Source organism: Indicator indicator, chromosome 23 (assembly GCF_027791375.1).
Source record: "Indicator indicator isolate 239-I01 chromosome 23, UM_Iind_1.1, whole genome shotgun sequence".
NCBI lineage: Eukaryota > Metazoa > Chordata > Aves > Piciformes > Indicatoridae > Indicator > Indicator indicator.
The window spans coordinates 14,575,182-14,688,494 of NC_072032.1; the positions used below are offsets into that span (position 1 = coordinate 14,575,182).

The 113,313-nt window shown below is 44.9% G+C and overlaps 3 protein-coding genes across 4 annotated transcripts; 1 reads left to right on the plus strand and 2 right to left on the minus strand.

Annotated features, from left to right (window-relative positions):
- Nucleotides 1–4,741: 4,741 nt before the first annotated feature.
- On the minus strand, nucleotides 4,742–8,567 carry SMIM20 (small integral membrane protein 20). Of its 2 annotated transcripts, XM_054391654.1 has the most exons (3): nucleotides 8,450–8,567; nucleotides 6,364–6,420; nucleotides 4,742–5,086 (listed from the first exon to the last, which is right to left on the minus strand). In XM_054391654.1, exons 1-3 carry the CDS (start codon nucleotides 8,556–8,558, stop codon nucleotides 5,049–5,051), a joined length of 204 nt encoding a protein of 67 aa, XP_054247629.1. In that variant the 5' UTR covers nucleotides 8,559–8,567; the 3' UTR covers nucleotides 4,742–5,048. The 2 variants fall into 2 exon arrangements, with proteins under 2 accessions (XP_054247629.1, XP_054247630.1); XM_054391655.1 differs by lacking the exon at nucleotides 6,364–6,420.
- A 4,361-nt stretch (nucleotides 8,568–12,928) lies between these two features.
- On the plus strand, nucleotides 12,929–39,602 carry SEL1L3 (SEL1L family member 3). Its single transcript, XM_054391559.1, has 23 exons — nucleotides 12,929–13,214; nucleotides 14,759–14,885; nucleotides 17,834–17,955; nucleotides 18,778–18,893; nucleotides 19,187–19,242; nucleotides 20,685–20,817; nucleotides 21,320–21,452; nucleotides 22,647–22,793; nucleotides 23,201–23,412; nucleotides 25,543–25,722; nucleotides 26,939–27,058; nucleotides 28,548–28,688; nucleotides 29,793–29,855; nucleotides 30,438–30,614; nucleotides 31,539–31,666; nucleotides 32,973–33,056; nucleotides 33,373–33,463; nucleotides 33,577–33,661; nucleotides 34,394–34,503; nucleotides 36,319–36,446; nucleotides 38,214–38,316; nucleotides 38,414–38,486; nucleotides 39,436–39,602. The coding sequence occupies exons 1-23, from the start codon at nucleotides 12,944–12,946 to the stop codon at nucleotides 39,600–39,602; spliced, it is 2,967 nt and encodes a 988-aa protein (XP_054247534.1). The 5' UTR covers nucleotides 12,929–12,943.
- Nucleotides 39,603–54,447: 14,845 nt separating this feature from the next.
- Nucleotides 54,448–89,358, minus strand: SLC34A2 (solute carrier family 34 member 2). Its single transcript, XM_054391577.1, has 13 exons — nucleotides 89,311–89,358; nucleotides 83,379–83,493; nucleotides 83,137–83,274; nucleotides 82,436–82,564; nucleotides 81,324–81,467; nucleotides 80,506–80,617; nucleotides 62,671–62,866; nucleotides 61,880–61,975; nucleotides 59,203–59,323; nucleotides 58,335–58,502; nucleotides 56,835–56,951; nucleotides 56,623–56,747; nucleotides 54,448–55,017 (listed from the first exon to the last, which is right to left on the minus strand). Exons 2-13 carry the CDS (start codon nucleotides 83,482–83,484, stop codon nucleotides 54,448–54,450), a joined length of 2,022 nt encoding a protein of 673 aa, XP_054247552.1. The 5' UTR covers nucleotides 83,485–83,493; nucleotides 89,311–89,358.
- Nucleotides 89,359–113,313: the final 23,955 nt, after the last annotated feature.

The window sequence follows — 113,313 nt, forward strand, 5'->3', positions numbered from 1 at the left end:
GGATCGCACAGAAACGCTGAGGCTGGCCCAGCTGAGGGCAGTGGGCACAGTCCCCTGCAGCTGTGGCAATGTCCCAGGTACCTGGTGCCCCACGGCACCCCCAGCCCCTGGGCTTCCAGGCAGTGTTACTGACCCTGGTCCTCCCCTGCGTCAGCTGGGGCCTGGTGCAAGTGGCAGCTTGCAGGAACTGGAGATCTGCTCATCTCTATTTAGGTCACTGGCTGAAGTGCTCTGCAGGAATATTAGTCACTCTTCCAGCCACAGGGCCCAGGAGAAGGCTCTCATTGCCTGGCCAGAGCAGGGATCTCCTGTCACCTACCTTCCTGCAGCATCAGTACCTCCAGGGCACCCTGTGGGCACCTCCCAGGGCTGCCTAAGGTGCCTAGCCACCCTCACCTCATGGCCCACGGCCAGTGCCCCATGGAATGGGTCCTGTGAGTGAGGGAATGAGAAACAACAGCCTCCTCCTGGCACACGGAGGTCATCAACTTCATGCACATCACTTCTCTCTTTCAACTGCAGATATGCCGGTGCTGTCAGATGGAGACTCTCCATGGTCAGGAGACACAGTGAAGTACAAAGCCTTTGCACAAAGCTTTTGGAAGCCTGCAGAAGCTAAATTATTCCTCTGTCTCCCATGGATGCTAATACGGCTGTCACAGCAGTAGTGTCTCTGTTCTCCCTGTACCAGCTTGCTCTCCTGCCCCTCTCTGCCAGGCAGAGGAGCAGCAGTGCCACTGGTTAAGAAGGCCGTGAAAAGGTAAGGTGACCTACCCAGAGGAACACAGGCAGACTGAGGCAGACAGCCTGCCCTGGAATGGGGTGAGGTCAGGAGGAGGTTGTTTCATGTCCCAAGGCTTCCCTCAGCTGTTCCATGGCAGTGTCCATGGCGGTCTGCAGCTGGGCACCACGGCTCAGCACCATTCCCAGGGGCTACAGAAGAGACCACCATGGGGGGAAGAGAAACACCCTGATGGATGTTTCCCTCTCAGTGAATGCAGTGTGGGCCATATCCTATTCCTGTGAGTGCCAGATATATGGCTGTATAGACACAGGAAATACTTGATGCAGAGATATGGCCTGGGTCTGTCAGCACCTCTGGCATCGGTTGTTCCTGCAGCAACTACAGGACAAGGGAAGGAGGACTGTCTCAAAGGCTTTTGGCCACAGGAGACATGGCTCATCATGAGAGCTCCCACAGCTCTGTGCTCTCCTGCGAGGAACATCCCACCTCTTGGAGCTTAGTGCTCAGGCACCCACCAGGAGTGAGCAGAGCAGTCGGCCAGGCTGGGGAGCCCTAGCAGACAGGGACTCTGTGTGCTCCTTCGCATGCCAGAAATCACAGTAAAAAGCCACAAGCTGTCTTCAAATCTCATTTCTGAAGAAAGCTAGGGAGGCTTTACCACCCAGCAGTCCACAGAGGTGGCTGCACTGCCCTGGTCACCCTGCATGTGTCAGTCCAGGCTCCCAGGCTCAGCCCCAGGCGCAGCTCCCCTGACAACCCCATACCCTGCCATGGGGCAGCCCCCATCCCACCAGCACCAGCTGCAGTCCTGGCACCAGCACCAGAGGCTGCTGCGGCTGCAGCCTCACAGCATGGAGAGGGAGAATGTGGTTTCAGAATACCAATTCCTGCCTTTAAGTGGATTTCCGAAGCCTCGTAGCAGTCACAGCCCCCCCCCCCCCCCCCCCCCCCTCCCCGCCCTTTATCTTCATGCGCTTTAGACAACACTGGCTGCCAGGGGAACTGAGGAATTAGCAACTGTCTTTCTTTGCCGTGTGCTTGGTTTCTGCACCCACCAAAGAGCTAGGACCATGAGGACCGAGGACCATCTTTGAGAGCAGCAAGACAGCCCCTGTCCAAACGCACTGGTTGGGGCTGAGGCAGTGTTGTTACTAGGGACGGGAGCAGACCCGCTCATCATTTGTGGCCTCTGGATGCTGCTGTGCTGTAAAACAATTCTAACTCACAAAGAAGGAAACCTCAGCCTAGAGGAGCTGCTGCGGTTACAGCTGCTCCTTCAAACACCCTGGAAGGGCTGAACCCTTCCCGCAGAGGGGGAGAGCTGGGAAGCGATGATGGGTGCCAGCCTCAGCCGGGCTCTGCCCGGGAGCCACTTCCCGCGGCTCTGCAGCCGCAATCCTTGGGCAGCACCAGCAGGGAGAGAGCGCAGCCGGAGGTCCCCAGTACCCCCTGTCACTGCAACTGTCCCAAGGGGCTCACTACTGTCATCTCTGGAAGGTGCTGGGTGTGGAGGCCGCCAGGAGCTGCAAGCTAGCGTGGAATGATCTGTTCCCCCCGACAGAGCTCTGTGCCTCTGAGAGCAGGCTGGCAGCTCAGTCAACACCTGCCATCCCCAAGTGGGCACATGCTGGCAAAGCCCAGGTCCCGGTGACTACTCGTACGTGTCCACCTCGTGGTCTGAACACAGAAAGAGAGCCTTGGAGACCTATTCCCCAGGCTCCCCCCAACATCCCTGTGCAGAGCTAGCTGCAGCTGTAACTGGGGTTTTGGTGTATTCCCGAGCAGCTTGGACCCGAGCAGCCCGGAGAGGGGCACCTTCCTATTTTCCAGGGAGCAACTGGGGCTGTGCCCGGCTCTGCTTCTGCCTCAGCAGCTGCCAGAGCCCCACCGGCAGACACAAAGGCCTTGAACGCAGAGCACGGCGCTGGGAGCAACATGGGCTGAATTCCTCCAGCGCCGGCAGCCGTTCCCTTGGCCGGCGTCACCACGGCGTGCGGTACAGAAAGTGACATCCCTGGGATCACGCCTGTGCATGTGTCAACCCCACACAGCCCCGCTGATGGACGTGTCTCCTGCCGAGGGGGAGCAGAGCTCTGCCTGACAGCCAGGCTGGCGGCTCCTGGACCGCTGATCCCCCGCATCTTCCACCCGGAGCTGCTCGGCAAGCAGAGGTGCCATGGGCCAGGGTGGCACAGCAGGCAGTGGGGTTGTGGCACAGGGCTCGGTCCTTGGGGGTATTTGGCTCCTCTAACGCAGCAGCTCTCAGCACATATGTATCTGCTTCAGCCACACACACCACCGCCCCTAGCACGGCTGTGTGTCCCGGGGACCCTGCCAGCGGCTTGCTAGCTGCACGGTGCCAGTGGTCACCTCAGAGCAGGGTGCCAAGCATAGGGTGCCCAGCATTAGGTTGCTTGATGTGGGGTGCCACTGGCCAGCCACCTCTGTGTCGAGTGCTCATTGCAGGGAGCCTGGTGTGGGGTGCTTGTTGTAGGGTGATCACTGTGAGGTGCCACCAGCCACCTCGGTGTGGGGTGCACAGCGTAGGGTACTGGGTACCCAGCGTCGGGTGCCTGGCATAGAGTGAGGTGTGCCACCGGCCCCGTGCCTCTCGCTCTTCCCCGGGAAGCTCCTGCCTGCTGTGAGGCATCGGGGAGCGCCGTGACCCGCGGCACCACAGGGCACTGGGGCTGCCGATGTCACCCGACCCCGGGCATCACGCACCGGCGGCGGGAGACAAGAGGTACCGTGGACTTCCCCCACCGTCCCCAGCACTGTTCCTTGCCCCAACCCCGCCGCTCTCCGCGCATCCCGTCGCGGGTGTTCGAACCACCCCGGCGCCCCCGGGGTCCCCGCCCGCCGCGATACCTTCGTTTCGGGGCTCCCGTAAGCTCTACGGTTCCCGGCCGCGAGTTCTGCCCCTCGCCCTGGTCACACCGTCCCGGTTCCCGGTCCCGGCCCGGGTACCACCGCGGCTCTCCCGGTGCGGCGAGCGGTGGCCGCAGGGCCGCTGCCCGCAGAGCCCGACCCTGCCACCGCCCAGCCCCGCCCCTCTCCGTTCCCCGGCCGGTAGCTACTCCGCTTTCCAGCCCGCTCAGTACCTGGTGCTCGGCGGTGGCGCGGGTCCGGTGGCGGCGGGCGCAGAGCGGAGCGGCGGGCTCGGAGAACGGCGAGGCGGAGCCGCGCGGGCTCGCCGGTACCGGGGCGGAGTCAGCGGGGGAGGGGCGGAGCCGCAGCGGAGGTGGGCGGGGTCGGGGGTGACCGGGCGGAGCCCCGCGCCGGTGTGCAGAGCCGAGCCTGCATCCCCGGTACCGGCAGCGCTCGCCCGGGTCCTGCCCGCACAGGTTCCCCGGGAGGTGCGATGGCTGCATGCCCGGAGCAGCAGGTCTCCGGTCCCGCGGGCACCCAGCACGGCTCCACGAGCCCGCGCAGAGGTTCCCCGACTCGGAGAAGGGCTCGAGGCCGGACACGCCGCGGCTCCGGGCAGCGCCCGTCCCGGAGAGGGTACAGACGCCGTGGCCGGCCTGGTTCTTAGGGCCGGGCACACGGTGGGGCACAGCTCCTGTCTCCCCATTACCCCACAGCCAGGAACAGCTCCGACGGGCTGGGGAGGACTGGTGCAGGCAGCCGCAGCCGGTGACCTGGGGTCTCTGTGGGATCGCTGTAGTGTGCAGGTACTGCTAGTTCTGCTGCCTGCCAGGTCTGTGGCTTCCCTTTGATGTGTAAAGGACTAGGATCTCTTGAGCCCCATGTTCCAAGGCGGGACACTAAGGTGTGGGAGTGTGTCCAAAGAAGGGCAGTGATGCTGGTGAAGGATCTAGAGCACAAGTCTTGTGAGAACAGTTCAGGGAACTGGGGTTGTTAAGCTTGGAGAGAAGGAGGTTGAAGGGAGACCTTCTGGCTCTCTACAACTTCCTGAAAGGAGGTTGTAGCACAGTGTGGGTTGGTCTCTTCTCCTAGGGAACAAGTGACAGGACAAGAAGAAATGGCCTCATTTATTGATTTATTCTGCTCCTGATTTATTCTACAAATGTTTACAGATTAACAAAGAAAACCCCAAACCAAACGCTAAAGTAGAATAAGTTATCTTCCCTTTTCTCAAGGAAATTAGGATTTCACTTCTAAACTCAGGAATCATTCAGCTCTTGGGATTCCAACCTGTAACCTTTGCTGCTCCTCATGTGCCCACAGAGCATGTTCAGAATTCTTTTCCAGCCACACCCAAAGACATACTTCAGTGAAAGAAGATACAGCTGAAGATTCCATCTTTAGAATTGCCTTCCAACACAACCAGTCAGCAACATCACTTTCTTCCAAATGGATCAGACCACACTTTTAACCCTACAAATCAGATATGAGAATACCAGCAGTTCATAACCAGACTGTTGGGAGAAAAATAAGCCAAACACACACACACAAATGGCCTGCTGCTCCAACCTCGTGTACAGAACAATTCCAGAACCTAACAATTTCTGCACCAAACTCACAACTCTGTATAAGCTTGCAAAATAACTTTAGAAAGACAACCTCACCTTCATCTTAAGCTTCAGATAAGGGGAAAAAAAAAATCTCACACCCATAGCCTTACAACCACCTAAAACTGAATCTTGCATTTGAATTTGTCTACATTTCACTTGCAGCAACTGGATCTGTAACTTCTTGTCAGCAGCTGAATTTAGATGAAAAGGTTATGCTGAGAAGAACTGGTCATCAAGTACCTGCATGTTGGATAAATGAGCCAGTCCAGCCCTCTGTAATGTTTAATGAAAAAAAGACAGATAGATTTACCAGACTTGTGTTTCATAATACCCTTCCTAGTGCTCTTCAGCATTTCACCACTTTCCTGGAAAGTAGGTCCTGCACTGATGATTTAATTGGTATGTGTAGTAAGGACGTGGCATTAATCCCATCTGGTTTCCTCCTGCTGCTGATGTTAGGCTTTTCTACAGATAGGAATACACAACCTTCTAGCATGCTCAGATCTGAACTGTTTAATCTAGACAAGCACTCCCATGTCTTCAAACAAGAAGTGCCAGCCTTGCATAATGAACAGCCAGATCCATTACCTATGAGACAATGCACTGCCAAGGACAAGCCTGCCATACTTTTAATTTCATTCCCCTCCTCTGCTCTTCTATGCCTTCTACTGGCAACAGCAGGGATCAAAAAGCTCTTAGCACTGAAATCCAAAATTTGTGTAGTGAATTTCTGTCTCTGCCCATGTGGCTAGAAGGTACTGACAAAGTGCTGATGAACTGTGAAGCAGCGTTCCACAAAACCAGGCTGCAACTGGGCACTCTTAACAGCTAGAGCTCAGCACACCCATGGTTCCTGTTTGCTGTGGGCTAGTTCAGAAGTTGATTTCAGGTGTGGAAACTGGCATCTATTTACAAAAGTATGAAGGTAACAGAGTATCTGCATTTTATTTGGCCAGTTAAGTCACTTCAAACCAAGTTTCATTAAATCCATGTATTTCAAGTGAAGAATTAGCCTGAAAAAACCCCACCAAAATTTCATGCTAAGTTTATTATGTGTATATTCTTGGAATATATTCTTCACAGGTCATACTTTAAGAAGGGCTTTCAACCAGTCAATGTAAACACATGAATCAAATATACCTGCAGGCTGAATATCCTCTTGAACAATACCAGCTCGGTTTATTCTCTGTTCTTTCTCTGGAAAACAGAACCAAAAGGACACTACTCAAAAAAACCCAAAGCAAAACACAACAAACCCAAAGAAAACACCAGACATCTTGGCTGAACCAAATAACACTCAAATTTTTATTCATTCTGGGTGCTACACAGTAAAACTGGTGACTCTCCACCTACATGAATGTAGTACTCACACTTCACTGAGAATCAAACACCCAGTCTGGTTTGAGGGGTTACAAATAATTAAGATAATCATCTTAAAGTAATGATTTATTTTCTTTAGCAAAAGATGTCAAAATACCATGATCCCATCACTTAAGCTGTGACTGGTACTTTTAAGAGCTATCACTTATGTACTCAGCATAAAACTCTCCTCAAGGTTTGGAAGCTGGATTTAGATCAGACACCACCCCATGAGGATGGTGAGGCATTGAAACAGGTTGCCCAGAGAAGCTGTGAAAGTTCCAAGCCTGGAAGTGTTCAAAAGCAGGTTGGATGGAGTCTTGAATAATTTGGTTTAGCAGGAGATGTCCCTGCCCATGGCAGGGGGGTTGGAACTAGATGATCTTTAAGGCCCCTTCCAACCCAAATAATTTGATGATTCTATGATTTATTCTTTCCAGAATCAGTGATCTCCATTTTCAGGCCCTAAAAGATCTTGCATCTTATCACAAGTAGATTTCATGACAGCATCTACAAATTCCAAATGTCCAGCTTCAGACCCAGTGTCCCAAAATGCAGGAACACTTGAGTATTCACCCACAGCTCAATGTCCTGTTTTTGGAAACTGTACCATAAGCAAAAATGAGTTAAGAATAGGATTTAAAAATAGGAGCATGGGGCAGAAAAACCTGTGGGAAATTTCCAGCTTCAAAACCATAATTCCCTTAAATAAATTTAAGTTAAATTTTACTTCAGCTTTGATGCAAAACTAAAGTCTCCCTGAGATCAGTAACTGTGTCACCCTTTTCCTTTTCTCCTCTAAATCTCTGCAGTTGTCTGAGCAGATTAACCACACGCATCTTCAGGCTCTCGCTAACAGCTTACTTAACATTCTAAAAGTTATAATGGGGGATAAAAGCAAGAGGATGAGGCTAGTTACAGCTGAATTTCTCCCGGCTTCCTTCGGCACTAGTTAGCAGTGCCGAGTGCTCCCTCTAGCCCTACCGCAGCACGGAGCGTCCGCCCGGAGCCTGCGAGGCGTTGCACCCAATGCTTCAGGTACCTCCGGTGCTCCAGAGCGTCCTGGTTACAGAGTAACCCTCGGGTTTTAGCAATTCTCCTTTGTTTCTGGCCCGAAAGTGGACTTTTCCTCAGCAGCCAATTTCAGACAAAACCCTGCAGCCTGAGTCCAGCTCTAGCAAATCATTACAACTGATAAAAAATTTGTTATCACATTTTAAGTTCAAGTTTTCAACTGCAGATGGAAAATGTAACTCAAGCTAGTTCAAAGAATCAGAGAACAGTTTGGGTCGAAAGGGATCTTTCAAGGTCAAAAAGTTCAACCTCCCTGCAGTCAGCAGGGACATCTGCAACTAGAGCAGCCTGCTCAGAGCCCCAAAAGAGCTTGACCAGGAATGATTCTAGGGATGGGGCATCTACCACCTCTCTGGGCAACCTGGGTCAGGATCTCGCCACCCTCATCACAAGAAGGTCTCCTTGCAGCCTTCTCTTCCCCAGGTTGAACGACCCCAACTCTCAACCCGTCCTCACAGCAGAGGGGATCCAGCCCTCGCATCATAACTTCTTTAGCTGCATCTCAATCCTCTTTATCACTTCAGAGAACAGCAGAAGGGTGTTCTTAACCACATGCTGGCAAATAACTTAAAACGAGAGTACTACGAGTTGATTAGAAAAAAACATATTATCTCTTAGGCGAGCAGAAAGCCTCTTGAGAATTATTCAATCCGCGGCAGCCCTCAGTACACTCCCAGCCTGGGCACAGCTGCCCTCCCCGCCGCACTGCAGCCCTGCGAGGACACAATCCCAAGACACAATCCCGCTCACAGCCGGTCCCCGGCCTGCTCCCTCCTCCCGCCCAGGGACTCACTGTACTCCTCCGGCAGCAGCAGCGGCCGGAAGTAAATCGGGTAGAAGACCGCGGCCACCACAACCACGAAGCCACCGAAGACACCAATAGTGCGGGTCAGCGCCGCCATCCCCGCCGGGCGCCGCCACCCGGAACCTCCATGGGCTCCACCTCCGGGGCACACAGGAAGCGAAGGGGCACCTGCGGCCTCCAACCCCTCCATCCTGGCCCGGCGGTGGGCAGCGCCCCCTCGCGGGCTGGCGGGGTACAACCCAGTGCCAGCACACTCATCTTCGGTGAGGCGGAGGTAGTACCGTAAACATAACCGCCGCGCTTCGTTGTGTCGTGCCTGAGGCGGCGAACGGTGACGCTTCCCGGGCAGCCCCAGCTGCGCCACACACGGCAGCTGTGAGGAGGCCCTGCCACGCCTGAGCGCTCTAAAGCCGCCCCGCGGCAGCACGTCGCCCGCCGGCAGGACCGGGGGGCTGCCCTGGACGGGGGCCGCGCTGGCAGCGCAGAGCCGTGGCGTGAGGGTGAGGTCGAGAACGGGAGGAGCCGCTGCGGAGCCCCCGAGCCACGCTGCCGTCGAGAGGGAGGACGCGGCCCTGCGCCGGTGTCCCTCCCGGGTTGCGCCGCTCCCGGGCCGCCGCCCGGCGCCTGTTGTATTGGGGTTGCGCGGGGGACTTTGGGCTGCCTTACAGCGCGGCCGGGAGGCTCAACAGCCCCCTCGGTGTCGCCGGGCCCGGCCCCTCCGTTCCCCTCCGCACCTGCGGCGGGGACGCGGGACCGGGCGCGGCTCAGCTCTGCCCTGCCCTACGAGCGGCCCCTCCTCCAGGAAGCCGGATCTGCCGCATCCTTGTCGGCGGGGCCGGCCGCGCAGTCCCGGTCGCTCTGGGCAGCGCCGCCGCAACCTCCGCGCCAGGATGGGGCTCCCGGCTGAGGCCCACGCCGTGCCCCGCCGCTGCCCTCTGCTCCTTCTACTTCTCACGGTGAGTGGTGGCCGGCCCCGCAGCGGTCCTTGGCTTTTTCGTCCGCCGCCGTGGCGGTGGAAGATGGTGGCCGCGGTGAGGGCCCGGGTTGGGCGACCGTCCTCGAGTGAGCACCGAGCCCTGCAGGCGGGGACTGTCCCGCACCTTCACGGCGCTGTTCCGCGCTCGGCCGGGCCAGTGCGGCGCTGCAGGTTGCCAGCGGCTTTTCGGGAGGGACACAGTATTCGGTCAGGTGCTGGAGCTGGTGTCTGGGTGGTGCGCAGGGGGCCGCGGCCCCTGGGCCGCGCTCGGTGCCGGGGCCGCCTGTTGGAGCCAGCCCTGCGGTTGTCTGCCTTGGCCCGGAACCGCTTTCTCTAGCCCCCGACGTTAACGCTGCTGGGAAACGGCCGGTCGGTAAAGTGTTAAGAAGCTTTCCGTCCTAGGCGGGGTTAAATATCTGGGTTTGTAAGAAGGGGCAGCCTTTGACATTTGCTATAGATGCACTCACGACTAGGGTGCTGCACTGGCACATGGAAGCAACGGCGTTCTAAGGGGCATCTGCTGAACTGCTTTTCCCTCTTTCATGCTGCTAAGCACAAACTCCAACACACAAAACTGTGTGCCTGTGCCATATCGGTGCAGTCTGGGAGCAGATCACCTTTCCTGGCATGTCCCCTTTTCACACATCTTAAAATCTAGCATGACGTGGCAGGCAGGCAGAGGCTGTGGTTATCTTCAAGCTGTGCAAACAGGTGCAGTTTATGGAATTTCTGCAGGGGTGAAATTGGAGAGGCTCATGCTGAGATCTTACTCCAGCAACAACTTTTTCTGGTCATTTCTGTGTTAGACTAGTGAAAATGTTCACTGTCTTGCCAGTTGTGATTGCTTCCCACAGTGGTTTTTATCCTGGCACCTGATGGGATGTCTTGGGCCAACTCCTTCAGATTCAGCAGGTTTTAAGAAAAAGGTCAGGGACAAAACTTTTCCAGCATTTGTGGCTAGGTTGCTCAACACAACAAAGCCTCTATGTCATTTTGTTGTTGAATTCTGCCTACAGAGCACTGTGTAGAAGCAGCCAAGTGATGACAGAGGCTCAGCCATGGTCTGCAAGGGTTTATGATCTCTGCCATGACTGCATCAGCGTGGGGTTACTCAGGGGTCTTTGCACCTTGCTTATTACTGGATAAGATGCTATGTGCTTGTGTCTATCTTGGTGCATGCACATGTGCTTGAGTGTTTGGCATCACTGCATATCTGCCTTCCAGTCCTTTGTCAGACATGAGAAGATAGGAAGCACTAGGTTGTTCCTGTGAAAAATGGTTTTGAGTGACAAGTTCAGAAAGACTGAGGGACACTGAAGAAATCCAGCTGGGTAGTTACGCAGCTGCTAGCAGTGATACCCAGCTTTCTCATCCAAAAGTTCCCTTGTTCAGCTATGTCTTCCAATTGCTGGTAAATAATGTCCTCTATGCACAGTTGGGTTCCACTTGCATGACACTAGAACTCTTTTGTGCCTTCAAGGGCATTGATTTGATTACATACTTAAATCTAAAATCCTCTATAGAAGCAAGGAAGCAGTATGGATAAAGTTAGTTCTGACTTCTCCTAATGTTTACACCTTCACAGGTGTTGCTGGCTTGATGTTTTGATGTGTGGGTTTTTTTTCAGTGAAGCTCTGAAGGAGTATCAACATATTCTTTAGAAATAAAAAGTGAAGTAGTTTGTCATTAAGGGTTTATATTTATCCCCATATCAGTTTGTGGACAAGGTCTTGTCCTCCAGGCACGTAGTTGTGATGGTTAGAAATGTCCTAATGACTGGGCCAAGACTTTTAAGTATTTTGAGAATCATAGTGAAAAGGCCATTGATCCAAGGTAGATGTATAAGATACATTTCAGATCAAAGCTTAGCAAAGATAAAAGTCACCCAAGACATTTCGCATTTCAAGCAGTATTCACAACCAGCTTCTGTGGTCATCCTAAGCGACAGTTCTGGATATTTCAGAGGAGCCAGGGGACCTGGGAAAAGTGCCACACTGGTGGCTTGCTCTCTGAGCTGAGTAATCCTCAGTATCCTTGGCAGTGCATCAAGCTGGGTGCCGACTGCAGAGCAGAAAGAAAAGAAGCTGTTTGAAGCCTTGGAGACAAGAACTTGAGCGTGTAGGATAATCCTGGTACATGTCCAAGCACTCACTCTCAAAGTGTATTATAATGTGCAGAGCTGTGGAGAGCAGAAGCTGAGCAAATGCTGCCTGCTGCTCTTGCTGGCCAGGTTTGTAAGTCCCTCTTCAGGATAGGACCATTCCAGTAATAAGCTCCTAAACATTTCACAAACAAGAATTAGTTCTCAAGAAACCATTGTGAGCTGCCTTAGGTGTTGATCATAGAATCAGTCAGGGTTGGAAGGAGACCACAAGGATCATCTAGTTCCAACCCCCCTGCTGTGGGCAGGGACACTCCACACTAGATCAGGCTGGCCAGAGCCTCATCCAGCCTGGCCTTAAACACCTTCAGGGTGTTATGCTGCCCTTCAGGTGCCTGCAGGAGAGGTCGGAAAAGGACATAACCTTTTCAAGAAGATCTGGAAACACCAGACTGTGGCAGTACTAGCAAACAACAGCACAATGAGTAAATGCTGGTGCATTCTACTGTGTACTCTTTAGACCTGATCCTTGGAGCCTGTGTCAGTAGCATCACCTCTAAGTCAGTATCTTAAACTGGATTCTACCTGCAGGAAAGGCCAAAGGATACACCCTGTAAATACACTTTGTTTGAAGAAGCATGTGTAGCTTTGAGAACTTTGTGTAGGAAGGCTCTTAGCATGAAAACCTTGATGGTAGCTCTCCAGGAATCCATGTCTAATTGTTGCCTGAGAGGATTCTGGTATTTTGGAGTGGCTTATGGTGGCTTAAAGGATAAGAGGGAATGGATTTAAGCTTGAGGAGGGTAGATTCAGACTGGAGATTAGGTAGACATTCTTTACAGTGAGGGTGGTGAGACACTGGAACAGGTTGCCCACTGAAGTGGTGGATGCCTCCTGCCTGGAGGCGTTCAAGGCCAGGCTGATGGGAGGTGTCCCTGCCCATGGCAGGGGGTTGGAACTGGATGAGCTTTAAGGTCTCTACCAAGTCGAACCATTCTATGAATCTAAGTCTTCTGCTTGTGCAGTGGCAATAATACTACAAGTGCATTACTAATCCCCTTACTTTAGATTCTCTGGTTAATGTTTGGGGTTTGGGTTTTTCTTCCAGAGTTTTGTGCCGTCCTTTGGGAAGGAGACGTTCCGGACCACGGCTGTTCCTCCCCAGCTTGAACAAAACATGGATTATGTGGACTTTATTCATTTAAACGTTTTAGAAAGGAAAGTTCTTAACAATTCTGAGGTTTCAGTTCAGTATTTATGTTCTAAGCCTTGTATCATCACCTTGGAAGCAGTGGCTTCCTCAGAGTTCAGGACTGGTATACCAGTGTACAGAAGGAGATGGGAGGACGAGAGGAACCTTTACGTTAGCAGGACTCGGCAAGTACATTTGAAATTTCCAAGCATCATGGTTTACAGAGATGATTACATCATCAGAAACTCCATAATAGTGCACAGTGTGATACTATATGCATGGATTAGTCACAAATCAGTTGGCAGCATTGATGTTGAGCAGAATGAAGATTACCAGGATGCGGTGGCCAGGAACTACACTTTCTTAGAGGCAGTTCCACCTTTTGAACGCCCATATAAGGACCACAAAGTTTGTCTTCAGTGGGGTGCTGACTATTTCTGGATGCTCCAGGCCAACAGGATACCTCAGTGCCCTCATGAAAGTGGTAGGTGTAATGTCACTATGTTTTTTTTCCTTCTCCAAAGAAACTAATGGGACAGAAATGACATCTTTGGTAAGCTGTTAAAAAGTGCATGCCTGGAGTAAGTGTTACATGGAATGGTTCACTTGGCAAACCTTGTAAGCTCCATAACTGGGGGGTTAGAGTTGCAAATGGCTGAAGCCAGCAGGTCCCTTGGAGCTGGCTGGTTTCATCACAGCCAGCCTGGAGATTTGTTAGCAGCGTGGTGTTCTAAGTGTATTCAAACAGCTGTATTTAAAATCCACTGATGTCAGTGGACATCAGTCCTTCATCTGCAGAGAGAGATTTCTATTCAGCCTCTTCCTATATTATTTCCAAGTCAGTCCCACAGTTCTCACATACAGAATTCTCACATGGGTAGTCTACTTCTGCTTAAGATGGCCACACACTCAGAAACCTATTTTTAAGTCTTTATAGTGCAAGAAAATGTATAGTACTTTTTTTCCCCCCCCTCAAACCCATTAGGAACAAGCACTTTTGTTTAAAAATTAGTATTTTTAAATGAAAACTTGTCTTACCAACTGTATAAATCACTGAAATTCACAACTCTGCTTTCTGGATTTTCTCCCAAGTCTGTCTCTATCTTTATAGCTGCTGACAATTCTTTTTTATCCTCACTATACACTCAATGCACAACCTAAAATGAAAAGAGGTTCTTTGCTTCCAGAGAGTTCTCTGCTGGAGAAATCCCATAATGGTGTTAGTGTTGTTTTTTTTTTTTTTTCACTCTGTTGCCATGCAGGTGCTCTGAAGATGAACAGGGAAGCATGGTGGAGAAAGCATGTAATCTCTGACAACAGTGTGAAACATCTTATGTATTACCTAATTGGTTTATAAATGAAAACAGTGTAACAAGGAATAGGAAGAAATAACATTCCAGTTTTTTTTTTTTTTTTTTTGTTTAGAACAAGTTTGTAACAAATTGCCTGGGTTTTTGTTTTGTTTTGTTTCATTTTGTTTGGTTTGGTTGTTTTTTTGTTGGTTTGGGGGTTTTTCTAGGAAAGCTGATGGTATATCATGACCTTGAAGAGTTTTTTTGTGTTTCTTAGTAAGGGGAGCTTTATCAGATTTCTTACAGGATTATGCATCTCAGTTAAGAACAGAACTGGTATCTATACACACTGGTGTCTACACACAGTATCAGCTGCAGAGCTGAGAAGTCCAAGAGCTGTGAAGTAATGTCCTGTAGACATAAGCAAAGAGAGGATGAAATTTAAGTGACTAACATCAATGATTTCTTCCTTACTAAGTGGCTCTTTAAGTATCTTAGATTTAAATGAGTCTGTTCTTTCCCTGCTTCTAACACCAGCTGCAAATGGACTCCACTTAGCTTTCTGTGGGTTACTGAGTCCCAGACTGTGATGAGCTTATGCTTAAGGACATACTGAAGGTTTCTGTTCATTTTCAATCTGTTATGGGATTCAAGTGTTTGACTGTATGAGTGAGAACTAATGAATTAGTTACCAATATTTGTTGCCTGGCAGATTAAGAAAGATTGTGTCTTGCAGATGATGTCCAGTTTCTCAACTTCATATATGCTTCCAGTGGGGACAAAACTGGAATAGTGAAGAAGTTTGAACAGTTTGCAAACAGAGAACTTGAGACAGTCAGACAACATCAGATTGATTATCCCATGTAAGTATAGGCAAATAATTGAAACAAGTTGTGATTGATTATCAGAGGCTATAGGATGTACTTCAACTCTTGGGCTGCACTACACATTAAAGCAGTACTGCCTTTAATTTGAGGCAAAAGAAAACTAGTTAGCAATTCCTTCTGTTCTCTGATTTCAGTTTTGAAGAGGATTAAGCTGCACCTCAGAAAGATACAGTATGTGTTAGTGCAGTGCTGTGTAAGAGATACTGACAGTAGGTGCAACTGAGCTGGTTAGGTGCAGTTAGAATCATAGAATTGTCAGGGTTGGAAGGGACCTCAAGGATCATCCAGTTCCAACCTCCCTGCCGTGGGCAGGGACACTTCACACTAGATCAGGTTGCTCACAGCCACATCCAGCCTGGCCCTAAAAATCTGCAGGGTTGGAATCTTTAGGAGGGTAAGTTAGCTGTTATGTGCTGTCATGACCAAAGTTTTGGGTTTTTTGTTTGTTTGGGGTTTTTTGCATTACCAAGAGATCTGCATTTTGAACATTGTAGACAAGTGCAGAGTAGGGTTTCTTGCAAGGGCAAGCAGGGTGGAGTAGCTTTTTTGCTATAAATTCACCCTCTAGTTTATTTTGCAGCTGTCAAGCCCTCAGTGATAGATTACTCTGCCTAGATAAGTTTTCCAGCTCGAGCTTACAGTGTTTTCCTTTCACCATCTCTGTGCAAACTCTCCTGATTAGACAGGAGTGAAAGTGCTTAGCTCCTGCACACTCTTCATTCCCAGAGGAAGATCATCTTTCTTTAGTCCCCTTTCCCAAAACTGTCACAACTGTTCTGTTGTGTTTTGCCATTTTAGAGGAAAAAAATATAGAAAGATAAATATATCTCAGTTCCACCAGATGCTGTCATCCTGACAACATTATTGCAGAAATAGGAAATGATCACAGGAGCTGGAGCTGGCCTGCTGGTTTGTGTTTGGCCTGTGACCACAGTGAGAGTGCCAAAGAAGACTTGCCAGATAGCACAGGTTGCATGCAAATTGCCAGCCCTCAAACTGCAGCTCTAAAGTCATATGGACAGAGCAATTTTTAGTTCCTGGGCCTCTTCAGGATGGGTAACAGCCTGGTTTGCACAGCCCATTGCTCACTGGCATGCTTGCATTGGGCTACCAGTACTGGGATGCTCAAGCTCTGGTTGAGAATTTATCACATGAATTTTGCAGCTCTTAACCTGCCCCCCCCAGTTTCACCCTCCCTTGCTTTTGGGTGGTGTCTCCAGTGTTTAACACAAAGCATTGCCTGTGTGTTGTGGTTGTGTGACAGCCTGAGGTAGCTCTGTTGTGAAGAGGAAGAGAGTTTTGCTCCAGCTCTCTGTGTGTGAGCAGTGGCTCCCTGCTGGACCAAAAGGTCCACAGGAGCAGGTGGATCTAACTGAAGTAATTCATTTCACTTCATTCAGGGATCTGTAAAGAAGGAGAAGGTAGCTACCAGTGGACAGCCTGCAGCAAGGATAGGCTGGGACTGTGAGGGACTGCTCACACGGTAGGACATTCTGCAGCAATGGGGGACTTGAAATGAGTCAGCACTGTCCCAAACTCTGGCCCAAGAAATTTGTCCAGAAGAAGGCTATGTGCTCAGACTGGCAATCAAGGATTAAATGGAGACTGGGGCATTTAAGTTTGCTATATGGCCAGAGATGAATTTGCTATATTGTCAGAGATGATAAGAGTGATATGTAAGCACAAGCTCTATTTCTGGAAGCCCACTGTTTGCCTGTAGGACGTAACAATCAGTGATACTGATTTATAAACCCTTCTGCTTCACCCATGCACCATCTCTGGAGGATATGGAGTTATTAGCTGTTTAGGTGTAGGCTTGGTTGTGGTAAGCTTCTCCACCCTTGTGGCCTGCCTTTGTTTTTTTAAGCAGGAGAGCAGATGTTAGGCTCTCAGACATATATTGGTTTCGTTTGGGAGAAGATTCAAGGTACTCTATGCTCAGCAGCTTCTTGAGAGAGAAGCAAGGCAAGCTGACTGGCTAAGTTTTTTTTTTCCCTCTTGATTATAGGAATACAAACTCCAAATAATACCTCCTTCCAAAAGTCCCTAGGAGAACTTCATTATCAGAGGTTATGATAAACGTAATGCTTTGCTGGCTTGTACATCACAGGTGTGGTTTTCAAAGGTATTCAGTATTGGCCTAACTGATATGGAAAGGTTAAGGAAATTACTGGGCAAGTTTCTCTTAAGGGCATTGAAGAAGATTTAGTCTGGCACAGAGCAACTCCATAAAATCAGATACTGTAGTATTTTACTTTGAATGCCACAGCCAGCTTTGTCTAGAAGTTTCCAAGCACACAGTGTTGTTCAGTCTCAGGGGTTTTCGTTTGCACTGCTCCACAGTTTGCACCAGCTCCACCTTTATTTAAGCTGTGATAGCACTGTGACAGCTATTCATAGCTATCAGTACTACCCAGAGCCTGGATTTGTGTTCAACCACTTCTCCCCAGCACATTTTCACAGCTGCTGTTTAGCCCAGAAGACACAGCTTGGTTTTTACTGCTTCCACAATCGAGATGACAAGAGCGTGCATTTGGGGATTTTGTGCTGAAGCCTGCATGCAAGATGTTGGCTCCAAGTTGTCTCAGTCGTGTTTTCAGTTCCCTCTTGATGTGGGATCTGGCAGGAGTTCTGACCCAACATTCTGGAAGTGATTCAGATAATACTCTCCTACTCTCTTCTCATATCCTTGCCACAAAAGTGCACAATAAGAAAGGAGATCACAGATCCAAGAGTTTCAAGTACTGCTGCTCTGAAGGTTTTCAATGCAGAGGATGTTCTGTGCTGTACTCTGAAGATTACATATGTGAAACAGGTCTCCTAAATGAAAGTCTTCTAAATCAAAGTCAAAATAGATGATGTTCAGATTGTGTAAGGAGATTTCTCACCAGGAGTGGACTTTTTGTTTATTTTTGCTCATGCAGGTTCACTGTTTCGATCTGGCTGTATTTACTCCATCACTGTGAGAAGGATCTGTGTGGTATACTCTATTTTATTGATCTGAAGGAAATGTATAGTACTCCTGCTGTGTTTCTAAATGAGGAAGGTAAGGGATATTATTGATGGCCTTCAGAAGGGGTCTGATACAGTCTTTATAGATCCATGCTCAGGAATAACAGCTGATCTCACGTAACAAAAAGCAGACATGACTTGCAGCAAACAGCAGGGAGGAACAGCAGACAATGGTATCTACTCAACACTCCCCTGCTAGCACATGAGAGTGCAGTGACCAAGTACAAGATGATTGTCTTCCACTACCTGAACCTGCAGAAGCCACATTCATGGTCTGAGCTCTTAAGACCAGAACAGTCTGTTGTGATACTATGTTAAGGTTGGACTAGATGATCCTTGAATCACAGAACCACACAGAAACATTCAGTTTGGAAAAGGCTCTCAGGATCACCAAGTCCAACCCAGACCCCTACTCTACAAGGTTCACCCCTGGACCATAGCCCCAAGCACCACATCCAAATGACCTTTAAACAGATCCAGGGTTGATGACTCAACCACCTCCCTGGGCAGCTCATTCCAATGCCGGACCATTTTTTCTGTGAAATTTTTTTTTGTACTATCTAGTCTAAACCTCCCCAGTTGCAGCTTCTGTTTGGTGTGTTTATCCCTCAGAGAGTTGGGTTGGAGTCTGTGGTTTCATGTGGAAGCCAGGCATTAGCATCCAAGATGTGTAAGTGAAACATGAAGCACGTTTCCCTGGGATGCTGTGAGCTGATGTATGGCTTGGGGAGCGCCCAAGATCTCTGTTGGTGATAGAAAGGATGGAGGAGGCAGAATCATGCATTAGGAAGCCCATTCTTACTGTTGATATTTCTGTGGTGTTTATTTCCTTGTCCTTCCTTTGTCGCTCTGACAGGCTGTGTGCATATTCAGACGCACCTCATGAGAGGAGATGACCTTGCGGTGAAAACTAGCTTCAGCCTTCCTCTGAGGCAGTGGTTTCGGCTGGATCTCTCTTTCAAGGGTGGGCAGGTATGTGTGCTACTGAATCAGAGCAGATCTCTCTCATTTGCCTATGCCTCCTACAAACCCTACAGTAACTGAGGCTGAGAGGAATAGCTATGAGTTGTACATGCTCACATAAGCAAACGAATGAAAAATCCAAACCTTGAAATTGTCCAGAGGCCTTCGGATCATCCAGCTTTGGAAAATTAACTTAGTCAGCAAGCTGTGTCTGTAATCTTCTGAACTATGAGTTGAAATAGCTTAATAAGTGTACCTTGCAACGTTAAATTTCTTATAAATAGTATTTTGTGTTCTTCTAGATAGAAGCAAGCACCGTTGGGAAGAATTTGAAAGTCCTTCATCATCAGTCTTTTATGTAAGCAGCATTTTCCCCTCTGTTGGGTAATGTAAGTGTTCAGATAGGGAAAGTGGGAGCAGGAGAGCACAAGTTTGTAACAGATTCCAAATGATTTTCAGAATGCCTGTGGTCTTTTTCCACTCTGTGCTTTCAAAATGCCAGTTCTGGGCTCCCTAGTTCAAGAGGGTCAGGGATCTACTAGACAGAGTCCAAGGGAGGGCTACAAGGATGATGAAGGGACTGGAGCACTGCCTTGTGAGGAAAGGCTGAGAGCTCTGGGGCTGTTCAATCTGGAGAGGAGAAGACTGAGAGGGGATTTAATAAATGTTTATCAATATGTGAGGGCTGGGGGTCAGGAAGGAAGGGACAGGAACAGCCTCTGCTCAGTTGCACTCTGTGATAGGACAAGGGGCAATGGATATAAACTACAGCACAGGAGGTTCCACCTCAACATGAAGAGGAACTTCTTTACTGTAAGGGTCACAGAGCTCCCCAGAAAGGTTGTGTAGTCTCCTTCTCTGGAAACTTTCAAGACCCATTTGGATGTGTTCCTGTGTGACCTGTGCTGTATTCTATGGTCCTGCTCTGGCAGAGGGGTTGGACTCTGATATCTGAAGGTCCCTTCCAACCCCTAACACCCTGTGATCCTGTGAATAATTATGTTAATGCTAGCTAAGTTAACCTGATCTAGTCCTAGAGTTTGATAACTCTCCCTAAAATCCACTGGAAGCTCAGTGGCATTAGGATCAGTCTTCAAATGATACCTTGGCCTGCCTGAAATCAAAGGAAGTTTTGCTGTTGCTGTGAGAGGGGCAGGATTTCACTGGGGACATTGTTACTTGCTTTGCTTAGGCAGAGAGCAGAATTTGTGACAGAAATGTTTTTGCTCTATCCTTTGTTCTAAGCAATGAATAACACTGTTTTTTATCGGACCCTTATTTGGTCTCTTTCACTGTAATTTAAGATTGACTCTTGTGCAAATGATGTTTTTAAACCCCCTTACTTTGTTTATGGAAATTGTATACCAGTAACTTGCATGGCAGACTTCAGTGTTTTTCCTTATCTGCTATGGGTAGCAAACCAGAAATTGGGAATTTTTAGATAGTAACTCTAGGAGACAGGTAGCTTAAAATTTTCATATGCCAATTGTAGGAAAAGTGCATGGGAGGGTTGGAACTGAAATCTTTGAGGTTGTGTAATGATGCGTGAAACACCAGAAAAATAAATTAAAAACCCCAAACCCTGCTCATTTAATATGCTTGTAGGAAAGGGATTTGTTAAATTTACTCCAGAATTTATCACACTAAATAACAGAGCAGATTTTGAGAGCAAACAGATGAGAAAAGAAGATGATGCTGGCAGTAAGTTGTAAGGCTGTCAGTCACAGAAATATTGAGATAGAAATATCTTTTCTTCTTCAATAGTACCTCTCAAGCTTAATTCTTTCTCTTGTTCTCCAGTTTCAGGGAGGATTTGTACTATGATGACACTGCTGGATACTTTGTGCTTGGAGGCAGTGGGTATGTGAATGGCATCGAAGCATTCTTTGGACCTGTGAAATACTCTCGCCTCAATGTGCTGGAAACAGAACAGGTAAATAAAAGCAGTGTCTGGAAGTGTTCAAATAGGAGCAGTCAGCTGTGGCTGTGTTTTAGGCTTTTTTAACTCAAGCTCTTACCATGTGATAAACTTGTGATGAAGCAGGTTAGTACCTGGCAATCTAGGAGTGTTCATTATCCCTTGACATGCTAAAAGAGACTACTTCTACTGATTTTTAGTTTCCTAGAGTGTTTGATGGTACAGTGGAACACATCTGGTACATTTTTGGGTCTGTGGAAATCAGTGGTAAAAGTCACATAGGCTAGGTCAGATTTGGAAGTGCATCCATAGTTTCCTGGATGATGATGACTGTCTAAAGTCATAGCCTGTAGTGGCCAGCATCAGGTTGCCTGGCACATGACATGATGTGCCAGCTAAGCTGATTGTGGTAAAACATCTGTTTCCTTTTGTTACTTGCCTACAACAGTTCTTTCTAGCAAAGCAAATCAAGGACAGATACTAAGGTGCCATTAATCCATCATTTGGCTTTTGATAGATCTTTAACCCTCTTCATGACAAAGAAACTGTGGAACAAATTGAGCTCTACTACAAGAGATGTGTGGACATTCAAGAACTGGTGTATGAGTACAGACACATTGTAAGGCAAGGGGAAAAAGTGCAAAGAAATTGTAAGTGTTGATCTTTGAGGTGTGATTTTTAAACTGTCCTCTTTGGAGAGCTGTTTTCTTTCCTTTTACCAGAAGCTGGATCATGATCATTAAAAGTAAACTTGAATTCAGCCACAACAAGAGAAAAGTAATTCAAAGAGTTTAGCCTGGTTACTGATAGCTAAAAGTGTGGGTTTGTTCCTGCAAGGAACTTTTGTGCCATGGAATAGAAACTTAAATCATGTTCTTGGTATTGTCTAGTGAGACAGGTGCATAAAAGGACAAAGAAACACTTTTCAAGCTTACATGGAAGCTGTTCAGTTGCTTTTACAGAATGGTGGGGGTTGGAAGGGACCTCCAGAGGTTATCTAGTCCAACCCCCCCTGCTAAAGCAGGTTTGCCTAGATCAGATTGCACAGGATCATGTCCAGGCAGGTTTGGAATCTCTCCACAGAAGGAGACTCTACAACCTCTCTGGGCAGCCTGCTCCTGGGCTCCAGCACCCTCACAGCAAGGAATTTTTTTCTCATGTTCAGATGGCACCTCTAGGGTTCCATTTTGTGCCTGTTGCCCCTTGTCCTATCACTGGGCACCACTGAAAAGAGTCTTGCTCCATCCTCTTGCTTCCAGTCCTCTAATCACTTTTGCAGTCCTCTGCTGAACTCTCTTCAGTAGTTCCTTATCTCTCTTCAACTGGGGAGCCTAGAAGTGGACCTAGTACTCCAGCTGTGGCCTCACTGGGGCAGAGGAAGGGCAGAGAACCTCCCTCAAATTCCTCCTTAATGCACTCCAGGAGCCCATTTGCCTTCTTGATCACAAGGGCTCAATTCCATTTCATTCCCAAACGACCCCAAAGGCACACCTGCATGTTAAATCCTTTCTTTTGCCAGAGTCACTCTGCCACAGTTGCCTAATGTGCAGTAATTGCAAAGTTGATACCAAAGCAACCACTTCAGTGAAAGAAGAGTAACACAGCTTAAACATACACTGGAAACTAGCTCATGTTCCAGTAAGAATTCAATCTCCTGTGTTGTCTTCAGAGTATGTCAGAGAGTAGAAGAGATCTTAGGTATTTGTAAGTTGCCTGTGCTTAGCTGTATGAGTTCTTATCTTGTCCATGAATTTTTAGTTTACCCTAAAAACATCTCTTTAAGCAAAAGACGTTTTTAGAGACCAGCCAAGTCAGTTTTTATATCTTGAGTATGTTTTCTCTAGGTTACTATGAAAACTATTATTTGGAGCTGATCCACAAATATGGAGAAAAATCCAAATGTGATGCCTTCCTGTGGGGAAAAGAGGTCAGGGAAAACTACCACAGCTTGTTCAAACTGTTACAAGAGATGGATTTCAGTGCTCCAGAGGGTAATCATCTTTTATTTTATTGTTCTTTAACAACTCCACAATATATGTCATGTAAGCTTTGACTTCAGTTCATGTTTCAGACATACTTCTTCATGTCTTAACAAAGGTGCACCAGGTGGCTTAAATGTTGTGCTGCAAGTGAAGGATGGTTTGTTCTGTAGAAGGAAATAGAGAGATCCTTGAATTTGAAGTGGTTAATTACTTTTAAGGCAGTTTTTGGGGTTTTTATTCACCCTTCCTGTTCAGCAGTACCTTGTATTTCTAGGAATTGTGGTTGTCTGCACTGGGAATACCATTCAGCATGAGAAATAACAGAAGCTGTCTCAGTCCCCTTGAATTAGAGAGGGGAAATCAGTAGCTGATTTTTAGCTCTTGCAATAACTGTACATCCTATGCTTTGTTTTTAGTGTTGGAAGGTGGAGGTGATACAGTTATAGAAGTTGGCCAGAGGATATTTGAGAAGGCTGCAAAGGGTCTGTCCAGCACTGATGGCCTCAGCAGTATGGACTCCTACATCCCTCTCTTGGTGGATTCCAGTTGTTGTGGATACCACAAAGCTTCCTATTTCCTTGCAGTCATTTTTGAAACAGGGCTTGGTGTGGCTGTGGATCATACAAGAGTAGGTATCTTTAATACATTGGAGTATGGCTGTGAAATTAATCACCTTTAAAGGCAGTTTGGAGATGAGATGAATTTATGAGCAATTGAATTAAAAAACCAAAACAAAACACTGAAATGGCCTCCAGGTCCAGGCTGTACTTGAAGGAATTTACCACTACAGCTACTCCTAATAGCTTGATGGCAGTGAAGGTCTTTATGAATGGTGGGAATCTGCTCATCCAGAACAAGGGTATTTTAGTGAGACTTAAAATTCTGTTAAACAATGTGGAACATACTGCTTTTCCCAGGCACTGAGGAGGTAGGATGATGTGACAACCCACAGCCATTTGTAGATGGGTATGAAAAAAGTCTCACACCAGGTAAATCTCCTAAATTGGAAAGGTTGCATAGTACAGAGAGGAAAGGAGTCCCATTTGACAGTCTGCATAAATGTGGCACTGAGTGTATTTGGATCAGATGATCAAAGGTAACCCAAGCAGAGCAATTTTCTTCTGGAGGAAAGCTGACCCATGCTTCAGCTGAACTCCTGACACTTCAGGCAGGTTGCAGATAACTGAAATGTCTCCATTGCAAACTCAGACAAGGGGCAGGTGTTTCTGTGTCACTGGAAGAGGGGTTTTTACTGAAATTGCCTACAGCTATTTAACTGTGATATAACAGTGTAATATCAAATGCTCAGAGAGCACAGCAGCTCTGCCTGGTGGGGTTACAGGATCCTAAATCAGAAGAACCCCTGAGCGGCCAACCTGGGACCAAGCTCACTCCAGGTTCTCAAGCAGGGGAAACCTTAGACAAGAGACTTCTTTATACCCTAATTATGATGTGTATCTAGTGCTAATTATGGAGAGTGAGTAGTTTCTTTATTGGATCTCCTTCAAATAGTGTAGGAAATAATTTAATCTCCAGCACACATGGGACACCACTGTTTTACTACTCTGCAGGTGAAAAATAATAGTAGTGCTGCAAATGCTTTTGGCAAATGTGTGGTACCTTGACTGTTTCTAGCACCAGTGAGTAACTCACTCAGGGGAGCTTTGTGCTGAAACCTTGTCAGCCACAAGTCCCATCCTTCTAGCCCTGTCAGATCCTCAGGGTAAGATTTTTCTAGAGCAGCTCGTTAACTTCTATATGTTTCCAGCTGAACTCAGTGTGAAAGCTCCAGCTGACATCAGTGAGACTAAGCTGAGTGTGGCAGTTTAGGCTGGGTGCCCCCTGCCACTGCCGCATGAGATACACCTCTGGTGTCCCGGGTGCCCACCCACAGGGGTGGACACAGGAAACGACGTATTTCTACCCATAAATCCTGCGCCCTATAAGGCCATCTGCAAAGTCATTCTCTTGCTCTTTCTTCCCTCTCTGCTCCCACGGGAGATGTCCTCTCTTATCGGGTAATGCCGGGGGAGTATCCTCAGGGCCTCTTAGGCCTGTCTAGGCCTAATGCCAGGAGGAGAATGGAGGGGGGGGCAGTCTCAGACCTGGCCAGCCTGAGACTTGCCTAGCAGCGGGAGGGGGAAGAAAGAGCCCTGGGGGGTTTGGGTTTACCCTCAGGTGGGAAGAAGGGAAGGATTGGGAAGCTTTGGGAATACTGTGAGGGGTTCTGTACGCTTTGGGATACTCTTTGTCACTATGCTTTGTGGTTTGTAGTTCTCTGTAGCTTCACCAATTGCTTTTTTTTTTTTTTTTTCCATTTAAACTTTCCATCACTCTCCAATCCGTTTGTGTGAGTCTCATTCTTTTGTCCCTTTCGGGGCAAGAGAGGATCTGTGTCTGGCCCCAAACTAGCACACTGAGTCACTGCTGAGTATATAAAAGGTGTCAGAGTACAACTAACACTGCAGAAAAATGGCATTTAACAAAGGGCTGCACACTTAGTGGTGGCAGAATAAGTGCAAGACTTGAAAAGTGTTTTGAGAGTCAGGTTTTTCTTTCAAGTCTTTCTGTACACATGGAAGACATTTTGACTCCTTTAGGGCTGTACATGATTCTGTAGCTGTGGTCACAAGGTACAGCTGATTTATCAGCTACCAGTGACCACTGTGATCCCTGTACATCATCACTACACTTGTGAGATGTGCAGTGAATTCGTTCTTGTTTATGTCTGTTGATTTTTGTTTTTTTCTTTTGCCAGGGGCTGCTGTACAGTTTAGTTGGTGCTCAGGGAAATGAGAGACTTGCTGTGATGAACCTTGGCTATAAGCATTACCAAGGCATTAACAACTATCCTCTTGATTTGGAGCTGTCCTATGCTTATTACAGTAATATTGCACTGAAGACCTCCTTGGATCAACACACCATAAAAGGGGAGCAGGTACAAGAATTAGCAGTGTATCTGTTTTCTCTGCAAGTGACTTTTCCTGTATTAATATTAATTGTGTGGCCAGAATGTTTTTGTCTTTATTTACAAATATTAGATCACCTGATTGATTACCCCTGCAGGGGTGTTGGACTAACTTATCTCTAAAGGTCTTTTCCCACCTGAACCTTTCTGTGGTCCCATGATTGTTTCCAAATCCCCCATATTATGTCTAGGTGTCATTACTCCACTTCTTAGCAAGAGGGAACCCAAATCAAAGTTAGGCTCAGATGCTCAGAATTGTCCTCTTGCAGTAAAGTCATAGAATCATAGAATGGTCTGGGTTGGAAGGGACCTCCAAAGCTCATCCAGTCCAACCCCCTCTGCAGTCAGCAGGGACATCCTCAACTAGGTCAGGCTGCCCAGAGCTCTGTTGAGCCTCACTTTGAATATCTCTGTTCAAAATCTAAGTCTTTTTCTTGGGCTTCAGTTCCTCACTCAGATTTTTAATTATCGGTCCAGTTGGATGTGTTTGAGCAGCTGATCTACTCTTTCAGTAGCCAAACATCATGAAGTTCATGCAAAAGTTTAGTTGTCCATACTTACACATTTTCTATAATCCAGTATTAAAGATTTGGCTGTTAAATATCTATGATGAGATAGATCCAATAAAATTTTGGAGTGAGCTGCTAAGCAGGAGGTAACACAACTTTATCTATAAAGAACACTCAAGCTAGGCCAGTGCTAGGATCCTGGCTTATCAGAAAGAATGATGGTAGTAAAATAGATAGAGAGATTTTGATTAAAATGAGGAGGCAGCCACCTAGGTAAGTGTTGTAGGGCAGCTCTTCCCCAAGCTTTCCACCAACCCATTTTTTTTTTTCATCTTTTAAGAGAGATTTTTATAGATACCAAGAAGCCTTTAAAGCACTTCTTTGCCATTATTAAATGTATTGAAAACTAAAAAGGTTGGCAGGGCTTTGCCAGTTCACATCTTGGGGTGTCTTTCCAGAAATTTTGCACTGTAATGAAGCACTGAATGTTTTTTTACACTGGATGTAAGGATGGTTCTTAATGCACTGCCCAGCAAAGGAGTGGTGACAGTTTTAAAACCCCAGAACTGATGACACATTTTTAGAGATAAACAGAAAATGATGGCAGAAAATTGGTGGCAGATAAATTAATTAATTGTGTAATAATTTTGTTGTTGTTCTGTTCACCTGCTCTTCAGGCATTTGTTGAAACCATAAGGCTGATGGATGATGAACTGCTAAAAGCTCAGACAAAAGAAAACGGCGACGTCTTTATGTGGTTAAAACAGGAAGCAACAAGAGGAAATGCAGCTGCACAGGTAGAGATGAATACATTTCCCCTTCTCTTGGCTTTATGCACAGGCAGAAATGAATACATTTCCCTTTCTTGGTTTTATACACAGGTAGAAATGAATACATTTCCCCTTGCTTGGTTTTATACACACATCAGGTATCTATATCTACAGACTGTGAAGGAAAGTGGTGAAAGAGAGTGAAATGGACAGATGTTTTCTGCCCAGAATTGCTTCTTTTTTATGACGTTGACCTAGGTCTCCTGTTTCTGGCTGGTAATATCCAGTGCCCATGCAAAAAGCTCTAACAGTGATGCTAGGCAAAGGGGAAGAGCTGTCAAGACTTAGCAACCTCCTTCTCTGATCATTTTCCCTGGGTTTATATTTGACCATGGTGCAGTTTACTGCTGCTGATCTGAGCCCAGCAGCAATATGTTGTGACACTTAGCCATTTGCATGCATCAGATCTGCGTTTATCACTTTCCCCTGCACTTAAAGCAAGCCAGACATGTGTGGTCAGCTGTTAAAAATAACCCTGCTTAGGTTTAATGGCAGCAGATTCACCACTGGGAAGCCTTCCGAATATTCCTGATAACCACAGAATCATAGAATTGTTAGGGTTGGAAGGGACCTCAAGGATCATCCAGTTCCAACCCCCCCTGCCATGGACAGGGACAACTCATACTAGATCAGGTTGCTCAGAGCCACATCCAGCCTGGTCTTAAAAAATTCCAGGGATGAGGCTTCCAGCACCTCCCTGGGCAACCTGTTCCAGTGTCTCACCACCCTCATGGGGAAGAATTTCTTCCTAATATCGAATCTGAATCTCCCCATTTCTAGTTTTGTTCTATCCCCCCCCAGTCCTGTCACTCCCTGACATCCTAAAAAGTCCCTCCCCAGCTTTCTTGTAGCCCCCTTCAGATACTGGAAGGCCACAAGAAGGTCTCCTCAGAGCCTTCTCCTCTCCAGACTGAACAACCCCAACTCTCTCAGTCTGTCTCCAGAGCAGAGCAGCTCCAGCCCTCTGCTCATCCTTGTGGCCCTTCTCTGGACACCTTCCAGCACCTCCAGCTCTTTCCTGTAACAGAGGCTCCAGAACCGGACACAGTGCTCCAGGTGGGATCTCACCAGAGTGGAGCAGAGGGGGAGAATCACCTCCCTTGCCCTGCTGGCTATGCTTCTCTTGCTGCTGCCAGACTCAGCTTGGCTCTCTGGGCTGCAGGTGCTCACTGCTGGCTCATGTTGAGCTTCTCCTCCTCCAGCACCCCCAAGTCTTCTCTTCAGGGCTGCTCTCAGGCCAGTCCCTGCCCAGCCTATATCGGTGCTTGGGATTGCCCCAACCCAGATGCAGGACCTTGCCCTTGGTCTTGTTGAACTTCATGAGGTTGGCTTGGGCCCAGCTCTCCAATTGTTTTCAAACTCTTGCGGATGTTTAATTAGTTTCTTGACATTTCCAAAATCCCTTTAAATCCTGCAAAAGTTTCAGTACTAGCATGCTGGTATTGTTTTCTTTCAGCAACGATTGGCTCAGATGCTCTTTTGGGGCCAGCAAGGAGTGGCAAAAAATCCTGAGGCTGCAATAGAATGGTATGCAAAGGGAGCAATAGAAACAGAAGATCCAGTGTTGATATATGATTATGCCATTGTGTTATTTAAGGTAAGTCATGTTTCACATTTTCACTTGAAAGAAATTATTCCTATGGCAAGGATGTTTTGTAAGTTACCTGCAGTGACACACTGCAAGAGTTGCTTTTAGTTTTACTTTGAAAATCAAGAGCTGTGTTGTTAACGGTGATCTTTTTTTTTTTTTTTTTTTTTTAACCAGATGTGCACAAAACTTTTAAAAAGAGCAAGTTAAAATTAAAAGCACTTCAGGCACTTTGTTCCTATCCAGATTCAGGATCAAAATACCACCTAAACTGTGTAACCTAATTTTTCCTAATAGTTTTTTCACGTCAAAAATCTGTCACCTCAAAACCACAGCTAGTAGGTATAGGCCTTGGTGTAGACACAGAGGTGAAAGTCTGATCCTTCCTCCTTAGAATGCCCTTCTTTAGATTTCTGGGATGGTTTTTGGTTTTAATTATTTATTTTGAGTAGGAATTAAATAGTGTCTGCATGCAGTTACTTTTTCCCCTGCTAGAAGGAGTATGCAGCAGAGTAATAAACTCAGGCATAACCCCAGTTGAGTCACATAAGTATCAGCTAAGTGCTGCAACCCCTAAAGCATTCATTGGTACTAAAGCTTGGAGATCTCGGAGAGATTAGTTAGAGATATTAGGTCTTCTTCTCATCCCATGTGAGCAGTGGAGGGCTGTTCCCTACAAGATGTTTGCTGAAGTTAATTTTGTGCAGCTATAGTCTGGAATGATGTGGACATCCTCAGCATGACATCTGTGGGTTTCCTCTGACATCTGAGAGACTCTTTTTTTTCAGCAAAGCTGAACAATCCATGCACTCATTCTTCCTTAGTTGCCAAAAATCAAAGATCTGTGATATTATTTACCCATACAAATCAGTTGGCCTGACTGTTGAAATAGTTTTATTTAAGACTGACTCATGGAGATTTTACAAAGCTGTGAATGAAGGATGAACACAAAGCTGCTGCTTCTTGTTGTTGTCGTTGTTGTAGCTGTTTAAAGCTCACTACCACAATAATATTATCAATGCTAAAATGCATTTTGAATGTATCTCTGTGGATTTTCATCAGGCTGTGTTCTGTACTTATAAACAATGATGGTTTCACTTATCCATTTCCTAGGGCCAAGGTGTGAAAAAGAATACAAAACTTGCTTTGGAATTGATGAAGAAAGCAGCAGCCAAGGTAAAATGTAATGAATATTTGGCTGTAAAAGTCACTGAGGGGTTTTTAGGTGGTTTTTACCTTATGTCACTGTTCTGGCATGGTTGCTATTAAGCAGACAATGTAAAATAGGAGTAAAAAGCATGTTGGTGTTTATTGGTACAGAGTCATTTGAACTGCTGGCATACTTATAGCCACCATATGATCCACCAGTTCATACAAGGAGATGGTGACTCATTGCCACCAGAATAAAAACTGTTCAAGTGAAAACCAGTCACAGTTTGTTCTGGGCAACAAGTATAAATCTGAATACAGACACAGCTGAGACTCTGTAGAACAAGATGACCCTGGAGTCTTATTCCTCACTCTCAATATGAGGCCACATAGTATAGTGTGGAGAAAAAAACTTAAAAATCAAGAGAGCAAAGCTTCATATCCCTGAGTCTCAGATCAGTATAGTTTTGTCTGGAGCCTTGTACCAAGCATTCAGAATCCAGACAAAGTCATGACAGTACCCAGAGCTGAGCAGCAAGCTGGAATTGTGAAGTGACCCAAAGCAGAATCAAATGTGTGACCTGAAACTGCTCTTCTCCTTCCCCTAAGGGCTTGCCCCAGGCAGTGAATGGATTGGGGTGGTACTACCACAATTTCAAAAGAGACTACAGAAAAGCAGCTGAGCACTGGTTAATTGCTGAGGAATTGGGAAATCCAGATGCTTCATACAACCTTGGTGTCCTTTATTTGGATGGGATCTACCCCGGAGTGCCTGGTAGAAATCAAGTGAGTAAATACTTAGTAGTACTCTTTCTTACACTAGGGCCCAGTTTAGAAGTGTTTGCTTCATTTCTGAGACTGCTGTGTTCACCCTGAGTCAGATTTTGATACCTTCTGAAACCTGGATGTGCTCCAGGCAGTGAGCATTCCTGCTGCCAAGAGCAGCAGTGCTTGCCAACATGTGCATTTGGCAAACACATTATCCTTCCCTGGGGACAAAAATGCGCATTTCAGAGTGAACTGATTGTAAGAGGACACCTAAAAGTGCCCAGGTTCTTAATTCACCAAAGCCACAGACAAGGAGAATTACTTTGTTCTGGCTGTGATGGGTATTCTGATGGTTAAAAATGTCTTGAAAACAAGATTTCAGGCTGTGTGCTGCTTTAGCTTACAGATTGCTGTTCCTGAGGGTAAAACATGGAGAGTAACACAGCCCTTGTGCCTCTGGCCCTGCCCACTCAGTCTGTGTAAAACAGTTTCAGAGGCTTGAGCTCTGTGGTTGTGCACTGCTGGACACCCTGAGCATTGGTGCTGCTCCCCAGCCTAGGCATTGCCAGTGCAGAGGTCCAGTTCTGTGTCGCTTCTCCGGGACCCTGTATTAATCTCCCTGCTAGTGAATAACTAATTTAACTGTTGTCAATGCACACAAGGCTTGTATGCTACTAGAGGTTACACATTAAGACACTTTTCTCTTTCACAGTCCGTGTATTACCAGAATTCATACTTTTAAAAGCCTTTTTCCAGCCTGAAGCATTAAAAAGTCCTAAGAAAGGAATTCGTTTCACCTAGGCACATTAAAAGTAGTTAAGCTGGCTTGCCCTCATTAGCCAATTGCCTCTTCTAATTCATTTAATGAAACCAATCCCAGGAGACAAAACTCAATAAACATTAATAATGCAGAGCTGTTAATTGTGCTTTGTGTCTTCACAGACAGTTGCTGCACGCTATTTCTACAAAGCTGCCCAGGGAGGGCACATAGAAGGGACTTTACGGTGCTCTCAGTACTACATCACAGGGAACATGGAAGACTTCCCCAGGGATCCAGAAAAAGCTGTAATGTAAGCAATGAAACCATTTCTTGAAGGAAAATGTATATCTGGTGGGATTAGTTTTATTATTGGTGTGCACTTGCAGCCCAGAGAGCCAAGCAGAGCCTGGGCTGCAGCAAGAGAAGCATAGCCAGCAGGGCAAGGGAGGTGATTCTCCCCCTCTGCTCCACTCTGGTGAGATCCCACCTGGAGCACTGTGTCCGGTTCTGGAGCCTCTGTTACAGGAAAGAGCTGGAGGTGCTGGAAGGTGTCCAGAGAAGGGCCACAAGGATGAGCAGAGGGCTGGAGCTGCTGTGCTGTGGAAACAGACTGAGAGAGGTGGGGTTGTTCAGTCTGGAGAAGAGAAGGCTCTGAGGAGACCTTCTTGTGGCCTTCCAGGATCTGAAGGGGGCTCCAAGAAAGCTGGGGAGAGACTTTTTTAGGGTGTCAGGGAGTGATAGCAAATGGAGTAAAACTAGAAATGGAGCAAAAACTAGAAATGGGGAGATTTAGATTGGATGTTAGGAAGAAGTTCTTTCCCATGAGGGTGGTGAGGCACTGGAACAGGTTGCTCAGGGAGGTGGTGGAAGCCTCATCCCCGGAGGTTTTTAAGGCCAGGTTGGATGTGGCTGGGGGCAACCTGATCTAGTGTGAGGTGTTCCTGCCCATGGCAGGGGGGTTGGAACTAGGTCATCCATGAGGTCCCTTCCAACCGTGACAATTCTGTCATTCTATGATTTTTAAGTCCATAGTCTCAGTATCTTGCACTTCATGGTGCTTACCTGCTCAGCAGAAGGTTCTTCTACAGTTTTAATCCACATGAATATGTCTGCTGTTTAAATGTCCAGTAGAGTTTGAGAGATGCTGAATACTTTTAGTACTTTTTTCTTTCCAAAAGAACTCAGAGAGATTATATTGAAAACTTCAAGTGGCTGTATCTGACGAACTCAATGCCTGTTTGATTTTTTTCAAGCTATATCAGGCTCCTGATGGGGGTAGAACTGGTATTTTGCATCAAGAAATGGGCACATAATTAGTTACAGCACTTACTAACATGTTTGTTTTTTTCAAAAAAAAAAGTAAGTAATATGCCAAGAATAAAAAGAACAAACATGGAGTGTCTCTGATGTGTTCATGGAGATGAATGGACAAAATGTTCTCATTCAGTCAACAGTTACAAGACTGATGCACCAATTACTGTGAAATGCTATAGTTGGTCTTATGGAAGGAATTGGAAGGTGTTCCCGTATTCTTTTGTGTCCTGAGAAGTCAGGGTGAGTCGGGATAACATTACTGGAGCACAGCTGTTCAATATTTGTTTGTTCTTTTCCTACAGCTGGGCGAAACACATTGCAGAGAGAAATGGCTACTTAGGTCATGTCATCAGAAAAGCTCTCAATGCTTATCTGGAACTTTCCTGGTATGTCTTTAGGGTCCTTTTCTATTCTTCTCTTCTTCACCTACCCTATAGCATGATAAAATAATTCATATCGGGCCATGACCACAAAAAAAACCCTGAACAACAACCGAGCAGCATGGCATGTCATACCGAGCGTTGCCACGAGGTGGCGCCATTGCGCGGCTTGGCCAGCCCCTCGTAAGCCTTCCACCAAAACTCTTGGGGGATTTTGATCAATTTATTTAGTGGTGTTTTGGGTTTTTTTTTTTTTAGCTCTTAACTAAAATGCATGTTATTTTCCGTAGGTTTTTCACCTTTTTCTTTTCTCTAACGTTAGGCATGAAGCTCTGCTGCATTACGTTTTAGCAGCTGAGGCCGGGATTGAAGTGTCGCAGTCAAATTTAGCACACATCTGTGAAGAAAGACCAGTAAGTAAATCATTCACAGCTCATTAGCCTAAGAGGAACATTTGTTAATAATAATGTGTTCCTAGTCTCTTATCTGTGGTATAAATGGGTCCATTATGGTTTTTTCCCCCCAGGACCTAGCAAGGAAATACCTAGCAACTGATTGTGTCTGGAGATACTACAATTTCTCTGTTTCTCAAGTCAATGCACCATCATTTGGTATGTGTAAGCAGCTCTTCCTGAATTTTACTTTTATCTTTTTTATTAAAACTTCCAAAACTACCTTTGCTACACCTTCTATGTGAGTATCTGGAGAAGAGAAGACTGAGAGGGGATTTAATAAATCCTTATAAATATCTGAGGGCTGAGAGGTCAAGAGGGAGGGGACAGGCTCTGCTCAGTTGCACCCTAGGATAGGACAAGGGGCAATGGTTATAAACTACAGCACAGGATGTTCCACCTCAACATGAGGAGGAACTTCTCCACTGTGAGGGTCACAGAAAGGTTGTGGAGTCTCCTTCGCTGGAGACTGTCAAGACCCATCTGGATGTGTTCCTGTGCAACCTGCCCTAGATTCTATGATCCTGCTCTGGCTTTTCTGAGCTTTTCAGAAAATTTCCTGTGTATGGTATAAAATGAATGAAGTAAAATTAAAAAAAGCTAAGCCCTTAGAAGGGGATTAGATATGTAGAGGCCTGAGGCATTGACTCAAGGTTTTAAGAAGAAAAAAAAATAGCAGTAGACTTTAGGAGCTCATGCTGTTTAGTTTATCAAAGAGAAAATCCAAAAGCAAACACACTTTCCTGTCATCATTTGAGTCATGAGAAACTACTAAAGGATTCCTTATCTAATTTATTACCAGCTTTTTTGTTAGGGTACAGAGTTTATCAGCATTGGCACAGCTTACTTTGGGTTGACTAAAGGATTGTCTGTCACTGGTTTCTTCCACAGCTTATTTGAAGATGGGTGACTTCTATTACTATGGTTACCAGAACCAGTCCAAAGACCTGGAGCTCTCCATGCGGATGTACGCACAAGCTGCGCTGGAGGGAGACTCTCAGGTGGGGCTGCAGTTGTTGTGTGTTTACTAAAACATCAGAGCTCAGAGCAATCTGAGGATTTCTCTGAGGCTGATTGTTCTGCTTGTCTACCTCTGCACTGCTAGAATAAGTTACAATCCTTTCAGAATCTCTCCTAAGTGACTGGTTACTGTTTGATGGTACCAGAAGGTACAGCTGGCACTGAGGGACTGTCCAGGCTGTTTGGAAAGCTGAAGGGGAACAGAATAACTCAGTGCTGCCTTACCTTGGCACAGCTGATTCTGTTGTGACCTTGCTATTTTTGCTGCTGCAAGGGGAAGAGTCTGATAGACTGCTGGGTGGTATTCCAGTCCTATTCTCTGCTATTTTAGGAGTACCAGAAGGAGAGCTACAAGAAGGAGGCAGAGGGATTGTTAGTGATAGGACAAGGGGCCATGGCTTCAAACTAGACAAGAGCAGATGTAGTTCGGATATTAGGAACAAATTCTTTATTATGAGGGTGGTGGAACACTGGAACAGGTTGTCCAGGGTAGTGGTTGGGGTCCCGTACCTGGAGATATTCAAAGTGGAGTTGGACAGGGCTCTGGAGAGCCTGATCTGGTTGAGGATGTCCCTGCTGAGTGCAGAAGGGGTAGGACTGGAAGAGCTTTGGAAGTCCCTTCCAACCCAGACCATTCTGTGATATAAACAAGAAGACTGGCCTATTTCCCTTGGTGTAGTGGGAGACTCCTAGGGTGAATTTTATTCACTCTACCAACAAAAGCTTCCATATCACTTTACCCAAGAGGTGCAGTGTTTCAACAGTGAGTTTCACAGAATGTTAGGGGTTGGAAGAGATCTCCAGAGATCACTGAGTCCAATCCCCCTGCCAAGGCAGGGTCACCTAGGACAGGCAGCACAGGAACACGTCCAGGTGGGTTTTGAAAGTCTTCAGAGAAGGAGACTCCACAACCTCTCTGGGCAGCCTGTTCCAGTGCTCTGTCACCCTCACTGCAAGGAAGTGTCTCCTTGTATTGAGGTGGAACTTCCTGTGTTCTAGCTTGTACCCCGTCCTCAGACCCTCTTGAAGTGTTCCAGGTGCAGTACTCTGTTCTCCCTGTCCCTATGGCAACATCCCCAGACACTATATTGTAGGTAAATTTATTAGAGGTAGCACAGCTGGGTTCTACTTTGAGGCTATTGGGACAAAACATTAGTTTGAAAGTAGCAAAGCAAAGAGGAGATGCACACAGACAGTTCCTTTAAAGTGTGAAAGCCAAACTGATGTGGAATCTTGTAATATGCTTCATGGCTCTGGAGAGATATAGGAATGCTTAAGACTCATCCAAGTAGGCATAGCTAAAATTAAGGAGTTAAATTGTCTGGGGGAAATTTCTGCTCTGTTTCACTATTCAGAGCACTTTTGATCTGTAGAGTTAGGTGGAAGGGAATTAAACAGAGAACAGGAGTCCATTACTGCTTTCAGCCTGCATTTCCCTGTTAGGGAAAAGATGCCAGTTTGATGTGGTGGTGGTGGTTGTGTTTTAAGAGCAACTGAAAAGGAGAAAGCTCAGATCTTTTTGCAGCTGGTTTCTACAAGCACAGTGTCACAACCAAGCAATGCTGATTTGTTTGCATCATTGTACTGGTTTTAGGGAATTGCCTTAAATTTTTCACAGATCTTGAGGAGAAAGTAGTCAGTACTCACCTGGGCACATATGGTTAGGAGAGAAAGCTCTCAATTATTCAGTGAAGATCACATCATCAGTTTCTAGAAGACAGCTAACAATTGTTTAGCTACCTGCTGCTTACAGTAGACCTTAACTATATCTCTGAAAATGCTTTTTCTCTTGCTAGGGTTTCTTTAATTTGGCACTTGTCATAGAAGAGGGCAACTCTATACCTTCCTACATTCTGGACCACTTGGATATTGATCAGGCATTGCATTCTAGTAATACATCCCTTCTTCAGGAGCTTTATTACAGGTGAGTCTTTTCCTCCTGATCAGCATCTTCTGTTGGTTTTTTTTTTTGCCTCACATGAGTACCATCTGAGAACAGCAACTCTAATTATTAACTTTGTTCACTTGCAAAATTTAAGGCAGGGTAAGGTCAACATGCTTGAAAAGCTTAAATCACCTAAACATATTTCAGTTTATGCCTGCCAAAGAGACCTGATTGTATGTGGTCACCTGATGTAGCAGGGAGTGGTTTTAATGGCCCAGGAGGTCTGTTCCAATTTGATGTATGCAAGTCCCTAAATTAGGCGTTGACAATTTGTACTCAGTGCAAACCAATCTTCTAATGGTAAAATACAGCCTAATTTAATACAGAACTTAAGTTTGTCACTGGGATAATAGCAGTCCTTCCTATTTGTTCTGCCAAGACAGTCCAGCCTGGCATAGATTTTTGCGGCACAGAATTGAGATATTTGAAAAGATGAGAGGTCTGCTGTCTGAGCTGCCTCTGCCAGCACTGTTCATGCACAAACCACCTAGAGGCCTCTGGTTGCAATACAAAACTTAGGTTTCCTTTACCTGAGTCCATATGTTGGAAAGCACAATGGGTGTGGGAAACTCACACAATATTCAGTGGCTTTGTGGAATTGCCTTTCAAATACCTAAAGGAAGATCTAATGGTTAATGCATGAGACTGACCCAAGAATGACTGGGTTAATCTTTTGATATGCCACAGAACATTGTGTGACCCCCCCAAAAAAAGTGGAAACGATACCAACATTAAAACTTTGTTTGTTGATTGACCAACTGTCCACTTAAATTGTTCTTCACTGCAGATAGTCTGAACTTGTACCTTAAATTACCTTCACTCCACAGGAAATCACCAGGCAGATTAAAAAAAAAAGGGGCTTCTGGACCAGCTGGTTTAGCTGGGATTGTAAATTTGAGCCTGAATTCTGCTTTCACATCTGCTTCACAGTGAGAGGAACTCCAGAGCTGCAGGGGTTTCCCATCATCATACACTTCTGTACAGAAGGACACACCTGTAAAAAAAAATATGGATAGATAGATTTAAAATTCAACTATAAAGTGATACTTTTCTATCTATATGTAATTATTTTCTATTAAAATGATACATTTTTATATACACACCACCTCTACTCACCCCTTCCTCCTCAGCTTGGCAGAAGAGAATCAGTTGCAGATTAAAATAGATGCCAGAAAAGAATCAATGGCAGATTAAAATAGATGTCTGTGGGTTTAGCTCTCTCTAAACTCCCCTAGCAGGTCGAGTCCTAACTGATGGGACCAAGGAAGCCACTCAGCTCACCTCACAAGTGAAGCCTTGTAGCCAGTCAGGTAAATCACTCTTCAGGCTCTGACTGCATCATGTAGTCTCCACTGTCTCCAAAAGGGATTCATGCACCAGCATCCTGCACAGGCAGCTAAATTTGGTACATCTAATTTTAAGTCCTACTGCTGTTGACTCTTGTAGTTAGAACAGTCTTGGGTATGACCTTGTACTGTGACTGCTTGGCAAGGGTAACCTGGATGCTGAGACCTGTTAGAAGGAAATAAACCCTACACTTTTAAGGTAAAATGTTCTGTGCTTAACAAGGTTAATCTGTTATTGCTGTGGAGTTTTACTTCACTATCTGGGAGATAATGATGATGGTATCTGCTTGTTTTCCTGGGGCACTCAGGTTTGCTGCAAACCCACTTGAGATTCTGAGATGACAGATGCCACAAAATTGTAGAGGAGAACTAATTGGTTGTTTTAATCTTCTTCTTGTAGGTGCTGGAATAACAGCAACCAGGAATCAATCAGTCCCTGCTCATTAGCATTGCTTTATTTTTATGTGAGAGTTTTCTGGAGCAACGTTTTACAATCCACTCTGGTAGGTGTTGCTCCTTTGGTGCATGCACAGTTCCTTTGGAGCGCTACCTTGGCTTTGCACTGCTCTGATTGTGGTTTTTTTTAATTTACTGTCACAGATCTACTTCCTGGGAACCTTTCTCTTATCCATTCTGGTTGCATTTACAATGCAGTATTTTCAGTCTTTGCCTGGTAAGTGTCTGTCACAGGAAAAAAACAAAGGAAGAATTCTAGATTGGGCAGAGGTACCTCTGAACAGCAACTTCTTTGACACAAATCAGTTTTTGATTGTGGATAAAGTGAGACAGGTTTAAAACTGCTGATTTCTGGAGAATTTCCCTTGCTAAAGGACACTTTAAAAAAAAAAAAAAACAAACCAAACCCAAACATTACCTGCAGGAAATGGATGGAAATAAGAGATGATTTCCCACCAGATCAGGTTGCTCTGAGCCTTGTCCAGCCTGACCTGGATTGTTTCCAGGAATGGGGCATCTACCACCTCTCTGAGCAACCTGGGTCAGGGTCTCACCACCCTCAGTGTAAAAAGAGAAAAGGAAAAAAAAAAAAAAACCTAAGTCTGAATCTCCCTCTTTTAGTTTCAGACTATCACTTCTTGTCCTGTCATAACAGTCTGTTCCCATCTTACCTTTAAGTGCTGAAAGGCTGCAATAAGGTCTCCCCCAGAGCTTTCTCGGTTCCAGGCTGAATACTGGAAGAAAAAAAAAAAAATCCTGCTTTCTGCCATATTTTCATCATAAAATAAGGGAAAAAATTACTTTCATTCTTGCTAACCTACAGAAAAATCCCAAAACCATTACTTATGAGAAAGGTGATTTGAATTTATAATTCCTAGACAGTTTAAGACATTCAGTTGTGCATATTGTGATTTCAGAATGGAAATCATTCTGAACCCTGGGGGTTTTTGTTTACTACCTATGACCTGTGTAATTTGGGACTCTCACTACATGTGTACCAAATACATAGTTCCAAAAAATCAAAAGAAGATTATTTCTTAACCTTGGAGTGTTATTTTAGATCTGATTTTTATATCCACATAGAATTTCAGTATTGATAAATAGACTTCCCAGACACAGTGGCTGCTCTTTTCTAATTTTTTTTCTTTTGGTGTTTTTCTCCCCAGCCCAGAATTCTCCTGGAACAAGATCAGAACCATTGTCACATGAACCTTCTTCCTCAGGGAATAGCAATGATGATGCTACCAGACTATCACAGCAAGATGAATCTACTTTCTCAAATGATCCAGCACAGCAGGAGTCAAACCCTCAGAATCCTCTTGTTATGAGCTGAAGTGTAGTTTCCTAAACGCTGATGTCCCATTGGGAAGGTGGGAGAGGAACAACTAACCAAGAACTGGCAACCAACCCTAGGGTGGTACTAATAATGAAGTCCAACAGCCAAAATTGTAGGGAAATTCACTGATCTGATTTCTCCACTATGAAGGAAAACCACCCCTATAACTTATTTAATACTCCAAACAGATTGTGGTGAGATACTCTGCATTCCCACCATACAATCAGAATGTATTGCATTGCAGGACTGGAAGAAAACATGCAAAGCCTTTGCCAAATTGAAGAATGAGCAAACCTCTCCCCAGTTGTGATGGAGAATTTTTTTCCTCACATACCTAATATCTTATTAGTTTGTCCTTACTTCATTTGAGCTTATTTTCCTGATGAAGTACACAGAGTCTTCCAAGTTGGAAGCATGGAAATTGCATCAAAGTGAAACCCAGCCACCAACACTTCCCAGGTTCCATGGCACACCAGCCAGGACTTTGGTACCTGCACTGGTAACAAATAAGTTTTTTGCCATTTTATAGCCCATCCTTGTTCTTTGATGCAGGAAGTGCTTTGTTTTGGAAGGAAAACACCAGGAAGATTTGCAGTATGATCACAGCACAGTAGTTCTGCTGGGCAGCCTTGGACAAAGCTTCACAAGTGTCAACAGTTGCCCTGCTGGACACAAAATATTTTCTGCCTTTCCAGGAGCTGCTGACTAGAGAAAGTAGCTTCCCTGATAGATTAAAAAAAATCATATTTAAATGTGAACAGATGACACCAAGTGAATGAATGATTTGGGTTTGGATTCTTCCATCAATAACAGGGGCAAGGATTTATCTCATGTTCTCTTTCAGACAGCTATTTAAGCGACAGTTCAGTTGGTGAATGTTAGATGGGATGTGTGGAAAACAGGTATGGAGTGCAAATGCCTTCTCTGTCTGATTTAAAGCTGTCTGGTAGGTGGCTGTAGGAAAAGTCTGACCTTTAGGGCAGGTGTGCATGCACCTCTGCAAAATGATGTAGATCACAGACTCTAAATTGCATCAATCTATGCATTAATGAGGGTGAAATCTACTCTCCTTGCACTACATTATTTACTCTTGTAAATAAAAATATTTTTCTAATTCAGCCTGTGTATGGAGGCTTTTTTCATTTGAAGTACAGAATCATTAGGGTTGCAAGGGACCTCAAGGATCATCCAGTTCCAACCCCCCTGCCATGGGCAGGGACAGCTCACACTAGATCAGGTTGCTCAGAGCCACATCCAGCCTGGCTGCAAAAACCTCCAGGGATGAGGCTTCCAGCACCTCCCTGGGCAACCTGTTCCAGTGTCTCACTACTCTCGTAGGGAAGAATTTCTTCCTAACATCCAATCTGAATCTCCCCATTTCTAGTTTTGCTCCACCCCCCCCAATCCTATCACTCCCTGACACCCTAAAATGTCCCTCCCCAGCTTTCCTGGAGCCCCCTTCAGATACTGGAAGGCCACAATGAGGTCTCCTTGGAGCCTTCTCTTCTCCAAACTGAGTAACCCCAACTCTCAGTCTTCACCTGACAGATGAAATAGTATCTTGCTGTTGCAAATCCTTAAGAACATTATGAACCATTAAGAACATTATGAACAAACATTAAGAACATTAACACCTGTTTCTTACCTTCAGGTGGGACAACAACCCTTGCTTTCTTTGGGGAATACCCCATGCTCACACAGCTGACCTGAAAGAGTTTGTTTTTCAGTCATGCCATAGGAGTTTTGAGTAAAAAAGGAGTGAATTAAAAAGGAAGAAACCCCTCCAACTTTCAAGAGAAATTTCTATAAATACAGATATACACAGAGATCATCAGGGCCTGCTTCACATGGAGAAAGCCACCAATTCCAAAGTGGAGAGCTGATGCTTTGAAGCAGCACTTCCCTTGCATAAGCGAGGGGGTAAAAAACCCCCACCCAGATCTTGGAGCTTCCCCCTCCACTTTGCTGACTTGCAGAGGTTGTGTGCTGTGCTTTTAAGATCATCCATTGCAAATGGATCACAATCATTTTTGTGATCCAGGGTTTTAGTTGCAAAAGCTTTGTACAGCTAAACCTGACTTCATCCCGTTCCTCAGTACAAATGTGTGGCTGTTTCAAGACCTCTCTTCACTCTGATCACCTAATGAAAGCAAACCAAGTGCCATTCTATTAAAACTGAACCACAGAAACATTCAAGTTGGAAAAGACCCTCAGGATCACCAAGTCCAACCACTGACCCTACTCTCTACAAGGTTCATCCCTAAACCCCCAAGCACCACATCCAAACCACTTTTAAACACATCCAGGCTTGGGGACTGCACCACCTCCCTGGGCAGCACATTCCAATCCCTGACCACTCTTGCTGGGAAAAATTCTTCCTACTGTCCAGTCTAGACCTACCCAGACACAGCTTGAGGCCATTCCCTCTTGTTCTATCACTAATCACCTGTGAGAAGAGCCCAGCAGCAACCTCTCTACAACATCCTTTCAGGTAGTTGTAGAGAGCAATGAGGTCTCCCCTCAGCCTCTTTTCCAAACTACCCATCCCCAGCTCCTTCAAGTCACTCTTCATCAAATTTATTCTCCAGGCCCTTCACCGCTTCCTTGCCCTCCTCTGTCCTGGCTCCAGCACCTCCACATCTCTCTTGTATTGAGGTGCCCAAAACTGGACACAGTACACAAAGTGTGGCCTCACCAGAGCTGAGTACAGAGCTGGGACAGGTTTAGATGGCAAACCCCAAAATACTGCAGAAAGGCAACTGCAGCCTTTGAAGGCAAGCAGACAATTGTCACAACAGCAGCATGATAGGTACCGAATGGCACAGTTAGGTGGTCACCAAACACTGGACATACAGACAGCAAATCTTGCTTGGAGCAAGCTACACTTGCAAGATATATTTTATCACCCGCCCTGCACAGCAAAACTGAAGCCCCTAGTGAAATATTAATCCCATGGGAGTTTGTCAGTGGTGGCACAATTGCAACCCCAGTGTTGAAATCACAGAGCTCTTAGAGCAGCAGAGGTTCAGTCTGTGTACATAGAGGCGAAGTGCTGGCTGGCAGGCAGGCTGACTGCAGTTCCCTCTCCACTGTAGCCCCATATTCTCAGCTTCAGTAATTAACTAATTGGAGGAAGCTTGCCAGAAAGCTGATTTCACATCTGCATTTCAGAAGACAACTGCTGAAGCTGCAATATATTTCTTGACCCCAGCACTTAATGGTTTGGGCTTTGGTTTTTTGTTATCTTCATCAGAAGTTCTACCAAAGCATACCTGATAAAGTCAGTTAAGATAAGCAACTCTTCAAAATAAACTGGCAATGATTAAGGCAGAAATGATAAAGGTTGCATTATTATCCTTCACTTCTTAGAAAGCTAATGGGAGCTATTATTTGATGATGTAGAGGATCAAACAGTCCCTGGGGAGAAGGAGAGGATGGTTGCTTAAGGAGAGCAGCTACAGAGGTCTGCTACATCCACAAGGAGAAAAAAGGGGGGGAGAAAAAAAAAAGAAAAAAGTTGTTTTATCAAGAATTGAAACAAGACCACTGAAGTCTTCAGTTTCTGCAGCCCATGCCTAGTGGTCAGGATGGGAGTGGGGAGATATTGAATCACAAGCTTAGAGCTAAAATGCTGCTTGTTTGGACACATTTCACAGAAGCGCAGCCAGCTGAACATCACAGGTGGTGGTGCTTGAGGCGCTACAAGAATTGTCTTTAGCAAGTGAATTGGAGACAAGAAAGAATTTCAGAGCACTTAATTTACAAACTAGGTGCCTAATTACCTCACATCAATGCAGCTAAGTATACAAATGTGTGTAAGAGCAAGTGACAAGGGAGAGAAGTTATTACCCAGAACATGTCAGAGTGCTGAGGAAAGGGAGAATCAGATCCCAGCTACAGACTGGGACAGAGAAGAAGGTGAAGATACATTTCATATATTAAAAAAAAAAAATTGATGCTGAGGATTTCTGAGTGGTTAATGACTTTGAGGCATTCAAACTGCTTATGCAAAATTTGCAGCTGTGCTTCGCATCACAGGGCAAGATAGAAAAGCAGGGCAGACCTGAACATGGACACCCTTATGGAGATGGATTCTTGAGCACTGCATGGTGCTGCTGCCAGTTCAGATAGTGATGAACACTGCATCCCAATACACAGGCAGAGCACATGCTTGAAGTTCTGTTTTAACAGATGTTGTAAAGTCACAGCTTGCAATAGAAACGATGTTCAGTCCTAAAGGGAACACATGGGAATTAGTCCCTGGCATAGGGACATAAAATGTGCCTCAGGTGGGACTTCTTTGATAGGACTGGGGGGAACAGAGCAAAACTAGAAGTGGGGAGATTCAGATTGGATGTTAGGAAGAAGTTCTTCCCCATGAGGGTGGTGAGACACTGAAACAGGTGGTGGAAGCCTCATCCCTGGAGGTTTTTCAGGTCAGGCTGGATGTGGCTCTGAGCAACTTGATCTTGTGTGAGGTGTCCCTGCCCATGGCAGGGGGTTGGAACTGGATGATCCTTGAGGTCCCTTCCAACCCTGACAACTCTATATTCCCTCTTGAGCTAGTGGTAAAGCATAAATGGTCTTTAAAAGCATGTGGGACAGATGGATTATCTGTGAAGAGATTTGTTTTATAGCAGATTCTTGTCTGTGTAAGTTGTCCCCATTGAGTAATAGACTATAACATTTAACACTGGCTGACTGTTGACCCTTCTCCTGGATGAAATGCAGCACAAAGGTACGAAAGAGGATGAAGAAGCTTTGGCTGGGGAATTCCACTCACACTCCCCTAAATGTATGAACTGCATTAAAAGACTGGGATGCAGAAAGAGAACAGAAGTAAAAGAGTGAGCTGGAATTTTTGAAGAACAAGCCCTGTTGTGAGGAAGCTAAAGAACAACAAGGGAAGTCTGGTCGTGGAGTAGTTTCCTGTGCTGTCTTCTAAGACCTAGGAGCAATTCCTGAATAATCCACAGAACACAGTAAAGGAAGAAAGAGCAGCTGCTGGGATATAGATGTGCTGGAAATGCATCACAACTGGAATGTTTATGAAAAGATTTAATTCCTATGCCAGAAGGCCAAGTTATTATTTTCAGTTAAAAGAAGAGAAGAGTAACAGTAAAATTGATGCCTGAATGCAAGGACTCTGTGTTAAAAGCAGCTACATACAGTTAAGTGAGCATCACACCCAAAGAAAAATTGTGACTAAAGAAGAAGGAAAATGGAAAGGAAGAGATCACTTTACATAGCTGCAGTATGTGCTTATGTCACAGTAAGCATTCTAAGTCCTCACAAAAAACCCCCCACAAACAACAATCCCTTCTGCTGGAGGTTAGATATCCTGAGGCACTGAGGTCCCAAACTGAGCTGCCCTAGTGCTGTGTGCCCATTGACTGCAGGGACTTGGCTTGTTTGGTAAGTGCTATCAGATCCCCAAGCACCTTTGTGCATCTCAATAACCCCTTGGAGGAAAACTGGCTGCAACAGGTTGGTTTATAACTGTGCTAACGTATTCCTTGACCTTGCTCACCTCCCCACCTCACGCTTTCCAAGTCCTGTTGCTCCCCTCATTTGTCCACATTGACCTCTCCTTAATCACTCATCAGCCTTCTAGATAGCTCCTAATACCCAGCAGTGCTATTTGCTCTTATCATTTCTGCCAGGTGGGCAGGGGAAATCACAAGTCCATTATCAGAGCCTAGCACTATTTTATGACAGTCCACCAAAGGAGAAACCCAGATAGCTGCAGAGCATTCCCTGTCTCTTCAGTGTGGCGTGATCTGAGTTGTGGACTTATACAGCAAGGGTCTTTAATTGTGCAAGTCAGGAGCCAATCTCCTTAGCTGGTTTTGTATTAGCAAAACAGTGAAATCAAGGCCCTGCTGTGAGCAGTTAAACTCTTCCTGGGAATCTGTTTGCTTCCTGTACTATTTTATTTTGGGGACCAGTCCTGGTCCCTAAAACCCCTAATGGGTGCCTGGCTGCTGTCTAGGAGAACACTACTCAAGTGTGCTCAGGTTAGGGCAGGAAGCACACCAGCAGACAGCTGAGATGAGCAGGAGCCAGAGCCCAGGCATCTCTTTCAGGCTTTGTTTGGATGTGCTGTGCAGAGGAGCTGGCACAGGCTGTGACACTCTGTGCCATCCCCAAGTAACTGCTGTAAGGTTAGACCCTCTGATTTCACCAGGCTGATTGTCAGTCTCTGCCTTCCAGCAGCCCAAACGTGTTCAGAGCTCTTCTGAAGCCTGCAGTCTAGAGAGCAGTGTCACAGGTGTTGGTAGACCACAGGACAGCCTTGCCAAAACACACCAGTATTGACTAGAATAATAAATCAGGGTCTCCATTCATGCTTTGCCTTATTCCAGGAAGGACAAAGTGTAGTTTTCCCCTTCTGCTCTGCAGAGCTGGTTAGTGGCAATAGCACTGTCCCTACCCCCTTTACCCCTCCCAACTCATCTGCTGTCCCACTCCAGCTGACAAGGTTTAGAGACTCACCTCTGCTCATCAGCACTTCATTGCCCTTCCAGGCCAGGGCCAGCTGCATGTGGACAGCTCTTCTGCTTTCATTTTCAAGTCAACAAGTGCTTGCCAGCCCTGGAAAAGAAGTTAACATTAAGACCTTTGCTACAGTAATATCTTGGTGTGCAATTACTTTAGAACAGCAGTGTCAGTAAGTGCCCTTCCTGGCACAGCATGCAAACTTCCTGAGGGTGCACTCAGTCACCTTTCTGGAGGCATTCAGAGGAAGTGCAAACATGAGGCTCAAGGACATGGTTTAGTAATGGACTTGGCAGTGTAAGGCTTGTGGCTAGACTTGGTCTTAAAGGTTCTTTTCAACCTAAAGGATTGTGTGATTCTCTGTCCCTCTCCCACTAAAGCTCTCAGCCCCTCCAAAGCTCTTGTGCTTATTCTGTGGTGATGGCTTAGCCACATTTTATGCTTCCCCCCACCCACACTCCCCAAAGTGAAGCTTTCTTCAGAAAGTTTAGCCTTCTGCTCTGTATTTAGTGCACCCAAAGCACAGAAACCCCATCCCTTCCTCCTAAAGCATGACAACAATAATGAGCAATAAGTAAATGCAGAGATCTGTTGGTCTACTTTTTTGTGTGTGTGTGTCTTTTCTCTCCCACAGACAGAATAAAAACTTTTGACTAATACTGATCCATCACATCCACCCCAGAACTAGCAGAGCAAGTTCAGATTGGACCCTCACAGAAAATGCCCCATGGTTAGGGAACAGAGGGGGGGGGGGGGAATAACACTTCTGTAATAAAAATCTACAAAATGGTCCTCAGTGAGTACACTGTTGATGTGCCCAAGAAAAAAATACCCTTCCCTTCCCAGAGGTTTCCTCTGATTCAAGGAAATGCTTACTCTGAACAGAAATCTCATTCCTTTCTGTTACAGTACAAGAGATTCAGAGCAACTAACTGGTGCAAAATGATTAAATTAATACCTCCTCATTAAACAACCACAGTTGTAGCCTGTGTGTGTCCAAGGCCATCCTTACCTAATCTTCCATGAGCTTTTATCCATAAGTTGCTCTTCAAACAGTTCAAAAGGTATGAACTTCCAGCTCCTACCCTTCAACAAGGAGCTGCCTACCCATTGCAAGGTTTTATTGCTGCAGTCACTTTTCAGCTGCTTTCAATCACTCCCTTTTGCTTTAAAGCATCACCAGCTGTGCTCCAGGTGCCCTCATTCAGCTATTTGAGCTACTTTAACTCTCTAGGGCAATTTTTCTGATCCTTTGGAAGCTGAAAAGCTGCTTGAAGCTTTTAGGAGAAAAAAACCCCATAATTCCCCAGTCCATCTTGAATGATGTTCATTTGTCACCCCAGAGAAACCAGGTAACACTTTGAATATTGGTTTGGGTGTTGATTTTGTTGTTGTTGTTTAATTTCTCCTTCATTTGCTTGTTTGCATGAGTGGAAAAACATGTGGTAGTTAAAAACAAACCCTCAAACCAGCAACAATTGTGGCTGCTTGTGCTATCCTACACAGCTCCAGCTATCCTGTCAATCATTTGCAGACCCTTTAAGAGTCAGCAAAATGGAGAGGGACTGGGTTTAAGCTTTAGGAGGGTAGATGTAGACTGCTTCAGGAGAATATGAATGCTGCATCCTACCCTATCTCCTGAGTCTTCACTTCCCTCCAAATGTCTCAGCACACAAGAGGGGTCCAGTTTTGCCCTTGTGGATGCTGTGGTGGAGTCTTCCTTCCAGCTCTTACCAGCTCAGGTTTTTGACCCAGAACAGCCTCTGCAGTGTTGTCTGTAGCACCTCTGTAGGAAGATTTTTTTCATTGACTGAACCTCTCATTAATTACTGTTATTAAAAATTTACCCAGTGATCTGTCCTGAAAGAGATTATTAAGAGTGACAATGGCTGAGTAAATGTAGCTTCCAATGTTCCTCCTAGGTCTTCCCCTGTGAGGCACTACTGCACAGCACCCTGCCACGATGTGAGAAAGCCTCCAAGCTTTACCCTGAACTGCAGTGTGCTGCAACTCAGCCCTGTCACCTCTTACACAGGGCTGAGGCATCTTAACAGCTTTAAAAGTTGCCTCTCAGGGCTTATTCTTCTCTGACTCACATCCGAGAGGGACAGCTAAGTAGGGATTGTGGAATGAGACAGTGGTACCAACAGGAAGAGTGTTGGTGTTGCTCTTGGGTAACATCCATACCCATCACAGGACAAAGACTTGCAACGGCAGACCACTTAGCAAGCAGAATCTCCAAGTTCACCTCTCGTTCTCTGAGGGAGCCAGTGAGGATCTTCAGTGGCTCACACAAGTCACTGTTCTGACTGGTTTGCAGCTCCTGGTTTCAGCTGATGTTTTCCTGGCTGTGCACAGCTCAGCTTCAGAGTCCCTGGCACGTGGTTGTTTTTTTCACATGGGTTGTAAAGGTCCCAAGAGGCAGTGCTTGCATTCAGCACATCAGCACCACTCCATGTGTGTGTATGCCCCAAAAGAGATGGCCTGGCTGCCACCCTGCAGAGGAAGAGAGGTCTGCTCCGTCCATCCCCAAGCGATGCCCGAGGTGAAGCTCTGTGATGGGATGTCCCTCAACACTGGGTTGCTTTCCCTGCTCGGCAGCCTCACCAGATGCTTTGTTGAGGTGGTGAATGCATGGTCAGTGGTCTCTTCCCTGACTAGGAGGTGTGAACAGGAGATGCTCCATCCTGGTTGTGACCATGAGGTATCTCTGCCAGCTCCGTGAGCCTGGGCTTAGGATGACTCACTGGGCTCACCACACATTTTGTTTTACTCCTAAGGAAGTAAAATTGATTCCTGAATTTCAAGCTGGTGTTGAAATTGTTGATGATGAATCCAAAGTGTTTTCTGCCTCCAGTCATTTAACCACCAGGTCCAACCTGTCACCCAGCCCTAGTATTAATTTCACCACATCTGACCCCCAGAAATCTTGCCCTGTTTTGGAGCTCTGTTCTTCCAGCCCCACTCCTGCTCTGTCTTTGGTTCCTCAAGCCCCAGCATCCCAGCTTGCAATGTGGGGGGAGGAAGGAACAAACAAAATATAATTTCCTGCATCTTTTTTCCCCCACGATGGATGAACCTCAGCTTGGGGGTTCCTTGGTGCAGCAGCATGGGCATGTCTGGGGAGAGGAGAGAAGAGCTGTCCTAAACACATAGGTCTGAAAGCAGAGATGGGATCCCACATGATCCATAATGGGCTGCTTGGGATTTTTGCTGCTCCTTTTCTCCTTCCCCTTTCTGTGAGAGAGGAGCTTGCTCTGAGGGCAGCAAGGACATGTCCAGCCTGGCCAAAGGTGGCAACCAGGCTAAGCAGATTTCCTCAGGACACACTAACAAAGGGGCTTCCTAGTTTCTTTTATCTTCCAGCATCCAAGGCCATGATCTGAGCCATTGTGTTGCCATTTTCATCAGAAATGCTCCTGTGTCATACCTGTCCTCCAACATGGACCAGAGGATGCTCTGCATGTAGCAGGTAGGAGTAGCCTTGAGCTTCCCATTCTGCTGGAAAGAGTTTAAGATGGTGTTCTAGCACAGCCTTCAAGGAAGACAGAGAAATTACACTGCTAAGTACCTTTTAAAAGATCTTTTCAGGCAATATAACCACTGGAAGCAACAAGCAAGAGTCAATACCATGTGTTTGTGCTGTACAGGCAACACCTGAGCTGGCCTTCTGCTGGCAACCATTTGAGATCCAGTGCCTGAGGCCATTGCATTAGTCAGTTAAAGGCTCAATGCTATCCTAGTTCACACGTGCACCAGTTTTTCCTGATGGCAGTTGTGGTTGCCTGTTGCCTAACCTAGAGCAGCATTTGGTCTGTAAATTGTTTATGTCTCCTGTAATTTCTGCTTTTTGTGTTGTGTAAAAAAAAAAAACAAAAACAAACCAAAACAAAACCCCTCATCCATCAGCTGTGGTGTGGGTTGCAAAATATCTCCTCCTGTAATTACCCTGCTTGTTTATGCCATGGCAATGTCCTCTTAGACGTTGAGCCATGTAAAAAGATTGATACACCCCAAAAGTGTAAATGGTAATTAGGGAATTTCATCAGGTGCTGAGTAAGGAGGAATGTTTGTGATGCTTTAATGCTACCCTTGGGTCTGTTTCTCCATCTTGCTGAAATACTCAGATCTCAGTTGTCAGGGGAAACCTGCCCAGGGCCAGCTCAGTGAAAATCAGTGTAATTACTGTCCACTGAGCAGAATAAACACCCAGCTGACTCCTGGGAATCACATGTTTCCTTTGGAGTGGAATTCTAATAAAGGGAGTGAGATCTACAGAGCATTCACTGTAAAAATGTCATAATTGAGCCTACACAGCAGTGTCATGCCTTGGCATGTGGCAACACCAGGATTCTGCAGGATAGCTGGAGAAGAAAAGCAGCCAAATGCTGCTGAAGCACTAGCATGGAAGCACATCCTATGGAATCAGAAGGAGCTGTGGACAGCATGGTTGTCACAGAGAGAAGGAGGAGGGCTGAGATCAGCCACAGAAGCAACCAGAAAATCAAAGAATCACAGAAACATTCAGGTTGGGAAAGAGCCTCAAGGATCACCAAGTCCAACCACTGACCCTACCCCACAAGGGTCACCCCTAAACCAGAGCCCCAAGCACCACATCCAAACCACCTTTAGACACATCCAGGCTTGGGGACTGCACCACCTCCCTGGGCAGCACATTCCAATCCCTGACCACTCTTGCTGTGGAAAAGTTTTTCCTACTGTCCAGTCTAAACCTACCCAGTGGTAGCTTGAGGCCATTCCCTCTTGTTCTAGCATTAATCACCTGTGAGAAGAGCCCAGCACCAGCCTCTCTACAACATCCTTTCAGGTAGTTGTAGAGAGTAATGAGGTCTCCCCTCAGCCTCCTCTTTTCCAAACTAAGCAGCCCCAGCTCCCTCAGTCACTCCTCATCAGATTTATTCTTCAAAATCATCTGAAGTGCTGTTTGGAAAGTTTTGAAGACAACACTTCAAGCCGTACTTGCTACTCTGCCCAGAGGCTTCTCTTCTGAGCTGAACACCCTCAGCTCCCTCAGCCTGTGCTTGTAGCAGAGGTGCTCCAACCCCCTGATCATTTTTGTGGCCCTCCTGTACATTGCTTCAACTAAGGCTAGAGCTCATCTGCACCATTATTTTTCTGCAGACTTCCATAGTACTCCCCTTCCAACCCCTAGCATTCTATGATTCTGTAAACAGATATTATGAAAAGACCTGATTTTTTTTTAAATTTATCTTTATTTTTACATCCAATGCATGAGGACAGACAAGATGAATATTCATGAGCAAGTAGAAAGCCACATCCTGTCCTCGAAACAGCTAAAAAGACAGAGTGGATAAGAGTATTTAAAAAAAAAAAAAGGCATTTTAGAAAACTTCTATTGCCCAAATTCCTCATTGCAGATCTTTTCCAAAAAGCAAGAGTTCAACATCCGTGTGCTTGAAGCCACATTTCTCAAAGTCTTGCAGGTGGTTTTCATCTTGGCTTTAAGAAATCTGCCTCTGCATTGCCAGGATCCTCATGCAACCTATTGCCAGAGCCCACAGCCTCCATAAGACAGAGACACAGTTACAAACAATTGGAAAAGTTATATTACAAAATATACAGTAGGGTCCTTTTTACATTTCTTTTTTTTCTTTTTTTTTTTTTTTTATAGATAAACATTGCATAGTTTTCAACTATGTCATATACACCACGATCACGAGCCTTCTGCTGCATAACTTATGAAAACAAAACAAAAACACATCTGTACACTCAAATAGTTATAAATAAAGTGTAAATATCTCTTTGGGAAGAGTAGGGGAGGGGGGAAAAAAGAAAGTATTCCAGGGCATGTTGTGCTGTCAGGTGTTTAAACAGAGCTCTGTTGAAATCTGCCCAAACCAGGCACAATACAGCCTGGAGCAAGGAGAGAAGAGGGTAAGGACTGAACAGATCACAGGGGAAATGTGACAAGGAGGAACCATAGAGTACTGATATGTCTGACTATTCATTTTCACCCTGATTCTTTTGTAAGAACTGCTTTCCCACAGCTACTCTCACTGTGCTTGAATGGCTTTCCTTCAGGTTGCAAATAAGGTGCAGAAATGAGTTACAATTAGATTAAGATGTTTCCTGTTTTGATGGGTGGTCAGCAGAAAGAAACTTGAGATAACTTAGAAAAGAATTCCAGATTTATCCCAAAGAAGCAGAGCATGGGATTTAAAGGAACAGATTCTAAAAGCATCCAGAATTGTGAGAACAAAATGAAGAATTGTTGAAAATATCCAAATTCCACTTTAAAAATGAGATGCTGATAAAATTCTGTTTCATCTATCAAAAGACAAGGAAAATAACTTTTAAAATAATAGTTTAGCATAACTCTGTTCTCTGTCTCTAAACCCCAGGAGAGCAGAATTATACCCAAACTAGAATCTTTTGGAAATTCACTCTGATTCTAAGCATTTTGTCACCTGCTCACCATTACAGAAATGGATGGAATGTCACTGTGAGTGCAATTTGCAAACACATTTTGCATCAACAGGTTTTGCCAGTTTAAAAGGCAGTTTAAAAAAAGTCTCTGAAAAGAATTCTCAGTTGTAAAAATGGACAAATTTACCTGATAGCCAAATCCAACCTGCTGCATGCCAGAGCCCTGTAGGAAAAAAGCAACTCTCCAGCAGGGAATGTGTTCTAGAAACACCAAGTGGCTCTGTTAAACTAAGGGTCTTCTCAGAATTTCCATTGCTAATTTAACCTACAACTCAGCCTCATGAAGTGGCCTTTAAGGACACTTGGCCAACGTGCAGCCAACCTGATTCTTGTTAACATTAGTGGTTGGATTTCAGAAGTGATCCCATACTCACTGCTATCCAAGCGCTTGGAGGCCAGCAGGAGTGCTCAGGGCATCTTTGAAATGCTCTTTTCCTGACACTGGAGTTGTGCTTTGAGTCAGTCCATGAAGCAGAGCAGGCTCACAAGCATTTACTGACACCTCAGTAATGGTAAGGTGTGAGCACAAGCAGCTCCCCATCAAATGCTACACACCTCCAGACTGACTACATGGGACTGACTATGCTGCTATGGATTTTGTGGGGGATTTGGATTGCTACATACAATTGCCAGTAAAATTCACATTATTTTCAAGGAGGGAGGGTTTAGAGCACAAGGGGTTGGTGCAGAGTGGACACTCCTTTCTCTCCTGTAAATGTTACCTCATGTCCCAAGGGAGCTAGAATCTGCTCTCCAGGTTCTCTTTTTATGTATCTCTAAAGGCAGTCTCTACCAGCACTCTGAGAAGTGATTTTTGTGGCTCAGCCAAACAGGTCAGCTGCAGACAGACCTCCTAGTGTCAGCCCTGCCTTGGTTGGCTGTCTCTTCCCCTGCACTGGTCACTTGTCCTCCCTCCTGCACCATTCCACTGACTGTGGAGTTACCTGGTGAACAGGACTGGAGAGGACCATCTAGAGAGAGGAATGACCACACAACCACATCCTGAGTCCATCAAGATCTTTGGTAACCTACCCAGTGTTTCCAAAGCCAGTGCTTAACCTTCAGCAAGCAAAGGGATCAGCAATTACTTTTATGGCCTGTAGCTTGAGATAATAAAAGATTGTAATGCCTGTCCCCCATGTTACAGGAGAGAGAGAGGGCTCAAAATGGGCTCAGGCACATCCTTATGCCAGAGCAGGACTCCCAGAGCTCCTGAGGGATGTTCCTTCATTTTCCTTCATACACTTAGAATGGATTTTGTACATACTGGGAAAACATCAGATTTAACTACAGTTTTCCACTGTGACCACTGAAAACAGGCCAGGAAAACTTTAGGATCCTCTTCCTTCTTTCCTCCCTCCCCCCCCACCTTTTTCCTCTTTTCTTCTTTCTCCCCCCTCCCCTCCCCTCCCCTTCCCTTTCCTTCTTTCTTTCTTTTCTAAAAAAAATTATTTCCAGAGCTTTTTAGGTATTTAAAAATTAACCCCTGCTGAATAAGCCATTGGGTCAGAAAGGCTGTTCTGCAAGTCTGCTTGTTCATTTTGTGATTAAGTTTGAACTGCTCACCACTCTGTTCATCCCTCTCTCCGTGGGACTATGTCAGGATTTCTTTGGGTTGCTACTTAACAGCATTGGATGAAAGTACCACACAGTGGATCCTCTGTCAGCAAGTCTATCATCAGCTTTCCAACAGATCAGAGATTCTTTCCTAGGGACTCTGCCAAGCTTGTTTGACTCCATTCCTTGATGAGTGATGTATCACCAGCTGCAGGAACCTAACGAAATACTCAGTCTGTCCTCAGTGCATTGTCCAAGGGGGTTTTCAGGAGCCTGACTGTCCTGTGCTGGATCGCTGCTCCCCTGGGTGGATCCACCACTATAAGGCTGTGTTGTTTGTGCCTGCTTTCTCAACACCAGTTCCAGCTGGTGGTCTTCTTCCCCCTCTTTCTTCGTCCCCCATCGCCATGGTGTTTTCATAAACCTCCATAGTTTTAGTGTCTTTGGCACCCTCCTGTTCTGCATTGACCTTGCAGCACTTGCAGAAGCCGCAGCAGTGTTTCCCACAAAAGGAGAGGGAAGCCATGATTATATTGTCCCAGGGCTCTAGGGAGTGCAACCAGACGGGGAGGAAATCCCAGTTTTGCAGCTTCTCAGGCAGAGAATGCGGTCGCCTTTTCTGCAGAATATTAATTACAACCACAGCAATAAAAAGAGCAAACAGGGGGAGGCAAACACCCAGAAGAACTGGCCAGCCTGCCAGGGACAGACCAAACACAAACAGAGGCAAAAGAAAGAAGCAGATCAGGAGATAAAATATAGCAAACCATCTGTACTGGGCTGTTGTGTTTCCCAAGGTCTTGCTCATGCGGATTGGCAGCCGGGTAATAGGGATGGGGTAAAACAGAATAATCCCAGAGATGTTGAAGAAAAAGTGGCACAAAGCAATCTGAAAGCAGAAACAGTGGACAAGTTAGTTAGCTAAAATGCCTTTAAATGCTCCTCCATGCATGATGCACAACTTCCAGTGGCACTGAAGGGAGTTTCCCTTCGCTTGCTCCCTACAGTTTTTCCTTGCCTTTTGTGCTGTTGCTCTGCAGGATCTTTCCTAGCACAAAGCAAAGACTCACACTTTGTAAAGATCACTGCCTGCAGACAGGGGACAGCATCTGGGTACAAGACAAGCCTAGAGGGGGTGACATATCTCCCCACAGATGGAGAAGCCTTAAAAGGCAGCTTTCAACTGCAAGAAATGGAGTCCATCAGAAATAAAGCTGCCAAACCCAACGGCTCTCAGGAAACAGTCCTGTTGTTATAGAGAGGCATGAGGACATGAGAACCACCTGAGTACTGTTAGCTGTTGGGTTCTGCATTCCTAAATATTCAGTGAGAAATGGAAAGTGTCAATCAGATGTTGCTGTTGAGAAATCCAGATACAAACCTGGATTTAAAAAAAGAAAAAGTTGAAAGGTTAGAAGGCACCAAGGAGACTCTTGGAACCTGACTTTGCCTGGGTCTTGTAGAATCTTTTGGTTCACATACTTCAGCATCTTTTTTTTTTTTTTTTTTTTGAAATAGGCATAAAGAGACACCTACTTGTGTTGGACAGACTAAGCCTATAACAATGAGCAAAACAGTACTGTCCCTGCTCAGCTTATCTTATTTTCATTCTATAACTCTTATGAGACTAAAGTAAATATGAAAGTACAGGGGTTTATTTTTACAGCCCATTATAAAACCAGCAAGCTATCATGAAATCTGAGCTTGATCCAGATAGCATCTTCTCATGATTACATCTGTTCTATCATGCCTGAGGACAATAAAATGACTTCTGTAATTTTCTTGATTTATTGTGGCTAGTAGAGAAACATTCATCGTACTCACAAAGGAAACTTCATTATCTTTTCACTCTTTGATGTAGAGGGTTCATTCAAATGTTATTTGCTGCCTGGAATGTTCTTTACTGGGTGTTACATGGGAGACCAAAGCCTGGCTTGCCTCCTTTGCAGTCAGTTTGAGGTAACAAGGAATTTAATAAAACCCACTTAATTAGATGCATAATTGGAAAGCAGATGCCATTATGCAGGCTGGAACCGCAGGTAGGTTGACATCCTGCCATCCTAAGGGTTGTACAACCTGCACTTAGGTTGCAAGAGTCCCTGTACACTGCATGAACAGAGTTAAGGTCCTGAGAAAGGAGCTACAGAAATTAGTAACCCTCACAGGGCTGAGGGTTGTCAGAGATGTGGGCATGGGTTTACAAACTTGAGCCCACAGTCAGAGGTCAAAGGGTCCACCCCACCTCAGTTCTGTATTAATTCAATCAGATCAATCACAACTTACCAAGGCAAGATTTTACTATCTATTGACATTCTGGGGTTGCTAACAGAAACGTTTTGCTCCAGCACTTGCAATGAACGAGCTGCCATTAACAGCACACACAGAACCAGGCTCAACCACCCATGGCACAGCACCAGAGCCAAGTTTGTCAGGTTTTTATTCAGAAAAGTGGGAACTTCTACAAGAAGTGAAGGAACCACTGGTTTATACTGACCTGTAATGAGTATTTTAATGTGCTCCCTGGACTTGCTAAAGCTGCAAGTATAGCTGTTGTGGTTGTGCCAATGTTGGCTCCTAAGGTGAGGGGGTAAGAGCGCTCGATGCTTATAACGCCAATGCCTAGGGGAAAAGGAGCAGGACTGAGTGGTTTCAGAACAATGCAGAAGATAAAACATGAGGCTGAATAACACAGTGTTGACAACTTACCAACGAGGGGAGTAATAGCAGATGTGAAAACAGAACTGCTCTGAACAACGAAGGTCATACCAGCCCCTGCAAGCATAGCCAGGTATCCAGCTAGCCAGGTAAAGGGAAATGGGAAATCTGAGAGAACAGAGAGAGAAGATTCCCTTTAGCACAACAGAATGCTCTATGTGACAGTACCACAGCAATGAAAAGACTGTCAAGCATTTCAAATGTAGATGTATTGTTTCCGTATAGTCTCTTAAATGACAGTTTTGGGTCAGAGTTGGTTCTACCACACTAATTTACCCTGTTAGCTGTATTCCCTCTCCAGCCTTCCACCAATGGACACACTTTGAGATGGATAATAGACTGGGCAAACATTTGTCCTGACCCAGGGTAGCTTTTATGTTGTAATACAACTAGGTACCAGAGGTCAACAGAAAGCCCTCTAGGTGTCTTGAGTTTCAGCCTGGTTCCTGGTTTCAGCCACCAGGCACCTGCTGCACAGATCAGGTCTGCAGAAAGCTCTGAAGGTCATCCTGAGAAAATCAGGCAATTTGTTCTAACTAGTTTCAAGCAGATCACCTCCTAAAAATTCACTGGTTAAGCCTTGCAAAGAAAAGGTCATCACACTGAGCAGAGAAACTAGGCACAATGGTCCCCTGTCAGCTGCAGATTGATGAGTGAGCCAGGGAGCCAGGAGCTTACTCAGACACAGAGGAACATGGAGTAGATCACAGACTAGCACTGACTGGCAGCTAATTACTTTCTACTCCTTGCTTTTGATTTGAGCTGTGTTCTTTGCCCAGGAGAAGACAGATGGAGGCCACTTTGTTGTCTTCTCTGTTCCTGTGAACCCTCTCTCTTCAACCACAACCAGAGCCATCCCAGGATTGCTTTTCTTTACTACAGGTTCTAAACTCTCCATTCAAAGGAGGATTAAGAAAAAGCAGTAAAGTGGAAAAAAAAAGTCCCCACGATTGGACTCAAGTGGATTCAGGCTGAAAAAGCACCTGGAGAACACAGAGGAAGATCACTGAAGTATCACTGTCCACTGCCTTGTCCTGCTGAAAAGAGGGTTAGGGTGGAACAGGGCAAGCACAGGGAGGTAGATCATTAATCACTAGAAACTTCTTTTCTTTTCCAGCTTAAATCAGTGGAAACATGCAGGCTGTGTGCCAGAGCAGGCCATCACCATCACAGTGCTCCAGTGCTATCTTTTCAGGATGGGAACATTACATTTCTAACAGCTAATGATTATACATCACGAAACAGAGCCTGGACTTTGGTCCCTGTTTCTGTTAATCTGCTGCAGTTCTCAAACAAGCTGTTCACTAATAGATTTTCAAAAGAAAGAAAATAACAAGCCTGGGAGGAAAAAAAAAAGATGGGGGGTGTGTGTCTGATTTTGCTTTAACATTGTTCTTTAAACATATCTGCCAGAACAGGAGATACCAACAAATGTACTCTGTTGTCCCTGTCCTTCCTGCAAACAACCTTCAGGAAAAAACAGATAATTACCAGTGTTGATTGTCTTCTTGATAATGCTGGCCACTTGTCCTTTAAGCACAGAGTTTAACAGCTTAACGATCATCACCAAACAGGAGCAGAGAACAAGCAGGGACAAAGCAAGAAGGATGAGGCCGATGGCAAGATCGGGCAGGTCTGCGTCTACAAAGAGATGCTTGCCTGCAAAAGAAAAGGAAAAGCAATTGGCCTAGCCACATTTTTTCCTTCTGATCTCAAGCCCAGCTCTGGTTTTGAAACATGCCCCTAGGAACCAAAGGACACATAGCTTAAGGGGGTGACACACAGAGAGTGAAAATGCCACCCCCCATGCTCCACAAAAGCTGTGTCTGAGAGGTCCTCTTGTATGGACATTCTTATAAAACACACAGTGGGGCATGCAGGACCTGGGTGACTATATGCAAAGGATACAAATACAACAGGTTTTGGTGTGCTCTGACCCGGGGGGGTGTATGTGTGTGTGTGTGTGTGTGGTCAGCTCTTCCCAGGTGGCTGTGAGGCTGAAAAGGGTTGTTGAAAGTCCTGAAGGACGTGCACAGGGATGGAGACATCCCTTACAAAGTAACTGTAGCTCCAAGATACCTGAACAGTGAACCTGGACATGATACTGAAGACGTCAGCTGCTGATATCAGGGAGCATGGAAAGAGATCTACCTGCAGCCAGATACCAGGCTGGTGCTGGTAACTCCAGCTGCACAGCCATAATAGAGCAAGGGCTGCTCCAACTGCCCCTGCAGCAGCAGCTTGTGTCCACATGCAGGCAAATGCCTCAGGACACCTCTGCAGTGGTCTGTTAGCACCATTAGAAAGCTCTATGCATTTGTAAAGATATTGCCAAAGGAGAAAGAGTTCTACTGCTTACATTTATTGATAAGGATTGTTTCGGTCTCATTCTTCATGATCCACGTCTGGTTTCCTTCAGTCCAGCAAAGGTCAGAAGATGTGCAGTTTTCTGAGGGTGGAATTGTGACATTCTGCAGTGTCTAAAGATTGCCAGACAAAGCAGATTAGTTCTACACTTACAACCCTTCATGAAGAGCTCATGCAAAGTTCTAGGATTTTAGTACAACTGAGAATTCATCAACAAGAGGCAGGTTTGTAAGCTGGCACCACATTAATGACAGGGCAAAATGTTGTGCATTCTTAAAATAACTGGTTGTGCTGTTGGCCAAGTCAGTCAGCACAACATTTGAAGATTAAAACATCCCTCAAATATCCTTTCCACTTTGTAATAACTACAGGGTCAAGTCACTTGTAGCCAAGAACCTTAACCACTGATGTAGTTCAAGGAATGAGGTCCACAGCTGGCTGCAGCAGGAGGACAGTGACATTCCTTTACCAGCCAGTGTCACCTCTTCCTTGGGCTAAAGAAACAATTCTGTGCCATCACTTTAACTGCAGCTAATGGTCTGGTGAGCACTGCACAGGGCTGTGGTCCAGGACACTACAATATGCAGCTGGATGAGCACAAGCTGCTCAGGCTGTCTTTCTGTGCCTCAGTTTCCCTCTTTGTAGAACTAGAAGAGCTGCTACTACTTTAAAGCCTAACTCCCATCAAAGAGCTCATTGCCAGTGCTTAGGTAGTGTTGGTATTACTGAGCTGAACCTGTATTTCTATTTATGCTGCAATAAAATCTTCTTCACCAGACATTCTAGCCCAGCTGTGTGCATTCTGGCACCAGGTCCATAAGTCCTTGCACAGATTAGGAGTTTGCTGACTGAACTGTACTTCCCTGAAAAGCAGCTGACAGCCAAATGGACTCTGAACCACACTGCTGAGCAGGAGGGGTCTTTAAGATGTGTGTGAGTGATTCTTTTGTGTTGGTTTTTTTTTTTTTTTTTCCAGAAACAGGGAAAGAAGGAGCCTATTTTCTTGTTGGGCACTGCATGCAGGCACCTGCATTCACGTTCCTTCCCCTCCAGCTAATGCAGATGGACAAAACTGGGGGTGGATCCAGTGTCCCCCCATCTCCAGAGAGTGCCTTGTCTCCAGTCTCCCCAGCTCATCAGCTTTTACAAACACAACACTAGGTTATTTCTTGCCTTCCTGAATTTTCTTCCTGACATTGGAGTTTTAAAGCAGCTGCATTAACTCAAAATGCTTTTCCTCCTGCTTTGCTTTAAACACATGGAATCCTCAGGTAGTTATCTCTGCAATGTCTGTTTAAGCATTTTTTGCCAAAAATGAGTTTAACGCACTGGGAATATAAATCATTTAAATGATCTTCTTCTCAGACTTGATGATCTTAGAGGTCTTTTCCAACCTTAATGATTCTGTAAATCTCCCCCCAGGTTCAAGTCAAGGAATGTGCTTTTTAAGTATGATTATATGTTTGGGCAGTAGTTACACAGCCACGCAGAAAAAATGCTATATAAGGAAATGCAACCCTCAGCCTGCACTTTCCATGTAGTGACTTGTCTTCTGAGAGTGGGGGAACTGTAGGACTTGGGGGCTCAGACCTCACCAAGAGTTTGAGTCTCTCTCTCTGGAGACATTCAAGACCTGTTTGGATGCAGTCCTGTGTGATCTGTGATCCTGCATGGCAGGGGGGTTGGACTGGATGAGCTTTTGGGGTCCCTTCCAGCCCTAACATCCTGTGAAGAGTTAGATGCCTGCCTGAGCAGAGAGGCAAAGGGGTGGCCAGGTGTGGGCTGCCCACATATCGTGCTTCCTGGAGATGAAACAGCCAGCTTCTCAGCAGTGAAACCTGAACAGTTCAACATGAGCACAGCTCTGCTTCTGCCTTCCTAGACAGCATCTCCCAGGCCACCATCACTCAGCAGGAGCTGGGCTCCTCTTAAAACTCAAGCACTTGTTTTTAACCTTTTCTGTGTGTCCTTAAGGTATCTTCTGCCTCAGGACTCGAGGAATTACTTTTCTATACATACTGAGAAGTAGAATAGTCTCATTAGAGATCCAAGGGATATTTAATGCTCTAATTGTAACTTAGCGGAACAACACAACCCAAACATTCAGCTCCACAGCTCACCAAAATACTCATTGGTGTCACATCTGGCCAACAAATTCCTTCAAGCTGCAGAGTTGCTGGGGTGGAGAACAATGGGGCAAGACCTACAGAGGCTTTCTCCGAGGGCAGTTTTCCAGGAGAGGTGCAAATAACCAGCTGCTACCAGGTCACTCTAACACAGGTAAGACTCAAGCTGGTTAGATCAATAGATAAATGGTGGGCAAAAAGGTGTTTTCTTTGGCCTACACTGCAGATTTTTTTCTCCTTCCAGGTAGTATCAGAGTTTAAAGGCATTTGGATGTGAAAGGGGTAAAAGACTTGGCTCCAAACCACCAGTTCTGATAAGCAAGGGCCTGCATGGTACTGAAAGCAGCCAGGTCAAGCTCACCACCTTCGCTTAAGTGGAGCAAAAACGACACTAAATTGTTTTCATTTTTTTCCTGCTGCAAAAAAAAAAAAATTTACTAATTTAAGAGTCTGATTTCACAATTCTATGATAAGAAATGTCAGCTACAGACCAGCAATACATTTTGCTGAGGAACTTGGCAATGAGTTTGGCATGATACTCACCACAGAAGTGTTTGTTTCACACCAGACCTTTACCAGGCTTTTGTTTTTTGCTGATTCATCATTTGTAGCAATTGCATTTATTACTGATTTATCAAGCTTTGAAAAGAAGAAGAAGAAGAAGAAGAAGAAGAAGAAGAAAAGCATTAGTCCAGCTTGCATCAGCTCTGCTCAAATAACCCCTTTTGGAAGCTCAGCCATGGTAAGCGTGCATGACCACCTCTAATGCTAGAGCTGCTGCTTGACAGTTACTCACACAAAACAAGTACAACTCTATGTGCACAAAGAATATGTCTCCTTCCACCCAGATCCTACACCACCTCATCTCACCCTTTCTGTTTGAACTGCACTGAGATGACTGCCTAAGTGCATTGCCTCTCCTTTCAACATCTCTGTGCATGGCCTCCAGCCATCCCTCTAGATTTAAGTTTCACATCATTCCAGTGTCATCTCTGCAGGTCCCATGAAGATCTTCTGGATGTGCTAGGTTATGCCAGCTGGTTATATCTGACAATGTCTAGGCAACAAGCTGCCTTCCCATCCATCCAATGTACCTGTGTTTGTCTTCACCTGCCTGCCCACTCCTAGCTAGAGCTATCATCATCAAGGTGAAATGTAGGCACAAAAACCCACCAGGAAACATAGACCTGAGGCTTTATGAAATGTATATTAAAAGAAGAATCTATCTGCTAATGAGCAGAGAAAAGAGTGGGAGGAGTGAGTTGGAGTCCCCCCCCCATATTCAGACCATTTTGATTATCTTTGAACCAAAGAAGTAGAGAGAAAGAGCTTACCTCAATGATGAGCTTTGTAAAGGGATCTGTGATGACTTTTAGTAGCTCAGGGGCATCATCCCCACTTTCAAGATGAAAGGACTCAACAATAGCATTGGTGAGATGGTAGAGGTAGCCAGTGATAACCTCGACAGGCAGCAGTGCAAACACCGCGAGCCAGTTAAAGAAGTCATGGATTGTTGCACCAGCAAAGGCCCTGCAGGGGAGATTGAAAAACAGAGCTGCTTTTAATTAAACCACATGTGCACAACATCAGTTAACTAGGAAATCATAGAAGAGAGGATGAAGCCCGTTTCAAGATAGGATAATTTCATTTCTAGGGTCACAGGAGGTAGCTGCTTTGCTGCAGAGTGAAAAGTCATCTGTGCACCATCGACCGAGTGAAGGAGCCAGCCAGGAGAGTGGGACAATACAAGCTAGAAAAGGCCAAAGTGATGCTTAACATGAGGCTGCCACCACCTGTCTGAAGAAAGAGGTGGCTGTACAGCATAGGTTTGTTTGCCTCTCCCCCATTTTTGGTACATTTTTAATCCTCAGCCATGTGTTGCTATGGGACGTGCTCTCCCTGACTCAAGGGAGGCTCTTGGAAGCCTTCTCACATGTTCTGCAAACTGCTCTTGTACAGCTCCCTTCCAGCTTCTCCTCTACACCCTGAGGAGCCACAGATCTTTCCTTGGAGACTTTGGCTATGTGTATTTCTTGTGTCTGGCATGCCATAAATGACAAGATACCAACATCTCATATCCCTCCCAAGTTTACTGCCTGTCTCCAGTAAGCCATGACGTCCCTCGGTGACATGTCAAGTGGCAGTCCAAAGGTCGTGACTGTATATACCTGACAGTCACTGTATATACCTGACAGTAACTGTATATACCTGACAGTCACTGTATATACCTGGCAGTCACTGTATATACCTGACAGTCACTGTTTATACCTGACAGTCACTGCATATACCTGACAGTCACTGTATATACCTGACAGTCACTGTATATACCTGGCAGTCACTGCTTATACCTGACAGTCACTGCATATACCTGACAGTCACTGTATATACCTGACAGTCACTGTATATACCTGGCAGTCACTGTATATACCTGACAGTCACTGTTTATACCTGGCAGTCACTGTATATACCTGACAGTCACTGTACATACCTGGCAGTCACTGTTTATACCTCACAGTCACTGTATATACCTGACAGTCACTGTATATACCTGGCAGTCACTGTATATACCTGACAGTCACTGTTTATACCTGGCAGTCACTGTTTATACCCGGCAGTCACTGTACATACCTGGCAGTCACTGTACATACCTGGCAGTCACTGTTTATACCTCACAGTCACTGTATATACCTGGCAGTCACTGTTTATACCTGACAGTCACTGTTTATACCTGGCAGTCACTGCATATACCTGACAGTCACTGTTTATACCTGGCAGTCACTGTATATACCTGGCAGTCACTGTTTATACCTGGCAGTCACTGCATATACCTGACAGTCACTGTTTATACCTGGCAGTCACTGTATATACCTGGCAGTCACTGTTTATACCTGACAGTCACTGTTTATACCTGGCAGTCACTGCATATACCTGACAGTCACTGTTTATACCTGGCAGTCACTGTATATACCTGACAGTCACTGTTTATACCTGGCAGTCACTGTTTATACCTGACAGTCACTGTTTATACCTGGCAGTCACTCTATATACCTGGCAGTCACTGTTTATACCTGACAGTCACTGTATATACCTGGCAGTCACTGCATATACCTGGCAGTCACTGTATATACCTGACAGTCACTGTTTATACCTGACAGTCACTGTTTATACCTGACAGTCACTGTTTATACTTGGCAGTCACTGTTTATACCTGACAGTCACTGTTTATACCTGACAGTCACTGTATATACCTGACAGTCACTGCATATACCTGACAGTCACTGTATATACCTGGAAGTCACTGCATATAACTGACAGTCACTGTATATACCTGACAGTCACTGCATATACCTGGAAGTCACTGCATATAACTGACAGTCACTGCATATACCTGGCAGTCACTGTTTATACCTGACAGTCACTGTATATACCTGGCAGTCACTGTTTATACCTGACAGTCACTGCATATACCTGGAAGTCACTGCATATAACTGACAGTCACTGTATATACCTGACAGTCACTGCATATAACTGACAGTCACTGTTTATACCTGACAGTCACTGTATATACCTGACCGTCACTGTTTATACCTGGCAGTCACTGTATATACCTGGCAGTCACTGTTTATACCTAACAGTCACTGTTTATACCTGGCAGTCACTGTATATACCTGACAGTCACTGTATATACCTGGCAGTCACTGCATATACCTGGCAGTCACTGTATATACCTGACAGTCACTGTTTATACCTGACAGTCACTGTATATACCTGACAGTCACTGTTTATACCTGACAGTCACTGTTTATACCTGACAGTCACTGTTTATACCTGACAGTCACTGTTTATACCTGACAGTCACTGTATATACCTGACAGTCACTGTTTATACCTGGCAGTCACTGTTTATACCTGACAGTCACTGTTTATACCTGACAGTCACTGTATATACCTGACAGTCACTGTATATACCTGGAAGTCACTGCATATAACTGACAGTCACTGTATATACCTGACAGTCACTGCATATACCTGGAAGTCACTGCATATAACTGACAGTCACTGCATATACCTGGCAGTCACTGTATATACCTGGAAGTCACTGCATATAACTGACAGTCACTGTATATACCTGACAGTCACTGCATATACCTGGAAGTCACTGCATATAACTGACAGTCACTGTATATACCTGGAAGTCACTGCATATAACTGACAGTCACTGCATATACCTGGCAGTCACTGTATATACCTGGAAGTCACTGCATATAACTGACAGTCACTGTATATACCTGACAGTCACTGCATATACCTGACAGTCACTGTTTATACCTGACAGTCACTGCATATACCTGGCAGTCACTGCATATACCTGACAGTCACTGTATATACCTGACAGTCACTGTTTATACCTGGCAGTCACTGTATATACCTGGCAGTCACTGTTTATACCTGACAGTCACTGTTTATACCTGACAGTCACTGTATATACCTGGCAGTCACTGCATATACCTGGCAGTCACTGCATATACCTGGCAGTCACTGTTTATACCTGACAGCCACTGTTTATACTTGGCAGTCACTGTTTATACCTGACAGTCACTGTTTATACCTGACAGTCACTGTATATACCTGACAGTCACTGTATATACCTGGAAGTCACTGCATATAACTGACAGTCACTGTATATACCTGACAGTCACTGCATATACCTGGAAGTCACTGCATATAACTGACAGTCACTGCATATACCTGGCAGTCACTGTATATACCTGGAAGTCACTGCATATAACTGACAGTCACTGCATATACGTGGCAGTCACTGTATATACCTGGAAGTCACTGCATATAACTGACAGTCACTGTATATACCTGACAGTCACTGCATATACCTGGAAGTCACTGCATATAACTGACAGTCACTGTATATACCTGGAAGTCACTGCATATAACTGACAGTCACTGTATATACCTGACAGTCACTGCATATACCTGGAAGTCACTGCATATAACTGACAGTCACTGCATATACCTGACAGTCACTGTATATACCTGGAAGTCACTGCATATAACTGACAGTCACTGCATATACCTGACAGTCACTGCATATACCTGGAAGTCACTGCATATAACTGACAGTCACTGTATATACCTGACAGTCACTGTATATACCTGGAAGTCACTGCATATAACTGACAGTCACTGCATATACCTGACAGTCACTGCATATACCTGGAAGTCACTGCATATACCTGGAAGTCACTGCATATAACTGACAGTCACTGTATATACCTGACAGTCACTGTATATACCTGGAAGTCACTGCATATAACTGACAGTCACTGCATATACCTGACAGTCACTGCATATACCTGGAAGTCACTGCATATAACTGACAGTCACTGTATATACCTGACAGTCACTGTATATACCTGGAAGTCACTGCATATAACTGACAGTCACTGTTTATACCTGGAAGTCACTGCACATACCTGGCAGTCACTGTATATACCTGACAGTCACTGTATATACCTGGAAGTCACTGCATATACCTGGCAGTCACTGTATATACCTGACAGTCACTGTTTATACCTGACAGTCACTGTATATACCTGGCAGTCACTGCATATACCTGACAGTCACTGTATATACCTGACAGTCACTGTATATACCTGGCAGTCACTGTATATACCTGACAGTCACTGTATATACCTGGAAGTCACTGCATATACCTGGCAGTCACTGTATATACCTGACAGTCACTGTATATACCTGGCAGTCACTGTTTATACCTGACAGTCACTGTATATACCTGGCAGTCACTGTATATACCTGACAGTCACTGTTTATACCTGACAGTCACTGTATATACCTGGCAGTCACTGTATATACCTGACAGTCACTGTTTATACCTGACAGTCACTGTATATACCTGACAGTCACTGCTTATACCTGGCAGTCACTGCTTATACCTGACAGTCACTGCATATACCTGACAGTCACTGTATATACCTGGAAGTCACTGCATATAACTGACAGTCACTGTTTATACCTGGCAGTCACTGTTTATACCTGGCAGTCACTGTTTATACCTGACAGTCACTGCATATACCTCACAGTCACTGTTTATACCTGGCAGTCACTGTTTATACCTGGCAGTCACTGTTTATACCTCACAGTCACTGTATATACCTGGCAGTCACTGTATATACCTGACAGTCACTGTTTATACCTGGCAGTCACTGTTTATACCTGACAGTCACTGTATATACCTGACAGTCACTGTATATACCTGGAAGTCACTGCATATAACTGACAGTCACTGCATATACCTGGCAGTCACTGTATATACCTCACAGTCACTGAATATACCTGACAGTCACTGTTTATACCTGGCAGTCACTGTATATACCTGACAGTCACTGTTTATACCTGACAGTCACTGTTTATACTTGGCAGTCACTGTTTATACCTGACAGTCACTGTTTATACCTGACAGTCACTGTATATACCTGACAGTCACTGTATATACCTGGAAGTCACTGCATATAACTGACAGTCACTGCATATACCTGACAGTCACTGCATATACCTGGAAGTCACTGCATATAACTGACAGTCACTGCATATACCTGGCAGTCACTGTATATACCTGGAAGTCACTGCATATAACTGACAGTCACTGTATATACCTGACAGTCACTGCATATACCTGACAGTCACTGTTTATACCTGGCAGTCACTGTATATACCTGGCAGTCACTGTTTATACCTGACAGTCACTGTTTATACCTGGCAGTCACTGTATATACCTGACAGTCACTGTATATACCTGGCAGTCACTGCATATACCTGGCAGTCACTGTATATACCTGACAGTCACTGTTTATACTTGGCAGTCACTGTTTATACCTCACAGTCACTGTTTATACCTGACAGTCACTGTTTATACCTGGCAGTCACTGTTTATACCTGACAGTCACTGTTTATACCTGACAGTCACTGTATATACCTGACAGTCACTGTATATACCTGGAAGTCACTGCATATAACTGACAGTCACTGTATATACCTGACAGTCACTGCATATACCTGGAAGTCACTGCATATAACTGACAGTCACTGCATATACCTGGCAGTCACTGTATATACCTGGAAGTCACTGCATATAACTGACAGTCACTGTATATACCTGACAGTCACTGCATATACCTGGAAGTCACTGCATATAACTGACAGTCACTGTATATACCTGGAAGTCACTGCATATAACTGACAGTCACTGTATATACCTGACAGTCACTGCATATACCTGGAAGTCACTGCATATAACTGACAGTCACTGTATATACCTGGAAGTCACTGCATATAACTGACAGTCACTGCATATACCTGACAGTCACTGCATATACCTGGAAGTCACTGCATATAACTGACAGTCACTGTATATACCTGACAGTCACTGTATATACCTGGAAGTCACTGCATATAACTGACAGTCACTGCATATACCTGGCAGTCACTGTATATACCTGACAGTCACTGTTTATACCTGACAGTCACTGTTTATACCTGACAGTCACTGTATATACCTGGCAGTCACTGCATATACCTGACAGTCACTGTTTATACCTGGCAGTCACTGCTTATACCTGACAGTCACTGCATATACCTGACAGTCACTGTATATACCTGGAAGTCACTGCATATAACTGACAGTCACTGCATATACCTGGCAGTCACTGTATATACCTGGCAGTCACTGTCTATACCTGACAGTCACTGCATATACCTCACAGTCACTGTTTATACCTGGCAGTCACTGTTTATACCTGACAGTCACTGTATATACCTGACAGTCACTGCATATACCTGGAAGTCACTGCATATAACTGACAGTCACTGTATATACCTGACAGTCACTGTATATACCTGGAAGTCACTGCATATAACTGACAGTCACTGTTTATACCTGGAAGTCAATGCATATACCTGGCAGTCACTGTATATACCTGACAGTCACTGTATATACCTGGCAGTCACTGTTTATACCTGACAGTCACTGTATATACCTGGCAGTCACTGTATATACCTGACAGTCACTGTTTATACCTGACAGTCACTGTATATACCTGGAAGTCACTGCATATAACTGACAGTCACTGCATATACCTGACAGTCACTGCATATACCTCACAGTCACTGTTTATACCTGGCAGTCACTGCTTATACCTGACAGTCACTGCATATACCTGACAGTCACTGCATATATCTGACAGTCACTGTATATACCTGGAAGTCACTGCATATAACTGACAGTCACTGTTTATACCTGGCAGTCACTGTATATACCTGGCAGTCACTGTTTATACCTGACAGTCACTGCATATACCTCACAGTCACTGTTTATACCTGGCAGTCACTGTTTATACCTGGCAGTCACTGTTTATACCTCACAGTCACTGTATATACCTGGCAGTCACTGTATATACCTGACAGTCACTGTTTATACCTGGCAGTCACTGTTTATACCTGGCAGTCACTGTTTATACCTGACAGTCACTGTATATACCTGACAGTCACTGTATATACCTGGAAGTCACTGCATATAACTGACAGTCACTGCATATACCTGGCAGTCACTGTATATACCTGACAGTCACTGTATATACCTGGCAGTCACTGCATATACCTGGCAGTCACTGTATATACCTGACAGTCACTGTTTATACCTGACAGTCACTGTATATACCTGACAGTCACTGTTTATACCTGACAGTCACTGTTTATACTTGGCAGTCACTGTTTATACCTGACAGTCACTGTTTATACCTGACAGTCACTGTATATACCTGACAGTCACTGTATATACCTGGAAGTCACTGCATATAACTGACAGTCACTGTATATACCTGACAGTCACTGCATATACCTGGAAGTCACTGCATATAACTGACAGTCACTGCATATACCTGGCAGTCACTGTATATACCTGGAAGTCACTGCATATAACTGAAAGTCACTGTATATACCTGACAGTCACTGCATATACCTGGAAGTCACTGCATATAACTGACAGTCACTGTATATACCTGGAAGTCACTGCATATAACTGACAGTCACTGTATATACCTGACAGTCACTGCATATACCTGGAAGTCACTGCATATAACTGACAGTCACTGTATATACCTGGAAGTCACTGCATATAACTGACAGTCACTGCATATACCTGACAGTCACTGCATATACCTGGAAGTCACTGCATATAACTGACAGTCACTGTATATACCTGACAGTCACTGTATATACCTGGAAGTCACTGCATATAACTGACAGTCACTGCATATACCTGGCAGTCACTGTATATACCTGACAGTCACTGTTTATACCTGACAGTCACTGTTTATACCTGACAGTCACTGTATATACCTGGCAGTCACTGCATATACCTGACAGTCACTGTTTATACCTGGCAGTCACTGCTTATACCTGACAGTCACTGCATATACCTGACAGTCACTGTATATACCTGGAAGTCACTGCATATAACTGACAGTCACTGCATATACCTGGCAGTCACTGTATATACCTGGCAGTCACTGTCTATACCTGACAGTCACTGCATATACCTCACAGTCACTGTTTATACCTGGCAGTCACTGTTTATACCTGACAGTCACTGTATATACCTGACAGTCACTGCATATACCTGGAAGTCACTGCATATAACTGACAGTCACTGTATATACCTGACAGTCACTGTATATACCTGGAAGTCACTGCATATAACTGACAGTCACTGTTTCTACCTGGCAGTCACTGTATATACCTGACAGTCACTGTTTATACCTGGAAGTCACTGCATATACCTGGCAGTCACTGTATATACCTGACAGTCACTGTATATACCTGGAAGTCACTGCATATAACTGACAGTCACTGCATATACCTGACAGTCACTGTATATACCTGGCAGTCACTGTTTATACCTGACAGTCACTGTATATACCTGGCAGTCTCTGTATATACCTGACAGTCACTGTTTATACCTGACAGTCACTGTATATACCTGGAAGTCACTGCATATAACTGACAGTCACTGCATATACCTGACAGTCACTGCATATACCTCACAGTCACTGTTTATACCTGGCAGTCACTGCTTATACCTGACAGTCACTGCATATATCTGACAGTCACTGTATATACCTGGAAGTCACTGCATATAACTGACAGTCACTGTTTATACCTGGCAGTCACTGTATATACCTGGCAGTCACTGTTTATACCTGACAGTCACTGCATATACCTCACAGTCACTGTTTATAAGTGGCAGTCACTGTTTATTCCTGGCAGTCACTGTATATACCTGGCAGTCACTGTATATACCTGACAGTCACTGCATATACCTGGCAGTCATTGTTTATACCTGGCAGTCACTGCATATACCTGACAGTCACTGCATATACCTGGCAGTCACTGTATATACCTGGCAGTCACTGCATATACCTGACAGTCACTGCATATACCTCGCAGTCACTGTTTATACCTGACAGTCACTGCATATAACTGACAGTCACTGTTTATACCTGGCAGTCACTGTTTATACCTGGCAGTCACTGTTTATACCTGACAGTCACTGTATATACCTGGCAGTCACTGCATATACCTGACAGTCACTGCATATACCTGGCAGTCACTGTATATACCTGGCAGTCACTGTTTATACCTGGCAGTCACTGCATATACCTGGCAGTCACTGCATATACCTGACAGTCACTGTTTATACCTGGCAGTCACTGTATATACCTGACAGTCACTGTATATACCTGGCAGTCACTGTATATACCTGACAGTCACTGTATATACCTGGCAGTCACTGCATATACCTGACAGTCACTGCATATACCTGGCAGTCACTGTATATACCTGGCAGTCACTGTTTATACCTGGCAGTCACTGCATATACCTGGCAGTCACTGCATATACCTGACAGTCACTGTTTATACCTGGCAGTCACTGTATATACCTGACAGTCACTGTATATACCTGGCAGTCACTGTATATACCTGACAGTCACTGTATATACCTGGCAGTCACTGTATATACCTGGCAGTCACTGTTTATACCTGGCAGTCACTGTTTATACCTCGCAGTCACTGTATATACCTGGCAGTTACTGTATATACCTGACAGTCACTGTATATACCTGACAGTCACTGTTTATACCTGGCAGTCACTGTTTATACCTCACAGTCACTGAATATACCTGACAGTCACTGTTTATACCTGGCAGTCACTGCATATACCTGACAGTCACTGTATATACCTGGCAGTCACTGTTTATACCTGACAGTCACTGTATATACCTGGCAGTCACTGCATATACCTGACAGTCACTGTTTATACCTGACAGTCACTGTTTATACCTGACAGTCACTGTATATACCTGGCAGTCACTGTTTATACCTGACAGTCACTGTTTATACCTGACAGTCACTGTATATACCTGGCAGTCACTGTTTATACCTGACAGTCACTGCATATACCTGACAGTCACTGTTTATACCTGACAGTCACTGTTTATACCTGACAGTCACTGTATATACCTGACAGTCACTGTATATACCTGACAGTCACTGTTTATACCTGGCAGTCACTGTATATACCTGACAGTCACTGTATATACCTGGCAGTCACTGTATATACCTGACAGTCACTGTTTATACCTGGCAGTCACTGTTTATACCTGACAGTCACTGCATATACCTGACAGTCACTGTATATACCTGACAGTCACTGCATATACCTGGCAGTCACTGCATATACCTGACAGTCACTGCATATACCTCGCAGTCACTGTTTATACCTGGCAGTCACTGTTTATACCTGACAGTCACTGCATATACCTGACAGTCACTGTATATACCTGGCAGTCACTGCATATACCTGACAGTCACTGTTTATACCTGGCAGTCACTGTATATACCTGGCAGTCACTGTATATACCTGACAGTCACTGCATATACCTGACAGTCACTGTATATACCTGGCAGTCACTGTATATACCTGACAGTCACTGTATATACCTGGCAGTCACTGTATATACCTGACACTTACTGTATATACCTGACAGTCACTGTATATACCTGGCAGTTACTGTATATACCTGACAGTCACTGTATATACCTGACAGTCACTGTTTATACCTGGCAGTCACTGTATATACCTGGCAGTCACTGTTTATACCTGACACTCACTGTATATACCTGGCAGTCACTGTTTATACCTGACAGTCATTGCATATACCTGGCAGTCACTGTATATACCTGGCAGTCACTGTTTATACCTGGCAGTCACTGCATATACCTGACAGTCACTGTTTATACCTGGCAGTCACTGTTTATACCTGACAGTCAGTGTATATACCTGGCAGTCACTGTATATACCTGACAGTCACTGGATATACCTGACAGTCACTGGATATACCTGACAGTCACTGTTTATACCTGACAGTCACTGCATATACCTGACAGTCACTGCATATACCTGACAGTCACTGTATATGCCTGACAGTCACTGTTTATACCTGACAGTCACTGTTTATACCTGACAGTCACTGCATATACCTGACAGTCACTGTTTATACCTGACAGTCACTGCATATGCCTGACAATCACTGTTTATACCTGACAGTCACTGTTTATACCTGGCAGTCACTGTTTATACCTGACTGTCACTGTATATGCCTGATAGTCACTGTTTATACCTGACAGTCACTGTTTATACCTGACAGTCACTGCATATACCTGACAGTCACTGTTTATACCTGACAGTCACTGCATATGCCTGACAATCACTGTTTATACCTGACAGTCACTGTTTATACCTGGCAGTCACTGTTTATACCTGACAGTCACTGTATATACCTGACAGTCACTGTTTATACCTGACAGTCACTGCATATACCTGACAGTCACTGCATATACCTGACAGTCACTGTATATACCTGACAGTCACTGTTTATACCTGACAGTCACTGTTTATACCTGACAGTCACTGCATATGCCTGACAATCACTGTTTATACCTGACAGTCACTGTTTATACCTGGCAGTCACTGTTTATACCTGACAGTCACTGCATATAGCTGACAGTCACTGCATATACCTGACAGTCACTGTATATGCCTGACAGTCACTGTTTATACCTGACAGTCACTGTATATACCTGGCAGTCACTGTTTATACCTGACAGTCACTGCATATACCTGACAGTCACTGCATATACCTGACAGTCACTGTATATGCCTGACAGTCACTGTTTATACCTGGCAGTCACTGTTTATACCTGACAGTCACTGTTTATAACTGACAGTCACTGTTTATACCTGGCAGTCACTGTTTATACCTGACAGTCTCTGTATATAACTGACAGTCACTGTTTTTACCTGGCAGTCACTGTTTATACCTGACAGTCACTGTTTATACCTGGCAGTCACTGCTTATACCTGACAGTCACTGCATATACCTGACAGTCACTGTTTATACCTGGCAGTCACTGCATATACCTGACAGTCACTGCATATACCTGACAGTCACTGTATATACGTGACAGTCACTGTATATACCTGACAGTCACTGTTTATACCTGGCAGTCACTGTACATAACTGGCAGTCACTGTATATACCTGACAGTCACTGTTTATACCTGGCAGTCACTGTTTATACCTGGCAGTCACTGTATATACCTGACAGTCACTGTTTATACCTGGCAGTCACTGTATATAACTGGCAGTCACTGTATATACCTGGCAGTCACTGTTTATACCTGGCAGTCACTGTACATACCTGACAGTCACTGTTTATACCTGGCAGTCACTGTATATAACTGGCAGTCACTGTATATACCTGGCAGTCACTGTTTATACCTGACAGTCACTGTTTATACCTGGCAGTCACTGTTTATACCTGACAGTCACTGCATATACCTGACAGTCACTGTTTATACTTGGCAGTCACTGTTTATACCTGACAGTCACTGTTTATACCTGACAGTCACTGTATATACCTGACAGTCACTGTATATACCTGGCAGTCACTGTTTATACCTGACAGTCACTGTTTATACCTGGCAGTCACTGTTTATACCTGGCAGTCACTGTATATACCTGACAGTCACTGTATATACCTGGAAGTCACTGCATATAACTGACAGTCACTATATACCTGACAGTCACTGCATATACCTGGAAGTCACTGCATATAACTGACAGTCACTGCATATACCTGGCAGTCACTATATATACCTGGAAGTCACTGCATATAACTGACAGTCACTGTTTATACCTGGCAGTCACTGTATATACCTGGCAGTCACTGTTTATACCTGACAGTCACTGCATATACCTGACAGTCACTGTTTATACCTGACAGTCTCTGTTTATACCTGGCAGTCACTGTTTATACCTGACAGTCACTGCATATACCTGGCAGTCACTGTATATACCTCACAGTCACTGTATATACCTGACAGTCACTGTATATACCTCTCAGTCACTGTTTATACCTGACAGTCACTGTTTATACCTGACAGTCACTGTTTATACCTGGCAGTCACTGTATATACCTGACAGTCACTGTATATACCTGGCAGTCACTGTTTATACCTGGCAGTCACTGTTTATACCTGACAGTCACTGCATATAACTGACAGTCACTGTATATACCTGACAGTCACTGTTTATACCTGACAGTCACTGTATATACCTGACAGTCACTGTATATACCTGACAGTCACTGTTTATACCTAGTAGTCACTGTATATACCTGACAGTCACTGTTTATACCTGGCAGTCACTGTTTATACCTGACAGTCACTGTTTATACCTGGCAGTCACTGTTTATACCTGACAGTCACTGCATATAACTGACAGTCACTGTATATACCTGACAGTCACTGTTTATACCTGACAGTCACTGTATATACCTGACAGTCACTGTTTATACCTGGCAGTCACTGTTTATACCTGGCAGTCACTGTTTATACCTGACAGTCACTGTATATACCTGACAGTCACTGTTTATACCTGGCAGTCACTGTATATACCTGACAGTCACTGTATATACCTGGCAGTCACTGTTTATACCTGACAGTCACTGTTTATACCTGACAGTCACTGTATATACCTGGCAGTCACTGTTTATACCTGGCAGTCACTGTTTATACCTGACAGTCACTGTATATACCTGACAGTCACTGTTTATACCTGACAGTCACTGTATATAACTGACAGTCACTGCACATACTTGACAGTCACTGTTTATACCTGACAGTCACTGTATATACCTGACAGTCACTGTTTATACCTGACAGTCACTGTTTATACCTGGCAGTCACTGTATATACCTGACAGTCACTGTTTATACCTGACAGTCACTGTTTATACCTGGCAGTCACTGTATATACCTGACAGTCACTGTATATACCTGACAGTCACTGTTTATACCTGGCAGTCACTGTATATACCTGACAGTCACTGTTTATACCTGGCAGTCACTGTTTATACCTGGCAGTCACTGTATATACCTGACCTTCACTGTTTATACCTGACAGTCACTGTTTATACCTGACCTTCACTGTTTATACCTGACAGTCACTGTTTATACCTGGCAGTCACTGTATATACCTGGCAGTCACTGTATATACCTGACAGTCACTGTTTATACCTGACAGTCACTGTATATAACTGACAGTCACTGCATATACCTGACAGTCACTGTTTATACCTGACAGTCACTGTATATACCTCACAGTCACTGTTTATACCTGGCAGTCACTGTATATAACTGACAGTCACTGTATATACCTGACAGTCACTGTTTATACCTGGCAGTCACTGTTTATACCTGGCAGTCACTGTATATACCTGACAGTCACTGTTTATACCTGACAGTCACTGTATATAACTGACAGTCACTGTATATACCTGACAGTCACTGTTCATACCTGACAGTCACTGTGTATACCTGACAGTCACTGTTTATACCTGACAGTCACTGTATATAACTGACAGTCACTGCATATACCTGACAGTCACTGTTTATACCTGGCAGTCACTGTTTATACCTGACAGTCACTGTTTATACCTGGCAGTCACTGTGTATACCTGACAGTCACTGTGTATACCTGACAGTCACTGTTTATACCTGGCAGTCACTGTATATACCTGACAGTCACTGTTTATACCTGACAGTCACTGTTTATACCTGGTAGTCACTGTTTATACCTGACTGTCACTGTATATACCTCACAGTCACTGTTTATACCTGGCAGTCACTGTTTATACCTGACTGTCACTGTATATACCTCACAGTCACTGTTTATACCTGGCAGTCACTGTTTATACCTGACTGTCACTGTATATACCTCACAGTCACTGTTTATACCTGGCAGTCACTGTTTATACCTAACTGTCACTGTATATACCTCACAGTCACTGTATATACCTGGCAGTCACTGTATATACCTGGCAGTCACTGTTTATACCTGACAGTCACAGTATATACCTGGCAGTCACTGTATATACCTGACCTTCACTGTTTATACCTGACAGTCACAGTATATACCTGGCAGTCACTGTATATACCTGACAGTCACTGTTTATACCTGACAGTCACTGTATATACCTGACAGTCACTGTTTATACCTGACAGTCACTGTGTATACCTGACAGTCACTGTTTATACCTGACAGTCACTGTATATACCTGGCAGTCACTGTATATACCTGGCAGTCACTGTTTATACCTGACAGTCACTGTGTATACCTGACAGTCACTGTATATACCTGACAGTCACTGTTTATACCTGACAGTCACTGTTTATACCTGGCAGTCACTGTATATACCTGGCAGTCACTGTTTATACCTGACAGTCACTGTATATACCTGGCAGTCACTGTATATACCTGACAGTCACTGTATATACCTGGCAGTCACTGTTTATACCTGACAGTCACTGTATATACCTGACAGTCACTGTATATACCTGGCAGTCACTGTTTATACCTGACAGTCACTGTATATACCTGACAGTCACTGTATATACCTGGCAGTCACTGTTTATACCTGACAGTCACTGTATATACCTGACAGTCACTGTATATACCTGGCAGTCACTGTTTATACCTGGCAGTCACTGTATATACCTGGCAGTCACTGTTTATACCTGGCAGTCACTGTATATACCTGGCAGTCACTGTATATACCTGACAGTCACTGTATATACCTGGCAGTCACTGTTTATACCTGACAGTCACTGTATATACCTGACAGTCACTGTATATACCTGGCAGTCACTGTTTATACCTGACAGTCACTGTATATACCTGACAGTCACTGTATATACCTGGCAGTCACTGTTTATACCTGACAGTCACTGTATATACCTGGCAGTCACTGTATATACCTGGCAGTCACTGTTTATACCTCACAGTCACTGTATATACCTGACAGTCACTGTTTATACCTTACAGTCACTGTTTATACCTGGCAGTCACTGTTTATACCTGACAGTCACTGCATATACCTGGCAGTCACTGTTTATACCTGGCAGTCACTGTATATAACTGACAGTCACTGTTTATACCTGGCAGTCACTGTTTATACCTGGCAGTCACTGTATATACCTGGCAATCCCTGTTTATACCTGGCAGTCACTGTTTATACCTGGCAGTCACTGTATATACCTGGCAGTCACTGTATATACCTGGCAGTCACTGTTTATACCTCACAGTCACTGTATATACCTGGCAGTCACTGTATATACCTGACAGTCACTGTTTATACCTGACAGTCACTGTTTATACCTCACAGTCACTGTATATACCTGGCAGTCACTGTATATACCTGACAGTCACTGTATATACCTGGCAGTCACTGCATATACCTGACAGTCACTGTATATACCTCACAGTCACTGTTTATACCTGACAGTAACTGTTTATACCTGGCAGTCACTGTATATACCTGGCAGTCACTGTTTATACCTCACAGTAACTGTATATACCTGACAGTCACTGTATATACCTGACAGTAACTGTTTATACCTGGCAGTCACTGTATATACCTGGCAGTCACTGTTTATACCTCACAGTCACTGTATATACCTGACAGTCACTGTTTATACCTTACAGTCACTGTTTATACCTGGCAGTCACTGTTTATACCTGACAGTCACTGCATATACCTGGCAGTCACTGTTTATACCTGGCAGTCACTGTATATAACTGACAGTCACTGCATATACCTGGCAGTCACTGTTTATACCTGGCAGTCACTGTATATAACTGACAGTCACTGTTTATACCTGGCAGTCACTGTTTATACCTTACAGTCACTGTATATACCTGGCAGTCACTGTTTATACCTGACAGTCACTGCATATACCTGGCAGTCACTGTTTATACCTGGCAGTCACTGTTTATACCTGACAGTCACTGTTTATACCTGACAGTCACTGCATATACCTGGCAGTCACTGTATATACCTGGCAATCACTGTTTATACCTGGCAGTCACTGTTTATACCTGACAGTCACTGTATATACCTGACAGTCACTGTATATACCTGGCAGTCACTGTTTATACCTGGCAGTCACTGTATATACCTGACAGTCACTGTATATACCTGGCAGTCACTGTATATACCTGACAGTTGCAACACTTCACTTCTCTACATTTACACTTGCTTAAAGTAGACTTAGAAGACCTTCAACACCAAAATCTTCTTTTTAATTATTAGACCAAAATACTGTAATGTTGACTTCTTGTAATCACAGGTGTGTGGTATAGTGGGAGCAGTTGACAATTTATCCTTTTGCAAGATAGAGTTTAAAAGGGTGGATTCCTACAACCCCCCCCAGACTTTCAAAGGGTCTCAATGTGCTTTTCTTTACCTGTATACCTCTACAGATACATCTAGACTGCATTATACTTTGTCCATGGCCACACTTGTGACTTTCCTAGCCAGATATACAGACTTTGGGCAGCAGAAAATTTGAATGGCTATAGTAATGATAATGAATATGGGAAGAAAACCTAGAAAGAGGGAAGAAAACCTATAAAGAATGAAGAAAGGCAGCTTTTCAGATCTAGTATTTAAGTACAATACCTTCTAAATTCATTTCTGTCCCCAGCTTGCATGAGTGCCACAATAGTGTTTGTAACTGAGGTGCCAATGTTTGCCCCCATTATGATAGGAATGGCTGCTTTCACAGTCAGCACTAGAAAGCAGAGAAAAGGAAGCATGGAACAGAAAAAAAATCAGATCATCAGCAAGCTCTTTGCTCCAAGGAAAATTAACATCTATTCATCTCACTTGGAATCATAGAATGGTCCAGGCTGGAAGGGACCACCAAAGGTCACCTAGTCTGACCTCCCTGCAGTCAGCAGGGACATCCCCAGCTAGATCAGGAACCCTGACTTCTCTTGATGTCCCTGGGATTAGATGCTCCAGTCCAGATATGTTTGCTTGAATCCAGCCTCCTGGGAATGTGGTTTTCCCATATTCCCATGATTCCTGCAGCCCATGGTTACTGCTTTCACCACATGTTAGGGGACCAGAGTGAAATGAAGTCTCTTCTTTCCCAGGCCTTTTTCTACCTACTGCAGAATTTTGAATGATTCCACAGCAACAAATGAAATTTAGTGACTGGCTAACAGGAGACAAGCATGCAGGCCCTTCCAACATGAAGGCATTCAATGCCAAGCCTTCCCATGGTTTTCATTGCAGCTGGGGATTTACTGCTAGTAGTTGTATTGTTAGTGTTTAAAATGTCATTTTATATCAGCACAGCAGCTGTGAAACCCTTTCCCTGCAGTCTCTACTCTTACAGCCAATGTTTCTAAAGCTTGAATGCAGGAGGAAATGTTTGCACCCCAGAGCAAGCTTTATGGTGGTCTCTAGGAGCATACTCTATGCAGACTTACACGTGGAGGACACCATGCTGACTATAATGGATGAGGAAGTGCTGGAGCTCTGGACCATAACAGTCACCAGGACTCCAATCACCAGTCCTGCAACAGGGTTAGACAGCACTGAATCATCTTTAAAAATGTCCCCTGCTGCTTTACCTACAAAAAAAAAAAAAAAAAGATATTCTCAGAGTGAGGGGAGTGCAAGGTAAAATCCATAGGAATTATTAGTGTTTAACTAAAGATCATTCAGCTGTTTAATCAATACACATATACACCCCACCCCACCCCCAAAACCAGAAAATGCACAAGATGAGTAACTCAAGGATCCAAATTCAGTTCCTGAACTTTCAGCTTCTCAGTTATCAGAGAGTACTTTGCATTCTCCCATTGCAATGGCTGAACAAGCTCTCTTGAACTTTGCAGGGAACCACCTAAAACCACAGCCACCAGAGGAAAGACTGTAGGACAGAAACCCATACATGCATAGATTTAAATGGTATTATTGCTCGATATTTTTGGTTGCTGCATGAAGAAAAACTATTTAAATAATCCTTAATAATTCTGCTTCTGTAGCTTTCTGGATTGACAAAAAACCCAAATCAAATAAAACCAAATCAAACCAAGCCAAACACCTCCACAGAAGCTCAGGTATTTCACTGTTAACCACTTCTGAATCCATCAGCAGAATTCAGCCCTTGGAAATAGGTTAAACTGAAAAATAATTTCCAACAGTTTTCTTCTTGGAAGTATTTGGAGGACATTTCATTGCTGGAGGCTTTGATCAAAAGCCCAATTTTTGTATTTCAACTTGTTGAAAAGTCTTTCACATGGCACAGATCTATGTCCAGATTATGCATTCGTGTAAACTGTCACTGAAGTAAGAGGAACCTAAGAAATTCAGGCTAATAATCCCTACATCAACAGCTCTTTGGAATGAGAGAAACAAAAGCTCTTTCAAACAAATGAAGATACTCTTCAGCAGAGGTACTTCCTTCTAAATCAGTATCTCAACACACAAACCTGTGGAGAGCATTCTGGAAGAGTAATACTTGCACTTTACTAGCTCAGAAGAAATTTACTGTCTCATTCATAGTTCATTCTTGATATTTTAGACATTTTCATACCTCCCACCAGCTGAAAAGCAGAGCTCAGCACATCCAGAGAACACACAAACATGTAGAGCAATCCCAGCAGCATGATAAACTTCCCTATCCCGTAGAGCACACGAATTATTTTTCCTTTTCTGTCCAGTTCTGCAAAACAAATGCATTAGGCATGAAAGATTTGCTTGATGTTATCTGGTGTTCTCCTGGAACAGCCTAGTGGACAGGCGGAGACCACAGAGCCTAAGAGAATGTTGTGGCCCCAGAAGGTGCTTAAACCCAAGAGAATGTTCTGCTTCATGAAATGTTAGTTGCAGAAGCAGGTAGATTGTTCCCTGAATTTTACCATGCAAAAGCTTTTGGTATGTAATGAAGTCTTTATGCAGTATGAGACTGACCCTTGGTTTTAGAGAGTCATCCCACTGAGTAAAGAAAGACCAGTGAGAGCCTGGATATAAAATCATGCTAGTTTTAGGTGGGTTTCCATATATCTCTTTGTGTTTCAAGGAGAGTAAGCAGCATGATTCTTCTTAACTGACTGAACATAATATCCTCACTCTCTGCTGAGGAAGGTGAGGCAGAGTGTAAAACCTACATCTGAAAACCCCTTGACTCTGGAGTTCAGTTCTGCAGCATGTATCATGTCAGAAAAATAATGAAGACAAAAAGAGAAGTAATGGAAAAAATAAAGAGAGGTAACTTAATTACAGAGAAATGGCTACCTGACCACTTGACCCCAGTGTCCTGCAGTTCTGGCAGAGCCCATGGGTCTTCTTCTTCTGGCCTTGTCTCATCTATCAAGGCTATTGTGGAAAATGCAGGTTGAATCTCCCCTTTATTTCCATGTGAAGCCACATTGCCTGATGAAACAGAACATTGAAGCCCACTTTAGTCACTTCCCATCTTCTCCAAGGAGCCCCAAAAAGTTCTGTGTTGCTGTAAGTGCCAGGTGAGGAACCATTACCTTTGTGATTTTCTCCTTCTTTCCCAGCCATGTTCTGGTTTTGTTTGGAAGAGTCCCCAATGTAGTTATTGGTTTCAGGCTTTTCCACCTCAGGCCAGGGAGCCATGATCTGTGACTAACAAAGTAGTATCAATTAAAAGGCACATGCAGTTAAAATGCACAATTTACAACAGGGTAAGGGAGAAATATGATTAAGTTTAAAAGAGATAGAAAAGGAATGGAAGCAATTTATCCCTTAGCACAGCTTTTTACTAATCTTTATGAATTATTCTTTTATTTATGAAACTGATTCATCAATTGTTTTTTTTTCAAATATTTCCATCTCATGCCTGTGTTTTTGTTCACTTTTGATTGTCATGAAAGCAAAGATTCCTCTGCTTTCCAAACCTGTGATTCATTTTATCCCCTTCCTGCAAAAAGTCAGAGGACTGTTTTACTTTCTTACCCCTTCTGGGTTCAACTGGCTGCCTTTACCAGCCTGGTGCTTCAGAACACAGACCTTAGCAAAGAAAGTTCTTCCTAAACACATTGCCTGGAGTGGGCAGTGTATGCTAAACTTGTTGCCTTTTTTGGTTCACTCCCATGGAAGCATGGAAGGGAACATGACCCTGAATAAGGTGGAGGGAGACCCCAGGGTTTCACGCTCCACGATGGTGCTTGCTGAACAGCTGGACTAGAGCATGTTAGAGAGCAGTGGTCATTTGTAGGTCCATATGTGCCTGTGACTGCAAATGCTGCAGGTGAAGCTGAGATAGTGGCAGCAAGGTCAGGCTCACCCATCTCATGGAGGCTCTCTCTGAGCCTCTTCCTTCCTGACCGTTTCTGTGCACGTTTGACATCCATTGCAGTATTAACAAATAATCATAGAAAAAATAGGACACTACGTGGCCAAATCCTGCCCTCGCAGCTACAAGCACATATGACAGCTCTAGCCCAGGCACAGGAGGAGGAGTCAGAAGTTCCTTGAACCAAAATCTGGAGGAGTCCTTCCTATTTGTGGTCAGTCATTGGAACAGGCTGCCCAGGGCGGGTAGTGGAATCATTATGCCTGGAGGTGTTTGAAAATGTGTGGGCATGGCACTTTGGGACATGCTTCAATAGCCATGGTGGTGGTGGGTTGATGGTTGGATTCAATGATCTTAAAGGTCTTTTCCAACTGAAACCATTCCATGATTCCATGATTTGCTTCACCAATATCAGAAGACAGAGGGAGGGATATGAGAGAGGGGGAAGGTGACGATGGGGAGCCAAGGCAACGTATGATTGTACCTCTGCCTTTCCAGGCTTGTAAGGCTGTGGGTTAGCTCAGCCAGCAAGACCAAAAACTTAGTGCAAAGGATGGGAGAGGCTTGAATAGTCTCAACTACAGAACCATCTCTTCCACCCCCTCTGCTCCATGAGCACTTTGTCAGTACTATGGACAAAGCTGCCCCACAGCCACCACATCTGACATTGGTGCAGCTGGCAAATTTGCCTGCAGTGCTCCTCTTGAACAGGGCACCTGTGCCCATCCTCCAAAAGGCAGTGTCAGAGCTGCCCTCATGCTCCTGTAAACAAGGTTCACCTACATTTACCAGGAACTCTACAGGGGTATAATTAAAATCATTCATTTAGTCATAATCTTTTATGTAGCTGATAGTGAAATTGTCTTGTCCCTGCCCACATCAATGAACCTCACATCCTCCTCCTTAGCTGGGAAGGAAATGTCACAGACAAAATCCCTCATCTCATAATGTAACAGAGGAGGGTATTCTTCACAAAGAAAAGAGTACCTCCTCTTCCACATTATCAGGAAAAAATAATCCCATTAACAAAAACTATGCTTTAGACATCTGTGGCATGAGATCAGGAGAAGCTCTCAAGATACGAAAAGAAAGATCTCAGAACAGCTGGAAGAAAAATCAGTCCTCCTTGTTTCAACAAGGGTTTCCATTTGCTTGGAGCAAATTCCAGTATTTTCACCGATGCCAGAACAACTTCCAGGCCCCACCCATGCCAGAACACCTCTGTCTTGTCAAACAAGTTTCATTCAGACATGTTCAGCAGTTAAAGAGCTCTAAAAAAACCCCAGACCTGCTTGGCTCTTCTTCAGTGAAATGCAATCGTGAAAACACATTGGAAATTCAGATGTGAAGCTGCACTGACAACATATTCCCCCACGGAGAGATACAGAATATGCTGGGCACCAGCAGCCCTAGAGATGCCATCAGCACTTCTGCAGCTCTTCTGTTACCCTCAGTATGGAAATGAAGGACTCAGACTGCACCATTACTGTATGGAAACTGAGCTGATGTATTCACTGGAGAAACTGGAGCTTGAAAACTTCAGCAGGCAAACAGTCTCTGTCTCTCCTCAATAGACTGTCCTCAGCCAAGAATTCAGCAGGGCAGTTTTTCATAATAAGCATCTTCCATGTTCCTGGGGTGCTCAGGATCCCACAGGTATGTCAGGTATTATTATTGGCTTACATGATTAAATGCCATAGAATGAGAGGTGACCACTCCTGTGGAGGAAGTTGGGTTTTTTTAATAGGTATCCATATAAAGTTATTCATAAGCCCTGCTCAGCTCCAGACTTGAATACTGGAGGTCCTTACAGCATTTGCTTTGTGCATTTGGGCTTGCAGAGCTGTTACTGGAACAGCCCATTCTGTGAGATTGGTATCAAGGACTGATGAAAACAGAGCCCTCTAGATCCTTGAAGCTCTACCTAAGCTGTCAGCTTTCTCCAGATCCCAACTCTTGTTAAGAGCAACAGCTGAGAAGATAGTTTACAGCCACCCGATCCTCTGTTTGGTGGAGTCCTGGCCACAGCTACTTGCTGTTAATTAATCACTGTGCTACAAGGATAATCTACATTCTACAGTTTTCCCTTCAAAGAATTCCTCTTTGGCCCAAGTATGCCCAAATTAACATCCTGAGAAAATCCTCAGAAGAAAACCAAACTGGGTGCTGTGGGGAAGCAGAGCAGTGAGGTGACAAAACAAACTGCAGTCCTCCTTGGCAGCCCACATAAGCCTTTGGAAAGATTGATATCAGGAGTGGTGTAAAGCCTAACAGAACTGACACTGAAAACTCTAACAGAGAGTTACTTTTGGACACTAGAGACTTCACTGTGCTGCAAAGGGACAAGAGAATGGGGAGAGGATGGGCTGGTGATGACTCTGCAACAAGGAGCTACGTTCAGCTACCTTTGGTCCAGGTCCAAAGCAGCATAGCCATAGTTGCTGGATGAGGTGACCAGAGTGATGAGCTCTGCCCATCCCTGTGCCAACCCAGCTCCCTCAGCATTGCCAGGCCATTTCCTGCCTTAGCTGGCAGGACTCTGGCCAGGCTGCTTTCACCCAGGGCGTATTCCCGGAGCTCGTGTCCGGATAAGCAATGCTGCCTGTTCAAAGCTGTGCTGAAAGGGGAGCTAATTTCCTGCTGAAAGTGGCAGGTCAGAATGTGCTATGCATATTGCAAAGGTCTGAAAACCAATGCCTGCAGAAGCTGTAACCCAGCCTGTTTCAGTGGCCCTTGCAGCAAATCCTCTCACACCACGGTGTGTGCTCCTTTTGTTGTGAGGGTAGACTTCCCTCGCCTTTGGAAACTGCTAACTGTGTGACATCCTCACTAGCTCCAAAAGAAACTGAATCCTCTTGCTTCTAAGGGGAAGAGAGATAGGAACCAATGGCATTCAAATGCTGAAATGAAATATGAGGAAGTCAAAGCCAAAGTTGGTTTTACATCCATGCTGACTCTCACTGCAGCGTTTCAAAGAGTTAAAAGTCCCAGGGGAATTATCTGAGCAGCTCTAGGTGTCATGTAGTTGCCTTGTGTTGCATTCCTCAGTGACTCATTGGACTGTAACAGCGTTGCCTCTGCTGCAAGGCTAGCCTCTGACTGCTCCTCAGTTTTAAATCAGAGAGAGTTGTAAACATATTGATTTTTGCTGGACTTAAGCTACAGACTATGACCCACCATGTGGACAGTATTGTTTGTACCTCTCCACCCGTGACAGCTCACTGAAAGGCCACCTTGTGCCTCAAATAAAAACTATGAAGCAGTAAGGCTTAAAGAAATCTCACCTCCAGGGGAACAGATCCAATCAAACCAAGGTGAAATGAAAGCCCTGGATGAAGTAGCAGCTGGTAATAACTGCAACAACCACCGACACCACCATGCCTGTGCCTACAGCTTGCTTAAAGCAGCTCCAAATCAAGTTGTGGATCCAGCCAGGCTTTCCCTTCTCTTCTTTACTCTCAGGGTCTCCACACCAACACATCACTTTCTTGCCATTCACCACTCTGATATGGTTTTTGTGTTAAAAGGGAATTTATCTATAGCCTCCTATCTGACTATGTGACTTAGTAAAGATGAATATTCACCACACTTACAGGAGTAAGTGACACAGCAATCCTCATACACAGTTCAAAGAAATATTGTCTTCCCCCCTTCAAAACGTACTGTTTCCAACAAAGAAACATATTATGCAGAGACAGGAAAGGGAAGATCCTCAGCCAGCAAGAATTCATTCAGTAGCTTTACATCAGCTGCTGATTTTGCCCTGGAACCTGTTCCAAGGCAGCCACAAAGCTTCAGGTTCAACAGGCAACATCTTACAGAAACCCCAGCAATGATTCAGCCTTGCTAGGAGCAAGTCTTGTCTTTGCTCTGACACCAGCTGCTTCCTTGGGGCTTTTTCTCTGAAGAAGTTAGCAGGCTTGGCCAGGATGTAAACTTTCAGCTAATGCAGTAGCAAAAAGGAAAAAAATCACTCCTGAAAGCTAAAGACCAATGATCTTTGTGCTCCCTCTTTATTCCTGAGGATCCCTGAGACTCAGTACTCATAAGCTTCAATCCCACACAGAGCAAAACTAAACCAAAACTAAACCAACCAGACTAGTGAAGAACACAAATTTCTAAGCAAATGCAGAAAGAAAACGAATCCCAAACCTTAGGTTTTTGCATTCACAGCCAAGCAAAGCACCAAACGCTGCCCTTGAGGAGCCAGAGCCAGGAAACTTCACTGAACTACTTGAAATGCCTACTAGGTATTTCAAGAAGACAATTGCCTTTTTTTTTTTTTCCCTTAGAAGAAAAGGACAACAACAAAATAATCCCACCACCAACCATGAAACACAGCAGATCTACCCCAGCCTGAAGACAAAACCACACAGTGAAGAACCGAGAGAGGAAAAACAAAAGTTAATGGCATTAAAAACACTTACTGATCAAATGGAAGAGCTGCTAATAAAAGTTACTGAGAAACCAGCTGATTTCTGCCTACTGCCACATTAGTTGAGCTAACTGCATTAAGCTAATGTATTCCTTTTACTTCCCTGTGTCAAACTGGATTAGCATAGGAAAATGTTTCCATCAAGAGTACCCTGCCACAGCCATAGAGAGGCAGCCAGACCTCACACACTATCTATGCTAACACACCAACTGACAGTGTTTCCTTCCACTCTTTCATTAATCATATCCCAGACATTTTCCAGTATCCAATACCACTGATGGCTATGACATGAAATCTCACTTCTTTTCAATCCAAATAGCAGTTAAACCCCACACTTTCTTATGCTATAGGCAGTTTTGACAGCTGCTGATTACTTTCCTTCTTTTACCCATATCCCACAAAAATTAATCAGGTTATCTGTGGGCAAAAAGCAGCACAGTTTGGTTTTAGAACTATGATATTTGTATGGGTTTTTTAAAATCACTTCCTTAAAATATAAAATGCAGCTGAAAGAACTTGAGAGGTGAAAATGCTAACAAGCGGATGACACTTCAGGTGCCACTCCAGTTCCCCACTCCAGTTAGCTCTCTGCTGCCAATCCTTGGGCTGCAGAAGCAGAGCTTTGGGTTTGTAAGCTAAACAATTAAAAGAAAAAAAAAAATAAAAAGAAAGAAAAGAAAAGAAAGGCTTGGTCTCAGTTGTTCTTACTTACCACTTCTTTATTCCCAGACAACAGAGTGAGTGGATCAACTGGGCAGCCACTGAAACCTGCAATATATATAGACAGGTGTTGAGCAAAGTTTGCTTTCATCACCACACACTAACATTCCTATTTTACAGTCCAGAGGCACTGCCTACCTGCAGCTTAATGATCACAATCAACCTTTTTTTAGCAGCAGCAGGCAGCAACCACCACTGATAAAACTATGGGCTAGCTCACACTTATCACATGCTAAAAAATGTCCCATTAGCATTTAAGTACCAGCTGCTGATGGGTTCAGGGGAGCGCTGGGGAACGGTTTGTTCCAGCCTGAAAAAGCTGCCCTCCTCCTGATCACTCAGTAAGCTGGGGTTTGGTTTGCTGGTTGTTTTGGTTTGGTTTTTTCCAATAATAATTTTTCCCCCAAATATTTTGCAATCTCAAAAGATCTGTCAAAAGGGTGTGAGGAAGATGTAGTACTGTTATTTGTCTCTTCAGGTGCCTATTAACCTGCCTAAGAACAGAAGCGAAGGAGGATCAGATAAAAAGCGGTGTAAGTAGGAACCACCACGTAAGAACTTCTTTGAGAACAGAGGATGGAGTTTCATTCTTATCAGTGCTCAATGTTTACAATTAAGGTGATCTCATTAGCATCTTGGCTGTGGCTCTCCTTCTAAATGAGATTTAAAGATGTAAGGACACTTTTGATAATGGCATTCAGCATGCTGGTGAGGAAGAGTATATGATAACTAGATAGGTTATTCACCAGGTACAGGAGGCTATGACAGGTGAGAAGGAGCAGGCACCAGCACTGCTGTTTGTTCTGGTGCTGAGCCTGATGGGGAGCTGGGCACTGCTGTTTGTTCTGGTGCTGAGCCTGATGGGGAGCTGGGCACCGCATTAGGCACTGTAGCTTTATTATCTTTGATTTTTTTCCCCCCTGTTTCAACAGGCAACTTCTACTGAGAAAATAAGCTGTAAAGCATCAGCCTAATCAGCAGATCTGCTTTTTCTGTGTACATGGTCATATCTCCCAGCAGCTTAGTAACTTAGTAACTCAGAAAAAGAAAACTCTTGCTTTTTGCACCTTCTGTCCTGCACAGACACCCAGCCTGTGTGGAGCTGTGACTCAGAACTTACTCTTCACCTGCGCTGGCAGCAGAAGCCTTTAATAAGAGGTGATGGTAGAAGCCTCCACAGCCCTATACATAGCATCACAACATGGCAGTGAACCACCAAGCACCTTCTCTGGCTGCAGCAGCTCTGCTATTGCAGGCCACATCACCCCCTCATTGCCCTGGGTGATGTTGGAGCCCAAGGATGAAAGCATCAACCACGTCTCTCCCTTCCCAGCTGTGGTCTGGCACAACGAAGGCTATGGGAAGGAAACTGATTTCTCTTCTGTGTCTAAACTGTAAAGAAGGGATGGGAAACAGACCCAAGGTCCACTTTGGTGGTTCACGGGCTCTGTTTTCTTAATAGAGGAGTGGCTTTAACATTGCATTTAACAATAGTCTGTTTTCAGTGATGCAGAAAATCAGATTAAGTTTTTAACTGGGAATCTCTGTGTTTCTCTGAGCTGTGGCTCCTTCTCTTCTGATTCACCCTTTATGAAGCCCAGCTCTGACAGAGACAAGGTATGAGAAGGGCACGTTCCAGGTACCGGTTAGGGCTCAGCCAGCACATGGTGACGTCTCCCACAGCACTTTTATGCCAGTGCTGCCCATTCCATTTGCTAAGCACAATCCTATGCACTGATGGTGCTTAGCAATGCTTTAGGAAGGCAACATTCCCAGATCAGACCTGTTGTAGACCTTAAAAACCCTTCAGAAAATAAAAATCTAGCTGCCACACAGGCAGGTGATCTACAATTTCTCTTTGGAAGTTCTGGGTGGACTTTTTGCAAAGTCAGCCTGGAAGAGCCTCCAGAAGGAGCTAGCCACAAGGGATGAAGGTGGGTGTGATTTGTCCCAGAAACCTTTCCTCCATTCAGGACAGGAGAAGAAATTGAAATTCTTCCCAGGATACCAGGACAGTCAGAGCAATAGTCCAGAGAGTTTGTCATTCATCTGGCACAGATTCAAAGGATGTTGCTGCTAAGGAAGTGTAACCCTGTAGGGTGTGTGTGTGGGGGAAGCAACTGACCTAAGTGCAAACAAATATTCTTGGGGAAGGAATATTTAATAAAATAAGGCAAGCAAGCAAATTTCAAGGGTCCTGATTTCCTGTCACAAGGGTGCTGGATTACCCTGCAGATTGGGATAGTACCTGGGACAGTTTAGCATTTAGCAGGAAGCGCAGGCCCAAAAAATGTCTCAAACAGAGAACAAGAAAAAATTCCCAGCATGTGCAAATTCTGTGAGAGATGAACTCTGTCCAGTCAGTCATGTGTTGCAAGAAGTTATAACACAGGCAAGAATCATGTCTGAATATCAGAGACCTGTGCTCCCAGCTCCCTTACATTTCTGCCCCACAAAGGGCATCCTGGCTCTGAAAATGTCAACCTCACTGATCTTTAAAGACTACAGGAATAAAAATAACTAAAGGGAAGCAAAAGAGTCACCCACCCTGCAAAGCTACCAGAGCAGCACAAGATATGTATTCACTAATATTCATATGATGAGATTTGCTCTTTCAGTGGACACAGCTTCAAAAGGCAGCCTGAGTGAGCAAGCTCTCAGCTAACACCAGGAGAGACACTTTCAGTTTAACTGAAATTTCAATGCTCCACAAATCCAAAGAATGCACAGTTAGAAACCTTCTCTGTGTTCAAGACTCTAGCAAACAGCTGCTTGGCTCTTTACTGAAGACAAGTGCTATTGCTCCCATTGTTTGGAAACAGCATTTTCCATTTGACCTTCTTCAGAAGCCTTTACGGAATGAGTTAGTGTAAATTAGCCTTCCCTCTCCAGCTATGTAAAACACAAAGCCCTGTTCATTAAAGAGAGAGGTTAGTCCTGATTTCAATATGAATTACAGCCAGAACAGTTATTTGGTTAAGGACCTAACCCTCCCTAGCTGAAGAATAGCTTCCTTCTTTGTACAATTACCTGGAAGAACTTAAGCCCTGGCTTTCTCTATTGTTTGAAAAGTATTCTGCATATCAACCCTTTAGCAAAGAAGATTATTCATGAAAATGCCCAGTCAGATATGTTTTGTAAATATTAAATTCCTGGATATTCACTGGGGGTCGATATTTGTAGCAGAGTCTGACCCTGGCATTATACAGGATGCTCTGATTTTGCAACAGAATGTACATGCTACAAGTTCCTGTTGATTAATTAATTTCTTTGCCATTAAGAAATGTAAATTTTTCTTTGAAGCTTCATTTGTCTACTTCTAGCTACCCTGTGCTCTCCTGCTGGCAGTGGGCATGGCTGCAATCCCTAGAACTACTTATTTCTGCTGTTGTTGGAAGAAGAGCTCCTAAAGCTACTTTGACAGCAACAAGAAAACACCTAACTTAAGGTATAAAGAACCTGGATCCTATCACAAGGTTCTGTATTACAGTATTGTGCATTTCATCTCAGAGAAATGATGCACACACAAAAAGAAATTAATGAAGTTACAATAATTAACATACTTCCAGAGCTGAGTAACAAATAAAGTCATAAAGAGGCAGCATCCAAAAGAGTGCATTCCAGGAATGGGAGGGGGGAAATAAAATGTGAAGTGGAGGAGTCGCAAAAAGAAAAACTACAAGAGAAGTTTTCAGACATAAAAAGGAAAATAAATATTTGAATACAGGGAAGGCAGTTTTTATGTCAGAATCATCTGCCGGCTACTTTAGACACATAGATATGTCTGAAAGCAAACACACTGCTTTGGTCTGACAAGAATTGAGCAGCCCCTTCACTGTAAAAGCAGCAGCTTCTCACTACAGCCTCAAAGGTTTGTGCCAGTACAAATGCATCCCTGGCATACAGAGTTAGTGAGCTGCTTTTGTTCACAGCCTCCTTACTGCTGCTTTCCACTGAAGTCACACATGACAATTGTTTTTATTCTTCTTGGAGTGTCTTATTTTAGCTTCCTATTTAGCTGATATTTCCCTACCAAAACACACCACTCTCAATCCTTTTCTCAACATTTACCAGATCCTTCACCCAGAGCCTGCAGGACAGGCACAGGGGGACTGGGGTGAATGGGAGCTCTGCCCAGCCCTGCAGAAAGGTGGCAAGTGCTTCCCACCCCCTCCTGGGGCTGGGGACACACACACAATGATGGGCTAAAGGGCACAGGCTAAAACGTGTTACACGGGGGAAAAATAGCACCAGCAGTAGCTTGAATTCGATTGCAGCCAGAATGTTAAAAATACAAATTCTATCACATGCTTTGGCCACTAAAGCCCAGAGAGATTCTTAAAACTTTTCTTATCACAGGTGCTCAAAGCTTTTATTGTTTGTGCTGAATGTTTAACCAAAAGGTTTGAGAAATGTCTGTTAAAAAAGCCCCAACCCAAAGATCTGCTGAGGCTTTAGGGTAAGAAATTTTTAATCACAAAAGAAATCCAATATTATTCCCCTCTTGTTAACCTTTCCTCACTCTTTTTATAGTCTCTCCCCTTACCTTGCCCCCCCACCCCACACCCCCCCTTCTCCTTGTTCCTGTGCACCCTCTCAGCCAATCTATATTCCACATCCTACAGTTGCCTCCCACTTTGAACACGTATTCACGAATGCAATTAGCATCTTCCCAACAAACAAGTAATGGGGAAGAGGAGAAGTGAAGGGAAACATGAGAGCTCTTAAATAAATAATAATATTTACACTCTTATGTAAACCTTAATTTACAGATCCCAAAGTAGACGTCGTTGACTCCTTTGTTATTCACAGACAGCTCAGAGGGTTTGTTTTAGAGCAATCCATTGTTTTCTTCCTACACAGTTTGTTAACCCTTGGCTGACACCGGACGTGGTGTTGCTGGTAGCAGGATGAGCAAGTGCCATTACCCACAGCCAGCTGAGCTGCAGTGTGCTGAGGAGAAGACTCATCTCACATTGCCAACCTGTCCACTTCTGCAGCAGCCTGGTCCAGCCTGCTGGCCTTCATGTGCTGCCTGCAGAGGAGCTCAGGTGCAACAGCCACGTTCCTTTGTCCTCCAGCCAAATGACTTCTGCTAAAAGACAGATGTGAGAGTGACTTAAAATGAGGGGTTTTGTCAGAATAATCCCACTGCCATCTCACACAAACATGCTGCTCTTTCAGGGACTATGCACCCTATGCACTAATCCTGTGTGGAATTGGACGTTACAGATCAAGCATTAAACACATCAAACTCTGGTTTAAAAAAAATACAATTTCATCAATGACACTGCTGCTTCTGTCGATAAACTCTTGGCAGTAGCTCCTTTCTGAGCCTTCATCCCTGAAGCAGCTTTTGGACAACTCTAGGTGAGTGTCCTAAAGGTGATCTGCTGCCATAAGGGGAGAAAAAAACTCTTTTCTTTGAACTTACTTTCCATGCAACTCTGTGAAGGTTGTTAAAATAGATCTGCAAAATTAACAGCAAAATTAAACCAGCTGGCATTTGCTAAATCTCAAATTCAGCAATTCTCCTCAACAGATGGTTCATGACCTGTGATTATCATCTATTATGAAGGTCCTTGAACATGTCCAGAGGAGGGTAACAAAGCTGGTGAAAAGGCTGGAAGGAATGTCCTGTGAGGAGTGACTGAGGGCTCTGGGTTTGTCTAGTTTGGAGAAAAGCAAACTGAGGGGAGACTTCATTGCTCTCTACAGCTTCCTGAGGGGAAGTGGGGAGGGAGGTGCTGAGCTCTTCTCACTGGTATGCAGCTGCAGGACAGGTGGGAATGGCTCAAAGCTCTACCAGGGGAGGTTCAGACTGGACTTTAGGAAACTTCTTTATGAGACTAGTCAAACCCTGGAATAGCCCTCCAGAGAGGTGATCAGTCCCCCAAATCTGTCAGTGTTTAGGAGGCATCTGGACAATGCTGTTAATAACATGCTCAGCTTCATCAGCCTGCATTTGTTCAGGCAGTTGGACTAGGTGCTGGCTGTAGGACTCCCTCAAGTGAATTCTATTTGATTCTATTCCTGCCAGAATAATCAGTAAAGGAACTCAAGTCAAGGCAGTGCAAGGACAGCCCTCTCCAGAGTGAGCACTACAGCAATTTTTTAGTGCATCAGGCAAACTAGTTTTGCTGCATGGTTGTGAGATCTTGCAACTGGGAGACATCTCTGTGCCACACACCAGACAAACGGCCTCTGCCTGCTGGAGCCTTCAGCTGTGTTGCATTTAGTGAAGGATAAATTGGGTAAGAGATGAATCCCTTTGCTCTGTAGCCAGTCCTCAGAGGTTAGACAGGGTAGGAGAGGGTGGACTTTCCTCTTACTAGCCCTGCCAACTATTTCCACGACTATAGACCCCACACAGCCTGGCTGCTGTAGGTCTGGCTGCACTCATCAGAAGCAGCAGGTGCACAGGTAGTGTGATTTATTTACATGCAATACACACAGACACTTTAAGGATGCTGGTGACAAACGCACCAGAGTGCAGAGCAGCTCTCTGGCTCTCCAAAATGCTTGCACTGACAAGCCTGGGCTCCCAGGGGAGCACTCAGTGTAGCCGAAGCCGCAAATCTTACCAAGAGATGTCCCTTCTGCTGTGGGTGAGGAGGGCACAAGCCTCTGGATCTCTCCCTGCTCTTTGGTGTGGAAGTCTCATCCCTGCTGTGGATACCAACTCAGGGTAATATTTATACCTGGTTCTACTGTTGTGCAAAGTGCAGGGGGTGGGACTGTGGTCAAGCCATTGTTCTGTTATCAGCTGCACCAGCACTTGAGCCATTTTGCAGGTGATCAGTGGAAGAATGAGCCCCCAGGCCCGTTCGGTGCAGGAGTGGGGCTCCAGCCTGCTCTGCATTCCTCCCTACCTGTGACATGGCAGCACAGACCTTCATCTTTCCACCCAGCCTGTGTCTGGTCACCACGCTGAGTTTACACTGTTTGGTGTCTCCAACACAGGTGCCCTCGTTCAGACGCATGTGGTAAGTGACTTCACTGGAAGAAATGACAGCCTCCATCTCTTAGCAGCACAGCTTCTTGTCACCTGTTGCAAGTCAAAACCCACCACAGGTGACACACAGTTCCCACTGACTTAGAAGACCTTACCTGGAGGTATGTGAGACATCACAGGGACCAAGGCATGCAGGTAGCAGCTGCTTTATAATTGTTTACAGTTTGTCCTTTTACACAAATATTTTTGGCTCTGCCCGGTGTAATTCAGGTGTCACTAAGGGAGTAATGAGACCACCATTTGCTTTTCCAAAAGAAGACTGTAAGAGACACAATGTTAACCTGAAGAGAGAAAATATTTCCTCACAGCCCTCAGCCACCATGCAGTTTCCCCTGCCTGTTTCCCTTAAACCCCAGAAACTGGTGTGAGTGTTTTTTACTGCAGTTAAATACACAAAAGCCTTTTTCCTATGGGGCACACAAAGCAGAGCTCCAAGGTGTTGAATAAAGATCTAAACCTTTGGGCTCAGTGCTGGCAGAAAAATGCTTCAAGCAGTGAGGCAGGGGAAGGCAACCAGATTGAAAATCACAGAAAATGTTCTCTGTCCTGTTCTTAAGCTGAATTCAGGGAACAGGAATTTGAACATGCCTCGGAAATAGAGAGGAATACTTCAAGGATACCTGACTCCATCATTAACTTTTTTTTTTTTTTCCTGTAGCAGATTCAAACTTTGGCTGATCACTCAAGCCCATCTTCTTCCTGTTAAAAGGGGATGTTGTTAACTGTTAAAATCATTGTAAACAATTCCTCTGCACAAGAAAATAGAAATTTATCTCTCTAAAAAAAAAAAAAGAAAGAAAAGAAAAAGAAAAAAAGATTGATTGACAAACCTCTGGATATTGGCTGTTCTCTAAAGCCTCTTCAAACTTCTAGCACATTATTATGCTTCTTGCTGAGCATAAGTTCCCTGGTATAACATGACCTGCTGAAGCTGGAGGCTTTTGAGTCTTGCCAAGGATCTCTATGTTACTGTGGGAACACAACCTTAATAATCAGCTAATGCACCTTCACTACAATCCTTGCAAGATCACTGAACATGACAACATCACAAACCTAAGACTTCCATTACTCTTTATTCAGGTAAAAAGCATTAATTGGTGCAGCAAGAAGACAAAATTGCTTCTTAATTGTGCTGGAAGGACTATATATATTTTTTTTTCTAAACCTGAAGGTACCAAGTGTCATTTTGCATATATTAAGATTTAAAGAGGTGTCTGTGTTACAGCTGATGTGTAACTGGAGACTCCCAGAGTTGTAAAACTGTAACTTTATGCTAATTTCACTAAATTATGTATAGCCTATTTACAAATACCTTGTGTGCTGTCCTTGATCCCCACACCACACTTGGACTGCTCTGCTGTTTATTTATCAGCTTGGGATCCCCAGGCCTCATAAACTGTTACTGGTTACAGGAAATAAGATTTGACTTATCAGCTTCTCCCCTGTTAGTCTCAGCAAGGGTTTTCACATGCTGTGTACCACAGGGCACTTTGTTTCAGTGTTATGGAGAGCTTCTTCATCTGAAAAAATATTACTGAATGAAACACAGAGCTTGTGCTATTCAGAGATATTCAAACCAGACAGTTCAGAATTATTTTTGTATAGGAACTTCCCCACAAACTGAAGCCCTCGATCAGATTTGATTGTTCCATGCTTGTGTTGGGAATGATGGCCAGGACTTTTTCCAGCCCAGGTGCATCAAGGACAAGAGGGCACACTGTGCTGGGGGTAAAAGCCTGTCCAAGGGGCTCGCGGCAGCCTGCTGGGCAAACGGTGAGGAGGGGAGGGAGGAGTCCCCTGCCTGTGTTTTCTGTCCCACTCTGTGGTCCCCAGCCTGCCCCTGCTCCTGTCAGAATGCCAAATGAGCCCTGACAGCTATGCTGAAGTCTAGGGGCAACCCAGCTTCACTTTCTAGCCGTGGTGCCTGGGGAAACACATGGTTAGTTCCTGGGAATGAATAAGCAGTGTGAGGAAGAACAAGCCCTGGAAAATGAGAAAATGGGAACACAGTGATCTGGCAAGGATTCCAGTGCAGTTCCCAGTGTGATTCCAACAACCAAACAAGTGCACAAGGCTTGTTCCAACTGCATCCTCTGTTACTCATAAATATTGCCACCAGTTGCAGTTTCTTTCATGTCTGTGACACATCACACACTTGCCTGCCAAAACGAAGCACTCTTTGGTAGCAGGTCATTACAGAGATGAAGAGAGCAAAGCATCACAGCATGAGAGGGAGAGGTAGCTTGTACAACCCATGCACATGTCTCGGAGCTAAGAACTTTCCCTAGGTCTTGAAGCTAAGAAATGCCTTACAAAGTGTCATCACCCCAGCTGCTGCTACAACAAATAACAGCATGTGAGAAGACACTGTACCTAGGAGTGCAAGGGCTGGAAACCCTCATTCACCAAAGGCAGCTGCACACAGCAGTGTGTCAGAGGTGCCTGAGAAACAGGCAGGGGGACACTTTTGCAGTCAATGATCCTTCCCTACCTGGCAGCAGACATCGTATTCAGTGTGTCATGCAGAGCAGCTGGGGGAACCTTCGTCACCTGCATCCTTCATCTGATGCCAAGCCACACAGCTTGTGCCTCTGAAAGGGACCTACTCATCTCAGCCAAACACTCAAGTAAATCAAGCCAGATTAGGATGGCTACTAACCTTGCAGGGGCAGGTGTCCTATGTCCACTCTGAGATGAAAAGACCAGGAAAGAGGAAGTCACTGACTAGGAGAGAACCACTCTGTAACCTTTGAATACAAAACCAGAAGCTGGGAAAGCTCACAGTGAAGTCCTGGGAACTTGGTCAGGCTTGCCAACACACCTTGAGTCTTGCCCAACACAAGTCACTGGGTAGGGGAACCAGAATGACAGATCTTGGGGAACCTGGGGAACAGAAGGAAGCCTCTCTACCACCTTTGAGCCCTTTCAATTAACATTGGGTTTCTAATATTTGATTCAAAGCAGTTTGTATAATTGCTCACAGCACAGTAAACACAGGCTTGCATTCAACAACAGTGCACAGAAAGGTAAGCAGGAGCTTGGAATGGAAATAGTTAAGTCAAGCAATTCATTGCATCTTGATGGAATGAAATAATACTCCAGTGTCTCACTGGAAATATATTGAGGGATTTGTCATTTCACTGCTTCAGAAGTGGAGCAGATCACTCCAGCTGGTTTTCTAAAGCGTTGCCTAAAATCCCAAGGAGTCAGGAAAGGAAGTTGAGAGTTGGAGGCAGGCATTTGGGACCTCCTGCTTCTTAGGGAATGCTGATTTGTCAAAACCTCTTTGTGACTGATAATGATAAAACTTCTGAAGGAAAGGTTTCTTGAGCCAGGGGTTGGACTGCTGCTCCAAAAAGAGGAAAAGTTTCCAAAAGGAAAAGTTTCCTTTCCAAATGGAAAAGAGGATGTGAGCCCACGAGCTTTAGCTCCTGAGTAACTCCCAGCAAGGCTTGAGTGTACTTTAGCTATTCTAACCACAGCTATTTTCATGCAAACTTCTAGACAGGGTCATTTGAATAGCAATTGCTGGGGTCAAGAGCTACTTGAGCTCATTTTCACTTGAAAAGATTAGGAGTTGATACTGAATTAATTCATATCCTCACAAATTGCTGCCAGCTGTATTTCACTAATCTCCGCACAGGGAATCCCTTCAACCTATAGATTATAAAAGCAGTAAGCAATATGCAAAGGTGTTAGAAGCAGTCCCCCCTCAGCAGCCTGGGCCAGTCTACCTTCAGGTACTGGTATGGGGCCAGTTCTTTAGACAGCTTTTCAGTGAGTGTGCTCAAGCAAAAGAATTACAGACTCCTTATCACACAGGGCTTGTTCTCACAACATTTACCTTCACTGCACAAAGGCAGTTTGGAAGATGCAGCAGATAGAAAGGCAAAGTAAGAGCATTTGTTGCCCAGAAAGAAGAGAGAAACCACTGGGAAGTGCAGAAGAGCACATGGCTGCATGCTTATTTTAAGATTATTATTAGGAAAGTCATGCAAATACCCTGGAAGCAGATGAATAAGAGAGAGAACTATCTTTAGCCTCACAAGCTTATTCTTGCTAGTTCCCAGTCAATCACAATCAATGGGGAGAGAATGGCCCTCCCAGAAGGTGTTCAGAAGCTAGCAACACACCACAGCATTCCTACAAAAGCAGCTTTTTATTTTTTCTCTGCTAATGGAAGAGGCAGTGAACCAACATCTACTCACAGGAATTCTTTTCCTAAACTCACTTTCTGAACTAAATCAGTACTCTGTGATCTGGGCTGACTCTTGGGTTATGTCAGGGGGAAATCCTTGGTATCTTGAGCAGTGCTAAGCATCTTTTGTGGCTGAAGGACTTGATGGCTCTGGATACAGCAGTGGTGAGTATTCTGCTTGAGAAGATGAGGCAGTGAGGTAAGGCCAGAACACAGGAGAAGAAAGCACTATGAATATTAAGGGATGGTCCCTCCAGAAGGAGAGGAAAGTGTGTGTGGGGAAATCCTGGTTGTGGTATAGGCTGGGCTGCAGCCTGAGCTTGCTGCCTACCAATGACCCCTGCAGAGGTCTGAGGTGTATTTACATGCCTTAGGTTTGGGGACCTACTGCCAGACCAGCTCCAGAACTGAAACAGTGCAACAGGACATTGTAGCTGGTGTGGAGGTGGTGGCATCCTACAGCAGCAATACCCTTCAGCTGCCCTTGTGCTGTAGCCACACTGGCTCACCTGTGTGGGAGAGTTCAGCTAGGATGCTGCAGGGAGCTTTGCAAACAGCAGCAGTTATCACCAGGGTGAAGAAAGATTGGGTGTTGACTTTTGAATTACACAGTTCAGGACAGAAAAGTCATGGGATGTTTGAACAGAACAAAACACTCAGGAACTCTAATTCATGCCCAGCTCACAAGAAGAAAGCAAGTAACTGTGCCCCAAACCTAATGGCATGCAAGGCATGACCAAGGGAAGATTCCCCATTGCTCAACTGTTGATTGTATCTGCTGCAGAAACCTGGGCTTTGCCTCTGGTGACAAACAGCATGAGAGGTATGAGGGGAAGAGGAGCCAACATCTATGACTGCAAGTTTAAATGAATAACTAACTAAATAACTAACTAAATGAATAAATAAACCAACCAATGATAAATAAGCAAATAAACAAATAAAAGGGCTTGGTGCACTTCACCACAGAGACCCTGCACAACCAGCCCCTCCTTTTCTGTGGCCCTATATAGCCCTGCCAGTCACCACCTACAAGTGATACATGTTCTCCACCATTTCTGACACTCATGTTTGGGGGGTTTTGAGAAGAGCTGCTTGTTTTGGACCAGGTGATCCTCGAGGGTCCCTTCCAACCTGGCATTCTGTGACTCTGTGCTCTTGTATTTTAGCCTCTGTGCTATCAGCCTCATAGCCAACAAAGCAGTGAAGCTGAAACAGAGATGCAAAGAAAAGTCAGTAGAAAAGTGATGATAAATGGATCCCCCCACTTCATAGAACAGGAGGAGAACATGGAAATAGGCTGCCAGAATATGCATAATTTTACATGAGTTCTGCTTTCCTTCTGTTTGCAGTACTTGAGTGACCAACTGTCTCCAGCTGGGCTGTCAAGGAGCTGCAGAGAAATACAAAGAAGCTGAGAGGCTGTGATCTTTTCTGGCCTCTCCTGAACATTTAATATTGCTTCACTCCTGTGAAGTATCACAGCAGACAGCTTTATGGTCCAATTAAACAAAAAAACAAAGGCAAGTGTTTTGTTTGAAAAGCTCATTAACCTTCCAGGTAAAGCTTAGCCACAACCTAGCTATCAAAGTTTTATTTGGTTACAAATAAAAATTCAAATAAAAAGGCCAAACAAACACCAGCCAAACCTAGACTGAAAGACTCAGGGTTCCCAGAATCTCTCCTTCTTTGGCTTTGTAGTGGTGATTATTCCTTACTATTTTTAGCAGCAGTAACTGTGCTTCTGTGAATATGAACAAAACAAGCAGAGTCACATTCCTTCAACAAAAGGAAAGTCAAACAGACACCAGAGCATGCAGCCTAGCTCTGGGCAGGCTGTGCACTATGCAAAGAGCACATCCAAGTCCATGGGTGACACCTCCAGTGAAGGGTGCAGGCACAAGCTGCCATTATAGGCTCCAGCTAACTCGAGTCCTGGGCAGTGAGCAAAAGCTGTGTTTCTCCGTCAGCAGTGCAGGCTCACCACCCACTGACCTCTCAGGGAAGAGATGAAACTTCTGTCTGCCACCAAAAAGAAAGCAGCATCCAGAGAGAGGGCTCAGGACAAAACAGACTTGGCAAGAAAAATGACTTTAGGGAAGGGCAGCAAACCAAGGCTAAGTTCTACAGCTGCTTGAGACCCAGGGTGCAGGTGTCTGCAATGCTGACTGAGTGAGCACTGCATGCTTGGGATAGCTGAAGAGCAGCTCTTCTTCTGGAAAACTGAGAAAGGTGATAGGGTGCAAACCAGTCAGCACTGGTTTGCATAACACACACTGCAGCTAAGAGGGGCAAGGAAAGGGCTGCAGACTTACTTCCCACCAAGCAAATGGCCAAGCCACACAAACCTTGTTCAAAGTCAGCTCTGTTCACCATCCCTCAGCTCTAATTCCACCAGAGAGGCACCAAATGACCTCATTACTCTACCAGAGACAGCAGATCAATGCTGTGGCCATGGAGACAATGAAGTCCCTCTGCCTAACAGTAGGTTTCTGTAAATCCTCAGATAACAAACAATAGGTTTCTGTAAAGCCTCAGATGACGACCAAGCAGCTTTCTGTTACTGTATTTGTTTTTTTTTTGGTTCTTTGTTTCTATAGAAAGTATTTAGATAAACAAAACCAAAAGGGAGTTCACCAATGATGAGTGTTAGGCTATGCACAGATGTCCCAGAAGACACAAAGAGTGCCAGAGGTCCCTCCCCTGCCCCCCTGCAGGGTGGTTGTGTGGCTGGAGACCCACGGGTGCTGCAGCTCTGTGCCCACCTCACAGCCCCAGGCAGCTACCTGAGCTGCCCTGTACTGCACCTGCCAAGGACCCTGCACCTTCAGACCCTGCAGTGGGAGAGACCAAAACATCCCCACACAGCCAGCAGAGCAGCAGCCACTCTGAGCCCTGTGGTGGGTGAGCAGCCAAGGATTTGTAACTGGGGCCCCCCCAGCCCGTGCTGCAGCCCCAGGTTTGTGCCAGGCTGTCTCTGGGTCAGGATTTCCCAAAGCCTTTGCTGTTCTGTCTGTACTTAGTGAACAGGAGGTACTGGCCCACACCCTGTCTCATGCTGGGTGGCATTCAGAGGCAATGCAATACTTAGTTTTATGAAACTTGTCTTACCCAAGTCTGCAATGACCTCAGCCCAGGTGCTGCACAGCCACCTTGCTTCCACACAGCTGCTTGCACTCTTCTGCTTAGTATTTTGTCTTCCTCTGGCTTCACAGCCAGCCTTCTGTTTTCACTTTTAATTCTCTCACAGGTCTCTGATAAAATGTCTTTCCAAGTCCTCTACCACTCTCCTCCACATCTTCTAGGTCTTTGACCTTGGTTTCTCTCTCTTCACTTTCAAAAATCCAACTGTCAGGGTTGGAAGGGACCTCAAGGACCATCCAGTTCCAAATTCCCTGCCATGGGACACCTCCACACTAGATCAGGTTGCTCACAGCCACATCCAGCCTGGCCTTAAAAACTTCCATGGGTGAGGCTTCCACCACCTCCCTGGGCAACCTGTTCCAGTGTCTCACCTCATGCTGAAGAACTTCTTCTTAACATCTAATCTAAATCTGCCTTCCTCTAGCTTGGATCCATTCCTCCCAGTCCTATCACTCCCTGACACCCTAAAAAGTCCCTCCCCAGCTTTCTTGTAGCCCCCTTCAGATACTGGAAGGCCACAAGAAGGTCTCCTCAGAGCCTTCTCTTCTCCAGGCTGAACAGCCCCACCTCTCTCAGCCTGTCCTCACAGGAGAGGAGCTCCAGCCCTCTGCTCATCCCTGTGGCCCTTCTCTGGACACATTTCAGCATGCCCAGATCCTTCTTGTAATCAGAGAATATCTTGGGTTGGAAGGAGCCAATAAGGATCCTACTCCCCAAAATTCTGGAGAGAACCCCATGCCCTTATCACATATTATTTGAGAACTGGCAGGCTCTATAGCAAAGACCTACAACTGAAGCAGCAGCAGCATGGATTTTACATGTGCAGGCTTACACAGCTGCATTTGGCTCCTGAGCACCTTGCTACAGGCTTTCTATGTTTTCAGTTAGTTCCTTGAGTACTGCACCCACAGCTTACCCAAGCAGGTAACTGCTGTGTGCCCAGCTTTGGGTGTTATGAGCATGGGAATCAAAAGCTGTGACCACTGTGGGGCAAACCTTGGTCCTTCTGAAATGTGTCATAATCTCTGCTGACAGCTCCATCTCTCCTTTGCCATGTTTAAACCCAAATGCAGCCCATTTTGGAAGCTTGATAGAATAGAATCACAGAATCATAGAATCAATAAGGTTGGAAAAGACCTCAACAATCATCAAAGTCCAACCTGTCACCCAAGACCTCATGACCACTAAACCATGTCACCAATATGTGCAGTCTATACTAGATGAGAACATTGCTATGCCTACAGCAAACCATGAGTGCTCCCAAAGAGAGCAAAACACCACCAAAGCTCTTGAAAATGCCACCATTAAAGAGAAATACTGAGTTTTATACATGAAGGCATCTGAGCTGGCTCCACCTCACACAGTGGCTCTGTGCTGCAGCATTGCACAGCACACCCCAGCCTGAAGAGGCAGGTGGAACCAGCATGGAGCTAGGACTGGAGAAGCCTGATTTCCTCTCCTTCAGTGGCCTCGGTGACACTGCCCCAGCACCCGAGCAGGGAGTGCCATGTCACCTGAACAAAGGTGTGTAGAAATAACAGATTGGGAGTGGAAACAGATTAGAGCCTGGTAAGAATTGATTATCTAATAGTGAGGAGGTGCAGTCACAGCTGGTCATCAGGGTTGGCAGGATAAGGAGACCAGGGTTTAGAAATTAATGAATTGTCTGTGGTGAGCAAGAAGGGAGACAGATCTGAGGAGGACTGGTAAGGCTGGTAGAGAGTGTGAGAGCCAGGAAACAGGAAAGCTTTGAATGAAGAGGGAGGCTGGAAAGAGTAATTATGTTTAAGAGGGAGGGAAAGATTAGCAAAAGGGTGGTTAGGTTCAACAGGAACCAGCTAAACAAGGAAAATGGGAAAAAGCTGTTGGAGCACTGACAGGGGACCCCAGAGAGGAAAGTGGTCACTTGGGATGGGCAGAGGTTTGCAGGTAGGAAGCTCAAAGAGCCTGGGTGGTGACTTCCATAGTGAGATCAAGGCAACATCTGGGACTGGCTGGAAAAGAAGACCAGTAGAAGATACCCAAAGATAGCACAGGAGGTGACAAAGCAGTCAGGGTGCAGGAGAGACAGGGCTAAGCCAGGCTCATCTTGGAGAAGTAGGAAGAAATGTGAGCAGCTTGAGGAGAGGAAGGACATGAGGGAGCAATTGGGTCTGTGCCACCAAGTACATACTGTTCTTCAGCCCCTGGCATGCAGCCTGGCACACAGGAACCTCTTCAGCCTCTCCCCTGCATCCAAGCTATGGTGGCACTTTCTCTTTCCAACAGCAGCACATTTGCTTTGAATGGGAGTGCCTGCAGGGATCAGGAGTGCAGCTCATGTTACTCACCAGCACCTAGCCCAAAAGGGCTGTTACAAGAAACATGAGGTTTTCATACCTCACTTTCTGATCTTTGAGTCTCAGTGGTGGTTTTTAACCAAACCAAACCAAACCAAACCAAACCAAACCAAACCAAACCAAACCAAACCAAACCAAACTTAATTTGTTCATTCTCCTCCCTTATCTAGAGCCCTCTGCTTCACAAACACAACTTTCCTATATCATAGATGGGACCTTGCCATAATCCCTCTCCTACACAGTTCAAAACCCTGCTCTTTGTCTGGTGTCAGAGCCATGAAATCAAATCTGGTCTAAGGACCTTTGATTCAGACAAGAATCTGAACAGTTTTATGCTTGGGCTGTTTGTTTGACATGTACCAGAAATTTGCTAAGTAAGGTTAGCCACTTCTGGATGCTATTGCAAAATCCAGGGAAGCAAGGACATGAGTTTATTTGGAGTCTGCTTTATAATTAGTAGCAACTTCTTCTTAGGATACACTTGCACCCACATGTGAGTGGACTGAAATCTAAAGGCAGAGCTTCAACCACGAATTCAACACTGAACAGTGCTTAGCAGCTCTGGAGAGACATCCTTAGAACAGATAATTCCTCAAGCTTGTGGTGTTTGGGGCCCCATATTCAGACGGATATTGACCTCTTGTATCAGTTTACAGGAGGGACCAAGTGCATGCACTTGCTGGAGCAGGCACAGTAAACTACACAACACAGGCAGAAGGGACACAACACAAGTGCTGCACTGGCTGACTGCTGCAGGTTTTGGTTTTACCTCTATAAAATGAACTAATTTTGGCCCAAGTCCCCAGCACAGCTCCATTACCTTCACACCCATGCTGTGTTTCTGCTCACTTTCCTACCTTTTACTTTATCAGCATTTGCCACCTTCGTGTCTGCACCTTAGGGATGCTGCAGAACTCAAGAACTTAAATAGTACCAATGACACATTGGAAGGAAGTAGCAGGAATGTAGGATACTCACTCAAAGAACACTGTGGATTTACCTTACTGCCTGCAGCCTCCTCTGGAGAACAGTTGTCCTCCACCTCTTCCTCTGGGACCACTTAGAGAAGATGAATCAACTCCTAACTTGACACACCTAATTATTACATGCTGCTGGAGTTCAGGGATGCTGCCAGATAAAGAGGAGGGTGTAGCCACCATGCAAGCATGCTTTCCTGCTCTCAAATCAAAGGTCTTCCTTTAATTAGAATCATCTAATTAATTTAGGTTCAAATGAAGCTTCACAAGCAAGGGCAAATCCAGATGAGGCATCATAAATAAGCAATACAAATCTCTCCTTCATCCTGTAATTACCAGATATTTTAAAGACAAGCCTTAGAATGAGGCTCCTATCAGGAAAGGAAGGGAAAGCTTCTTTAATCACTTTATTTTGAAATAGATTTATATAGAAGATGAGTAAATGATTCAGCACAGTAACCCCCCAAAAATTAGAAAGCAGTTAAGAGACTTTTTTTCAACCAGCTAAAGCTATTAGAAAGATGGGCAATCAAATACCTTCCCCTTGCAAATGGTCTGGCAATTACCCTCTGTTTCCTGGCTTCCTGATGATGGAAAGGTTGCTCATAGTTTCAGTGGAGGAATTTCTAGTAGGAAATAATTCATCCAAAGCAAACCTCACTTTTCACTGCAGGCAGAGATTTGGACTAGATGAGTGTAAAATTCAGTGGCATTCTGCTGCCTAGTGATGAATCAGCTGTTTAACCATATTAGCTACCAGTTTCTCACCTGCTCTGGCTCAGAATGTCTTCCAGTACATACTGCCTACTAATCCTGGCAGGAAAGGATGGCAGAACTGAGAAGGAGCTCAGCATTATTTTTCCAGTCTTTTTAGGGGCAGCAAAGAGAGGCAGCAGCTGAAGGGAAGGTCACTCTTCCAGCTACAGTGGCAACACAAGGCAATGAGAGGAGGAGGAGGAAGAAGGATCTGCAGCACTATGGGATTTCTACAGCAGGGAGATGGATTGTCTGTCCTCCTTTGCACCCAACCTTGCTTTTCTCCAAGGCAGCACTGCTCACACAGACCATAGAAACTGCTCTGTGGGGGGGAAGAGCAGACCTCATGCCATGGTTTAGAAGACAAAATCCTCTCTCTGCAAGAGAGAAAGGAGTAGAGTCTCTATTCTCATCTCTGGGCTCCCACCAGCTCTAGCTGATCTATACTAGCACAAAGCACACTACTCTTCTTTGGGTTCTCTCAGGCATCCTCTGAAAAAGCAACTTGAGACAGCTACCAAACTGAGTAAAAAACAAATGTAGGGAATGTGATGTTAATGAAACATCACAACTCTGCCATTTCCACAGAGAAGTGAAGTCATCATCCCCTCCTGGTCTGCTTAAGTCAAACCAACCCCACTTTCAGTTTGAGCAATAATTGAAGTGGAGCAGAAGATGATGATGATGATGACCTTGGAAGAAGGTCATGAAGGTTTTTCAGAAGGCAAGCCCAGCAGGTGTTCAGAGAGAACTAATGTTTTGGGTGTTTGTTTCCAGCCAATCTGTTGCTGTAACAAACTTGCAGAGGCTGAAGCAGCTGCACCTTTCTTCTTTAGAGTGACACTGCTTTTCCCCAGAGGTATTTGGAAAGAAATTTCTCCCTCTAAATGTATCAGAACATCACAGGTGTATCCAAACTACCACTACAACAACTCCTAGTGATAGCTATGTGTATACTTGAGAGTCATTTTAGGACACACTCTGAAGGAGGATTAAATCTGCATTTCTGAAGTGCCAGGAACACAGCCCCAGCATTTCAGACTGCACAGATGAGGACAGCACAGATTTAAATCAGGGGCATGAAGTTATTAGCAAGCAAAGCACATTTCGTTGAAGCACTTTTAGGATGAACTCCGAAAGGGTCAAAAGCATGGGAGAAGCTTACTGGCACTGCCTGACCCACAGACCTGTGGATCAGAAGATTCCCAAAGATGATGATTAGGTCAGCAGAGAAAGTGCACTGAGGCCTCTGGCAGTTCATTAAGCAGAAGACACTGGCATCTGATACCAAGAAAAAACATTGCTTGAAGGCTCCCAGAAATAAATGTTTGCTTCAGATGAAGGCAAGCTGGGATTCGATGGCAGCTGTCACAGGTAGAGAACAAGGAAGCCTGTAAATGTTTTCCACTCATTCAATTCAAACCCAAATCCATCTAATCCACCTTCTCATTTTCTGCATTTCTGTTCTTACTGCAGGCAATGTCAGCAGGTGGCATGTGCTTAGAAACTGACTTTTAAGCAATCTCTTGCCATGATCTCTTGGACTGTAGGGTGGTAAATGCACACACTGAAGGCAGAGTGACGAAGCAGAGGGGAAAAAAAGCAGCAGCAATTCTGTGTAGTCAAAAGACATCAGTAATCACAGTAATGGGTAGGGCTGGCTTCTTAGGGCTCATGTTGCCTCCAGCCAGATGCTCCCTCAGCAGCACAGCAAACCCATGGCAGGTTTCTGAACTCAGACTTGACAATTCCATCCCTCCTTCCCCCAGCCCCCTCCTGTTTCACACAAAACAGCGGATCTCGTGGCTTCTTCTACAAGTTTTGTCTGCTCAAAGAGAAGAAGGCTTCTGCCTCTCTTCTCTCACTGTTCACTGAGGTGAGCTAAGGTAACCTGTGGGTTCATGGCACAGTAGGCATTGTACAAAAGCTGCCCTTGAGCGTGGCCTTATGACAAGGTGCCAGGGAGCTGGTTCCACTATCACTGCACAGCCACCTCACATGTACTGTGAGCTGGTGCACAGGCACTCACCAGCAGCAGCTTATTTAGATAAACCCAGATGCTCCCACCACTCTGCCCTGTCTTGTTGGTGTGCCCACAGACTGCTCCACATCTTTCAAAAGGAAATCAAGCATTTCACTTGGCCAGTAGGCATTTAATGGGCTGGCACAGAACAAGACTAGGTTAAGTTACTGCACATGCCACACACAACTTCTTTAATTAAATGATGCAGTACAGGACTTTGTAAGCACAGTTCCATCTGTCTGTGTGAACCTTTTGAGGTACTCACAGCTAAGCTGATGACAGAGAGCCTCTTTATTATACAGCAAGGACAAGGGGCAATGGATGGAAGAGGAACTTCTCCACTATGATGGTCACAGAGCACTGGAACAGGCTCCCCAGAGGGGTTGTGGAGTTTCCTTCTCTGGAGACTTTCCAGACCCATCTGGATGTGTTCCTGTGCAACCTGCACTGGATTCTATGGTCCTGCTCTGGCAGGGGGCTTGGACTTGATGATTTTTGGAGGTCACTTCCAAGCCCTAACATCCTGTGAACATTGGGTGGGACCAAAAAGACGTGCTCCAATTTAATTCATATTTTCCCAGACAGGTAAGAAACTTCAGTTAGGGTTTTTGTTTTTTTTTTTAAGGGGCATTACATATTTGGCACTACATTGGTATTACCAACACCTGCCTACAACTCTTTGAAAATAAACCATTTATTATATCCAGCCATGATTTACAGATACACTCCTTAGAAATAGAAACACCGTGTTAATTTCCTTTCTTATGTCCACATCTGATTTACAGCTAATTTCCTTCAACTAAAAACGTGTGACGCAGATTTCCATTTGCCTTCTGCCAGAAGCTTCTATTTTCAGATGCAGGGGCACTTTGCACTCCCTTAATACACCCACTACCCCTGTACAGCAAGCAGGGCACCTCAGCAAGTGCTGACACATTCTGTCAGATAAATAAATCCTGCAGAACTGCTGACAATTGTAACAGCACTGATAAAAACAGCAATGTGTTCTTAGCAATCTGTTCCTCTATTTGGGGAGAAGTCTGCTCAAGAAAATTACTTCTTCCCTTCCTTTCTTCTTCCCTTCCTTCCTTCCTTCTTTCCTTCCTTCCTTTCTTCCTTCCTTCGTTCCTTCCTTCCTTCCTTTCTTCCTTCCTTCTTTCCTTCCTTCCTTCTTTCCTTCTTTCCTTCCTTCCTTCCTTCTTTCCTTCTTTCCTTCCTTCCTTCCTTCTTTCCTTCTTTCCTTCCTTCCTTCCTTCTTTCTTTCCTTCTTTCCTTCCTTCCTTCCTTCTTTCCTTCTTTCCTTCCTTCCTTCCTTCTTTCTTTCCTTCTTTCCTTCCTTCCTTCCTTCTTTCTTTCCTTCTTTCCTTCCTTCTTTCTTTCCTTCTTTCCTTCCTTCCTTCCTTCCTTCCTTCCTTCCTTCCTTCTTTCCTTCCTTCTTTCCTTCCTTCCTTCCTTCCTTCCTTCTTTCCTTCCTTCCTTCCTTCTTTCTTTCCTTCTTTCCTTCCTTCCTTTCTTCCTTCCTCCCTTCTTTCCTTCCTTCCTTTCTTCCTTCCTCCCTTCTTTCTTTCCTTCCTTCCTTTCTTCCTTCCTCCCTTCTTTCCTTCCTTCCTTTCTTCCTTCCTCCCTTCTTTCCTTCCTTCCTTTCTTCCTTCCTCCCTTCTTTCCTTCCTTCCTTTCTTCCTTCCTCCCTTCTTTCCTTCCTTCCTTTCTTCCTTCCTCCCTTCTTTCCTTCCTTCCTTTCTTCCTTCCTCCCTTCTTTCCTTCCTTCCTTTCTTCCTTCCTCCCTTCTTTCCTTCCTTCCTTTCTTCCTTCCTCCCTTCTTTCCTTCCTTCCTTTCTTCCTTCCTCCCTTCTTTCCTTCCTTCCTTTCTTCCTTCCTCCCTTCTTTCCTTCCTTCCTTTCTTCCTTCCTCCCTTCTTTCCTTCCTTCCTTTCTTCCTTCCTCCCTTCTTTCCTTCCTTCCTTTCTTCCTTCCTCCCTTCTTTCCTTCCTTCCTTTCTTCCTTCCTCCCTTCTTTCCTTCCTTCCTTTCTTCCTTCCTCCCTTCTTTCCTTCCTTCCTTCCTTCCTTCCTTCCTTCTTTCCTTCCTTCCTTCCTTCTCTCTTCCTTCCCTTCTTTCCTTCCTTCCTTTCTTCCTTCCTCCCTTCTTTCCTTCCTTCCTTCTTTCCTTCCTTCCTTTCTTCCTTCCTCCCTTCTTTCCTTCCTTCCTTTCTTCCTTCCTCCCTTCTTTCCTTCCTTCCTTTCTTCCTTCCTCCCTTCTTTCCTTCCTTCCTTTCTTCCTTCCTCCCTTCTTTCCTTCCTTCCTTTCTTCCTTCCTCCCTTCTTTCCTTCCTTCCTTTCTTCCTTCCTCCCTTCTTTCCTTCCTTCCTTTCTTCCTTCCTCCCTTCTTTCCTTCCTTCCTTTCTTCCTTCCTCCCTTCTTTCCTTCCTTCCTTTCTTCCTTCCTCCCTTCTTTCCTTCCTTCCTTTCTTCCTTCCTCCCTTCTTTCTTCCTTCCTTTCTTTCTTCCTTCCTTTCTTTCTTCCTTCCTTTCTTTCTTCCTTTCTTTCTTCCTTCCTTTCTTTCTTCCTTCCTTTCTTTCTTCCTTTCTTTCTTCCTTCCTTTCTTTCTTCCTTCCTTTCTTTCTTCCTTTCTTTCTTCCTTCCTTTCTTCCTTCCTTCCTTTCTTCCTTCCTTCCTTTCTTTCTTCCTTCCTTTCTTTCTTCCTTTCTTTCTTCCTTCCTTTCTTTCTTCCTTCCTTTCTTCCTTCCTTTCTTTCTTCCTTCCTTCTTTCCTTCCTTCCTTTCTTTCTTCCTTCCTTTCTTTCTTCCTTCTTTCCTTCCTTCCTTCCTTCTTTCCTTCCTTCCTTTCTTCCTTCTTTCCTTCCTTTCTTTCTTCCTTCTTTCCTTCTTCCTTACATTCTTTCTTCCTTCCTTCTTTTCTTCCAAAAATTGTCATTTTTATATGTGCAAACAAACCAGAAACCAAAGCAGCAGCTCTCTGAGCACACTGCATACTGGAACCAAATACCTCTGACACAAAATGCCCTTCTGCATCCCTCAAGCTGGGGCTGCTCTGGAAGCCTTCCCTGGCTCCCATTTTCAAGGCACAAGGTCTCATGTTGAGAGCTTTGCCTAATATTGTCTCCACCTATGCCTCTCTCATTTCCTCCCACATTTACCTCCCACTCTTCCCAAATTACTCATGACTGACACTTATGTATTCTTCATCCACTCTCAACTGCAGACCTTTCTTATATCCCACCCATGCCAGCTGAAACAAGCTCTCAGCCAGTACCTACCACATATTTTCTGTCCATTACAAGCACTCAGAAAACTCCTGTTCTGAACAAACACTGATTGCTAAAGAGTATGGAAGGCATGGAGAAAATCTGGTGTCTAACATTGTGTGGCACATGTTTGGCAACACACAGAATAAATGGATAAATAATTTGTTAGCTAAAGGAAAATACTGGAATATTTGTCTGGTTTTCCTTCTCTTTTCCCCCAAGTGAAAAAGCTGGGCTTAGTTTTCAATAGGAATGAAAATCTGGCACAGGTTTGATACACAGAT

Bases quoted from the DNA above. Each gene is read 5' to 3' on its own strand.
- SMIM20 (XM_054391654.1), bottom strand. From the start codon at position 8,558: ATGGCGGCGCTGACCCGCACTATTGGTGTCTTCGGTGGCTTCGTGGTT. The intron at 6,421-8,449 runs GTGAGTCCCTGG...TCTGTTTTCCAG, and splicing joins GCTGCTGCCGGAGGAGTACA to AGAAAGAACAGAGAATAAAC. The intron at 5,087-6,363 runs GTATATTTGATT...TCTGATTTGTAG, and splicing joins AGAGGATATTCAGCCTGCAG to GGTTAAAAGTGTGGTCTGAT.
- SEL1L3 (XM_054391559.1), top strand. From the start codon at position 12,944: ATGGTTTACAGAGATGATTACATCATCAGAAACTCCATAATAGTGCAC. The intron at 27,059-28,547 runs GTAGAGATGAAT...GTTTTCTTTCAG, and splicing joins GAGGAAATGCAGCTGCACAG to CAACGATTGGCTCAGATGCT. The intron at 29,856-30,437 runs GTAAAATGTAAT...CCTTCCCCTAAG, and splicing joins TGAAGAAAGCAGCAGCCAAG to GGCTTGCCCCAGGCAGTGAA.
- SLC34A2 (XM_054391577.1), bottom strand. From the start codon at position 83,484: ATGGCTCCCTGGCCTGAGGTGGAAAAGCCTGAAACCAATAACTACATT. The intron at 81,468-82,435 runs GTATGAAAATGT...TTTTTTTTGTAG, and splicing joins TGCTTTTCAGCTGGTGGGAG to GTAAAGCAGCAGGGGACATT. The intron at 56,748-56,834 runs GTAAGTTGTCAA...CTTTTCCCCTAG, and splicing joins TGCTATTACTCCCCTCGTTG to GCATTGGCGTTATAAGCATC.